At 38.1% G+C, this 112,311-nt stretch overlaps 5 protein-coding genes, 5 long non-coding RNA genes and 2 pseudogenes across 12 annotated transcripts; 7 read left to right on the top strand and 5 right to left on the bottom strand.

Annotated features, from left to right (window-relative positions):
- Positions 1 to 11,836: 11,836 nt before the first annotated feature.
- LOC147910705 (uncharacterized) lies at positions 11,837 to 13,054 on the top strand. Its single transcript, XM_087416639.1, has 3 exons — positions 11,837 to 11,989; positions 12,458 to 12,757; positions 12,812 to 13,054. Exons 1-3 carry the CDS (start codon positions 11,837 to 11,839, stop codon positions 13,052 to 13,054), a joined length of 696 nt encoding a protein of 231 aa, XP_087272765.1.
- A 3,543-nt stretch (positions 13,055 to 16,597) lies between these two features.
- On the top strand, positions 16,598 to 19,845 carry LOC147910704 (uncharacterized; annotated as a pseudogene).
- A 3,659-nt stretch (positions 19,846 to 23,504) lies between these two features.
- LOC105147117 (uncharacterized) lies at positions 23,505 to 34,636 on the bottom strand. Of its 2 annotated transcripts, XR_015544215.1 has the most exons (3): positions 34,215 to 34,587; positions 33,272 to 33,875; positions 23,505 to 23,566 (listed from the first exon to the last, which is right to left on the bottom strand). It is a non-coding gene; the product is annotated as an uncharacterized LOC105147117 (long non-coding RNA). The 2 variants fall into 2 exon arrangements; XR_846268.2 differs by lacking the exon at positions 23,505 to 23,566 and having other exon boundaries at positions 33,696 to 33,875; positions 34,215 to 34,636.
- On the top strand, positions 27,437 to 31,621 carry LOC147910703 (uncharacterized). Its single transcript, XR_015544221.1, has 2 exons — positions 27,437 to 31,455; positions 31,548 to 31,621. It is a non-coding gene; the product is annotated as an uncharacterized LOC147910703 (long non-coding RNA).
- Positions 34,637 to 35,244: 608 nt separating the features above from the next.
- Rab2 (RAS oncogene family member Rab2) lies at positions 35,245 to 40,440 on the top strand. Its single transcript, XM_087403300.1, has 4 exons — positions 35,245 to 35,446; positions 37,025 to 37,164; positions 37,507 to 37,863; positions 38,618 to 40,440. The coding sequence occupies exons 1-4, from the start codon at positions 35,401 to 35,403 to the stop codon at positions 38,717 to 38,719; spliced, it is 645 nt and encodes a 214-aa protein (XP_087259426.1). The 5' UTR covers positions 35,245 to 35,400; the 3' UTR covers positions 38,720 to 40,440.
- Positions 40,020 to 42,334, bottom strand: LOC105147120 (uncharacterized). Its single transcript, XM_011057908.2, has 2 exons — positions 41,471 to 42,334; positions 40,020 to 40,538 (listed from the first exon to the last, which is right to left on the bottom strand). Exon 1 carries the CDS (start codon positions 42,332 to 42,334, stop codon positions 41,900 to 41,902), a length of 435 nt encoding a protein of 144 aa, XP_011056210.1. The 3' UTR covers positions 40,020 to 40,538; positions 41,471 to 41,899.
- Positions 42,335 to 42,582: 248 nt separating this feature from the next.
- LOC147910702 (uncharacterized) lies at positions 42,583 to 48,317 on the top strand. 2 transcript variants are annotated; one of them, XR_015544218.1, is made up of 2 exons: positions 42,583 to 43,830; positions 45,162 to 48,317. It is a non-coding gene; the product is annotated as an uncharacterized LOC147910702 (long non-coding RNA). The 2 variants fall into 2 exon arrangements; XR_015544219.1 differs by having other exon boundaries at positions 42,583 to 44,990.
- Positions 48,318 to 53,541: 5,224 nt separating this feature from the next.
- On the top strand, positions 53,542 to 55,147 carry LOC105147121 (uncharacterized). The gene is made up of 2 exons (XR_015544220.1): positions 53,542 to 54,427; positions 54,849 to 55,147. It is a non-coding gene; the product is annotated as an uncharacterized LOC105147121 (long non-coding RNA).
- Positions 55,148 to 61,095: 5,948 nt separating this feature from the next.
- Positions 61,096 to 71,182, bottom strand: LOC105147122 (uncharacterized). Its single transcript, XR_015544217.1, has 3 exons — positions 65,850 to 71,182; positions 65,696 to 65,774; positions 61,096 to 63,996 (listed from the first exon to the last, which is right to left on the bottom strand). It is a non-coding gene; the product is annotated as an uncharacterized LOC105147122 (long non-coding RNA).
- Positions 71,183 to 72,670: 1,488 nt separating this feature from the next.
- On the top strand, positions 72,671 to 74,241 carry LOC147910701 (uncharacterized; annotated as a pseudogene).
- Positions 74,242 to 78,458: 4,217 nt separating this feature from the next.
- Positions 78,459 to 80,988, bottom strand: LOC147910700 (uncharacterized). Its single transcript, XM_087416637.1, has 4 exons — positions 80,502 to 80,988; positions 79,647 to 80,451; positions 79,364 to 79,540; positions 78,459 to 79,314 (listed from the first exon to the last, which is right to left on the bottom strand). Exons 1-4 carry the CDS (start codon positions 80,986 to 80,988, stop codon positions 78,459 to 78,461), a joined length of 2,325 nt encoding a protein of 774 aa, XP_087272763.1.
- A 43-nt stretch (positions 80,989 to 81,031) lies between these two features.
- Positions 81,032 to 83,603, bottom strand: LOC147910699 (uncharacterized). Its single transcript, XM_087416636.1, has 2 exons — positions 82,148 to 83,603; positions 81,032 to 82,074 (listed from the first exon to the last, which is right to left on the bottom strand). Exons 1-2 carry the CDS (start codon positions 83,601 to 83,603, stop codon positions 81,032 to 81,034), a joined length of 2,499 nt encoding a protein of 832 aa, XP_087272762.1.
- Between the last annotated feature and the right edge of the window lie 28,708 nt (positions 83,604 to 112,311).

Below are 112,311 nucleotides of genomic sequence, written 5' to 3'. Positions count from 1 at the left end.
TGCCAGTACATTAAAAAGTCAGTCCACGATGAACGTCTCTGACATTTATCTATAACTAGCCAAAGCACGATTTATGGCTGTGGCATTTTGTTATAGCTAGCCAGCTCACGATTAACGCCTCTGGCAGTAAATTAAAAATAGTCAGCCCACGATGAACACCTCTGAGACATTGGATCATAATTAGACAAAGCGCAATTTATTGTTATAACATTTAATTATATCACTTGTATGATAAATAAAAGTGATATTTTCATGAATGACATAAAGATGCACAACATTCCCATGTTGGCTTTATAGGATGCCTTCCAACAAGAAACACACATCATAATAATCAATTTTGACCTAGAGTGCCTTTCAACAAGAGACACAGTGTGACACGGTGCATCATTACAATCTTGTTCGCCAATACAAGGATGAGATACTGTATTGTACTGAGTCGCTTGTTAGAAAGCACTCATAACCTTCTCTCACCAAAGGCAGACAATATTCTGCTACTACATTTTTTCTATTTTGTGGACACAATATAAATACACACACACACACACACACACACGCATTCATCCACAAGATAGTATATATTTTTTCTATAGATAATATATATTTTTTATGTAAAGAGAAGTTATAATGTACAAACCCTTTGTTTATTATTTTATTAATAAATGTAACTTAAGGTATTCCTCTGTCTTTTATTAACATCATCTTTCGCATTCACTTCCCTCGAATACCTGAGATCGCACGAGATCCAGTCTCGGGTCAAAGGGATTAAGTTCCTTGACCGAAAAAATAGGACCGACGTTCGCACTGTCCAGCGGAACAGGTGTCATAGCGTCCCTTCGGACGTTGACCCACATTCCGGGACTTAAAAGGTGCGTACGACTCACAGATGTTCGTCTCCGCGCGTATACCTGTGAGATTAAGTCTGACCGTCCTTCCATACCCTCTCCATTCTCCTTCATTGTCTCCTTGACCAAATTTTCAAGGGTTTGAACGTAACAGACCAAATGAATTTTTGGGGGCTCGTCCGGGATTATAAGTGCGATCTTAGGAGTCGGGAATGAATACGAGAAATTCTGGCAATAAATCTGAAGTGGAAGGCTTTTATAAAACGGCTATAGAAAATTTGAATAAATTAAAGTCGAGTACACAAAACACATTACACACTTCCACCCCCCTCAAATCCTCTGAATTTGAATCTGAAGTAGCGGGTTTCTCTCTGAATGAATCAGAGATTTCAGATAATTCTAAGACCCTTGTGTTCGATGATTCCGCCGACTCAGAGAATATTATCGCTCAACCCGCGTGCGAATTCGGTAGTATAACGTCTAAAAATAAAAGAAATAGAACAATTGTGGCTATCCCCAAATCGAGGGGACCTGACGAAATCATAACGCACCAAAATTTATTTGCTACCTTAAAATACACTGTCGAGGCCGTACCTTTTTTCGACGGCAAAAACATCCCTTTAAACTATTTTATCGAAGGATGCGAGGAAGCAAAATCCATGTTATCGGATGAAGCTGAATCGCAATTTACAAAAAAAAAATTATAAGAACAAGAATTGTGGGTGAAGCGCGCCGCACTATACAAGATCAGGACTTTAACAGTGTGGCACAATTAACTATAATAAATATTTAAAACAAGTTTATGGCGCCTCAAAAAATATATACCAATTGCAAGGCGAATTAGGCCGTATTTATCAAAAGAATGAAGAAGACGTAATCACATACGCGAATCGGGTAAAGATTTTAGGAAAACAGATAATGGAAGCCCATAAAATTTCGGGGAATGCCCTTTCCGATCAAAGTATTAAAACATCTTTAGAAAAAGACATGTGCAAGTGTTTTATTAAAGGATTGAAACCAAAAATCGAGCAAAGAATAACAAGGAATTTAGGCGTTCAGGAAACGGTAGTCGACGCGTTACGAATAGAAAGAGAACTTCATTCGATGACAGATTTACGACAGAATCAGGAAGGTATATCGAGCAAGGCGCTGAATACGAACAAATTACGAGAAACCTGTCAGATTTGTTATAAAGAAGGACATTCAGCTGCAAACTGCAGAAAATTAAATAATTTTGGAACAGAAATTTTAATATGTCAAATCTGCAAGAAACGCGGACACAGCGCTGACAAATGTCGACTTCGCGATCCTCAATCCGTTAATATTTTACAGGGAAATAATAATATTTGCCAAATATGTTCTAGATCAGGGCATAACGCCAAAAATTTTCGAACTGATAATAACAATAGTCAGAATAAACCTTCTGTAATCTGTCAGTGGTGCAATAAGCCAGGTCATTCGACCAATAACTGCTGGAAAAAGCAGAATGAGCAACATAACGCAGTTAATAAAGTAAGGATCGTATGTCAAATCTGTAACAATCTTGGGCATAATGCTAAAAATTGTCGATCTAAGGTAGGGCAAAACACTGCACTCTCAGATTCATTATTCTGCCGGTATTGTAAAGGGCAAGGGTATCTCCTCGAAACTTGCGAATTAAGAATTGCAAGCGATAACCGAAGAAAGATAAACGAACAGGGAAACTCCGGCGACCCCTCGAAATCGGATGTGGCACAGGGGTCTGAACGAGTTTCACACCCATCGACATCAAAAAAGGTCTAGTAAGCAAAAACGCGTTAGAAATACGTCCCGTAACTGTAAATCTCGACAAGCATAGTCGCGTGCCTTCAGGCAAACCGTTCAGGTAAACTTTTGCGAGTCAACACCACCCGTAGCTTTTATGTTGGATACCGGTTCCGGGCCAAACATAATCAAAGAAAATTTTTTACCTAAGGACAGTATTGTCAACTATAGCAATATTCTAAAATTAAATGGTATAAACGAATATCCCGTTTATACGCTAGGAGAAATAGTTTTACCCCTCTTTGGAGAAAATATTACATTCCATATTGTATCAGGTAATTTTCCAATCTTACAATCCGGAATATTAGGTAACGATTTCTTCCAACAGACTTCCTCGAAAATTGACTACGCGAAGGGATATCTAGATGTATCAGTTAGAGTTAATATACCTTTCTTTTCATCAGAAACCATCATCGCACCACAATCAGAATCTTTATTTTATGTGAGAATAGGAAATCCGGAGATAAAAATAGGATATGTACCAAAATTAAAAATAGCACATGGAATTTACTTAGGAAATACAATAGTAGAAAACGTTTCTGGAAAAGCGTATTTAAGCGTCATAAGCACGTTAGACGAAGAAGTTGAGGTACAAGAACCAACCTTGCGCCTGAAACCTCTGAATGAATTATTTGACAACGATAGTTCAAGCATTGAAATGCGTGGTAATCAAAACGAAATTGTAAATGCACAAAGTTATCTTACCCATCCAAGGGATATCCAAATCCATTTCGAAGACTTTAGTAACGATGCTAGTTCAAATAATGACGGAATTGCGAATGGAGACGTTCCAACAGGAGATAAGAATAACAGAGAAATAAATGAAAGCTTTGAGGTATTTGATGAGAATAAATCAATGAGAGGAATTTAAAAAAATCAAGAAAAAATTCTATTCCAAATATTCATCGAGAGGAATATTTATATATCTCCCCCAAAATCCTAGAATCCAAAATCCTTGGAGAGGAAAGTTACCAAACCTCTCCTGAAAATTTAAATAATTCAAAAAGTTTTGGAGAGGGAAGTTACCAAACCTATCCTGAAAACTTAAATAATTCAAAAAATTTTGGAGAGGGAAGTTACCAAACCTCTCCTGCAAATTTAAATGATTCAAAAAATTTTGGAGAGGGAAGTTACCAAATCTCTCCTAAAAACTTAAATAATTCAAAAAATTTTGGAGAGGGAAGTTATCAAACTTCTCCTGCAAATTTAAATGATTTAAAAAATTTTGGAGAGGGAAGTTACCAAACCTCTCTTGAAGATTTAAATAATTTAAAAAATTATGAAGAGGGAAGTTACCAAACCTCTCCTGAAAATTTAAATAATTCAACAAATTTTGGAGAGGGAAGTTACCAAACCTCTCCTGAAGAATTAATAATTCCGGAATTGCAGAGGAAAGTTTTCATACTTCCCTATTAAATTCTACTCCTGTCGATTGCAAGCAGGTAAATAACCAAACCTCGCTATGCAATGCGACTCAATTCTATCAAAAGGAGCCAAAGGCAAAGAGCTCCACTCTAGAAAAAATTAAATTACAAGAGTTGGAATTCCCGCAAAAAATTATAATCATCAAAAAGATTCCTCTCATATTACTATCGATGAACTTCTAGAAAGAATGCAATCATGTAAGCCTCATATAAATGTTCGTAATTCAAAGGAAAATAAACCATCTTCAAAAATCCTGGCGTCAACACAAAATCAAATCAATCTCAAAAAATGATAGACAAATTTATGCGCAAACGTAAGTCAAAACATAAGGAAAGAACTGAACAAGAATGTCGAGATGAACCTACGAAAAATATTCCACGCGAATGCTTAGTTGTATCAGAAAAGATCGGAAAGAATAGACTTACAGAAATTACAGAACTATTGCGTTTGGAGTATTTGAGTGTCCACAAAAAAACAAGTAATGAAACTTATAACTGACAGCCAGGACAGATTTCACATCTCTGGAGAAAAGTCAGCAACAAATATATTACAACACCAAATATCTACAACGGATGATCGACCTATAAATACGCGACAATACAGATTCCCGCAAATTCATAAAGAAGAAATAAATAGACAGGTAGAAGAATTGTTAGAAGAAGGCATTGTAAAACCTTCTCAATCACCATATAATACGCTTATATGGATAGTTCCCAAAAAAGAGGACTCAAATGGAAACAAGCGGTGGAGAATGGTATTAGATTTCCGAGCCTTAAACGAAAAAACTGTCGGGGACGCTTACCCGTTACTTAACATTATCGATATTCTGGATCAATTAGGCGGAGCGCAATATTTCTCAGTATGCGACTTAACGTCTGGATTTCATCAAATAAAGATGGATCCTGTTGACAGCCATAAAACTGCATTTACAACTCCTTTCGGTCATTACGAATTTGACCGAATGTCTTTCGGATTAAAGAATGCGCCCGCTACTTTTCAACGGTTAATGGATTTAGTATTATCAGGATTGCAAGGCGAAGAACTGTTTGTGTATATGGATGACATTGTCATCTACGCTACTTCATTAGAAGAACACGAAAAGAAGTATAATTTGTTGATAGAGCGATTGCGCAAAGCTGATTTAAAATTACAGCTTGACAAATGCGAATTCTTGAAAATCGAAGTCACTTATTTGGGGCACATAATTAGTAAGGATGGAGTTAAACCCGATCCGAAGAAATTAGAAGCTGTAAGGCAATTTCCAAGGCCCAAAACGCCGAAAAATATCAAACAATTTCTTGGATTAGCCGGATATTATCGAAGATTTATACCAAGTTTTTCAAAATTAACCAAACTCCTCACCAATTTGTTAAAAAATGATACTAAATTTGAATGAACAATAGATCAAGAAGACTCCTTCCAAACATTAAAAAAGAAATTGTGCGAAGAACCTGTCTTGCAATATTCCGATTTTTCCAAACCTTTTATATTAACTATTGATGCTTCCGGAATAGCAATTGGAGGCATCTTATCACAAAGAGAAATAAATAAAGATCGACCGATAGCATACGCTTCGTGAACTCTGACCGAAAACGAAATAAAATATGACACATATGAGAAGGAAGCTTTAGCCATAGTGTATTGTGTCAAGCATTTTAGACCTTATCTATATGGACAGAAATTTACTTTAGTTACGGATCATAAACCTCTTCTCTGGTTTAAAAATGCACAGGACGCAAACATGCGAATACTACGATGGAGATTAAAATTACTGAATATGATTACGACGTGGTATATAAAGCAGGTAAAACTAACGTAAATGCCGATGCATTGTCACGAAATCCGGTAGACCTTGAAGAAGCGAACTGCAATATAATTAATCACCACAAGCCTTTAAATCTTAAACATCCAAAAGATAAGTAGTAAAGCAAGGCGGGTTCTAAGCCCCCAGGGGCTAGAGGGGAACGCGGGGTGCGGGGGATACCTAACGCGGGGAAAGAGGGGGAAAGGTCCTGGGGGCTCCCACGCAATAGGGCTCCTTTTTTTTTGTCGTCAAAATTTCGCCACTTTTTTTCTCCAAAAATGCATCGGTAATAAAGGCTTGCATGTTAGAGAAAGATAGAGCGCGCGTAACGTGCTATGAGTGAAGAAAGGATGGAAGAATCAATAGAGTACGAGTTTCTTTGTACGACACAGTTTTTTCAATATGGTTTTTCCTGGCGCGTCGAGGCAAAGGATGGAAAGTAAAAGACAATACACACGAAATAATGCGAACAAAAATGTTTTATTCACATCTTATTACACCGGTTTTTGTACTTATTAAAAACTAAAACTAATAGTTCGCAATCGACGAGCTGATGTCCATTGAAGATGTCGCTATCACGTATAATGTTCTCAGATGCGATGTTGGAGAATCGCGTATATTTGGTATCTATCGTATCGACGAGTCGAGCTAATCGTTCGAACGTTACATCGATACACCCGTTAAAGTCAAACATATGGCGTAGCGTCGTTTCGGTCATCGTATTAGCGTACGGATGAAGAATCGAGACGTACGAGCGTAGCATCGTTTAGCATGCAAACACTGACGGTTAGGCGGTCCAACGCTTATAAAATTATCCTTATTGTATTCGTTTCGAAACAGCTTGTAAATATTTCCTCGCTGCTCATAGAGGCTCTTCCACGTTTCGAGAGACAGCAATAGTTCGTGTCCGCGATGATCTTCAAGGGCGATCTCCACGTAACTTGGTGGGCCAACGTTGATTCCAATTTCCAAAAATTTGTAGCCCGTATTCGTCAAATCGTAATGTCTGCTCAGTAAACGCACCGCACGATGCTCCGTACTGTGTACATACATAATGTTAAAAAACGTTTCTTTTGTGTATAGAACGTTGAAACTTACATGTTATATTCCTTCTTCACATCGTACGATGCACTGCTCTCTTTAGCGAAGTACTAGTATTTTTTCAACCGTTCGTACAAGGGTATCGCAAGACTGATTGCATCCGCGTAAATTGTGACGTAACTTCTAGAATCGATGAGAGAAGACAGGTCTTCCTCCCTCTCTTTCCAAGAATTTCGAACATGTTGCGACACATTTTATAGAGTCTTTCTACATATTTTCTTTGTCACGAATTTAAACATACGTTTATACATACATACATACGTTTATACATACGTTTATACATACATACGTTTATACATACGTTTATACATACGTTTATATGTACATACGTACGTTTATACATACATTTATACATACGTTTATACATACGTTTATACGCATATACGTACGTTTATACATACGTTTATACATACGTTTATACATTACAAAGGAAGGGAAAAGAAATACATAATAAATACGTTAACGTATTTTTATTTAAAAAATTCTTTTGCAATCACCAGTTATATATTTTCAATACATTTTGTAACGCGCAATTCTTAACATGTTGTCCACATCGTATAATATTAGTAACATCTAGATTAGATAAAGATTCCATGTCTTCGTAAACTGCATCCAAGGTCTCAATGTACATGCGTTCTCGCTCATCGTCCAGAAGCAAGTTCCGCAGCCACGTTCGTTTCTCGCGTCCCTTGACATACACGACAGCATCATCTTCAAATACAGCCATCATAATTAGACGTTTTGCCTCGTTGTACGGGATCGTCCCGTTCTCCCATTGCAATCCATGGTGATAAGTAATCAACCAGGAGGCGCAACACCTGTCGGATCTTGTCAAAAATTTCCATGGCACGGGACTCGTAAAAATGTAATGCGTGAGAACGGGCCCCTGTTTCCGCCACTTCCTTCACGATAAATTTCTTGTTAACGATGAATCCTTGCAGATCCACGAACGCACGAGCATGTTGTCGAGAAGACTGCAGTCGATTGCGGTCGATTGCAATCTTGTATCGTAGATCTCTCGTGTTAGAGGTGCACTTAGGTGATTTTGCGCACAACGTTGGTCAATGGATTATACTGAACCACGTGATCGTGTATGATGAGACAATAGGCTGTTGTATTTGCAGATACATCCTCTTTACATTCAAAGTCTAATCGCACGTCCATGGTGCCACTCTTGATTGATTCGTTCTGTCGAGAGCAATCGATGATCACGAATGGACCATTACGTAAAAAAGTTGTAAAGGTGAAACTCGGCTCGAGATACTCGTATCCGTAGTAGCCCTTGCAGAAACGCGCGTACAATTCGTACAGAATCGCACATCTGTTTTTGTCAAAATCCAGATTCAAGTCATCGTACGAATAACATTCCGAATTCAGGTAAAGTTTCGCATTAGTTAATTTGCAGTCGTCGAATCGACTTACATCCTCGGATATGACGTTTTTTCGACCTGTTTGCACAGCGAAAATAACATAGCGCGACTTCTCGAGCTGAGTAGCCGTCTTGATGCCCACGAATGCTTGGTTGTGCTCTGCAAGAGCGGAAATTCATACAAATCCCACGAGCGAAAAGCCATGCTCAGATATCGTCCGCTTTCCAAAGCGCGCAGTATCGACAGCTTATTTATCTCGCTCAATAACACGTGCGGCATTCGCCACTGTACTTTGAATAATTCGAGTGTTGGCTCTATCGCCGGATCTCCCATCAGACAATTGTTGTCGTTGCGCGCTCGTATTAAAATCAACTCGTGACGAGCGTTAATCACCACGCGTTTGTAATCTTCGCAAAATCCCAGCAGTACGTAGAGTGATACACAGAAATTAAAATATCCGGCTGCAGTAGTCTGCGCATCCCAGCCGGCATTCCGTAGAATCACGCTTCTGTCGGATGATACTGTTACATAGTTTTTGAGCGTGCTAGTTATACCCACATTTTTATTACGATCAATCTCCGCACCATTGAGTTCATATCGAATCTCATCGAATATGAACGCGACGCAATTATTTCCCAATGCCACATGAGCACACTGGACTTTGTTCTTCGTCAGTTTTCCCTCGACATATAGAAAGCTTTCGTACGGCAGTGTGTACAGATCCTGTTGCTGTATAGGTATTCTTATTATCTTTCGTCGCTGTACCCGAATGTTGTATTAGCGAACGGGTTGTACGTGTGAGTCTCAATCTTGACGATGCGATCGTCAAAGATCGGCTCGTCTTTAATGTTTAAGATATCAGTCATCTTAAAAATTGCGCACCATGAATCCCAAAGATTGTAAAAATTTAACGTTCGACGCACTGAGCTTCTTCTTGCTGACGCAGTTGGATGAGCGAACGTTATCGAGCGGTGATGTTACCAGCCTTGTAAAGAATGCGTTATCTCTCTGCGTGCGCTCCGCTCCGTTCAATACGAGCATCTCACGCTCGCTGTCGCTGTCGCACGTACAATCTGACGGTGATCTCCTCTCCGCGAAAATCGAGCAATCATCCGTTCTGGTCGACGACGCGTATCGTTAGATCCGTACCATGATCGGTAGGTAAATGATCTGCGTCGGCCTCTCCGATATCTTGCCAGATGTTCTGTTTCAACTCTCAGTCTCAGTGTATTTTCAGATCTTGCCTTTTGAAGCATTTGTTCAGCAAGTTCCGCGGTAGCTCCATCCATTAGTATAACGTCTCGGTACCTATTGATTATTGCTCCAGCAATTAAATAAAATGCACGTAGATTAATTGCATGAACTACCGAAATAATATTCTTGAAAAACTTTAATATTGATTTGATATGGCCATTACGTGCTTCTATTATCCATCTGGATTTTGTGACTAATCTCGAATCATTAGCCTCTGCAGTGTCAAGTTGTCTTTGCCCTTGCTGAAGAAATGCTGGCATTTTATAATCAATTCCAAGGGCTTGCAAAAGAGGTAATACATCTCTGTAGCCGCGATCGACGATCACTATCGCATCCTCTCCTAGCCATTCTCTGAGAGTACCTATATCTGCTTGGAACTCGTTTCGTAGCATTGCAGCGTCATTATTTTTAGAATCTGCAAAATAAGGACCATGAATGTCTAAAATATAGCCATCTGGTGCAACTATCAACGCAGGTTTGACTAAATGATATGTAAAGGAAACAACAGGAGGCAAAAACGTTATTATTAGTCTATAACTATCTGTGGATTTATAAACGTGCCGCACCAAGTTCGATGTCATATAATAGCCGCGTTACTTCACTTTCGAGAAACGACGAGACAAACAATATACGGCCGCTAAAGCTTCTTGTTTACAGAATTCGATTCATGCACACGTGTTATTACTAGTATAAAATAGTGTATGGAGTTTATCGTATATATATATCCGAATGACGACGATAAACAACTCCATACACTACTTTATACTAGTAACTGCGGGCATCGACATTTTCAACTTTTGACTCATTTTATCTAAAAAACTGGCCATTTTCGGAGCTTGTGCCCATTGCAACTTTTCATCGGGATGTCTTGAACTACAACGTACTCCATCCCCAGCCCATTTGACTGTACACCGGTTTCCCTTTATTTTGTGCAGGGTCCTTTTATTTTTATCTTTGATGACGTGGCATGTGACAAGCAGGATGCGATGAGAGAATACTTTTCGATGGGTCGCCACGCGAACGTCGACTGCTTCTATCTCTGTCAGACGTACGCGAGGATACCTAAACATCTGATACGCGACAACGCGAACCTGCTGATCCTGTTCAAACAGGACGGTACCAACTTGAAACACGTTTACAACGATCATGTGAATACCGACATATCATACGATGAATTTTGCACATTGTGCCATGACTGTTGGCAGCAAAAATATGGATTTCTAGTGATAGACAAAGACAGTGGACTCACAAACGGATGATACAGAAAAGGATTTAACGAGTTCGCGATACCGTAACGTGACCAGTCGTTGCCGATACTTAGCCAGAGAACATGGCAGATGTGCGCGAGCGTGAAAAAAATTGCGAGGGAGATCGAGAAGACGAGCGAGTCGATCCGCAAGAAATATCGCGCTTTGAAGACCGGTAAAATCGAGGACGGCATCGCATTGAATAGACATTTTAAACCTCTTATCGAACCGCTACGACTTTTCATCGACAGCCCCAGCGTGCGCGCTACAAAAAGAGAGTCGCGCGACGAAGATGCAACGTCTGCCTCTAAACGTGAGAGGAAGGAAGAAGAGGAACAAGAGAAGGAGAAGGCAGACGAAGCGAACGAGACGTTCGAGCGTTTCCACGACTCTGCATAAATCCAATGATCGATCGCATGATCGTGCACAGCCGATAACCTCCACACCGCGTGCTAAAATCGTACCGACGATAGAGTCGTTGGAGAACGTTTTCGAAACGACGAAAGACTCGCTAGCGACGAAGATTCAAAATCAGCTGCAACCTCTCGGAGGGTCGAGAGGCGTTACGAGCTGGCTTGGGCAAAAGTACGTCGAGGCTGTCCTGAGGGGAGTGCAAGATAAAGAGAGCGATATAGATCACGTGTACGGCATTTACCTACACAAGGATGGACTGATGTTTGGCAATAAACGTTTCGACGTGAATGACGCGAACAACATAATTATCGATGACGTGCGATACGCCGATACACCTGGTCTTTACGAGTTGATTTTCAAGAGAATTCCCGACGATACCCTCTACACGGAAGACGATATGCACAAGTACAAGAGCATGCTGTTGGTGACGAACGCGCACAAACACAAGTACCATTCGCAGGGTCGATTATTGAGCAACAGGGAATACAAGTACAAACACGTAATCGCGCCGTTGATGTCGATCACACCCAAGAAACAGAAGAAGAAATCTGGAAAGGGATTACCTCATTGAATGCAATGACATTGAATGACAACGCGATCGATTACGAGCACTGGGATGATCCCAACGAGCTGGTGGATCGTCTACAATGCTCGACGCTTCGCACCGAGCAGGCAACAACGCTCACGACAACGAGATGCTGTCGATCATCGAGGAACTTCGCGAAGCTGGTCTTATTATAAATTAAATCGCGTAGCTATGAAACGATTGAGTAACATCAGCGAGAAAAAATACATTATTTTCTCGTACTCAGTGTATTACGCGTCGAATCATGAAAAAGAAATCTGAGAAAAAGAGAGAGAAAATTAGCTCCGAGAGACGTCGACTCGTTGAGGAATTATACGCTTCTGCGAGAAGAAATTTTCCGCGAAGGCGCGTCATAGTTCGGGAATACGACGATCTATGGCAGGCTGATATCGTTGAGATGCGCCCGTACTCGGGTTTCAACAGAGGCCACCATTACATACTCACCGTCATCGATATGTTGAGCAAATACGCGTGGGCCGTACCACTCAAGAGCAAGGGTGGAAGCGAGACGGCTAACGCTATCTCTCGCTGAGATCGTTCGAGAGAGTAGAAGATATCCGAAAAATTTACAAACGGATATGGGGAAAGAGTTTTACAACGCCGATGTGCAGAAAATCTTGAAAAAGCACGATGTTAATCACTATTTCACGTATTCGACGTTGAAAGCGTCAGTGGTTGAGCGGTTCAATCGCACGCTCAAGAACGACATGTGGAAGATGTTTACGCTCAACGGCAATTACAAGTGGGTCGACGAGCTGTCGCGTCTCCTGTCAGATTACAACGTGCGCAAGCATCGCACCATCGGCATGCGACCCGCCGAAGTAACTCCCGCGATCGCCGAAAGACTCTTGGACACGGTGTACAACGCGATAAAAATCGCGGGTCCTGCAAAATTCAAAATAGACGATTCGGTACGCTTGAGCAAGTACAAGACGATTTTTGAAAAGGGTTACACGCCAAATTAGACCACCGAAGTGTTTACGATCGTTAAGATGCAGCGTACCAATCCTGTAACCTATTTACTCGAGGATTATCGCGGAAAATCCGTCGCTGGAGCGTTCTACGAGTACGAGTTGCATCGCGCTACTCATCCGGACGTGTATCTCGTGGAGAAAATACTGTGCAGGAAGAGAGACAAGGTGTATGTCAAGTGGCTGGGATTCGATGGATCGCACAATTCATGGATGTACAAAAACAATGTTATTTGATAAAATTTTGATTCATATATTTTATTTCTACGTATAAAAAATATATCAAATATAATTATATACAATATAAGTATATAAACATATATTTTTTGTTACTTCCCATTCATCTTCGTTTTGCAGTATACAGATATAAAATACGTATATAAAGCACCACCCATCGTATAATAACAATGGATTATACAGTGTTTAGTACGGTTGTTTAGTGCACGGATTTCTGATGATGGCACAAATCTTTCTACGTAATCTGTATCACGCCCGCTCAAATCGCTAGTATAGCCAGCGTCGTCTGATAATATTTCTTCGTCGGAATCGATTTCTTGATCCATTATTTTTTCGAAGTTCACTTCTTCGAGCACTTCGAACACTTCGTCTCTGATATGTGCGAACTGTTCTGGATCTGCGTTTCGAACATACTCGACTGCGTTGGCTATGTTCGCATGATGGTTAGCCATATTATGCTTATCGTCAATAACTGAAGCGATTGATTCTTTCGTCTTCCAGGACACCACTGTGGTACATCGAGCACTTATGCCCTTTTATATATTTTATTACGTCCAATGGACTCCAAGATTTCTCCGTTTCGTGAAAATTTCAACCAAAAAAAAAACAAAAAAAAACAATCGTTAGTACAAAGCATGAACATAAAACTCGAGCTTTAACGGTCACCGATCGTAACAATATTCAAGAAACGTGCCATTAGAAAATCTTTCCAATGATATTGAAAACATAAACAAAAAACATAGATCTTCAGAATCGTCAGATCCATGGCAATAAAATTTACGACAAAGGTTACAAATCACGTAGAGAAAATCCTATTTATACACGATCGGTTCAGTAAGTATAAAATGTAAATGTGGATTTTGTGTAGATAAAGACTCATATTTCCAAACGTGTAAAAGCAAATTGAAGGGCGTCAACAATAGGAAGTTGGTAAAATAAATGAGAAATCACAAAGCGTAGCTTTTAATTTTTTAGATTGTCGATCGTAAAATTTAAGTAAATATTTTCTAGTCGAGAGAACACATGTTCAAGTAATAAAAGAGAGATCGATGACAAAAAAAGGATGCGTTCGACTTGGAGTACTCGCCTTTGTGTGAATACTTGCACATCCTGTCTTCCACATTTACTGTGGAAGAGTTTTATATATATATATATATTTTTTTTTTTTAGCAGCGGAAAAACATTGGCGCTTCTATTAACGCGTGGCGACATGTCATCGATCTGATAGTATATATATATATATATATATATATATATATATATATATATATATATAAAACATTTTTGTTCGCATTATTTCGTGTGTATTGTCTTTTACTTTCCATCCTTTGCCTCGACGCGCCAGGAAAAATCATATTGAAAAAACTGTATCGTACAAAGAAACTCGTACTCTATTGATTCTTCCATCCTTTCTTCATTCATAGCACGTTACGCGCGTTCTATCTTTCTCTAACATGCAAGCCTTTATTACCGATGCATTTTTGGAGAAAAAAGTGGCGAAATTTTGACAACAAAAAAAAAGGAGCTCTATTATATGGGAGCCTGGATCTTTCCCCCTCTTTCCCCGCGTTAGGTATCCCCCGCGCCTACGAGTATTCCCGCACCCCGCGTTTCCCTCTAGCTCCTGGATTAGAACCCGCCTTGCTTTACTACTAAGATGCAGAAATGATTTCTAAAATGCTAGAGGAATCAGATGAGGAAGACGAAGAGGACGAAAATTTTAAATTATATTTGACTGATGACGAATCACTTGAAGATTTATTTAGACGATCATCCACTTGAAGAGGATACGAATTTAGCATCTCCTACACGAAAGGAGACAGAGAAACCACAAGAGCCGCAAACTCTGGAAAAGGCTATAATGCGCAATATTCCTCAAAGTAATAAAATTCAGACTCGAAGCCAAACAACAAAAAATAGAGACGCCCAGCAGGATAAGCTATCCAGAGATTTCCCACAACAAGAAAATAAAACTGAAAGAATAGAAGGCAGAAATGACTCATTGGACAGAGAAAGCGATGCAGAACGACGATGAAGAGGAAAATCAAGAAAAGGAAGAATTTGAAGGACATAAAATTCAAAAATTAAAAAGAAAAACAGGGCCTATTATTATTAACGATCAAATAATCAAAAACAATATTCTCGATTCTCGCGATCTATTATTTTTGCGAAAGGATAACGTTGCATATTTTGTCGACACCAATGAAACCGTTAGACTCAGGTTCATAAAAACTGTTGTTTGAAAGGAACGAGATCCCTCGCTTAGAAAATCTCGCTCTAGGAAAAGCCAAAGTCGTAAAAAAATACAAAAAATACTACCATTTAGCCTTGCCTATTAGCGAAGGGCAACGTGAGGGACCGCCGATAACCTTCACCCAGATTTCCGCCATAATAAAAGATTTACGATCTATCACTGAAGAATTAAAATTAGAAACTATCAGCATTGCTAAAACCGATCATATTAACAACATGCCATGGAGCAATATCAAAACCGCAATGCAATTAGTTTTTGTGGATTCATCAACCAAATTAATTATATGCAATGGACTAGTGAAATATCCACCTAAAGATCTTCGATCTACGATAATCGGAGAAATGCATTGCTTACCTACGGGAGGACACCGAGGTGTCACGAAGACTTACAACAGAATAAAACACAAATACCATTGGGAAAATCTAAAGTTCGATGTTCAATGATATATACAACAATGTTTACAATGTCAGTTAAAAAAACTCGTTCAAGTAAAAACCAAACAACCTATGATAATCACTGAATTAACTAAATTTTGCATGGGGATACCCTTATCGGATCAAACATCAGAGACAATAGCAAAAGCCTTTGTCGACAGATTTATTTGCGTATTAGGAGCACCTAAAGCTATATTAACCGATCAAGGAAGAAATTTTATCAGTGAATTAATGAAGAAAATAGCAAAAATATTCAGAATCCGTAAATTCCGTACAACTGCATTTCACCCTCAATCAAATGGATCCTCAGAACGATCACATCATGCATTAGGAGAATACCTGAAACAATACGCAAACGAGAAACAATGGGACAGATGGATTGGCTTAGCCATGTTTACAACACTAGCATTCATGAAGCTACAAAACATACTCCATACGAATTAGTGTTCGGTAAAATAGCAAGAGTACCGTCAAATGAGCTCCTCAACCCTGAAGACAAATTAGCTAATTACGATAATTATCTGATAAATTTAGTTACGCAACTCCATGCAATCCAAACAAATGCTCGTGAAAACGTCATAGAAGCTAAAGTTAAATCAAAAAAACATTACGACAAGAAAATTAATCCACAGACATTCAAGCCTGGAGATCATGTATTTTTATTAAAGAGACCAAAACCTGGAAAATTTGGAGATCAATATACCGGACCTCATGAAGTCCTGGAAATTTTAAATAAAAATAATGAAATTAAAATTAAAATAAAGAAAAATAGTCGCATCGTTCACCCTAACCGCTTGCGAATTTCTCACATTAAACCATTTTATAATAGTTAAACAAATCAAATCGACATTTCAGATGATGGATAGTTGCATCAAAGAAATAACCATCATATTTATATTAATAATATGGACTCGAGGAACTTACGAAATAATAGGATACGACTGTGGCTCCGTAGCAGCAAATTTAACTACACTATCATTATTAAACATTGAAGAGTGTGATATTCCCCCGCAGAATGTAAACTCTCTAGCAAAATCTATATACAAGTACTTCAACGACTTTAAATCTGTGAAAGTAATACAATGTAAGGTCGAAATAGATCATACAGTAAAAAGATGTGGAATGTTTTCACATACGATGGACGTATATAATGGGCAATTCTCATACATAGCCGATGTATCTCGAGACGCATGTCGACGTATGCATACCTACGGAAGCTTCGAAATAGCCGGAACTCACATAAGGTCTGCTATCTAATCAGACCGCATCACGTCCAATAATTTTAGCCGGGCATGTTGACAATGACGGCGTATGCACCAGCAGTGCTTATTCCGATCCTTATGGAAATTGGGGAAATGTTATTGTATTAGGCAGCCTCAAAATTACTTTACAAGATTACATCACTGACGTTCGGATAAATACAAATCGTGTACACCTCAGATCAGGAGTAACCTGTGAATTGAGTTCCAGTCATTGCACTGACATAGAGGGAGGGGATACCTTTTGAGATCCCATACCTGTCGATCATTGCAGAGGTTCTGATTATGGCGTACTATATAATGGATACGCCAATAAAATACTTGGTGCTACCAATGAGCGATCTCAAACGGTCTATTTAATAACCACGATCAATATGATTCTTTCTTTGATTAGCACTGGCACATATACTACTTGTGGACATATGCTTACCAGGACCGAACATCCGAAATTAATAATTTTCGAAACGACGTTTGGTGCCGAAGTTTTTAAAAGCTCTGGCTTTATAGCAGTAAACATGGATATCTTCACATACGTAAATTCAAAATTCGTATACGTAGAAAGACACGTTCGCACTCAAATTAATCAACTATACAGGAATATATTATTGCAACAATGTCAACTCGAATATCGAATGATGCAAAATGCGTTATCCATAGTCGCCAGATCGCCTGACATTTTCGCGTATCATTTTACGAAGGGACCTGGATATATGACACTTTTGGCAGGAGAAGTAATTCACATGGTGAAATGTGTATCGGTCGAAGTAAAATTAGCTCGAACCACAGAATGTTACGAGCAGCTTCCAGTAATATGAGGAAATGAGACATATTTTCTGACCCCGCAAACGCATGTATTATACTAATACGTCACGGAACTCAAATTACCTGTAATTCTTTTGCACCTACCATGTATCTCTTGGGAGATTCATGGTATAAAATTATGCTTAAACCAATGGAGATATTGGATGGATCCATATAGTCGTTCGGTTTTTGAAGGCTAAAATGAAACAAGTTTTTTTCATACAAAGAATGAATTTTAATCAATGATATATTCTCCGTTTTTGTTGATGACCTCTTGCCATCTTTCCAACAATTTCATTATTCCGCTCTCATAGAAGGTCTGGGGCTTAGAGGCGAAAAACCGGTCGAGGTACGTTTTCACAGCTGTCTGATCAGCAAACAATTTCCCGTTGAGGGAGTTTTGCAGGGACCGGAACAAGTGGTAGTCGGATGGCGCAAGGTCTGGTGAATACGGTGGGTGGGACAAAACATCCCAGCCAAGTTGCACTAATTTTTGCTGAGTGATTATTGCGGTGTGGGGTCTGGCTTTGTCATGGTGGAATATGACACCTTTGCGATTGATCAGTTCTGGACGTTTCTGTCGCAATGCTTGATTCAATTTCGTTAACTGCGTGCAGTAGACCTTCGAATCAATCGTTTTTCCCTGAGGAAGCAGCTCATAAAACAGCACACCACGATAATCCCACCATATGGATAGCAAAATCTTCTTCGGATGCAGGTCGGCGGCTCGCCAGCGATTCCTCATGATCTCTTGCGCACTATGTTGTCGTATAATAGATAATCCACTTTTCGTCGCCAGTCACTATTCGTTTCAGAAACGGGTCGCTTTCGTGCCGCTTTAGAAGTGAATTGCAGATGGACATGCGGTTGGCCAGGTTCTCCTCGGTCAGCTTGTGCGGCACCCAAACAGGTGGCGGGACACGTAGCCAAGCTGTTGCAAATGTCTTTGAACGGTTCCATAATCTATTTTAAGTGTCTCCGCAATCTCTCGCACCTTTAGCGTCCGGTCTTGCTCAACCAGTGCCTTGATATCATTCGAATCAACCTCTGTGGGCCGACCGCTGCGGGATCCATCTTCAAGACTCGTATCTCCGGAACGAAATTTGGCAAACCATTTCTGAGCGGCACGTTCTGTTAAGGCATCGTCCCCGTATACGCCGCATATCTTTCGGTGGGCCTCCACAACTCGCTTGCCTTTCTTGAAGTAATAAAGTAAAATATGCCGAAAATGCACCTTATTCTCCGACATGTTCACAGGCTTGTAGCACAAACAAAACTAATGCCAATGAAACCAAATTTAACAGATAAAAATAGCGGACTGTCACCTTTCCAAAACATATTTGGATTGCCCGATTAGGCAACCAGAACCGGAGATATTCGGAAAAAATTTGCACTACTAACAAAAACCGAACGACTATATGGATCCACCCAATACTACCACCCATTATGAAATCTTCAACTAAACCGTCATGGAAATATACCAGTCCAGGAGCACTAGCGACCAGTGGAATATATTCACAAAGCGATCTGGAAGAACTCAAGGATCACATAATATTCCCCGCAGAGCGACCCGCAATTCTCAATACCATGACAAGAGGCATATTAGGGCGCTCAACTGTAATAAATGGAGGATCACTTTCTAATCTTATAGACGAAGCATCAATAGAAAGAATCGCTATCTCCGCTTGGGAAAAATTTTGGAATAAATTTTTAATCTTTGACAAAATCAGCGCTGGATTAATCGGAGTATATCTAATTGCTAGACTTATCAAACTGCTGTTAGACACATTCGTACATGGATGCGTTCTACACACTGTATACGGTTGGTCGGTGTACCTACTGGGAGCCGTATGGGATTCACTTACTCAACTCTTATTACATCTAGGAAGGGATAAACCTAGAGAAATCCTAGCGCTCCGGATCTCGAATTACAAGAGCATAATGAAACTGAGCCTAAACTAGAACCTATTTATCCTCTCCTTCCCTTGAGGGAAGAATCTAACTATACTCTTGAATTGAAGGGCTAAGTAATTAAAGGAAAAATTCGGCACTATTCACAATTTTCTTTTTCTCTTTCCTCTCTCAAAAAAAAATATAAATAAATAAATAAATAAATAAAAATCATATATACATGGATAAATACAAAAGCATACGGTGCCATGCAGGCATTTTAAGTATCACGATAACCTTTTTATAGACGATATGGAAATCGAATGCATTAACACCAAATTATTGGCATTGGAGTTCGATGGCAGTAAGAGTTGTAAAAGTGGACTCATCTACGATGTTCTGGGTTCAATTGAAGACCGGGAGCGAAGACTTCCAGGATTTGCTCGAGGAACTAATCCGAAGGATGACACGAAGGGGGCACATGCTGCTTCATCATCCCGATCACATCGTTGTCGGAGAACTCGTGGCCATTCACGAAAACCGAGGATGGCAACGCGGAATTATAACAGACGTCAACGGAGACGGAACGGTCGCGATCTCTCTACGAGACTGGGGCTGTAACGTGGAACGCCGATTATTCGAGGTCTACATTCTGGAAGACAGGTTCTGCCAACTAAAATGGCAAGGGATCCCCTGTAGATTGGCTCACACCGCTCCCTTCTCCGGCCCGTCTTGGCCAAGGAAGGCAAGGGACCTAACCAGATTCCTCATAAATCAACAGGAGGGACGGATGTCCATTTTGAGGACCATAAAAAATGAAGCTGCGTTAATTAAGTTAGAAATTCGTAGCGGAGGTGATGCTCGCGAGTATCATCAAATCGACATGAAGGAAACACTGATTACATTAGGTTATGCCCAACATAGTGATAAGTTGAGAGCGGGCATGTCCTCTTCCATATAATAATAAGTATAAGAATATATATATATATATATATATTAGGTGCGCAACTAAGTTCCCGCTATTGTGTTGTCAACAGATGACTCCAGCAGTAAGTGCTGGTCGATTCTGACATAACCTAAACGTCATGAACCAAGCTTAGACATATGGTAAACAAACCGCTTTTAGTGATTTTGTTTTTACGTCATATTCTTTTGGTTGTGTGAAAATGTCTGATTTTGTGCCAAATAATCGTCATATGCGGGAAGTATTGATTTTCTTCTTTCATTCGAAGAAAATGGCGGCTGAAGCGCATAGAGAGCTCCAAAAAGTTTACGGAGATGCTGCTCTAAGTGAAACAACGTGCCGAGATTGGTTCCGTCGCTTCAAAGACGGTGATTTCGATGTTGACGACCGTCCGCGTGAAGGAAGGCCAAAAACCTTCGAAGATGCTGAATTGGAGGCATTGCTCGATGAGGATCCGTGCCAAACGCAAGAAGAGCTTGCTTTAGTATTAGGAGTTACCCGCCAAGCCATTTTCAAGCGATTGCATGCGTTGGGAATGATTCAGAAGCAAGGAACTTGGGTTCCTTATGAGTTGAAGCCAAGGGACGTTGAGCGTCGTTTTTTCGTCTGTGAACAACTGCTCCAGCGACAAAAAAGGAAGGGTTTTCTTCATTGCATCGTGACGGGTGATGAAAAATGGATTCATTACAGCAACCCAAAGAGAAGAAAGTCATGGGGGCTGCCCGGTCATGCTTCTACGTCGACGCCTCGGCCAAATATTCACGCTGCGAAGATTATGCTGTGTATTTGGTGGGACCAGGTCGGTGTTATTTATTATGAGCTGTTGAAACCGAATGAAACCATCACTGGGGAACAGTATCGACTTCAATTGATTCGATTGAGTCGAGCATTGCGCGAAAAACGGCCACAATACGCGGACCACAATGCACGAAAAAGTGATTCTACAGCATGACAACGCTCGGCCTCACGTTGCCAAACCCGTTAAAATCTACCTGCAAACGCTGAAATGGGAAGTCCTACCCCACCCGCCATATTCTCCAGATATTACACCGTCCGATTATCACTTGTTCCGTTCGATGGCACATGGTCTGGCTGACCAGCAGTTCGACTCATATGAAGACATCCAAAAATGGCTTGATTCGTGGATAGCCTCAAAAGATGAACAGTTTTATCGTGATGGTATACGAGCTCTGCCAGAAAGATGGGAAAAAGTAGTAGCTAACGATAGGCAATACTTTCAATGATTCATTTGTAACCATTTTTCACAATAAAGTTACATTTTCATCAAAATAACAGCGAGAACTTAGTTGCGCACCTAATATATATATTGTATAATTACACACAAAAAAAACTGGAAAAAGTAAATAATAATATAATAGTAATAATAAAAACTAGTAATAAAAAATTATTATAAAGATTTTATATATATACAAAAATATGCACACATATATACATATATGTATATATATGTGTATATATAATATATATATATATATATAATATAATAAAAGAAACTCAGGGATAGTATAATAATAATAATAATAATAATAATAATTTTTTTTTCTTTTTTCTAGAATCACTACACTAAGAAAAACTAACAAGAGATTTATATAGCTGATTCTTACTGGAGTAAGATTAATTAAGAACAACATCTTTCTTTTATTCTTAGGTAAATTGTCCTGCTTTCCTCCTCCCTCTTAAAAGAATTTCCCTCGCAAAGCCACCTGATCGTCAATTACAGCCTATAATTCGCCAGTGCTATCATCATCTCCGGATCACTAGATCGTATAAAGATCTTTGTATTCCAATTAAATGGAAAAATTTAATTGACAGTTTCGATATTTGACCGAAACCCCAGTGCATTACGTCACTGAAGGAACACAGGGTCTGTCAAAGTATCCTGATAAAAACCTGCGACTGTTGCCACGCAGAAATCCCAAATAAAGGATACTACATGGCCCTTGCCTCGTTCATAGAAAGTCTGTGGATGACTACAAAAACTATTTGACCTGCGGTAAAACGACAATAAATGTCAAGCCGCGGAGGAATAAGTGTCGAAGCTGCATCAAAAGATTTCGATAAGACACTTTAGACTGGAGATGGGAAGTACCTTCGACCATTGCACAGGTCAATGCAATAAATCTTTTTTTTTTTGGAGGTTGGTTTTCAAGTATCCATTCTTCCAAATATTCCAACAACCATTTGCTAATACTAAGGGAAAAGGAAAAAGAAAAAATAATATATATATTTAACATTAAAAAATACACGCATATGTATAGAGTTATACAAATTCTCCAGCAAAGATTAGTAAATCTTAGCGTTAATTAAAATTATATCGCAGGAGCATCTTTCAATGAGCACTTAAGTACTTTAGTTACATTATTATAAGTATATACACATTATGGTATAACAAGAAGCACGAAAGAATTCCAAAAGAATCCTATCTTTCTTTCCTGCTTCTTGATGACATGAGCTATAAACTTACGAACGGATACCAAAATGTTGATGCATACCAAGATATCGGCATTTACCTGTAAAACGGAAGGACGAAAGAACTGAAGAGGCGAATTTTGGAAACGTCCTATTCTTTCCTGCTTTTCTAATAAACCAAGGGACACACATGTAAAGAATAACACTTAAATGTGAGTCCGACTATATGTTCAAACCCATCAAATTGTCGAAAGAAAAGAACCGATACCTTTTTTTGGTTTGCAAATGTCGCGTTTTCACACCCCAACATTTGTCTAAGGCTGGGGGTGTTACGTCCTACAGACGACACGATTTTTTTTTCTCTTCGCCGCGACTATGGTTGGCGTCTATGAGACCCGAGCGGCGCCTTCTGATAACGGACTGATAGAATTGAAAAAGGAACCGGACAGGCGCCGCGAAAACTCGTAAATGTCAATCAATCTGGAAAAAATAATAACCTTAATGTAGGCCCGAAAAGAGACAAGATTGCAAAGACATTATAAATGTACCGAAGTCACGCAATAGTAAAAATCTAGGCTTTATCATCCGAGACTGACTAACAATTTTATCTTAAAAAACAGGCGCCATGTCGCACTTAAAAAAAACATAAACGCATAGAATAACTTCCAACAGGAGCGTTATCTGAAACCAGACTCGCAACTGACAATGGTAGCATGGTAACCATCTGCTTATCTAGCCATATTTTCCGCGAGAATAACAGAATTCGTCATCCGTCTCGGAGCAATCTTGGCTCTTTAAGGAAAATCATAAATCACTTTCTCTTCTTCTCGAAACTACTCTATGTACTTTAGATCACAACGATAGAACGTTATAAAAATCCCGAGTGACATTGCAACTAACTTAGCATCCTAGACAGAGTTCAACACCCTTTTTTCGGTATAAATAGAGGTCCCGCGAAAGCACAGAGTGTCAGTACCAAATTTCGAAGCACCCGGTTCACGTCAGTACAGAATTTTAAACCATTCAGTCCACGTCAGTGGAGTTCGCGCTTAGTTACTCACTGTCTCGGACAGTGAAAATCATTATAACCCGCGCTAATCACGCCAGTTCGCGATCCCGTCCGAGTGTGAACTTGTAATCAAATCGCAACTGAAGTTAGCCATACGCCACGGCGATTGCCCTTCAGACGCTCTTCGCTGACGACGGATCTCCTTGGCCACTCGCTTAGAACCTACCCGATATCTTGAAGACAACTACTAAGTAAGTTATAATTATTTACAATCCACCCCCGCGTTTCTCATGCAAAAATACATTCATTGTACACGCACGCACGCACGCACGCACGCACGCACGCACGCACGCACGCACGCACGCACGCACGCACGCACGCACGCACGCACGCACGCACGCACGCACGCACGCACGCACGCACGCACGCACGCACGCACGCACGCACGCACGCACGCACGCACGCACGCACGCACGCACGCACGCACGCACGCACGCACGCACGCACGCACGCACGCACGCACGCACGCACGCACGCACGCACGCACGCACGCACGCACGCACGCACGCACGCACGCACGCACGCACGCACGCACGCACGCACGCACGCACGCACGCACGCACGCACGCACGCACGCACGCACGCACGCACGCACGCACGCACGCACGCACGCACGCACGCACGCACGCACGCACGCACGCACGCACGCACGCACGCACGCACGCACGCACGCACGCACGCACGCACGCACGCACGCACGCACGCACGCACTCACGCACGCACGCACGCACGCACGCACGCACGCACGCACGCACGCACGCACGCACGCACGCACGCACGCACGCACGCACGCACGCACGCACGCACGCACGCACGCACGCACGCACGCACGCACGCACGCACGCACGCACGCACGCACGCACGCACGCACGCACGCACGCACGCACGCACGCACGCACGCACGCACGCACGCACGCACGCACGCACGCACGCACGCACGCACGCACGCACGCACGCACGCACGCACGCACGCACGCACGCACGCACGCACGCACGCACGCACGCACGCACGCACGCACGCACGCACGCACGCACGCACGCACGCACGCACGCACGCACGCACGCACGCACGCACGCACGCACGCACGCACGCACGCACGCACGCACGCACGCACGCACGCACGCACGCACGCACGCACGCACGCACGCACGCACGCACGCACGCACGCACGCACGCACGCACGCACGCACGCACGCACGCACGCACGCACGCACGCACGCACGCACGCACGCACGCACGCACGCACGCACGCACGCACGCACGCACGCACGCACGCACGCACGCACGCACGCACGCACGCACGCACGCACGCACGCACGCACGCACGCACGCACGCACGCACGCACGCACGCACGCACGCACGCACGCACGCACGCACGCACGCACGCACGCACGCACGCACGCACGCACGCACGCACGCACGCACGCACGCACGCACGCACGCACGCACGCACGCACGCACGCACGCACGCACGCACGCACGCACGCAGCACGCACGCACGCACGCACGCACGCACGCACGCACGCACGCACGCACGCACGCACGCACGCACGCACGCACGCACGCACGCACGCACGCACGCACGCACGCACGCACGCACGCACGCACGCACGCACGCACGCACGCACGCACGCACGCACGCACGCACGCACGCACGCACGCACGCACGCACGCACGCACGCACGCACGCACGCACGCACGCACGCACGCACGCACGCACGCACGCACGCACGCACGCACGCACGCACGCACGCACGCACGCACGCACGCACGCACGCACGCACGCACGCACGCACGCACGCACGCACGCACGCACGCACGCACGCACAGCCTCTCTCTCTTTCACACACTCTCACTATCCAATTCCACTCGCTCTTATAAATTATACACCCAGCACAGAAGCTTGCAATAACATTGCTGCAACGTTGCAATATTACAATTGCAATGTTGCTGAAACATTGCAAAGATATTATTGTGCAATATTTTTCCAGCAATGGAGCCACTATATATATAGTGTAGTGAGCTCAGATCACAGAACTTTTGACGCATGCACAGTATTGCTTAGTCTTCACCGACAGGCCTCTGCTCATACACACGTAACGATGACTGGCTTGAGCTTAGATACATACACAGTTTAATATATCTAATATATCTAACAATATATTTATTTCATATTTTTACAAAAATTTTTTGGTATTTATGCAATTATATTACTTATAAGAAATACGTATAACGTACACAAAAGATTTATTTCCAAGCGCCATAGTAGACAGATTATTGCTAATAATACTGAAATAGATATTGCTGGCTGTTCGAAACCAATTCTAGATTCATATACTGTCAATAATTTTTTCTAAAAATACTGTTCATGTAGATGTACACAATGAAAATGCTGCAGAAGTTATTTGTAATGTACATAATGAAAGTGCTGCAGAAAATATTTGTAATAACACAATGCACACCGACACTATTTTAGGCGACCATGATAAATGTCAGTTAGATCATAACATTCAGAGGAACAGCGATAACATGATCCTTTTATAATTGATCACATTATAACTGAAAATCATAAATCTATTATGAAAGAAGTAGATAAGACTTATGACAATAATGATGATGAAAAGAAATTAAAAAATGTTATAATTACATGGATTGTAAAGCATAATATCCCCACAATGCATGTAATGCAATGTTAAAAATTTGGTCTCAATATACATCATATAACATACCCGTAGACACACGAACATCGTTGCAAACTCCAAGACAAACAAATGTATTAAAAATATGTAGAGGGGAATACTTTCATTTTTGTTTACACAGTATTATTAAACAGATGGTATTAAAAGATAACGATAAATGGTTTAAGTTAATAATAAATATTGATGGTCTGCCAATATCTGCAAAATCATTACAAACATCCTTATGGCCCATTTTATGCTCAAATACAGTAAATATGACGGTATACCTTATTGGTGCATACTTTGGACATAAAAAACCTACTAATGTTTTTCTGCAACCTTTAGTCAACGACTTAATAGATTTAATTAATAATGGTTATATTCATAATGGAAACATAATTAAAGTTTTATTATTTGCTTTAGTATGTGATACACCAGCTAAATCTTTTGCATTGTGTATAAAAGGTCATACAGGATTTAATAGTTGCAGTAAATATATAGTAAAGGGCACATATATGTATGAGAAGCAGAGTGGAAAGGAGGGCATGGAGTTTTGGAGAAAGATTGGATATGGGAAAGGGAAGCGAAATAGCGTAGGCATATAGGAAAGAAATAAGAGAGGGAAAAATGCTAGGAGGAAGAAATGGGAGAGGGAAGAGTTTTTTAAGGATAGAGGATGGGAGATACAGGAGTGGAAGAGACAGGGAATGGAGGGAAACAGAAAGTACGAGGAATTAGAAGAGAGGGAAAAGGTCAGGCACAGAGAAGAAAGATGGGAACGGATAAGGAAATCGAGATTTAGTAGATGGTATGGATGTATAAAAGAGGAGGGAATGCCGAAATATCTGGAGAAAGGATGGGGGGAAAGTAGATGGCAGAGGATAGCAAGGTTTAGGCTTGGAAATGATGGAAGGGAGGTATTGAGAGGAGGAGAATAGGATGATGTGTCGGTTATGCAGAGAACAAAGGGAGACTTGGGAGCATATCTGGGAGGAATGCAGGAGCTGGAAAGAGGAGAAAGATAGTTGGCAGGAAGCATTTAAGAGGATCCTGGGCATGGGAGGGAGGAATGAGAATAGTGGAGGAGAAGAGGAGGAGAGTGAGGGGAGGGGGGAATGAGGGAGGAAATGTGAGGGAATGAGTGAGTGGATGAGAGAGAGAAAGAGAGAGAGAAAGGAAAGGCAAAAAATGTAAACGGAAATGGAAATCCATAGGGAATAGGCAGAAAGGGTAGCGGAGCGAGCGAGTGCGAGTAGGGAGAGAGAGAGGAGGGGGGGAGAGAGGAAGAGGGAGAAAGAGAGAGAGCGGAATAGTTGTAGATTAGGTTAAGTTAAGTTAGAATAAGTTAGTGTTTAAGTTATTGCAGTATAAGAGTTATGTAAATAATGTGTAATCCTAAGGAAAAAAACAAATATATATACTATGTATATACTATACTTTTATTATGTACAAAATGTAATTGTGCATAAAAAATTTTTAATACTATAAAAAATTTTTGTGCATAATTACTACATTACGTGTAATTTTGAGATCCATTGTAATAATAAGATGCATTGTAATAATGCTTTGCATGCATTTATAAATTTGCAACGTGCAAATGAAATTAAAATTAATATTAATATTAATTATTAATATTAATATTAATATTAATATTAATATTAATTATTAATATTAATATTTTGATTACTAAAATACGTGTAGAGGAGAGAGTGGCGACCGTTACAGCCATAGTTAATCAGCAATTAGAAAATTTAAGGGCAGAGAGTGAACGTTTGATAGAGAGACTTTTTGAGGAAAATAGCACCTGCTTTAACAAAAATAATTATAATATACAGGGTATCATGAATATCCGGCCCCATTCGTTCCGAGCAGGTAGAGTGGACTAAACTGAGTAAACTCGCGGCCCGCGCGCCGTACGCTCGGTGGGCCGTACCTTTGACAATAGTAAGTCGAGCGGACGCGCGTATTTGGCTATCTTTAAACGTTAATATCTCATTAATTATTGCGAGCATTATAAAATGGTAGAGGATTTTTCTACTCAATTTAGTCCACTCTACCTGCTCGGAACGAGTGGGGCCGTATATTCATGACACCTTGTATATTAGGTTTGTTCGCGTCACATCTCTAAAATACTCCTACCATAGCATTTACTCATTCTAACGCGCTCGTTGTAGTGAGTAGGAGCTATAGCAGGAACACATGGAGCATGCTGGAGCATACGACGCGAACAAACCTAATATCTCTTTAGTTTCACCAGAAGCTAATTTTGTAAATATTCTGACATACGGAATGCTGACACTTTCATCTGAGCACAGTTTGTAATTTATGATCATATTTAGCGGATTACATATTACCTAACATATATGCTATGCAAGATAATGGAAAAAAAAAATGTTAGTGGAGAACAGAATCCAGAGAAAGAAACATTTTCAGATATGATAACAGTCATAGAAGGTATCATTGGGATTAAAAAAATTGAATGACGTGTAACTACCAAGCGTAGCTGCAGCGATAAAATACAATGTGGATTGTACGCTGCTTACTCGCAGAAAATTACATGCAACCGTCATAGCGCATAGCTGCTGTGTAATGAAATCTAATGTGTGAGTATTCTTAATTCCGATGATATCCGTGACTATATCATATCTGAAAATATTTCTCTGGACTCTATTCTCCACTAACTTTTTTTCCAATATCTTGCATAGCATATACATTAGGTAACATGTAACTTACTAAATACGAGTATAAACTGCACAGCTATGCTCAGGTAAAAGTGTCAGAACCAGTATCCTATATCTCAGAATATTTACAAAACTGGCTTCCGGAAACTAAGGAGATATTACAATTATTTTTGTTCAAACAGGTGCTACTTTCCTCGAAAAGCTTCCTTACCAAACGTTTACTCTTTGCCTTTAAATTTTCTAATTGCTGATTAACTGGCTGTAACGGTCGCCACTCTCTTCTCTAAAGCTGACTTTTCATATGCAACACGCTGCAGCAGCAATTCGTAGTTATTGGTTAAAAATTTTACATGAGATGACGCACTTCCGACGCAAAATACATTTTGCTGCATCTTATTGATTTAACCGAACGATGAGCAGCAAAGAATTTGAAGCCGAGAAAGTCTGCAATATTTGCAAAAAAATGTGAAAGTTTAGTACATTTATGAGTACATACAATACATTTTTATTAAGATTTAAAGTGATGGGGATATTCTAAATTCTAAATAATTATCTGAAATAATAGTTGTCCAAATTGTAATTGCAGTAACAGTTGCCATATAATCATAAGTTTTTTAGCTTTTTAAGTTTTCCATATTAATTTTCGAGCTAAGCAAATAAAAGATACATATTTGAGGTTAAACTTTAAAACATGCTGTTGCTGTTATTCCTTTTCATGTACAGCAAATGTAGCAGAAGCAATTATGAAAAATTAGCATTACGTGACATTTTTGTTGCCGCAGCATGCTGCGTATGAAAAGGCACCTTAACAGATACAACTATTTTTCTACATATTATATGAGAGAATTTACGTCCACAGTGATTAGCCATCCTTGTACTAGTACTCTGAACGTATTGAAAACGAGCGCTCTGATTTGCTTGATGAAGATGTCTTGCAACGGTCTATTATATATAAGCTAAGAATTTTTGACAAAGAGAATTATAATTAAGTAGCTTATTTGTACATTTAAAATATCATTACTTAACCTCTTCTTCTTTGGTGGAAAAATTTCGCTGAAGTTATTTCATGTTTTGGAACACTTTTCTGCAAAATTTTCAGCATTTTCAGTTTAATTTTTTAGTAATTTTAGCTGAAAATTTTATTTTCACCAAAATTTCAGAGAAATTTCAATGAATATGTCAGAGAAATTCCAACAAAATTTTAGAGAAATTTAAATAAAATTTCAGAGAAATTTTCATTCAAATTCAACGAATTTTCAATATGGTAATTGAAAAATTCCCTTTCAGTATAATTTCAACAATAATTTCGCTAAAATGTTCCAAAACATAGAATTTCAGCGAAATTTTTTTTACCAGGATTATTATTAGGTTGGTGCATATGAAATGTCGGATTTTCTTTACATATGAACGTTTGTCTCCCTGTTTTCGTTATGCTTTTGTTTTTGGCATAACCTCATTTATAGTCGTATTGTCCATTACCAGAGTCACATTTCAACAAAGAAGATTTTCTCAAAAGTGTTTCATTTTGTTATTTGTTTTGAATTTCGTAAGGATATGAATTCAACCGATATTCGTAATTTTTTTATATGAGTATAAACTTGGTAATAATGCTGCAAAAGCTGCACGCAATATAAACCAGACATTTGGGGAGAATACTGTTAACGATCGAAAAGTGCAGCGTTGGTTTAAAAAATTTCGGTCTGGTGATTTTTCCCTACAAAATGAACCGCATGGAAGACCCAAAACGCCTGTGAAAAATGATGCTCTGAAAGCATTGGTGGAAACGAATCCAACTGTATCTACAAGGGAACTTACTACCAGAATGAAAGTTGACCATACAACGATATTGCGATACCTTTCTGAAATTGGTAAGGTGAAAAAAATGGATAAATGGATACTGCACGAATTAACGGAGCGAAATAAGCTGGATTGATTGAACGTATGCTCATCATTATTAACCCGATTTCATCGAGAGCCATTTTTCGATCGGATTATTACTTGTGATGAAAAATGAGTTCTTTATGACAATAGGAAAAGGTGTGCTCGGTGGCTTGATAGGAATGAGGCTTGTCATACTCCAAGGCCATCACTTCATCCACGGAAAATTTTAATAACAGTTTGGTGGAATGTGACTGGAGTAATTCATTACTCATTCCTTCGAATTGGGGAGACAATTACAGCCGAAAAGTACTGCCAGTACATTGATGAAATATTAGGTGTTGGAATTAATTCGTAGCGTTTTTTAATGAAAGAATGTTATTTATTTCACATGAGCATTAAAAAATACATTAATGAAAGTACTTCCCATCACTTGTAAAACGCTACGAATTAATTCCAACACCTAATACATGAAAAATTGAAAATTATATGCCCATTAATTATTAATCGGCATGGTCCAATACTTCTCCACGACAACGCTCGGCCGCATACGTCGTACAAAACAATTGCGAAATTAAATGAATTAAAATATGAAATTTTGCAGCACACAACTTATTCACCGGATCTTTCGTCAACCGACTTTCATTTTTTTAAACATTTAGAACAGTTTTTATGGGCTAAACAGTATGAAAATGAAGACAGAAAATAAAGACTGAAAAATTCCATATCAGAGTTTATTGATTCTAAAGATCAGAATTTCTTTAAGACAGGCATCTATGCATTAAAATCTCGTTGAGAAAAGTGTATCGAAACAAATGAAGCATATTTTGATTAAATAAACAGCTTTTGAAAAAAGATGTAGTTTTATATATTCACTTAAAAATCTGACATTTCATACGCACCAACCTAATATAAATATTTTTTATATTATAAATATTATAAATATATTATAAAATTTTGATTCTTTACCTCACACTTTCTTAAAAAAATGGATTACATTTGATTACTTGTAACCTCATCACGTTTTTATGTTATTCTCATGGCTCCTGCACACTGGACGCGGAAACGCTTGCTGCGCGGCAAAACGAAACGCGATAACCAATGAACACATTGGAGTTGTAAGCTTATTGGCTACCGCATCACATTTTGCCGTGCAGCAAGCATTTCCGCGTCCAGTGTACAGAAGCCATTACACTTCCCGCTCAGTCACGAAAAACGAAGTCATTGAAAAACTGAATTTGATGATTAGCCACTAGCACTGAAATTTAGGTTTGTGGATTCAAAATTGGAATTCGAATTCAAATATTAGAAACCAGACTTGAGATCTGAAGAAGGATGAATTCGGATCTAAAATATTAGTTATTATGTATGTAAATATTATTTTAAATATCTATAGCATATATTCGATACAAAGAAATAAAAATTATAATTTTAATAGTTATCTTTAAATGTTCATCTTTTAGTATTTTTATAGATAACCAGTGTTGCCAGACATGGCCCGCACTCGCGCATGCGCGCAGTCTGAAGCGCCAGTATCTAATCCGTTCGTGGAACTAGCGTTTAGTCGCCTCAAAGAGAAATAGAATTACAGATATAAAGAAATTAAATATATCTGTTATTGTGAGGTAACAATTTCTATATTAACACTATTTACATTATCTATGAAAAGCTGATTCGGCATGCCTTGATAAAATATATCGACAACATTTAAGCGAAATATTACAATTTTACACCAAACTTTATTGTTATTCTCTGCCAAGCAATCTTTAAAGATATTTTCGTCTAACTGAGACTTTCTAAATTTTCGGATATATATCTTTTTGGGGCCTTTTCCTGACTCCAATGCGATTCATTTTCTAACCTTAAATGTACTTTACCTCATTTCTATTTTCCTCTTGGAATTCCTCGTATCTCCTGTTGTTCAGTTTAATGCACAGACTTCGCAGTCCACATCATTACTTTAACCTAACCTAATCTAATATAATGGCTACAGTACTTGCACGCTAAGCTGTAAACAACGCGCGAGTTCAGGGATGTCTGTCACTATAGATGACTCTAACTGTTTCAGGAATGAAACGTGATAAAGTACAAGCCAGTATTCTTGTTACGAATTCCATACTGAAAAGAGGTGAAAAGATTCCCCAGTAGAAGAATCTTAAAATCAAGGATAGTCTTTGAATTGCGGAATGTACTTTTGTATCTTGTCTTTGAATATGGGTATAGAGATATTTTATCCAACAGATTGTTGAATAATTGAAAATCCATTCTGAAGAATCTGCAAAAAGATTCTACATCTTCATAGAGTGCTAAATAAACAGATCTTCTTAATTCGAATTTTCTTTGTATAATCATTGTATTTTCATTGTATATTCATTCTTATATTTCTTGCTCTTCTTGTTGTTCCACATACATAACAAAAGCTGCGAGAATCAGCAACTTTTTCAATTTTGTCTTGCTGAATTATTCATGTTCCAACTAACACTGTGAATAAGTTAGGTTATGTACATTAATTCTTTTCAATTAAAAGCAATTCGTATTTTAATTTCACTTATATTAATAATTTTTAATAATTAAAAAATATTAGTAGCTTTGTCTATTATATTTCCCGAATAATAATTAAAATAAATTAAAATTTACTCTGACTTGAAGGAGCATTGATACTAGATATGATCTGTTTCATGCGTAATTCATTCTAATTATTTAACTAAATAATTTCAAACTTTTGTTATATCAAATGGAACAAACTTATTATATTTACTTTAAATATTATTTGTATTTCAATGTATTTAAAAAATTAGAATTTCATTTGTAAATTAATACCTTAATGTTGATATAAATTACAACTTTTTCTTTTGGAGAATGGCTGCGTCTCGAATCAATGCAATTATTAAGTAAATTCGTTGAAAAAAAGAAATATATATATAAAGCACGTCCATACCGAACGATCCCTCGAGATTTATAATATTGGGTCATCTAAAAACCACGGATACTTTTTAGATGACCCAATATAATATTTATATAAATTACGATTTGCGGTAGCTAACATCACATACTCGAATAACGCTATCTACAGTCATCAAAGTACAACTATTTCTATTCTAGGACTTGAATCGAAAATTAGGACGGATTTCTAAAGCCGGGTTCATATCTTGACGGAAAAACGGAAATCAATCAATAACTCGCGGAAAGCAGAAGCAGATAAGCGAAATGTACCTACTACTACTGTGAGTTCCGCGATTGGCTTCCGCTTTTCCATCAAGATATGAACTCGGCCTAAGGGTCATGGCACACGAAAACTTAAGCGGTAAAACGTAAGCAATAAGAATTAATCAATCACAGTAGAGTCCGTAAGATCATAACATAGTAGCCAATCCAACATGTTGATTTCCTTATATACTGCTTATTGGGTGCATTTAGTATTATAATCGCTCACTGAACGCTCAGTGAGCTCTTGCATCTGATTAGCATATTCCGTTAGAACTCAAAATATAGACCAAACAGATACAAACGCTCACTGAACTGTCGTAGTACCGAATGTATCCATTGTCTTAAGTTTTTTGTGTGCCATGACTCTAACATCGTGGACACAAGGTTTAAGTCCGGATCTACAATAGGTTTTAAGCTTTATGCCATAAGAAATTGACCAACTACAGTCGAATGCGAGGAAAATAATAGCCGAAAATGCTATAAGTGATAATTACATGTAGCACGATTATATGAACCAAATATCGATTTATCATCTCCAGCCTTGAAAAGTGGACGATGTACCGTAATAAAAGTGGACGTTGCTATGTAGTTTACATCCACTTGTAAGAGGGCAGTAGTGCGCGGCAGCATTTTGTGATTTTGGACCGTCATGTCCTCTCTCAGGTTTCTCTCTGGTGACGTCATGTTGGAGCAGAAGAGATAAGAGAACGGTCATAGGAAGAAAGTTCTGTTTTCTGGTGTGTCTCTCGGTGCTGTAGAAGATTGTCTGCTCGTCTCATTAATCTCGCGTATCGCCGAAATGTCGTACGCGTATCTGTTCAAGTATATTATTATCGGAGACACAGGTAAATAACGTGACGTGCACGCGGGATACCACCGCAAAAAAAAACGGGATCTTTGTTCTCTTCCCCCTTCTCATGCATCTTCTACGTCGTCCGTGACAGGCCCTTTGTTTTCATTTCCATGATGCGCGACGATATTGCTAATTCGTAAATGCAAGAATAACTTCGTTTTACAGAGGCAGCCACCGACAAAAAAATTCCCTTAACACACGTTTATTTCCTTTAAATATATTCGTCGCGTGTCAGCATATATGTGTTGCGATGGATTTTAAGTAGATCTCGTCTCGTCATATTGCTACTTGATTTATTGTATGTTGTTTCATCACTATCGAGTACCATTTTGTGCAACTTGACGAACTTTCCTGTCAATTTCCACGTTAACATCTATATATAGCGTGTTATATATTATGACCTGTATCACCGACAAAATACTATTAAAGACGATCGACGCTTATGGAAATTTGTGAGCCTGTTAAAATTTAAGTGATTAAGGGGCGGTTGTTCCACCTTTTGGTAAATTTTATCTGTTGGGTAAGTAGTAAGATTATTCAATCACGTGCGCGAATTACCAGATTTACCTCACAGGTAAAATTTACCAAAAGGTGAAATAACCGGGCCTAAATGTAAGAAACTAATAATACAATACTATCGTGATTTATTAGTTTTAGACATGTTTAAAACTTAATAATACTCGATTTTTAAAACTGTGATTTTAATATTATCCAAGTTTGATTATCAATAGAGATGTTAACTGCAGAGAAAGAATTATAATTTTTTGGCAATATATAAGATATAACATTTAAAAAATATGCATATTTATTTATACAGCATTTACATAATAAAAAATCACGAATTTAATAATGCCTTATCGAAATATTTATGTTAATAATTAAATTTTTATTAATTATCAGTAACATCTTCAGTATTGTTCTTCAATTATCCCTGGGCCTCCCAGACCCTATTGATAGTCACGAAAATTTACCAACGATCTTTAATAGTAACTTTTTGTAGTCCATATTCAGAACGCGCTTACAATTATGTTAGCGCACTAACATACCATATGTTATGCATATTATAGAATTTCAGGAATAAAAGCGCGTTCCATGTACAGGCTTACATGTTTTATAATAGAATTATTTCTGCTGCTAAATATCTTGCATATATCTTGTATAATGTCTATTATCACTTGTAAAGGTATTGATTCAATTTTATTTCCATAATTAAATTCATAAATTATTGTAAATAAATGTTACTATGTTAAATACTAGGAAATTAAAAAATTATATTATATAATGCAATATATCGCAAATATATTATATAAAAACTTATAAGTGTTGCAGTAAAATAATGGTCCATATTCAAAACGTACTTTTACCAATAAAAGCTTTTATCTCTGAAATTCTATAATATGTGTGACGTAAAGTATAGTTTGTTAGCGCACTAACATTGTAAGCGTATTCTGAATACAGGCCAATATATAGGGAAATTTTGTATTTAATTTGAATATACATATGAGATTTTATTACAACTTGCTAATTAATAATTATTATAATATATAAATACAATGATATTTTTATATAGGAGTTGGAAAGTCTTGTCTTCTTCTTCAATTCACGGATAAAAGATTTCAGCCAGTTCACGACTTGACAATAGGAGTCGAGTTTGGTGCTCGTATGATTACCATTGATAGCAAGCAAATTAAACTGCAGATATGGGACACTGTAATATTATTTAATTCATATTATATTGTTGAACTCAAACTTCATATTACCGATATTTACTATTAATAGAATCATAATTCTCTCAATCAGTATAAATACTTGTATTAATAATAATATTTAAATTAATACTGTTTATATAGAGATTTATACAGTTTTAAATTCTTATTCTATTAAACTCATTTGAAAAGATACTTTCAATCATTCTGTAAAAAATTATATATTTTTTTTATTTTATTATTTTACTGAGATACAAATTCTGATAATTATATGCTTTCTTTTTTAATTTTCTATAATTAGTAGAAATTTATTATTATTAATTATTTTCTTAATTTACATTTTTAGGCAGGTCAAGAGGCGTTTCGTTCTATAACAAGGTCATATTATCGTGGAGCAGCTGGAGCTTTGTTGGTATACGACATTACACGTAGAGAAACTTTTAATCATCTTACAACATGGCTGGAGGACGCAAGGCAACATTCAAATTCTAATATGGTTATCATGTTAATCGGCAACAAAAGTGATCTAGATAGTCGAAGAGAAGTAAGGAGAGAAGAAGGTGAGGCTTTTGCACGGGAGCATGGTCTTGTTTTTATGGAGACCAGTGCCAAAACTGCAGCCAATGTAGAAGAAGCGTTCATCAATACAGCAAAAGAAATTTATGAAAAAATACAGGAGGGTGTCTTTGACATTAATAATGAGGTATGATACTAATTCTTTTAATTAATCTACATGTACTTTAAATATGAGTAATGAACAAAATTTTTCCATGATTTCATACTTTATCATTTATATATAATATATATATATATATATATATATATATATATGTATATATATATATATATACACACACACACATACATACATACACATATATATATATATATACACACATACATACATACATACATACATACATACATACATACATACATACATACATACATACATACATACATACATACATACATACATACATACATACATACATACATACATACATACATACATACATACATACATACACGCACGCACGCACGCACGCACGCACGCACGCGCACACACACACACACACACACACACACACACACACACACACACACACACACACAGGATTGGCCATATTCGACGGAAAGATCTGGCAACACTGTAACTTTTGACAGAGATGTTAGATCGAGTAACGACGTTTCCCATGATTGAAAAAAAAAACATCTTTCCGTCGAATATGGCCAACCCTGTATGTATATATATATATATATATATATATATATATATATATATATGTATATATGTATATATATATAATTACAAATGAATTTATTATTGTTTATCTCATATCACTGTGAAAGAAGAAATAACAGATAAATAAGCAGTGACAACATATAGTTACATATTTATTTTTTTGTTTTTTTTTTTTTTTACATTATATATTTGCATTGTAAATTGCATATAGGCAAACGGCATTAAGATTGGACCACAACATTCGCCAACAAGTCCTGGAGGTTTAGCAGGAACTGGTGGACAAGGCAGTGCGCAGGGTGGTGGGTGTTGCTAGGGGCTGGGGCTTATCTGTCCACCGCTTCATCCTTCTCCGATCTGAATTGACCCTACTTCTGTTCTTCATTTTAATCCGAACATACTTTGTACAACTTAATTTTGCGCATGTCGCGTCATGAGGTAACAAGTGACAATTAATGTATTTATTAGTTAAAATAATCTTATACACATAATAAATAGGATTATTGTAAGACGAAAATGTTATACATCACGAAAATCATAAGGCATTAATAAAATCTTTGTTTACAAATTCTTCTAAAATATATAAATGAAGTTATATCATTTTTTTAAATGTATTTTTGATAGATTTAATTCAAAAATAACAGATATTTTCCAGTTTAATATATTATACATACACAATTATTATTTATATTTAATTATTATATATATAACTATTTTTGTTCTTGCACATCATGTAATAGTTTTACTTTCTATGTATAATGAGATATTATTTTAAATCGATACCTATGAGGTTTCATTAACTTTTATTGTAAAAATTTTTACATTTATTTAAGTATGCATATAGTCTAATTTAATTTTAATTATATCGTAAAATTTAGCTAAAAACTTGTCTCCCACTTTATGCAGCATGTGAAATAATTGTATTAAGTAATGTATTAATTTATTGATAAAGCGGGAGAGGACAAGTACTTTGATTTAACATTTTATATTTGTTTAATATGTATTATGTACTGTAATGTAATGTGCACTAACGATCAAAATTCCATTCTATTGATAGTGGCTCATGGACGCTGATGTATCAGTTAAACTGATTTGACGTTATTTACACCTAATTACCTAAAACAATTATATAAATATGTATGTATTGATGTATAAGATAATAATTATATAAAACATATATTAATCAATGCCATCAAAAGGCCTATATTTAACCAGATTTATATTCTATAATAATTACCAAAAGATCTCGTATTGCACATATTGGCTATTGATATCATTATTTATGGCTTTTTTGGAAGATGAAAACATTATTACTGCTATAAGCAAATTAAAAAAATACATTTTTACAATTTATATTGTAGCAAATCTATATTATATCGAAATCTACTTAGTATTTAACATGTAACACATTAAACATTTACATTGTTGATAAGGATATCAATACAAATATGTATGGCAGTAATAATTATCTGTACTTTCTCAAAATCTGAAAACAATTCCGTTTTAATGAATTCCTATCTTTATTTTTTTCATAAGATTAATTATGAATATTTCAAAATCTGAACAGAGACATGAGACACATAAGATATTTAAATACATGATGAATTAAGGATAAGTTTTAATAGTGCACGTTATTATATTTATTGAAAGATTTGTAAACTGACAAGAAAAACAAAATTATACATTAATATTTCTCGATGAAATTATAACGACATGCATTTATAATTATATTATACATCTAATTAGTACAAATTGGCTTCTCTGAGCATTATTATAATCAAATGTTATTTATATCTTAAATTATGAACTTATAGCTAATTGTTATGCCAAAGAATATGTCAGCATTATATCTCTTTTGCGCTTGTATACTGTAATGATGAAATAATTATATCAGCTTCGAGATTATATACATTCAGTATATTTAATTTATAATATAATCTAGCTATTATTCTACGCATTCAAAACTAATTTATAATGTATTTTGTATGTATGCATTGGGTATATCTTTTTAGTTGGAAAATATATATGTGCACATTACTTATTGTTTCTGCTCCTACGATACATCATGTAATTTGAGTTGCGTTTTTTTTTCAGAAATCTGTGAGATGATTGATAAAACTATCAGCATAATTACGCTATAAAAGATAAGATTAAAAGTTATAACTGAACTTAAAGTCAAATATAAATGATTTATTTTTAACCATACAATATTTAATTTAGTATTGTCCTGCTCGACAATTGTATTTATACAGACTAGCACTTTTTTAGCATGATCTTTTTACGTGACTATAAATTTGTCACTTGCAAGCAAATGTACTTATATTAAACATCTTAATTGTAGTAGAACTATATAAATTATTCACAGATTGTCTCATGTCCGGAATTTGAAAGTAATACACACATATTTAAAAAAATTTAATTAAATGATTAAAATGAAATTTTTGTAAAATAAATAGACTTTATAATGTAAATTATAAATTGGGATTCGATAATCTCATTCTGCCGCAACTCGCCGGCTCGCGAAAAGGAGTATGGCAGTGTCTCGCGCGAGTCATTTGACCACCGTCCTAATTGAACACGTTGTGATTGACCACGAGTTGCAAATAGTCACATTTTGATTGATCATGAGTTGCAAATGCCTACGTTGCAAATGACCACGTTGCAAATGGTCACGTTGCAATTGATCACGAGTTGCAAATAGCCACGTTTCGATTGACCACGTGATGCAAATGGATATATAACCTAATCCTAACCTAACTATGAAGTATATAATAACCTAACCCTCCTTTTTTTTGTTTGTGAGAAGAAAATTTTCACATAACTCGTCATCCGGGATGCTCTCAAAGGGAGAACTTAACCGGATGACGGCAGGACGCCCAGAAACCGGTCCCCTGTGTGTGCGAAATTCGATTGGTCTGCGTCCCCCTCCCTCCCCCATGGAGAAGGACAACGGACACCATCGTCTACCTCGCTAAAAATCTCTCCCTATATCAGCACCATCGCAAGACTAATTGAGAGCACTCCGGGATCGCCTACCAAGGTATCTTAACCTAAAAACTAGACATACCTAACTATGCACCCTATTCACATGTCTCCGCTGTTCAGCCATCGGAGCAAAGAGGCAAAGGTGAACATCACCCGCGTCCTCTCCCTCACGTTCCTTTTTCTTCTTCATCACGGTTTCGCAGAAATCCGCGAGGGCCATCCAGGACTGCGAAGAGTCCAGAGCAGCTCTAACAATACGCCATAGGTTCTATCAGACGCATCCAGCCCCAAAGGCATCGAACAGCACCACACGCTAGTCCTCTCAAGAAGGACAGAACAGTGTGGACCGTTTCCCCACCCCCCTCCCCTTCACCAATGGGCGCACATCTTCGAATCGGAAATCCTATTTCGTATAGGTAGACCTCAAAGCATCCATGATCCGTGATGACCTGAGTCATGCGATACGTGAGGCCTCCGTGTGCACGAGCCACCCAGTCGCCTATGCAGTCATTCAGGGCTTCCCTGGCCGCCGTACCAGGAGCCTCCGAAGAGAAGCTAACCAAATAATCTCTCCATCTTTCCATGGAGCGGCGGAACTCCACTCTCGAATAAGGTTCTGAACCCTCGGCATAATAAATCCATCTCTACAGATGATCTCTCTCCTACGCAAATACATGTTCCTCAGGCAATCCATCATGAACTTGAACGGCACCGATCTCGCCAAGATGGCCGCAGCCTCATGGGAGATGGTGCAGTAGGCTATCATCCTGAGCGACAACCGCTGGAGCTGCTCTACCAGACGATGCAGATGCCGGTCCCCAGCCACGATTTGAGCCCATATCGCTCTGTATAGGATCACCGACATGACCATCGAGGCGTACACATGATGCCTACCCTCTCCCGGTCCACCGATATTGGCAGTAATCCTGCCAATAGTGGTCGCCATCCTTCCCGCCTTGAGGAGGAGGAGGCGAAAGTGATCCTGAAAAGTCCATCTCGAATGGAGAAATAATCTCAGGTTTCAAGGTAGATCCATCGGGATCACCGCCTCCCCCCCCCCCCTCCCCACCCGAAGAGACGCCACCGAGACCTCGTTGGCCATAAAGACGATCACTTCCGTTTTGCCGACTGACATTTAGTTCCTCAATGGTCCGAACAACCACTCCCAGTTCCGCGCGAACTCGAGTTTCCTCAAACGAGGGGCCCATCATCACGATAAGAGTGTCATATGGTGGAGCAGTCCACCGGCAGTCCCAATCATAACACAGTCCGAATCGTATCCAATGTTCCACAAACCGAGTCATCGTGGTCGACAAAGCGACCTGTCGGACAGGTAATCCAGCATCCGCCTGAGATACCCTGGAATCTCCTTGGTCTCCAGGGCCGAACGGATCACAGGAGGGCCATGGGAGGGAGTTAAAGACATTGGCGACATCCAGAGACGAGTGAGGCTCGATTGCGCATATTATCGATCGGACACGGACCCGATTGGACAAGGACCCAATCGGACACTGACGCGATCGAACACAGACTCGATTGGACATGGACCCGATTGCACACAGACTCGATTGCGCACGGATCCAATTGCGCACGACTCGATTGCATACAGATTTAATTAGACGCAACAGCGATCGGAAAAACGGGAAAAATATTAGTAGATGATAAAAAAATATAAATAAGTGTTTATATTCACGCGAAGCGATTCTCACCTTCCCTCTCTCCCCCCTTGCAAAGGAATGCACAACTTCTATAATTATACTGTTGTTAAGATTAGAAAATCTATCATGTAGACTAATACTTATTGGTTCCGGATGGTTACAAAAAAATAACATATTCGACCCACTTGGAGTCTAACCCATAAAGACAGTGAGGTGTGAGAACAGTCTGTGTGCAATCGGGTCGTACGCAATCAGATCCGTACGCAATCGGATCGATGTGCAATCGGATTTGTGCGCAATCGGATCTGTGTAATCAAGTCCGAAATATGAAATCAAATCCATGTTCTAATGCAACGCTGTATGTCCGATCGAGTCTGTGTCCAATCGGGACCGTATCCAATCGAATCTGTGTCCGATCGGATTCGTGTCCAATCAGGTCTATATCCGTAAATATTGCAGTGTCTAATTGATAATGTGCATAATCGGGACATTCCCCCAAAGACACCGCCAATACCCTCCCTTCGTCACGCACGTTGTCATCCACCCACTCCCTCAAACGTCAAACTGTGTGAATCATCGAGTGACCCCTCCAAAAGCCAAACTGGTTGTCAGAAAAGCCGCCCTTGGAGTTCAAGTGGGTATGTATTGGGTTATCTAAAAAGTATCCGCGGTTTTTTGTCACTAGATGTGTGTTGATGGTCATATATCGAGTGACAAAGTACCGCGGATACTTTTTAGATGACCCAATATAATCGACGACACAGAACCATGAAAGGATTACATGGTATGTTCAGCATTTGCAAGCGTCTCTTTCTAATTCTCTGCCCCCTCGCTTACACAATAGGTTTGTTCGCGTCGCATACTCCAAATTCACCCAGAGAGCACTTGGATCACAAGTAAGGTGGCGGTTGGAGCAGTTGCATTCATATGTTCCAATGTTCAGTGAACGGATTTAGGACAAGTGAGCCTGTCATCTAATCTAATCCGTAAGACTACTTGAACGGATCGGACATGTGTCTTGTTTTGTTTCGGGTATTTTGTTACTTCAATTATTTGAAAAGTGTTTTTATACAAAATAAATGTATTTTTAATAAATATAAAAGTTATATTATATTTTTATATTATGTTATATTTTATTTTATTGTATTAATATTATTTTATTTTATTTTTTTAATTTTTCTAATTTTAATTATTTTATTTATTTATTATTCTTTTTATTTTATTTATTTTATTTTATTTATTTATTTATTTTAAGAATTAAATATTTACAGATATTTAATAATATTTTAATATGTCATTCAACATTATTAAGATCGTTTTGAAGATGCGAATAAACATCAAAAATTTGTTAAATTGCTAGTCAATTTAACTCGATATTACTACGATAGTTTAGTGGAGTTAGCGTTTCAAGACCGAAAAATCATTTCGGCCCACGTTTCTAAGAACTACATACGTAGTATATAAATTCACACAAGAATCATACAAGCATTTAAGATCCAGTTAAATCATTTAAGGCTTTGATTTTTATAGTTTGCGTTATTTTATTTTATTTTATTTTATTATTTTATTTTATTAATATTATATTATATTGTTATATTGTATTTTTATATTTATACCAAAAATTTATTAAATGCGTTTTTATACAAAATGAATCTGAAATACTTTTTTCGTTTACAACCGTTACGTTTACAACCATTACGCATGCGTACGTAACATGCCCCAATATCACCTTCTGAGGTGAGACAAATGGGGCGTGCTCTTAATTGATCCATGAAGTGCTCTAACGCGACGCGAACATCTAATCGCCATATTGGTTCCGGTGACGCGAATATATTGAAGCGTGTTGGGCATGTTGGAATGTGCGACGCAAACAAACCTAGTGATCTTTCGTGATCCAGTTTAGCCAACCTTAATTGTTATCTTCGTCGCACGCACATCATTTAGGTTAGGTCTCTTTTTATCATGTACTACTTAGTAATACCAACATTTGTTCGCGTCGCAAGCTCTTATCCTAGAGAGCCTCATAGATGATACATATTATTAATTTTGGAAATATATATCTTCCTCTATTGTGCATATATACATAATATAAAACTATGAATTTTTACATTTCAGATGTCAGGATCTATGCATATTACAAAATGCTTATCGGGTGCAGTGCTCCTAAATGCACAAATTCTAATAAAGATGGATATTGCTGCACAATATTTGCTCAAGATCCAAACTTGAGATAAAAATGGATTGATGCTGGAATTCCTGATTGGAAACCTTGAAAATCAGTTGTACTGTGTGAGGTTGGAAGCGTGCATACAAAATTTTATAAGATGTCTTATTCTAAGAGATAAAATTTTTAATTTACTTGTGATTATGATATGCTATTTATATAGAATTTATTGACGATTATAGTTGTTCAAGATTTCAAAAGTAAAAGTTTGAAATCTTAAGTATGCATATGTTTTTAATATTAAAGCGATTTGGTAATAAAAATAAAAATAATTGTGTTTGATTGTGGCAAAATAATCGTGTTTGATTTTTTAATCGTAAGAAACATAAAAGATTAATTACAAACGTTATATAAAAAATCTATATGTCATTAATCAAGAAAAATATAAAATATTTATTCAACATAAATTTTTAAGATATATAATATTATACAACATTTATTAAAAATTGTCACATCTATAACAAGAAAAAAAAATACTGATAATTCAATCACATAAAATTGACAGTTTTTTTACGCAACAACTATCATTATGTACTACATGGACTGAAAAGTCCCGGGATTTTTCAATAGGTGGCGCCACTAGAAAATGAACATGATTCATTTCGAGAGGTTCATCTGTCATTAGTTTATGTATGAAGTTTCATGACATTTCGTTCATTCGTTTACAAGCTACAATCGTTTAAGTGGCGTTACTTTCGCCTTCGTAAAAAAATGGAAAAACAGGAATATCGCATCTTGATCAAACATTGTTTTTTGATGGGAAAAACTTCTGAACAATCATTGAAATGGTTGCAGAAATGTTAACCCACATCTGCTCCTTCGAGAACAACAGTTTATCGGTGGTTTAGTGAATTTAAAATGGGTCGTACAAGCACCGAAGACGCACCTCGCTCTGGAAGGCCAAAAGAGGCTACGAAAATCGCAAAGCAAGTGCATCGAATCGTTTTGAGTGATCGTAAAGTGAAGTTGCGCGAGTTAACTGAGGCCGTGGGCATCTCAAAAGAACGGACGGGATACATTTTGCACGATGTTTTGGAGATGAAAAAGCTATCGGTACGATGGGTGCCGCGTTTGCTGACCATCGACCAAAAACAGCAGCGCGTTGATGATTCAACGGCCGGTTTGGCGTTGTTGCAGTGTAATCGAGCGGACTTTTTTCGACGTTTTGTGACGTGGGTCCATTACCATACGCCTGAGTCCAATAGGCAGTCTGCAGAGTGGCTGAAAAGCCACGAAAGCCGACCAAAGCGGCCAAAAGACCAACGCTCGGCCGGGAAGGTTATGGCCTCCGTTTTTTTGGGATGCGCATGGCATAATCTTCATCGATTACCTGCAGAAGGGAAGAACAAGTTACGGGAGAGTATTATGCAGCGTTATTGGACAAACTGAACGACGAAATAAAGAAAAAACTGCCCCATATGACGAAGAAAAAAGTTCTGTACCATCACGATAACGCACCGTCACACACGTTCTTGAAAGCGATGGTCAAATTGGACCAATTACGATTCGAATTGGTTGCTCACCCACTGTATTCTCCAAACTTGGCCCCCAGCGACTATTATCTGTTCTCAAACCTCAAGCGGTGGCTCCAGGGAAAGAGATTCACATCGAATGAGGAAGTCATCGTGGAAACCGAGGCCTGGACGTTTCGTACTACAGAAAGGACATCGAAATGTTAGAAAATCGCTATACCAAGTGTATCGCCCTCGAAGGCAACTATGTTAAGGAATAAGTATAACTTTACCCAAAAAACACTTGTTTTCATTAAAAATCCCACTTTTCAGCCCATGTAGTATAACATGTTTCAATTTTTTTCTTCTTTCTAATTTTACAGATTCATCATATTTGCAAAGCAAACTTGATATGGCACCTTTTCTCATAATTTTTTTTGCTGTCAACACGGAATAATTCTGATGAATGGAAATGAAAAATAAGAGATACACGTTAGAGAAAAATATCCGTCCCATTAACTATCATTAATGTATCAATATGTTCGAATTTTTCATGCAACTACGTAATCGTTACATACACTCGCATTATATTAAATTTAATATATTGACTGAGAAATTGAATGAGAAATTATGATATTGATGTTATTTTTGTTGATATTTACGAAGGTTACGTTATAAAATATTTATATGCATGCTTCGGTGCCAACCTCACACAGTACAGCTGATTTTGAAGGTTTCCAATCAGGAATTCCGGCAGCATCAATCCATTTTTATCTCAAGTTTAGATCTTGAGCAAATGTTGTGCAGCAATATCCGTCTTTATTAGAGTTTGTGCATTTGAGAGCAGTGCACACTATTAGAAATCACGAGCTTCTTTTACATGTAAATGAAACTTGTGGTTATGAAATTAAAAGTAATGAATGATTTAATTGAAAATTAAGTTATAGTAGTAACTTAAATGAAATGAACGTGTACTTTATGAAAAATACATTAAATTTTATGTACACAAATATACTTTTTAGTTATAATATACTTTTTAGTTATAAATACATTAAATTTATAATGTAATGTCATGAAATTAAATTCAAATTGTGTAACTTAAAAGTTAATAAAATTAATAAAATTTAAAAACATTTCTAACACTGCATCTGATAGGCATTTTGTAATATGCACAAATCCTGATATTTGAAATTTAAAAATTTGTAGTTTTATTTCATGTATATATGTATAATAGAGGAAGGTATATACTAGGTGGGGTGAAAAGTAACCTCCTTGGGAATGAAAAAAATTTTTTTCTTATGCAGAATCTCGCCCAAAATATGGCGTGTTCGCTCAGTACTAATCTTTGTAGCATCTGCTAGCTCGCGCACCTTCACTTTCCGGTCAGCCAACACCATTTCATGTATTTTTTTGACATTTTCCTCGGTAACCGCATCGGAGGGCCTGCCACTGCGGACTTCATCGGTAGTGGAGTTGCGGCCACCACGAAACTCTCGAAACCAATATTTGACGGTGTAATCTGACGGAGTATTAGCCACATAATATTTATCCAACTTTTCTTTTGTTTCCTTCGCCGTTTTGCCTCTCAAAAAATAATGTTTTATGAGAGAACGAAAATCGTTTTCGCAAACACGTCAACAACAATCAGCTCTCAAAACAAAACTAAGGGCAGTATCGCACTGCCACTTGGCATGTCTGCCTAAATATGAACGGACTACAAGGCACCATAAACTTTTTTGCAGTAGTGGCGCATTCTGGCGGTCAAGGAGGTTACTTTTCACCCCATCTAGTATTTCCAAAATTAATAATATGTATCACTTATAAAGATCTTATCAATTGTAAAATTGAGGAGAAAATTGCAGCACAAGGTGACAAATATTACTGCTTTTGCAGTCATCTAACCTAAATGGCATATCCCACCATGGCTTTACAGAGCTTGATTATTAAGTCCAATCAGAGGAGACATAATGCAATTTGCCACTTTCTTCCTGTGAGACTCTGTTTTATTCTAACTCTTACTCATTTTAACACGTTCGTTGGAGTGAGTAGGAGCTATAATAAGAATTGAAAAACATTTCAAAAATATATATTCAAAATATCCTTTTTTATAGAATTTTTCGTATATATTATATATGAATTCTGAAATATTGTACGTAAGATTCGTATAAAAACATTTGAGATATTTTCTGAACAGTTATAAAATGATATAGAAATTTTAAAAATTTAGAATCTTTTTATATGTAAATTATAAAATATTGTAAGATTGGTATAATTTTCTATAATTTCCTATAATTATATATACGAGGTCTGTCCCAAAAGTATCCGACCTACCTCCATTTTTCGGCGCTTGGCTTATTCTTCGTCATCCGGTTGGTGGCATCCTTCGAAGTAGTCCCCATTTGATTGAACAACACGCTCATATCGATGCTTCCACTTCCCAAAGCAGTCTTGAAAGTCAGTTACTGGAATCGCCTTTAGTGCATTCGTCGCATTGGTTTCAACAGTCGTGGTTTTCTTGTCGTCGAATCGGTGTCCTTTAAGCGGCATTTTCAATCGAGGAAATAGCCAAAAGTCGCAGGGAGCTACGTCGGGACTGTACGGAGGCTGGCGAAGCTGTACAACACTGTGTTTTGATAAATACTGCTGCACAAGGTTTGATGCATGCGCTGGAGCATTGTCGTGGTGAAGAAGCTAGTCACCGGTTTGCCAAAAGTGCGGTCGTTTTCTTCTAATTGCATCACGCAATCTTTTCAAAATTTCAACGTAGTACTCTTTGTTGATCGTCTGATCTGCAGGAGCATATTCGTGATGCACGACGCCTTCATAATCGAAAAAAACAATCAACATTGACTTGATTTTGCTCCGACTTTGACGTGCTTTTTTATTTGTGTTTTGCCCATACACTCGTCTCCAAAGGCCTTTTGCAACATTTCAATAATTTCTGCACAAATTTTTTCAAGTTTAAAGCAAAACTTGATGCAAATTCGTTGCTCAACTTTTTCGGTCATTTTTAGCTACTTAAAAATCCGACGAACGTGAAAAAGACACTGTAAACAAATACACACTGCGTATGAACTATACGTCCTACTAGTGTCGGCGACCAACCGATAAGTTCGTAAGGTCCTACTGTTGACGTGCCTGCCCGGTAGAGGTCGCTAGAACACTTTGGCGCGAAGATATAAATGCAGGTCGGATACTTTTGGGACAGACCTCGTACAATTATATATAAAACATTTTTTCCTGGATAAATGAGCAAATCGATATATAAGTATAAACAAATAAATAAGTATAATTTGTACCAATCATACTTACTACGTATAGCTTGGTGGAATTCTTAGGGTACTTACGGAATTATTCCGTTTTTCCTAGAAAACACAATAGAAATCTAAGGAATAAATGAATAATTTCAATAGAAATCCATTTAATAATGTCGTAATACATATTCTAATAAACTCTTAAACGTTTGACATTTGCTTGACAGTTGATGTTGCTCCACGCTTCGAAACGAAGAGAGAAAAGGACACATAGCGGGATCTGACGAAAATGCATAGAGATCAGTTGTAGCAACATCATTTATTTCTTCGCAGTTGGCAAGTCTGGATCTATAAACGATACTTCGATTCGTAAAAGGGACGTGGTTTGCCCAAACTGAGCACACCATGTCAATCCCTTCCATCATGATCTTCCACCCTCTCAAAAAGTTTGAGACGCTGCCTCACTCAATAGGCAAATAGGTCTGTACGAGAAGGGGGCAAGATCAAGTTTATTTGGCTTCTTGAGGACCAACCTCGCGATCTTTTATTCGGAAGCGGCTCTCCTCAAGAAGAGCAGTAAAAGTGCACGCCCACCTGTCGGTGAGTAAATGCGCCGTTCCCCTAACAACCCGTCCTACTACTTTGTCCGGACCAGGTGTCCTTCCAGACGGGATTCCGACACAGGCCTTTCGGACCTCCGCAGAGACCGCTAGATCCCTTCCACTAGTCTCTTCCACTCTTTCCACTCAGGTGGCAAGAATGGATTCACATCCATCAGCCGGCAACCGGGAAAAGAGGGCTCGCATAATCTCCCTCACCGTCCCCATGGGGAGAACTTCCAGTAAGGAGCCTCCCAAGAGTCTATTCATCACCATCCTACAGGGCCTGCTCCACGGGTCAGACTCCAGAATCCTGAGAAGCTCCTTCCACAAACGCAATATGGCCCTTCTCATGCTCCTCCTCGTCTCGCGAAGCTCCGTCCACAACTCGTTCGAATTCCGGATGGGATCGTCGCGCGTATAAGGCGCCTATGACAATTATTGCACTGGGTACGCAGATCTCATTCCACCAGTACACGGAGAGTCTGCCAGAGGCAGATCTCCTCGGCATGGCGAGGAGATCTCTCTGAGCGTCCATCATTCTAACACGATTGTCTGCAGAGTCAAAAGGAGTCAAAGGAGGAGCCTAAGCCTTCAACGAGGCATCAGCCTTCAAGAGGTCCTCATTTAATTTCCCCTCATCTAATTTGGGAAAGCACTTCCCAGATGTCGTCCCGGTAAGGAGACTAGTCACCGACGTTACAATCTCCATAAACAAATACCTGTGGTCGGAGATCTCTCTGAGCCTCCCGCCAGGGACTCCACTTCGGTCGCCAGCCACGGACATGCCTAACGACACTGGGAATGACTCAAGATGTGTCCACAGAACGCACTCCTCCTGCGCTAGCAGAACGGGACGAAGCTCCTGTTTAGCAGACAGAATCCCAACCTATCTGACCATTCCAGTAAGACCCCTCTGGAGTTTTCATCGCCCCTATTCCACAAATTGGAGCGGGCGTTGAAGTCTCCCAATACTAGTGTGGTCTGCCGGTGTACTTGAAGATACTTGTCTTCAAGTCAGCTAGAACCCTGCTCGAACTCGTAGGTCATTTTATTTGGAGAAAAATATCAGCTAAAGACCACTACTGCTCCCCACTCCATTAGTTCGCCAGATAGTTCGCGCCACGGAGCACGGCAGGTCACACCGCGACCATTGCCACGTAATGACGGAAGTCGCATGTCTAGGGACAAGCATTCTCCTGAAGGGAATAGAATCAGGCTCAGACAGATGCTGGATTCACACTGGACTTCGACGTGTGCCGTACGACACTCTGCAATTAGAAAAGAGGATTTTGATTCGTTCATTGATACGAAATAAAATTCTGCTTTCTGATTGGTTGCAGAATGTTGCACATCGGATTTAGTGTGAATCCAGCAAGAGCCACGATTCCCAAACACTCCTCCTCACAAATCCGCGCAATTAAGTCTTACGCGGGCTTGAAGTGGTTCAAATTGATCTGGCTATCTTAGCCATTGGGAGGAATGTTCACCTCCGGTTGAACGGTAGCCCCCCCATCAATCATCAACGCCGTATTTGTATTTCTCTCACGCGAAGTCACCCCCTCGTTGAAAGGAGAGCATTCAACCGAGCCTGCCCTATGGTCAACCTTCAAACCGCGCGATGCACAAATCAAGCAACGCGACTTGGCACCCGAAGGCCTTGTGTCCTCCTTAACCACAGTTGAAGCATAGGAGAGACTTGTCCTCCGACAGTTGGCCAAATATGATCAACCGCCAGGCACCGGAAGCACTAGAAGCAGCGCCCGGCCAGGGAAAGAACCCTGACAGATAACTACTTCAGTCGCAAACGCCCCTCCCCCGCGAGTTTCTCAAGAACGGAGAGACACTGCATCAATACGAAATTTAATTCGCCTCGCCCAGGGCGCAACGTTCCCACCCTCACGTCTTCATGCCTGACCCTGTTGAGAAACTCAATCTCTAGAAGTCTGTCTGTCACATAGATTTCTATACTACACTAAATTACTAACTTAAATAGTAGGGATAAAACAAAACTGAAGTATGGATAGGATACGCTGCCATTTATGACATATACAATCACAGCAATTTTTAAATAAATTAAATTTTTATTTTCATATTATAATTAAAAATCAAAGATATAAACATAAATATTTATTTAAAAATTATTTACTAAGAAATGTTTGTTAAAAAAAAAAGATTAGTTAAAGAAAAAGTAGCCAAATTCAAATAAAAATAAAAAAACATGATGTATTTGAAATATATTTTAAATATATATTTGTTATATATTTGTATGAAATTAAGTTGAAAATATAATTAAAATATTAAATTAAATCACATTATGTGCATCGCATATCATGTGCATATAATATGTTAATAATAATAATAATTATTATAGTAATACAATAAGTGATGTTTGTTAATCATGTTGCAATTGACCATCGGTTACTCACAGCACTTGAAAACTTTACAGTATTTCCAAGATGTGTGTATGCAAAAAATTGCTTCTTTCCGGGATTGTATTTTGTGATATTATTAATGCAAACAGTATAAGAAAATAATGAATGTTGTTCCTTGATTTATTTACTAATATAACTATTAATAATATTAATAATATAAATTAATAATATTAATACATATCAGTGCTCGCAACGATTTGTACATTTCGGGCTGATTCCGGCGAGCGACCCTCACCGCTCGAGCGCTCACGTGACACTCTGGTTCAGGAGCGTCCTTATACCAGAAATATACTGGAAGCGCACCTTCCGCCAAATTATTATTGAAACATTTTTTTATTAAATAATTTATTTTTATTAACATAAAAATTTCTGTTATTAATTTATTCATTGTTCCTTGATGATATACTTATATTTTAACGTAGTTCTCTAATACATTACATAATTATGATAATATACATACATTTCAACAATATTTTTCCACATCATCCGTGAGATTATAAGATATGTTTTTTTTTAAATGTGGTTTCCCTAATAGGCCTATTCGAAAAGAAGAATTAAAATTATATATCGTATAATATGATATATAATTCCTGCCAAGCCACATTCAAGTATTTAATTCTTCTTTTTGTGGAATAAATTGTGACATGACGTTTACCGTCCGTTAAGGGCCGCATAGCCTGACCGAACAGTGCAGTCTAGCATCCTGAGTCCTTTCACATTTTGGGGGGCGGACGCATCTGCGCTTTTTTTCCCGCGACGTTGGTTGCTCACGTCGCCGTTGGTTGTTCCGCGTCGCCGTTGTCGTTTTCCCGTTTTTATGTATTCCCGTACCAAGGGTTACAGAGGCGACTCCCGCGATCTTGACAGAATGACGCCACCTCACCGGAGAAAAGAGGAGGAAGAAGACCAGGATTGGGAGTCAAGAGACGACCGCTGCTGATGGACCCGCCGGGGGTGCACGACACCTGACCCCGGGTTGCACGCAGGTGATCCTTCATTATTACGCCCTTTTTGTTGACGCAAGGCATTTTCTATCGCACCCTCTTCCAGGCGCAAAGCGGATCGAGAGTTGGAACGGCATGACGGGGAAGGCCACTCTACACCCCAAGGACGGCGAGAGTCCCGAATAGGCACCTCGAGGCCACGAGACGGCCCGAAAAAAACTCCTGCAATCTCTCGAATTTCGCGCGCCAGAACACGGGCATGACGCGGTTCCCGCGATTAGCGGAGCCACGGAGCCACGCGCTAATCAGGCGAGATAAGGCCCCCTCGCGGGGATAACGAGCCCTGCGTGCGCCCGGGAGGATTAGCGCCCGGCATTTGAGCTGTGGCCCGCTTGGCGAAAGCACGTGAGAGGACGCGAAGGAGACGAGAGCTTTCCAAGGTCGACCCGGACGAGCACCTGCGAGGGAGTCACGGTGAGACGAGCGTCACAATTGTAAAGTCGCCGGTTTCCGTGTCCGGGAGGCGTAGTCTTATCGGAATTCTGTGTATGATAGTGAGTGCACGTGGCATTGCCATGCGGTAGATTTTCGGGGATTTCAAGTACGCGTGTCGTCTCCCGGAACGGGATAATCCTATTGCGTCTGCCAAGGCCACAGTCTCGTCACTCGTTGTCGGTTTTTTATCGCGGATCACATGTCGAAGTTCCATACCGTGATATTGTCGCGTATCGTGTTATCTATAGCGTAAGATTTGCATGTCTATTAGGGCGTCGACTCTCTGTATCATAGCCATTAACGACAATTTATAATAGCAATTGGTCATTGTGCGTATTTTGTCGTATTGAGACTGCGTAATGTCGAATTTGCACACATTCGAGCTTTCTCTGTATTTCAGCTGAGCGGCGCGAGGCCCCGCGAGCGCGCACGAGGTCACGCCGTGTCCACGCTATCATCGTTGCCGAATTGCCTAGTACTTTCGAGGCGAAGAAATCTTGTTCGTATTATTCGCGAGAGTATTCCTGTGTGGTGTAAGCTCGTGCCGCGAGGAACGAAGTTGATACGCCTAGCGTAAAACCTCGGGGCCTACGTAAATCCGTTATCGCGCTCAAGTAGAGCTTATCGTCTCGATTGTATCGCCAGATGTAAATGCAAGTCGAAGACATTTAATATATTTGTTACTTTTACTATTATTGATTCGTGTGTACTTTATTCTCGCCCCTATTCACTCCTCCAAACGACCCGTTATCCTCTACCACGAATCGCCCCCTCTACCATTTCTTAGGCTGAGCTACTGGTTGAGAGCCCGTCGACATTCACAGCTCATTAGAATATGGCATAAAGAAAATATCGCGTAATCTCGAGAAAGAGTGGCACGCTCACTCGTGCCTGGCGCCCAACTATTGGTTGTAATTGTGTGCCGCTCTTAAGAGCGGTTGCGTGAAGACGTATTTCTGTCGCGTTCCATTTAATGCCACCCGTCATCCGATCTACGAAAGTCTTAGCTGTGAGTGTGCGACGAAGTTGCGCCACGCTCGTGAGTGCGGTTGCAAGGTCTACTGGGGAAACCATATTAAAAAAAAAATCTTACCATAGTTACGGGTGATGTGAAATGTACGTTATCATAACCATTGTCAAAATGTACGTTACTATAATTATGTAATGTATTAGAAAACTACGTTAAGTATATCATAAGTATATCATTAAAGAACAATTAACAATTAACAATAGAAAACATTAATAAATAACAGTAAAATTCAGGTCAATATAAATTAAACGAGCTACAGCTAGGTGTACTAAATAATATTTATTAATCACAAATTATAATTTTCCGACGATAAATTTCAACGGTACGTTTCAACTATATCTTTAGTCCTTATCGACTGCAGAAATACATAAATATCTAATTATAAATATCAAATATCTAATTATATTAACATATTATGAGAAACATCTCACATTCGAGTTACAATAGACAATATAACAGATTTCTAAAAATCATCTCACCTCCGTGTTACAAAGGATCATATGAGGGCAAGTCAATAAGTTCTTAGAAAATCTGTCAGAGGGCACTCGCCTATATTCTCTATATTACAATTACAATTTTAATATAATCTATATTACAATTTTAATAGACTACTGCTAATTTGCCATTATATATTAGGTGTTGGAATTAATTCGTAGCGTTTTTTAATGAAAGAATGTTATTTATTTCACATGAGCATTAAAAAATACATTAATGAAAGTACTTCCCATCACTTGTAAAACGCTACGAATTAATTCCAACACCTAATATAATTTGTATTTACCTTCATATTAATTTTTTCTATCAATATTATTAAGGACGTATACAATCTTTTATATAATTTGACATCAAGCTACATCATGATTGGAATTTATTCATTTATTCATATTGACTGCTCTTTTTCGCTATTAACCGATGAATTGATTCGGAATCATGACTCTTCACTACATCGTTTATTTTTATCAAATTCGACTACATATGATATACCGTCGAACGTCGTTGCGATATACCGTCTTTTATAACACAGAGGTGAGATGATTCTTAGAAATCTGTTATATTATCTATTGTAACTCGAATGTGAGATGTTCCTCATAATATGTTAATATAATTAGATATATGTATTTCTGCGGCTGATGAAGACTAAGTATAATCGAAACGTATCGTCGTTGAAACTTGTCGTCGGAAAATTATAATTTGTGATTAATAAATATTATTTAGTACCTAGCTGTAGCTCGTTTAATGTATTGACCTGAGTTTTACTACTATTTATTAATTTGTTGTACGTTATACGAGCGAAAAGAGTTGATATTATTTATATTGTAAACAATAGAAAATTTTATGTTAATAAAAATTAATTATTTAATAAAAAACATGCATTAATAATAATTTGGCGGAAGATGCGCTCCCAGTATATTTCTGATATAGGGACGCTCCCGAGTCAGAGCGTCACATGAGCGCTCGGCGGCTCGTCCGTTGAACCTCGAGTGGTGATGAGGATCGCTCATCGGAATCAGCCCGAAATGTGCAAATCTTTGCGAGTACTAATATATATAATAAAATAATAATTAATCAAATTACAAAGTGCACAAAAGTTTTCGATTCTTAATTTTAAATAAATTATGGGGCTAATACTTTTGAAAAAATGATATACTTTTCACAATCTAGAGAGCTAGCTAAGTAATAAAAAATATTTAAGTACATTTTTGAAATCTATTTTTTATTTGATATTTTAACCCTTAAATATTAAGGTAAAATAACGACACTTGAGGTTGGTCCTTGAGACATTGATTAAAAAAATCAGAATAAAAACAGCAATTAAAATAATCAGTTAAAGGGCAGAGTACAAGCAAGATATTCTTCGCTATCATTATTAAATATTAAAAATATTTAACTAAAAATACAAATACAGACATTTCGACCTATCCGATCATTTTCAATGTAACATATGCAGTTTACATTAAAATAATTACAATATCAAAAATTCTAGAAAAGTCAAGCGCTTATAAATCTTCAATTCTGAAGCAACTGTGTAATCCGAAGACCTTGATGTGATCGCAAGAAGTTATAGGATCTTTTTTTAAACTTGTCATTCCACTTCTTACTACAGCATATAAATTAAAGATTAGATATTATAATGATATTAGCCAGCACACTCAGAAAAAACGTCTTACTAATATTGTTAATAATCATATAAGGGCAGTGTTACGTCTTGAACTTAAGGATGCTTATTACCAGCTTAACCAGAACAGATTTAATATATTCAAGAGTTATATCATTTCCAAATTTTTATCTTTTTATTTTATTAATATCTTCTTTGCTCATCAAAAAAAGAATAGTCTCCAACTGTGGAATAAAGAAAGAATTAGGATTGATAATAAAATTGGATGGCTGAGTAAAGATTAGTTATAACAAGAAACGTGAAATTCGATCTATAGAATATATAGTCTATAGAATATCGGGTGGCATTAAGGAGAATTATCCCGGACGAGAGCCAATTCGAACCTGTTATAAATAACACTGTTTCTTCCTGTCCAATCGATTTACATAATATAAATTCTTCCTGATAAATTTGAATCCGAATCCAAACTTGATATGATAAGTGGCTTATTGATCTTAATAATTCTGAAGTACCACATAATGTGAAATATTGCAACTAGGTGAATTACACGGTTCGGATTACCACTAACAGAATACAATAAAGAAAATACTTGTCTGGAATTTATTAAACAAGTTGAATGCAGTATTTCAGGGAAACAGTCTTTTGTTAGTAAAATCATTCGGTTTCGGCTATTAATGGGTTTATGCAAAATATCCCAGCTCACACTCCTGAAGAAAAATATATCAATAATTATTTAAAATCTATTGACGAATTTATTAAAAAGAATCAAAATATTCTTATTGCCAGAGCGGATAAAGGTAATGCTACAGTTTTACTAAATAGAAACGAATATTTGAATAAAATAGAACAAATGTTAGCTGACAAAGATACGTACGAAGTGATTTCTAAAGATCCTTCCAAAAAACTAACTAATGACATATATAACCTTATTAGTAGATGGAAGAAGAAGAATTACATCGATAAACTTATTTATAAAAGGTTACGCATCACTGACGAAATAGTATCGAAGGCATATGGACTTCCTAAAATTCACAAGCTCCTTTTATTGTCTCTTCGATTAACAACCCACTATTTTCACTTTCTCTTTTCTTACATTTCATTATAAAAAACAGCAATGAAGCACGCAATCAAGTGGAAAATAGCTTCCAAGTAACTTCTTAGTTGATAAGCTAAATGAAATTTATTTTGAGACTGACTATCAATTGGCCTTTTTAGATGTTGTTTCGTTTTTTACCAACATACCAGCAGAATTGAAAATATTGAGAGGAGATGAGAGAATATTTCAAGGAACATAAAAATTCCTAAAAAAGAATTTTTTATAGCTATTAAATTAATATTGGAATCCATCTATTTTTCCTTTAATAAGAGATTTTATAGACAGGTTTTTGGTTCTCCTATGGGCTCTCCATTGTCACCGATCATAACAAAGTTATGGAAGATTTGAAAGAAAAAGCATTCCAATTATTGCCGTGTCGTTTACTCTTTTACTTTAGATATGTAGACGATATTATTACTCGCTGCTCTTCCAGGCAGTTTAAATAAAATATTAGAAGTTTTTAACTCGTTCCATGAATGCCTTCAATTCACGCTTGAAGTCGGCATTGACAATAGTCTGAATTTTTTAGATGTGAGCCTTATTGTTGACGAGCATAGAATTATATTTAACATCTGTAGAAAACCTACATTTTCTGAAAAATATCTTAATTCACAACATCCTGTCTATCATAAAAGAGATGTAATTTTTAATTTATTTGACAAAATTTTCTTTTTATCCACCCGAAATTCCATTTTAAGAATATTACTGATATGATACAGGTTTTGTTAAAGAACGGATATCCTCTTCCTTTTATATTCTCTTCAATTCAAATGAGAATTAAATTCCATTCTAGCAATAGTAAGACCATCAAAAATTAAGTGAGAGAGTATAATAAGTACTTAACTGTATCTTTGGTAAAGACCATCTCGGAATCTTTTTCCAACATAACCAAAAGTATTAATTTAAAACCTGCATTTACGATTCCGAACACTTTGAAAAAATACATCACAACTGAAAAAGATACTCTTGAGACAATAGCACATCAGGATATTGTCTATAGGATCTCATGCCATGATTGTGATGCATCATACATTGGTAGGCTAGACAAAAAGATAATTAAAAACAAGAATTGCAGAGCACTCGTCGGATATTAATAAAAAATCAGGCTCACCAAGTGTCATATCTAAACACCGGACCTCACTTAATCATAATTTTGATTGGAACAATGTCAGAATTTTAAATAACGAACCATCTTATAGCAAAAGACTGACTTCCGAGATGATTTTTATAAGGAGACAAAAGAATGGACTTAATTTATAAAGTGACACAGAATCGTTGCCAGAAATATACTCTCTCGTTATACAAGCACTTTCTCGTTCCTGAATGTTCCTTGTCACCTTTTCCCTCTCCTTCGAATTTCCTCACCACTCACATTTGTCGATTTTTACTTGTATCTTTATCAGTTAAAATAAGTTGTCAAAAAGCGGAAGGACATGACACAATTTATACCTTTTGAGTTCTGGTCTTAATATTGCTTGCTGTATATACTGTTTTGCGCTATAATTCATCTTCGTTAGTAGAAACACAGGTATTAATTTAAATCTTGCAGTATTTTAATTTGCTTAAATTCTCACTAATTTAAATTATAGCAATATAATATCGTCACATTATCATGGACAATCTGTATATGTAAGCTTTTGGAAGAGGCCTAATAGCCTTATACGATTATGTTAATTGTTAATTTATACGTTGTAATAAGAGGAGATTCATTCCTGGAATGATACCATAGACAGGTTTAAGAAAAGATCCTATAACTTCTTGTGATCATATCAAGGTCTTTGGATTGCATGTTGTTGCTTCAGAATTGAAAGTTTTTAATATTATAAACGACTTTTCTAGAATTTTTGATATGTCAATGTAATTATTTTAATATAGACTGTATATGTAACATTGAAAATGATCGAAAGGTCGAAACGTTTGTATTTTTAGTTAAATATAATTTTTAATATTTAATAACGATAGCGAAAAATATCTTACTTGTGTTCTGAGTCCTTTAATTGATTATTTTATAATTTATTTAATCGAGTGAATTATTTTTTATTTAAAAACAGCAATTTTATGACGTTGCAGAGGAAGAGGATGTCGCGGATGCAGAGAAATTACGTAACAGAGGATGGAGTATACAGAAACTTGCGTCGTTGGGTCCGCTTCTGGGCAATAAACGTCACGCGAGGTCAATGACCACCGGGTGCGGTCCGTCGCCGGCCTCCTCCGCCGCCGTTGGTCCTCGCCGCCGCCTCTGGGCGTAGTCTCCACCGTGCGCTATACTTACCATTTTATACTTACCATTTCTTATGCGTCGCCATCTTCTTCTTATGTAATCTTCCCTTCAGTGTTTATTCCATGCAGAAATATTTTTTATTCCATTGAATTATATTATTATTATTGTTAGAATAAAAAAACTTGCAATCGATTCCAACCAATTAATGACTTTAATGAAGTTCTACGGAAACAAAATAGATGCGTGCACGAGTGAAGTTTACAGTAGCGTACTTAGGCTTAATTTAGTTCGGGGCGCGCTCGCCGCACGAGTCGGTAATGTTGGTAATGTTGGTAATTGAACCCGCAACATGTGCGCTATCGGAGTCGCCTACGCTATTCTCCTTGGACTCCAACATTCCGCCTATCAAATTAGACAATCTAATTTCCTCCTAGAAGGAGTAGGCAGTTTACATAACTTGGCGATCGCTCGCTTGAAAATACCGTTTGTAGTGCGCACTGAGATCCATCTTGACTGGTATGAATCTCGACTACCTTACCTAATTTCCACTTCAGGGGTGGAAAATTTTCGCGAAGTATCACTAGATCTTCGATTTGAGATCAGTTTGCGCTCTCCTCCATTTTCGACCCTGAAGACATATTCGGCCATGCACCATCTCCAGAAGTTCTGAAGTAGTTTTTGTGTGAGCTGTCAGCGATCAAGGCAGTGCAGTCGCAAGTCAGTCAACTCATACTCTGGAATGCTCACCATCGAGTCTCCGATTAAAAAATAAGCTGGGGGTAAGTGGCTCTAGATCCGTTGAATCAGAAGACAATGATGACAACGGTCTTGAGTTGAGACAAACCTCTATTTATGCGAGAACAGTTGAGAACTTCTCAAAGGTTAAGAGTGCATTTCCCATAACGTTTCAGATGATGTTTGCAAGTCTTCACGCTAGCCTCCCATAGTCCTTCTATATGCGAAGAATGCGGAGATATGAATCGCCACTCAATTCCTTCGTTGACGAGTGCATCTCCGGCACTCCGTTCGGTTTGGTTCCTCGCGAACTAGTACATCTCCCTCAATTCTCGATCCGTTCCGACGAAATTTGTCGCGTTGTCGCTAAAAATAGTATGTGGACGTCTTCTTCTGCTGATGAAGCATCTGAGAATTGATAGGAATGCTGCGGCTGTAAGCTCACTCAAGGCCTTTAAGTGAATGGCCTTGATGGCGAAGTAAACGAAGAGCGTCACATAGGACTTGTTGATCCGGCGACCTCAACTCTTGTTTACTAGAGTTGTAATCGGGCCGGCAAAGTCGATGCCGGTCCGAAAGCTCGGCTAGAACGTAACTTGTCGCGCGGGAGAGATCCCATTACTTGCGACAGCTCTCGCGGCCTGGCTCTGGCGCAGCGGACGCATTTGCGACAGACGCGTCTCGCCAAGTCTCGATCTTTAACAGACTAATATCGTTCCCTGATAGAGATCAATAATTGTAGTTGGCCTCCATGTAGCAATCGTTGATGTTTTCTTTCAATCAATAGTCTTGAAAATCTTGAGTTGTTCGGCAAGATGACAGAGTGCTTTCTCTCGAATGCCTATGATGAACAATCGTCTACCCAACCTGAGCACGTGTTGATCGTCCAGGAATGGACGCAGCTGCGATATATCGCTGGACCTGATTCGCTGTTCTTCTTGATAGCGGCAATTTCTTTAGCGAACATTGCATGTAACAAACTAGCTGGATGTGTGCGATCCTTATTTCGGTCGCAAACACGATGAAATTCTCTTACTCGGAATTCTTCCGTAGATTATTAATGTAGTGCAGGCAATACGCCATTACGGGTTCCAAGCGTGTTAATGTCGAAAATTTGTTTATTAATCCTTGGATTATGTGGTGCCTGTTGCTGACGAGAGTACAGATTTGTGTACTTCTCTTCTCTTCTATCCGGACTTGTTCAACAACTTTGTCCGATAATTTGTTGTCTTGTTCTTCTGAACTGGACTTCGACCGTAACCACTGTGAACCCTTCCACCAGCTCTCAGAATCCTTAAGCTGTTGCAAAGTTGCTCGTAATATTATGTCAGCAGGATTATCTACTCCCTTTACGTACCGCCAATGATTAGCCGGTAATACTCGTTTATTTCCATCACGCGATTGGCTACAAAGAGTTTTCATCGCGAAATGTGTGTGCCTGAATCCAATGTAATGCTACCCTCGAGCGTTGACCATGCCAGTACGTTGTTGATGGATATTCTCAGGGTGTGTTGAACGTTGATGATCAAGTGCGCAAGCAGGACCGCACAATACAACTTCAATCGTGGTATAGAAATAGGCTTGATCGGTGCCACTCGTGATTTGAAGCACAACAGATTTGCTGACAAGCGGCTTTGGCTACCAATAGTCTGGACGTATAGATACGCCCCGTACGCGCTTTCGGAAGCAAAATCCGTGTAGATATATCCTTGATAGCGTCTCGTTGGGAGCTACTTCTCGGAATTGTTTTTGCCTCGTTTAAATCCTTGCGAAAATTCGCTCATTTTGTTGCGAGCGAGGAAAGTAATGGCTCGTCTCAATTACTCTCTGTGAGCCAGGTCTGTCGCATGATCAACTTGGCTGTAATCAGTATCAGGCCTATCAGGCCAAGAAGATAAAAAATCTTACTTATTACTGAAAGAATGCCACGCTTGGTGGTAGCCATCTCCACTTCTAGTACTGAAAATTGGAATTGGGTTCGAGGCCCAGCGTTTTGATGGTGTCCTTAATATCGATACGAAGACTAACATCATTTATGCGCCATAAATCCTTCGCGTTGTAATATTTCGAGCTGCTCTTTCAATATCACACCGCATATGTTTGTTCAAGCAATACCTACGACGCTATGGGGAAATTCGGATGAGCTTCCTCAGCCAATTTCATTATACATTTAATCGCCAAATAAGCTGAACTCGTTTGGCCGTATATGACCATATTTAGACGGAATTCCTTAACTGGCTCATCTAGTGAGAATCTCCAGAGTATCCGTTGGTAGTCTCTGTCAGCTGGATGCACGAGCACCTGTCTATACATTTGCCTAATATCTCCCGTCAATGCAACGCTATAAAATCTAAAATGAATTACAATTTCAAATAAGTTATTCTGCTTTATATTGGTGTATAACTTTGCTTATACCTTTTTCGTATAGATGGCTTTAGCGGTAAGTGGTGATCGAAATAAATAGATCACAGATGTCACACAATAAACTTGGGCATCTGTCAACATAACCCCATAGAAACATTAGTCGATTTGTGTCTGCATCATAAAGTTATTCTCGATTGAAAATGTCAGTTTACGAGCCAAATTCTTGTCATTTGCGGGAGGTTTTAATTTTTTGCTTCAATATGAAGCTCATCGCTGAGGATCATCGAATGCTCTCAAATATTTATGGTGAAGCCACTATTAGTGAAAGAACGTGTCGTAAGTGGTTTCAACATTTCAAGAACGGTGATTTTCACGTCGAAGATCAGCATAGCGATAGAAGAGAGAAGGTTTTCAAAGATGCAGAATTGAAGGCATTACTTGATCAAGATTAAAAAGAATTGGCACAATTATTAGAAGTGACTCAACCAGCCATTTCAAAGCCATGGGAATGATTCAGAAGCAAGGAAATTGGGTGCGAATTGAAGCCGAGAGATGTTGAACGGCGTTTGTTTGCTTGTGAACAGCTGCTTGAAAGGCAAATACGGAAGGGCTTTCTGCATCGCATTGTGACTGGGGACGAAAAATGGGTTCATTACGATAATCCTAAGCGCAGAAAATCATGGGGAGTTCTCGGCCATGCTTCCACGTCGACGGCCAAACCGAATATTCACGGCTCCAAGATCATGCTCTGTATGTGGGACTAGCTCGGCGTAGTATATTATGAGCTGTTAAAACCGACTGAAACAGGCGATCAGTATCGAACGCAATTGATGCGTTTGAGCCGAGCATTAAAAGACAAACGGCCGCAATACAACGAGAGACACGATAAAGTGATTTTGCAGCATGACAATGCTCGACCCCATGTTGCGAAAGTGGTCAAGACATACTTGGAAACGTTGAAATGGGAAGTCCTACCCCACCCGCCGTATTCTCCAGACATTGCTCCCTCTGACTATCACTTGTTTCGATCAATGGCACACGACCTGGCTGACCAGCACTTCTTATGAAGAAGTAAAAAATTGGATCGATTCGTGGATCGCCTCAAAAGATGACCAGTTTTTTCGACGCGGGATTCGTATGCTGCCCGAAAGATGGAAAAAAGTAGTGGCCAGCGATGGACAATACTTTGAATCATAAATGTATAACCAGTTTTTTACAATAAAGCCTCGAATTTCGGAAAAAAACCGTATGAGCAAAGTCATACTCCTTATATTACTCAAACAGCACAGAATATTTATGATAAATATTTATTCATATTCATTTTTGAAATGTTATATAATATTTCATACATATTTTATATAAAGCTTTATTCGAAATATTATTATAATAAAATATAGACTAAATATTTTATGTGATATTTATGATAAATATAAATAAATATTTCTAATAAGTATTTTTTACTTAAATTATAATGTCTCATTAAGTATCTTCACAGCATTTATTATAACATTTACAATAAATATTTCATAATATTTAAAATAAATGTTTATGATCTGTGCAACCTAAGACCACAAAAATATTCACAAAATATTTAAAATAAATCTTATAAATATTTATAAATATTTTGTAAATATTTTATAAATATTGTGTGCTGTCTGGGTAAGTTTCTTAATTTTTTACCTTACAAGCATTAGCAGCAACTGACTCATTCTCTTTATCCTTTTCTTCAACTGCATTTCATCAGCGTCTTTCCTCGTTTTTTTCCTGTATTAATAATTCATAATCAATATTTTATATAAATAATATTATTGGTATATACAATTGATTTTCAAATATTACTTTTGTAAGTCTTTTTTTATTTGGTTTTTTGACTTAATAAGGTCAGTATTTTCTTTCAAAATAGGCTGCTCTTTTTCATTGGCTTCATCGCTTATTTACGAGTTGGTCGTGAGACAAATATCAACACGACAAATTTGCTTCTCACTTGGTTTTGTCCCTATTCGTGATGTCTTCGTTGCATTTATTGTATCAGCAGCATCTTTTTTTTTCTTTTTTCTTGTATTCATAGTTTATATTAATTTTTTTATGTAATTAATAAAATAGATATACATAACTTTTAATTTAAAAGAAATATTATCTTTGTAAGCCTTTCTTACTGTTTCAACTTTAGTGATTCGATTTTCCTGTTAACTAGATCATGTGAAACGGATTTTCTTTCAATGGTTTCATCCTTTGAAACAGGTTTTTTTCCATTGATTTTATCCTCACTTATTTCCGAGGCCGTAAGGCAATTGTCAATAGGAGGAACATTCGTTCTCTTCGCAATTATTTCGTCCTTTGTTTCTTGTTTAGTTTCTAAAAAACAGACAAATGATACAATTGTAAGATATCTTAATGTTAAATTAATTATATACTTTTAAAAATGTTATAAAGTGCTTGTAAGTTTCACAATAAAACTATTTTTCCAAAATAAACAAATAAAAAATAATTTAATTACCATAATGTAAAAATTATAATATTAAAAACGTTTTTATAATAACATTTGCATAGCTTTTTTATGGATTTATGAAGTAGAAGAAAAAATTGTATAAAATATTTTTTTTTGTATTGTATGTGATTATTAAGAATAAAACTATATATAAAACTATAATTAATTTATTATTATTAGTTTAGATATATAATATCTAAGCCCTTTTCATGACATAAGCATGACATTCATATGTTAGGAGTGATCAATAGTTAATTTTTTCATTATGTTGTATTCATCTTCATTTTGAGAATGATATATGATTGTAATGTGACGTCAATATGATGACAGATCCATATAATAAGTAAAAATATTTTATTATTAGGTATACAACTTTACTTCTGCCGTTCTTTTTCCGAAATTCGAGGTTTTATTGTAAAAAACTTATACATTTATGATTCAAGTATTGTCCATCGCTGGCCACTACTTTCTTCCATCTTTCGGGCAGCGTACGAATCCCGCGTCGAAAAAATTGGTCATCTTTTGAGGCGATCCACGAATCGATTCAATTTTTTATCTCTTCATAAGACCGGAAATGCTGGTCAGCCAGGCCGTGTGCCATTGATCGAAATAAGTGATAGTCAGAGGGAGCAACGTCTGGAGAATACGGCGGGTGGGGTAGGACTTCCCATTTCAACGTTTCCAAGTATGTCTTGACCACTTTCGCAACATGGGTCGAGCATCGTCATGCTGCAAAATTACTTTATCGTGTCTCTCATTGTATTGCGGCCGTTTATCTTTCAATGCTCGGCTCAAACGCATCAATTGCGTTGGTCCCACCAAATACAGAGATGACCTTGGAGCCGTGAATATTCGGTTTGGCCGTCGATGTGGAAGCATGGCCGGGAACTCCCCATGATTTTCTGCGCTTGGAATTATCGTAATGAACCCATTTTTCGTCCTCAATCATAATGCGATGCAGAAAGCCCTTCCGTCTTTGCCTTTCAAGCAGCTGTTCACAAACAAACAAACGCCGTTCAACATCTCTCGGCTTCAACTCGTATGGCATCCAATTTCCTTGCTTCTAAATCATTCCCATGGCTTTGAGACGTTTTGAAATGGCTAATTGAGTCACTCCTAATGATCGTGCCAATTCTTCTTGATTTTGACACGAGTCTTGATCAAGTAATGCCTCCAATTCTGCATCTTCGGAAACCTTCTCTCTTCCACCGCTATGCCGGTCTTCGACGTCAAAATCACCATTCTTGAAGCGTTGAAACCACTCACGACACGTTCTTTCACTAATAGCGGCCTCACCATAAATATTTGAGAGCAGTCGATGAGCCTCAGCCGCAGATTTCTTCATATTGAAGCAGAAAATTAAAACCTTCCGCAAATGACGAGAATTTAGCTCGTAAACTGACATTTTCAATCGAGAATAACTTTATGATACAGACACAAATCGACTAATGTTTCTATGGGGTTATATTGACAGATGCCCAAGTTTATTGTATGACGTCTATGATCTATTTATTTCGATCACCACTTACCGCCATCTATAGGAAAACGGCGGAAGCAAAGTTGTATACCTAATAGTTCATTAATTAGTCATGAAAAGCGTTACGTATTATTATGATCGATGTACTTTTGGACTAATAATAATGAATTAATTATGGCTTTAAGTGGACCGAATTTTTTTCTCACATAAACCATCATATGAGAAAAATATTCGATCCACATGATTAATGATATATATATTTATTAATTATATATATAATTAATTCATTTTACATAATAACTATTAGGTGTTGGAATTAATTCGTAGCGTTTTTTAATGAAAGAATGTTATTTATTTCACATGAGCATTAAAAAATACATTAATGAAAGTACTTCCCATCACTTGTAAAACGCTACGAATTAATTCCAACACCTAATATATTTTTATGTTCCTGATATCAATTGTATATTATACAAAAAATATTGTTTAATGGAAATCGAGAAAGGGCAAAAAACGGTCTTATTCCTTTATTTGATAATGGCCTTCTTCCTTTATTGATAAAAACACATTTTTTTAATTTTTATTATGTATATTTTTATGAATTGTTTTTTACTTTTTTGTATTGAATGTATATATTATATAATTATCATGAATCTTATATACCTTCATATATCAGAGCTAAATTTAGTTTTATTATACATATTGATTTTAGGAATCGATTTCTTAGTAATAAGGATCTCAGTTTTCAGATGAACTATTATACATAGAACGATCGAGTGAGAGTTTGGAAGCGATCTGGTCTAGAAGGATTGTGATGCGCGGTGATAAAAGAAATCCATAGAAATTTTTTTGCTGTCGTAGACCACTTCTCTTAAGCCATTCCCACCACTAGTACTATAATATCTTTTAAGAAGATCGCCAATGGATAAAAAGCATTGTTTATGCAGCTAACTATCAATCTTAGCGAATGACCCCTTCCTTATGAATTTTTGACAGTCCATAAGAACTCGGAAGTTCGCCGTCGATACATATAATTTTTTGTATATGTTTAGGTCAATGTACCCCTTATTTTTCCAATTTTTTAGTAAGTTACTAATTTCCGTTGTTATTTTGTTAGTGGGATCTTTATTTATTAAAATGTATGTGTTATTTATTGATTTAAGTATTTGAATTATTTCATTCCTAACCGTTTCGATAAATGATCGATAAAAACTTCAGTTATATCATTCGACGTGATCTCGATGTACAAGAACATTCCGACTGATTTAGTATTAAAGAGTATTGAACGTAGGTGGAACTTGATTGAAAACAAGACTTCGATTTCTTTCCATGAGTTTATTAAAGCAATTATGATTATAATTAACTCTATATTTTTTAAATTCGACAAAAAAATATTTAGACAGATTTTTGGTATGCCAATGGGTTCTCCATTGTCCCTTATATTAACAAATATTGTTCTACAAGACTTAAAACAAGAAATTATTACTACTAATAATATTATCTCGTCTTTTTATTTCTGTTATGTTGATGACATTGTATTAGCGGTGCATAAAGACAAAGTGGAGAAGTTCTGGAATTGTTTAATTCATATCATGAGAGGCTAAGATTCACAGTTGACTTTGGCGATGAAAACGGAATTAATTTTTTAGACGTTAAACTAATGAGACAAGAAGGAAGAATCATCTTCGATATTTATAAAAAAACCTACTAATTCAGGGAGACATTTAAATTATTTTTCGAATCATCCGTTAGTACATAAAAGGGGTGTAATCATCGGGCAATTAGATAGAATTTTGCTTTTATCCCATCCAAAATTTCAGAAAAAAAATATCTGTGACTTAATTCACACTCTGTTAATGAATGGTTATCCTCTTAAATTCATCTTTTCAACAAAAAAAATAGAATTAAAACTTTAGAAAATAGAACGAATTTAGATAAAAATAGTGAGTACAACAATAACGAAAGCGACTCTAATTCTAATTTAAAGAAAAAGTTTTTTATAATACCATATTTAAGTAAAGTATCGGAAAAATTTAAAAAACTATTACATATTCAGGGTTTTAATATCGCTTACAAACTTATAAATAAAATGAATAGATTTATTAAGACTGGAAAAGATCCTTTGCGTAAAGAGGACCATTGTCAAATCTTAATTAGAATACTCTCTTCAGAATAATTCACATATGAAAAATTCTAAGAAAAAATATAAATATTCTGCGTATTTCTGAAATGTATTTCTAATTTGTATAAAAATTCTGAGAAACATTTTTTCCAAGGGATACAATGAATGTCAAATGATGTTCAAAGTTACTTAAATTATTATGATTTGAATGGAATTGAAAGATATATATGGTTATGATTACAAAATGGCTGTTTTACCTCGTACAAAGACAATGGCACTCATAGTAATGGTCATCCTGCCAATGTATAATATATTGTATAATTTAATTTTGTCGAAATTTGCTGTATCGAAGTAGCGAATATTTTCAGTTTTTATAATCTCCCTCTTTCCATTTTTAAAACTAACATATGCATACATTGCAATGTTCAATGTTATTTAATTCTGCCAGTTATTATTATATCGACAGCAAGTTTTACAACGATCGCTACATAACAAATAATTGTTAAGTGAATACAAGCGTTCGAACGAAAATGAACGAAAATATAGAATGAAATTATCTTACATTTTAAATTATTGTACTCTTTTGTAATTTTCACATTTCTTTTATTTCTCGCGTGTACATTTGGTTCCTGGCTTCTGCACGACACTGTTGGCGGCGGGATTTTCTAACTCCGTTTTATCATAATGATTGTCGTTATCGTTAGATATAGCGACAACCAATCAGAGCCGCGCTTTTTTCCAGAATCGTTCTGTCATTGATTGTCACTGTATATAGTTAACTATGCTTTTCTTTTAGAAGACACACTTATTGACATATATAAACATCATTCTATCTTTTTTGGTATTCGTAATGAATAAAAAAAATAGAATGATACTTGTATCAACTGTGTCGTCTAAACTCTCTACAATGAGCCATTATCTAAGTCTTATGCATGGTCTATAATGGACAGTAGCGAATTAAGGAGTAGAAATCAACCAATCATAGTCGAATTAAGGCACTATTACACCCAGTGAGAAATAATCGTCAATTCGATGTCGAATTGACGTCAAATCAACGTCGAATTGTTGATCATTTCTCACTGAGTACAAACGTAGGTATTCGCATCATTTTCAATCCTTTCCCGGTTTCCCCATTCGTTGCTCTGTCCCCACTCTGCCGCAGTAAGGACAGAGCAACGAATGGGAAAACCGAGAAAGAATTGAAAATGGTGGAATGCGAATATCTACATTTATAGTGCCTTAGGCTGCGGTCCACTTGACGCTACAAACATTACACGCATGCAATTCTAACCAATAAAATCCGATTGCATGAATGTAATGATGTAAACATAATAAATGTTTAACACACTTGGTGATATAAATCTATTGAATCGTTTGTTTTGGTTATGGTTATGTCATAAAAGTTTGTTATTATACTGTATTGTGTTGTCTCGTGGAAAGAAGAACTTTGCACAAGCGCCATTAAAAAAAGTGGGGATAGAGAGGAAGTTTTACTTTTACGGAGGTCGGCCGGTCCTGACAGATTATTTTTTTGGAAGTTCGACTGTATTTTTGAATAAGCTTTTATAGAACTGTAGAAAACTTTACATAATTGTGTAAAATATTATATTCTGTAATTCTATAAAGCCAATTCATAAATATATGTAAGTGACAAAATATTGATAATTTGTTGTAAGATCCCCTTAAATAACAAAATTAATTTATTGTTATAAGATTCTTATTAAGTAATAAAATAAATTCATCTAATTATAGAGTAGACATGGAAGATAATACCGAAACAGTGTAGAAAAAACAAAAATATTATTTAATGCAAAACAATTTACACAATACTAATGTTCATTCTTCTACGCAAAGAAGGTGACAAATGAAAATACAATCTGGTAAGTATTTTGTATTTAAAAAATAATTATAGTTATGTATATTTTAATATAATATTCTATAAATATAAATAACTGAGTTATTTTTCAACATTCTATTATTAATACATGTTTTTGTCACGAAAAATACTTGAAAGAAATACTTTGAAACTGTACATTAATGGGATTAGGATAGATAGAATTTGTATTTATATTGTATGTCTATTGTAAGACACTTCATTGTCTTCACTTTCAAGAACCCACAACTTATTATATAATATTTATATTGCTTTTTATAGGTCGCGAATCGCGCTTATAATTAATCAGACATGATTTTGAGACAGATATAACAGATAATGTATGCCCCGGATATTCGTCAGATGTCAGTAGAACTTCTGACTGCAATATTGAAACAGCATCATCGAAGAATAAATCATTACCAAACGTACCAACATTTGACAACGAAGAAATTGTAATATCAGCGATGGCAGTAGCGAGAATTTTCGACTAATATCGAAACAAATAATAACATACATGATAGCGAGAACGAAAATATGTCTGATTGTGAGTCAGAAAACACTGAGGGTGGCTTTTACGATGATGCACACGATTTCACGGATAACACGTATTTGAAGAACACGATAATGTTTGAAGAATCTAACACGAGTGCATGAGAGATTCTTAATATGATTCAAGCTACTATGATTTAATTTTTCATAAGAAGCAAAGCATGCAATTATCGAATTTGCACGAACCTTGGCTGGGTCAAAGTTCACAAATTTTCAAATGACGAAATATTCAATTGTTAAATTATTCAATTCTCCATAAAAATGCGTAACCTATGTATTTTATTGTCTCGAATGCTGTATTTTACTCTGTAGTGATCCCATGTTAAAGAGTGATGTTGAACAGAAAAAATCCATAAGATGCACAAAATGTGTAAAAGATTATACGTTATCAATTTCATCAAATTATTTTTTAAGGATTGATATGGAATATCAACTCCGATCTTTATTAGAAAATAAGAATATTGAACATTTATTACGCGAAAATGCATGACATTCCATGCGAAAGTTAGAAAATAGTGGTTTGATTAACAATATCTGATATACAAGATGGATTGATGTATTTGAATAACGAATATGTACAAAAAAAATATTCTGAACATAAAATTTTAACATTAAATATGAATACCGATGGTACTCTTTGAGAGCAAAAAAGTATATGGCCTCTTCAATGCATAATTAATGAATTGCTCCCAAAAATGAGATTTAGAATGTTAATTTTGGCATCATTATGGATCACTATTGAAGAGCTAAAATAAAAAATCATGAATATTTTCTTATCCATTTTTCTCCAACAACTTGAATAGTTAATGAATCAAGGATACAGATAAAGAATAGTTTAGGCGAAACAATTATATATTATTTCATATTACTATGTATACCAATTGACTCTATTGTCCTATTTTGCAAAATCGAATTCAATTTAATGGGTACTACAGGTATAGTTGGTGCTATTCTGTTGATAAATATATAAGATGTATCAGATACATAATGATTGAGGAGGATCCAATTGAACGTTTTCACAGGCAATATCTAAAAGATATTGGCGACAGTGAAGTTTTAGATAAATCAATGAAAGGGCAATCGGAAATGACGTGTTTATCTCACTTTGATTGCATATGAGGATTTCCAGTGGAATATATGCAGTGGAATATATACATTGCTAGGTATCGTTAAACAATTGTGAGATAAGTGGAGTAATACATATTTGAAGTCATCTGATAAATCTGTAATTGATGCTCGATTAATATCTATTAAACCATCATCGGAAATTTATCGCCTTCTGAGACTATTACAAGACAGGGCGAAGTGGAAAGCGACAGAGTGGCGATCATGGCTATTGTATTATAGTGTTCCATGTTTAAATGGTATCCTGCCTAATGTAGTACTGAATTCATTATATGCTTCTTCTAAAAAGCATACATGCTTTATTGTCTACTAACATCACAGAAGATGTCCTAATGCAATGAGAGATTGATCTATTACAATTTGTCGGTCAATGTATATATGATGTATATATGGTGAAGAGTTTATGACTTTTAACGTGCACATTATTACATTACGTGGAGAGTGTCAGAAAAAATGGTCCGTTATGGGCAACATCAGCCTTTCCATTTGAAAGCGATATGAATTATTTAAAAGGTCGTGTTACTGGTCCTAGTGGCGTTCTTGAGCAAATAGCAATTGTACATTACAATTAAATAAACTAAAAAATTATGTTATGGGTATTCAAGACATTAAGAATAGTTGGCTATATTGTACAAATTTATTTCTATACAGACGAATAAATATATCAAATGTAATAAGATGGGATAAAGGAGCAATAATTATAAATAGTGCAGACAAAACTAAAAAATATTGCCGAATTATCTATAGAGATACCGTTTTCTATTCAACATCATACACGCGATCAAAACACACCGATAATACTGTAAAACAGCTTGAGGACTTCACAGTCGTTCAGATATCTCATTTGTGATAATTAATAGCGCTTGTTATATGATTGTAAAAAAATTCGAAACCCATCCGTTCACATCGAATACCGTCACCATTAATCATATTTTAAAGATAGAATCAATACGTCCACAACAACTGTATCAATCAAAGAAATTAAAAAAAAGTTAACAAACATAAATATTACAAATGGAAATGATAATATATCATATGTATGCATTCCACCTAACGTAATCGAAGCACAATAAAATATAATATATTTAATTATCTCATTAGCGTTACATTTTTAATTAACTATTTGCTGTTCTTGATATTGAAGAATTTTATTTTATTTATAAATGTCCGCACTTAATAGAGAATAATGAATGTCAGATAAAAGAAAATATTTAGTATTATTTTGCATATTATTGTAGGATGACCGAAGGTCTGAGTTGTTTGCGTTAACTAGTTATAAAAAAGTATAAGAATGCTGGCATGGAAGGTGAATAATTTAGATTCGTTGTAACCAAGTTCCTCTTGGCAATAGCTGAAATAAACTTTATACTACTACTACTAATTAATCATCAACTATATAATAAGCAGTAATAAACTTCAATTCTACTTCGATATAATTAATTATTTATACCCACCTTATTAAATCCCACATCTGATATAAATTTAAATTAATATTTATTAAATTAATAAAAAAAATATTTATTCAGTAAAAATGTTTAATAATTTAACGTTTAATGTTTAATAATAAACATAACCGCATATCAAATATTATTTGTTTCATGTCGAGACTTCAGGATTTTGAGTCAATGACTGATGATCGGTTAAAAGAATTCGCAGGTAAATTCCCATTGAATTCGGCTTCAACAATTTATCTGATTAAAACATATTGATAATCGCGCGAAAATCTATTATTGAATCTTATTCATTTAGAAAATATCATTTTCTCATTCTGATTCGCCATATGCAAACTATGTAAATTTACCAGTTGATTCCTATTAAATCAAGAATCAGTGAGTTTTAATAATAACCTATTGTCATAATATAAAAACCTATTGTCATTCAATGGTACGATATCCGATTGGATCTAATTCGGTACGTTAAAATGAATGTTTCACTCAATCCGATTCGACAATCGGAGGCATTTGCCGATTGTTTCTTATTGATCTAAGAATCGGTGAGTTTTCGGATAAAAACCTATTGTCATTCAATGGTACGATACCCGATTGGATCTGATTCGGTTCGTTAAAATGAATGTCCCACTCAATCCGATTTGACGATCGGAGTTATTTCTCATTGTTCAATAAAATCCGATTGGTTTCTCATTTCTTGAATCGGTAATATGCCAATACATTTTTATTGAAAATAGTATTAAATTCTATTAAAATCTTATTGATTCCGATTCATTCTCAATTGGCAGTAATTTCGATTCCAATAGATCCCATTCATTCTTATTCAAATTCTATCGGTTTTAATAAGTTTAAATAGTTTTCAATCGGAAATTTTAAGCAGGGCAATACATGAATAGTGTAAGCGAAAAGTTTAAATATTTTATGACTCATTTATGTCAAAACTGTATGTTATTTCAAATAACAAATGTGATGCTATAGATATTTAGCGTAAGATTTACGATAAAAGTTTATATATATAGAATGCGGATTGATAGTGTACACTGTAGATAATATTGTATATAATACATTACATGAAAAAAAATGTCTAAAATAAAAATATCTCTGTGTCTACAATTAATCGTTTAACGCGCATCGTGTCGTGTAACGCGCACCGTACGCGATGACAGATCGCGCCCCGGCGGCCCATTGACCCCGCGTGACGTCATCACCGCGACGCGGACCCCGCAACGCGCATCGCATCCCCCGCTACGTAATTTTCCCGCATCCATGACATCTTCCTGCTCTGCCCCGCAACTTCATCCCTCGCACACTTTTGTGACGTTATCCCCCTCCCCCATGATGTCACCCCTTCCCCTCCCGTGGACCCCTTCGCCCCTCATCCCCCCTCGGAGCTCCAGAATTAGAATTGACCTTATAACCCTACTATTAAATACAATCATGTCTCCTTTTTATTTCTATTTTAACTTCTCCTGTCAGTGACAGGAGGGAGGAGTACGTCGAACAAGCGCCTGCTTGGGTACCGTACAATGATGCATCAAGGTTTACGACGTTTAAACGGAATTACAGTTCTGCGAGGTAGACACTATTACCGACATGTATTAATATGTGTTATATATCATTAATAAATGTGTTAATGTATTAGGTGTTGGAATTAATTCGTAGCGTTTTACAAGTGATGGGAAGTACTTTCATTAATGTATTTTTTAATGCTCATGTGAAATAAATAACATTCTTTCATTAAAAACGCTACGAATTAATTCCAACACCTAATATTATATGTATAATGTCCCATTTTACTGTCCTACCTATCCCTAAATAACTTTTTTATTTTTGATCTTAGAAAAAAATATTTCAAACAAAAGTTATATAGCTTTGAGGAGGACACAAGATGATGTATTCATCATGATCATTATTAGTTAGACCTTGAATACTTGCTTGAAGATAACGTGAAGATTAACCTTTAATATCTTAAATGGAACCCCATACTTTTTATTACACATTTTTATAGATCATCTCGAGAGCTTTCTAAAACGCTATAATTAAGTTCATTTTCATTAAGTACTTTTCGAGTTATAAGGCTTGTAAATTACAGCCCCGTCGGCATTAGCATTATCCAAGGTGTCCGACCAACAGCTAAAACATCTTAAATGTTGTTCAGGATCACGATTTGGAAATTACATTTCTGCGTAATCTTCACGTGACTTTCAAGCAACTATTTAACGTCAAACTAATGACGCTATCTTATGTCCCCCCTCAAAGCCATACAACTTTTGTCTGAAACATTTTTTTTCTAAAATCAAAAATAAAAAAGTTATTTAGGGTAAGACATTAAAATGAGACACCCTTATTGTGCGAGAGCGCACCGCGCGGAAAAATTCGAGTGAGAGTTCGGCGCACGGCTGGTATGATGCACGACAGTAAAGAGAACTCAGTTTCTTTGTAATTTAACAAAAGAATTTCTTTAATATATTCAGTTACAAAGTCAAAAAATATAATTAATTAAATTTAAATTAACAGAATATTAAATGCGGTCACCTTTTCCAAATTGAGTTTGGAATCGCGGTGATGGAAAATCTCGGCGATTTCTCTCGACACTTCTCGAAAGATTCGGTTTATAGCGATTTCACTAAACGGTTAGCACGGCGATTTTACGGAGTGAGATTATGACTCTAAGAACTCTAAGAACTTTTTGGAAGTAAGAAGGAGGACGGCGAGATCGAAGCATTTATTGCTTTCGGCCTGAGCTTTCCCTTTTGGGAAAAATCCAATAAAAATTTGCCACAATCGTAATTATTACGTGGCATTAGGTGTACAGAATTGATTGGCGCTTTGAATTCTTTTCTAACGACGTTCAACGTAACAGTCATGCGCGGCAGAAAATCCGTGCGTGGGATTGGTGACAGCGCGTGACGTATTCGTCGGAGCGCGGCGCTCGCGTGCGCGAATTGAATCGTTCTAGAACTTTCGATTGTCCGTTGCCGGTAACGACAGCTTGTTTGCGTGTAACGAATTGTTTTTAAAAAGAACAAAGAACGACGAATTCGATGATTTTAACGAGGATTAAGATCATGCTCGAGATGAAATCACGAGCTCAGTTTATGCATGCGTTCAATGACAATTAATGTCGGTCGACTGAAAGAATTCTTGCTTTTCTTTCGAATTACCGATCTCGAACATCCCGCCCGCCTCGTCATCTCCGTGACGATATGTGTATAAGGTTACGTATAGAGATTACAAAAAAAACAGTAAACGCGAAAACAAAACAAGCGATGCAATACAATGAATTCGTGGAAGAACTTGAACCGTAAACGAGAGTTATGTGACAAATAACATTGAAAGAATGATTCACGAAAATACGCGCGCTCAATTCAAGCTCTTCTTTACATTTGACGCATTAGCGTGCGAGATAAACGCGTTAGCCTCTTCTGGCAATAAAACTAATTTGACCAAAGGACGAGTTAATTCGGATGAGGCGGTTTTGACTGTGACCACCCGCACTACGCCGTCGTCTCCAGGATGTAGCTGCGTGATTCGCGCCAGAGGCCACTTATTTGGCGGCGAGAGCTCGGAGCGAATGATGCATAGCGATCCAGGGCGTGGTGGCAAAGCGTTCTTGGTCCATTTCGGTCTGGTAGCCAGAGTGTGTAAGTACTTGCGTGACCATCTCTGCCAGAAGTGGTCTCGCATTCGCTGAATAAGTTGCCACCTGGAAAGCAAATTCTCCTGTTCGTCCGACAAGGACGGCTCAGGAATGGCCAGCAGTGGTGCCCCGATGAGCAGGTGACCTGGTGTCAGAGCCGTGAGGTCGTCGGAGTCGTCTGAGAGGGCATACATAGGCCGGGAATTCAGGCATGCCTCCACTTGTGCGAGCAGGGTGCTCATTTCCTCGAAGGTGAGCCTGGTTTCGCCGATGGTTCGGCGCAGGTGATACTTAGCCGATTTCACGGCCGCCTCCCAGAGTCCACCAAAATGAGGTGCCGAAGGAGGATTGAAATGCCAATGGATCCCCTCCGATGTAGCTACGTGTGCGATCTTTCGTCCTTCTGCCGAGGAGGCTCGAAGCATCTCTCGAAGTTGCCGGTCGGCGCCCAAAAAATTGGTGCCGCAATCAGAGTATATGTCCGAGCACAGTCCTCGGCGAGATGTGAATCGACGGAGAGCAGCCAGGAAGGCGTCGGTGGTGTAAGCTGAAACAGCCTCGAGATGAACGGCCTTGGAGCTAAAACAAATAAATACGGCGATGAACGCTTTGTGAGCGCTGTGCCCACGCCCTTTGCTCGTCCTGATGAAGATAGGCCCGGCGTAGTCGATGCCCACGTGAAGAAATGGTCGTGCCGGCGTCACTCTCCCTGGAGGAAGGTTCCCCATTTTTGGTTGCGGAGTGACAGCCCTCCACCGAGTGCAGGTTACGCACTGGTGCAGCCATCGCTTGACCACTGCTCGACCTGTGGAATCCAGAAGCGGAGGCGAAGCAATCCCAGGGTCATCTGAACTCTTCCGTGGAGAGTACGACGATGGTAGGCTTCCACTAGCAGGCGAGTGAGCCATGACCTTGGAGGCACGATGATCGGATGTCGCTCGTCGAACGACAGCGCTGCGTGCTTGAGGCGCCCTCCAACTCGCAGAACTCCGTTTTCGTCCATGTACGGGCTGAGGGTTTGCAGATGGCTGGATCTGGCAAGATCGCGTTTGTTTTTGAGCGCAATCATCTCCTCCGGATAATGACGTGACTGCACTAAGCGAATCCATTGAAGGAGAGCTGCGTCGAGTTCGGCTGGGAGAAGCGCTGACCCTTGGAGCTCATTCTCCACGGATCCGACTGAGAGACTGCGGTGACGCAAGCACCAGGAAGTCACTCTGAGCAACTGGTGAAGCGACGAGAATCTGAGCAGTTCTTCCGGCTCGTGGTTGCTCCTGACGACTGCTGCGAGTGTTGTGGCCCGTTGCTCCGGTACGTCCTGGATGGGCTCCAGATTGATGCTTGGCCATTGCGTCGGATTTCCGCACAACCATGCGGGACCCCTCCACCACAAGGGATGACTGAGGAGCTCGCGTGGTGTTAGTCCCCGGGAGGCACAGTCGGCGGGATTGTCCTTGCCCGGGACGTGACGCCATTGAGCCTCTGGAAGTTGCTGCTGGATTTGTGACACTCTGTTGGCCACATATGTTTTCCAGCGGGAGGCGTGACCTCGAATCCAGTGTAGTGTGACCTTGGAGTCTGACCACAAGATCACTGGCGTTGTTGCTAGGTTTAGCACGGAGCGCGCGTGCACGAGTACACTTGAAAGCAAGGCGGCGGCGCAGAGTTCGAGTCGCGGGAGCGAGACCAGTTTGATCGGCGCGACCTTGCTTTTGGCTGTCAATAATAGAATCTTTGTTTGCTTGTTTGTGGTGATGCGGAGGTACACCACGGCGGCGTAACCTCTTTCGGACGCGTCTGCGAAGCCGTGCAATTCGAGTTGAGAGCTCGTGTCGCCGGTGCCGAGCCAGCGGCCGACTCTGAGCTTCTCAAGCAGTGGTCAAGTTCTTCCCAGAGTCGCTTCCACTTTTCAGAGATGGTTGACGGCAATGGTGTGTCCCACTCTAGCTGTTGCAGCCAGGCCGACTGAATCAGAATTTTAGCTCGAATGGTTACTGGGGCCAGCCATCCGAGCGGGTCGAAGAGTCGAGCGGTCTCTGACAGCAGACTTCTCTTGGTGAACGCGACGACGGTGCGAGGAGGAACAGAGAAGGCGAATTCGTCCCTGGTTGGATACCAGCGCAATCCCAGTGTTGAGTGGTTCTCTTGTTCCCACGACCGCGAGTCTTTGGTGAGGCAGAACTCAGGCGGAATGTTGCGAAGAAGCTCCTGACAGTTGGCGGCCCACTTTCGGAGAGAGAACCCGCCCGCCATGCAGAGGTTGCGGAGCTCGACTTGGAGCGCGATAGCGTCGTCTTTATCGTGCGGTTACGACATCGTCGACGTAGCAGTTGTGTTGTAAAGCACTCGCGCCTCGAGGAAAACGCGGTCTGTCGTCATCGGCGAGTTGACGCAGCGTGCGAATGGCGAGAAATGGCGCGCAAGCGAGACCGTAAGTGACCGTTTTCAGGGTGAATTCGCGTATCGGTTCGTCGATGCTGTGGCGCCAAAGTATGCACTGATACCTCTGATCGTCGAGGTGCACAAGAATCTGCCGATACATCTTCTCGATGTCGGCCACCAGCGCGTATCGGTGCCACTGCCACCGCAGAAGTACGTTCGCGAGGGGTGGCAGCAGGTTAGCCCCCACCAGCAGATGATTGTTAAGTGACTCACCTGACCTTGTACGCTGCGATCCGTTAAAGACGACCCTCAGTTTGGTCGTGATGCTGGATTCACGAAGGACGCCGTGATGCGGAAGGTAGCACCGATCTTCGCTGGAATTTGGAGGTTCTGGCGCCAATTCCATGTGACCTTGGTCCTCGTAGTCCTTCAGGAAGGCTCGGTAGAGATCGCCGAATCGTGCGTCTCTTTCACATCGTCGCTCCATGGCGACTAAGAGCCGTTCAGCAGATCTTCTCGTATCAATCAGCGTCGTCGGCGGAGATGCGAAAGGTAGTCGCACGATGTATCGTCCTTCGGCAGTGCGTTGGTGCTGCAGCGCGAAGATGTCCTCGCATAGCTGCTCTTTTGGCGTGAGTGCGACGGGAGCAGGCACCTCTCGTTCCTGCTCCCAGAAGCGGTGTACAAGGTCGGCCAGCTCATAATCAGCGGTGCACTGAAGTGAGAGGCGTTGTGCTGAGTTGGTTACTTGGTCGCAACCTCCCGATAAGATCCAGCCGAGCAGTGTCTTTTGAGCGATAGGCGCTTGGGGGCCTCCTTTGCGGACATCCTGGAGAATGATTGAGCATACTTCCGCTCCAAAAAGTAGCTCAATAGGATCGTTGGCTGCGTAGTGTGGATCAGCCAATTGGAGCCCCTTTAGATGTGGCCACTCCATTCGGGTTCTTGCTTGAGGGCCTTGGTAAAGCGAAAGACGTGGCAGAATAAAGGCTCCGACGGTGAAGTCGGTCCCTGTTGTTAACGAGGTCACCTTGAGTGTCACCTTTCCTGCTGGGCCTGGAGCATTTGCCGCTGATGCCGATGATTTCGATTGCGGATCGAGAGCGTGGCAAGCGTAGGCGCTGGACCAGAGCCTCGGAAATTAAAGAAATTTCCGAACCTTGGTCGATGAGCACGCGTGTGGTATGCTGATTGCCGTGACGATCAGCGACGGAAACTCGCGCAGTTGTGAGCAAAATAGCCTTGTGGTCGTTGTCGCGGCGCACTGCCGACAGTGAGCTGACCTCTTGAGGTTTCGATGAAGCGTACGCGTCGTGTAACATTGAGTGGTGACGAGACTTGCACGTAGCACACGTCCTCGTCGAATGGCACTTCGCGAAAGCATGAGAACCGAGACAGTTGAAGCACAGCTTGTGAGTTTCGGCGACGGCCTTGCGGTCGACCGCGGATTTTTTCTTGAATTCTTCACACACCATCACGTTGTGTTTACCCTTGCATAGGACGAATTGTGAAGATTCGGTGTATTTCTTGACGTGATGCGACTTGGCAGATCGCGACGGGTTGTCGGAGACCTTGAGCAATTTTGGTTTGGCGGCTGTGAGAGTACGTGCTCTTTGGTTTATGAAGTTCATTAGCTCTTTAAGAGTGGGCATGTCGCTCGAGGCGCTTGAGAGTGACTCCCACTTCAGGCGAGTTCTTGGATCGAAGAGCTCGATGGCAAGATGAGTAAGTAGATCGAAGCTATGAGAGTCGATAGGCCTATCAATGCTCTCCTGGCCGTTGACTACCCTAGTCAAGGCGTTGAAGACGCGGTTGAGCTCCTCCGCACTTTCGTTCTTCATCTTAGCCACGGCGATAAACTTGGAGAAATTGAAGCGAGATAACTCTCTCTTATTTTCGTACTGCTCGCTCAGCAGCTCCCATGCGCGTGGATAGTTGTCTTCGGTCATTGCTAATGGTTGAATCAGTTCCTTAGCAGGACCCTCTAGACAAGTTTTCAGGTAATGAAATTTCTCGATTGCTGAGAGTGATGAATTGCTGCCGACAATGGATTGGAAGAGGTCTCGGAAGGTAGGCCAGTCTTTGAATGCGCCCGAGAAAGAACCAATCTTGAGGCGAGGCAGCGATGATTTTCCGGAGGACACATTACCTTCTGTTTTGGAAGCGGAACTCGATTCCTTCGTCATGAGTTTCGTCCGGTACTCGTTCAGCAGACTGTGCTGCTGCACGTACGTGTTTTCGGCGGAATCGGCAAATTGAGACGTATTGTACTCACTCAGATCGAAGGCCTCCTTATAAAGCGCTCGAATAAGCTTGTGTTGCTTTTCGAATTCCGCCCACATTTTGTCCAGAAGCGTCAAGCGGACTTCGACAGCGTCGAGGGTGATGTTGGCTGTCCCCATCTTTCTCAAATTGGTCACTGACCTGGCCATGCGACCGTGGAGGTCACTCTGGGCGGTCAGCATGGCGGCTATTTCGTCACTCATGATTTCACTTGCGACTTCTTCTTTCTCTGATTTTCTTGATAATGCGCGCACTGGACGCGATGCACTCGACACTGCGGATGCCGGCGAGAATCCGGCTCGAAGGACCAAAAAATGTGCGAGAGCGCACCGCGCGGAAAAATTCGAGTGAGAGTTCGGCGCACGGCTGGTATGATGCACGACAGTAAAGAGAACTCAGTTTCTTTGTAATTTAACAAAAGAATTTCTTTAATATATTCAGTTACAAAGTCAAAAAATATAATTAATTAAATTTAAATTAACAGAATATTAAATGCGGTCACCTTTTCCAAATTGAGTTTGGAATCGCGGTGATGGAAAATCTCGGCGATTTCTCTCGGCACTTCTCGAAAGATTCGGTTTATAGCGATTTCACTAAACGGTTAGCACGGCGATTTTACGGAGCGAGATTATGACTTTAAGAACTCTAAGAACTTTTTGGAAGTAAGAAGGAGGACGGCGAGATCGAAGCATTTATTGCTTTCGGCCTGAGCTTTCCCTTTTGGGAAAAATCCAATAAAAATTTGCCACAATCGTAATTATTACGTGGCATTAGGTGTACAGAATTGATTGACGCTTTGAATTCTTTTCTAGCGACGTTCAACGTAACAGTCATGCGCGGCAGAAAATCCGTGCGTGGGATTGGTAACAGCGCGTGACGTATTCGTCGGAGCGCGGCGCTCGCGTGCGCGAATTGAATCGTTCTAGAACTTTCGATTGTCCGTTGCCGGTAACGACAGCTTGTTTGCGTGTAACGAATTGTTTTTAAAAAGAACAAAGAACGACGAATTCGATGATTTTAACGAGGATTAAGATCATGCTCGAGATGAAATCACGAGCTCAGTTTATGCATGCGTTCAATGACAATTAATGTCGGTCAAAGAATTCTTGCTTTTCTTTCGAATTACCGATCTCGAATACTTATGAATATGTTAATATGAATAGTATATAAAAATTTAAATAAACAATGTCTGTGTTCTGATATGCACTGCCAATATTGAAAATATATAATTATTAACTATAAATTTTGGAAAATCTGTATTTACGTATAATTATAAATTTTCAGTACTGACAGTGTAGATATTAACACAGTCAATATAACCTAAACCCTGCTTACGTGATAAATACGTCCTTTTGACGTGCTAACTGGTTACATGTTATGACTTCTCGAAACGTAATAGACACGTCACTGTCACGCTAACAGTTAAATTTCTGGTGATAGCAACATCGCAGTGATAAATATTTGTGACTCCATACAACATGTAGAGTACCTATTTGCGACCTAAGGGGCCTATTCAAGTCTTATCGGTGAATTGATGAAGTTTACCAACAGCCAATTTGATTAAGACTACCGATTTTCTTAAAACTGGCTAAATTCAAGTTTATTCATTCTCATTAATCGAGCTAAACAACTTGCTATATAATTAACAACTTGTAAATGCGAAAAATTGTAGTCACCTATTTAGGTTAAGACTAATCAAACATTCAGATTTCCGATTACCGACTCATTGTAGAATCAGTTTTAAAATTTAGAAATATCGAAAAACCAACGAAATATTGAATACATTAATGTAGTAAAATACATTCTGTCAAAAAAGTACCGGGAATTGATCATTTAAAAAGCCCGCTTAAAGGAATTGTCAAAATTCTTTTTGTCGCTAAGTTGGCATAACTGTCTTCTATACTGACGCGGAGTTGGAGTGCCATCTGTCATTTAATGTGATTATAGTGCTCGATTTTATCAGTTCATCTCAAGTGTGTTTTGCGATTTTTACAATGAATGAAAAGATCGAACAAAGAATTTGTCTCAAATTTTGTATTGCAAATGGAATTTTGTGTGCCGAATCGCTGAAGATGTTACAGAAGGCTTACGGTGAATCGACTTTATCAAAAACACGTGCATATGAATAGTACAGTGCATTGAAAAGCGGTCGAGATGTGGTGAAAAACCACGTCAAAGTCGATCAAAAGTCAAAGTGATGTTAACTGTTTTCTTTGATTGTCGTGGTGTTGTGCACTCGGAATTTTTGCCAGACGGTAAATAAAGAATATTATCTGGGCGTTATGCGGCGTTTGAGAGAGCAAATTCGTCGAAAAAGGCCAGATTTGTGGAAAACAAACTCATGGATTTTGTACCATGATAACGCACCATCTCACAAGGCTATCATTGTGAACGAATTTCTGACCAAAAACTCAACAAATATCATTGAACAACCACCGTATTCACCAGATATGGCTCCGGCTGACTTTTTTCTCTTTCCAAAACTCAAATTACCACTTCGAGGCACTCGTTTTCAGTCGATAGAAGACATAAAAGAGAATTCGCGGGGAGAACTGAAGTCGATTCCGGAAAATGCGTTTAAAAAATGTTTTGATGATTGGATTATTCGTTGGCATAAATGTATTATTTCGAAAGGAGCCTACTTTGAAGGCGATACAATAAATTTGAATGAATAATAACTATTTTGTGTTTTATTGACCAATTCCCGGTACTTTTTTGACAGAATGTAGATTAGGATACTCAACAAATTTTCTATCAATTAAGGGGATGCTGGAGCGAAGGCCGAAGTTGATCAAGGTCGATATTACAGGTTTTCATTTCCAATGTATAAGCTGCTTACGCCCTCTGAAGTTAATATGATCATGCAGGAAATTCGATCGATTAATTATCGATATTTTTATTCCGTTTCCTACATTACCATCTTAACAGGGACATGTATTAGGGTCGGTCCTACAATGTAAGATTTATTTTGGAAAATTTTCCAATTTTAGAATTGAAAAAAAAATAAACATAATTGAAGTTAATCTTATATTTGTAGAATCGGACCTTAGAAATTTAGTTGCATTATATACATATTTAGTTGTATTATATACACATGCAATGTAGGCCGTGTTCTAATATATATCACCAGTACTAAAAGTCTGTAATATACATAAAATACAGATTAGTGAAGACACACGGAGACGCTAGAGAGGTCGTTTAAAAACTACAGGGAGAGAAATACGATCATACTCGCGCTTCGGCAAGATATGCAGATACTGCATCGCATTGTAGGTGATCTGCGTCGATATATCAAAGAAAGTGCGTAATGAGAACGAGATTCGGCATCTGAATCGAGGGTACTTGCTTTAAAAAAGATACGCGCGAGGCTCGTTTCCTGTCACAACAAAGAGAGAGAGATAGATGAGTGTCGAGAAACAAAAACTCGTGAAAGAACTCCACGCGCGAAGAAATTTTCCACGTCGTCGCGTCGTGGTGCACGACCGCGATGATTTGTGGCAAGCTGACGTAGTCGAGATGCGTCCCTACGCGCGATTCAACAAAGGTTACAATTACATTTTAACCGTTATCGATGTTTTGAGTAAATACGCATGGGCTCTACCGCTCAAGAGCAAGAACGGAAACGACGTAGCCGCAGCGTTATCCAAAATATCACGAAACCTGCAGACAGATCAAGGAAAGGAATTTTACAACACTACCGTGCAGAAAAAAATTGTGAAAAGATACAACATAAATCATTATTCGGCGTATTCGGTGATGAAAGCGTCGGTAGTGGAACGATTCAACCGTACACTCAAGAATAACATGTGGAAAACATTCACGTTAAACGGCTCGTACAAATGGATCGACGAGCTACCGCGTCTATTGTCAGATTATAATCATCGTAAACATCGAATTATTGGGATACGACCGATAGACGTAACTCCCGTCGTTGCGAAACGACTCTTGTCGACGGTATATAGTCATGTAAAAATTGCCGCTCCAACGAGATTCAAGGTAGGCGATCCAGTACGTATTAGTAAATTCAAGACAATTTTTGAAAAGGGTTATACACCCAATTGGTCCACCGAGATTTTTTACATCGTTAAAATACAATGTACTAATCCTGCAACGTATCTATTGAAAGATTATCAAGGAAAGCCGATAGCTGGTGGAGTCTCTAATCCGGACGTTTATCTCGTGGAAAAAATACTACTCAAACGAGGAAACGAGGTGTACGTGAAATGGTTAGGAATGGACAATTCACATAATTCTTGGATAGATAAAACGAATGTATTGTAATTTTCTTTTTATTTATTACAACAAAAAAACTAAAAAAAAAACTACAGAGGTATTTTATAATGTCCCCAAGGTAGAGTAGCGACCGATTCGGGTACGACGTACCGCTTGTCATCGTACGGACTAAGAGCGAGCTTCAATTCAGACACTGTGTAAACTTCGTGCAACGTCGATCGTATGCATGACTGACGTCTCGACTGTACCGTCGCATCGTTCAAACATCGCGCATAATCGTCGAAAGTGATCGTTTTCGCGACTACCTTTTTCTTGATACCCTTTATTCTCTTCGTATCGCTCTTTCCGATCACTCTCAACGCGTACATCTTCGCTCTGAGTCCTCTGAATTCCGTCATAATCGCACCATTATTTTCATCTTTTATTGTTAGCGCGTGGAACATCATACGCATTTCTCTCAGGATAATCACTCGTGTCGAATCTCGCGATATCACGCTTAATGTTCTCGTACACATTCTTACATTCTAAAAGATAAATTAAGTTGTCCGTGTCCGTGTACATAATCTTACATCTATCGCGATACAATGGTATCATGTATTCATAGTGAAATTCATACAGATGCAACTTAGATATCTCGAGAATGCACATACCTACGTATATCGGTTTATTTAATTTCACCTCGAGTTTGCGCAATTCAACAGCGATCAGATTTTCAGAAAAAACACTTCTACTGTGAAAATTCGGTTTCGCTATCATCGCTTCTCCATCGTTTTTCCAAATACCGCATTATTCATCAATTTGTAAAGATTTTTCTCAAAATCGTTATTCGCGAGTATTCGAAATCTCGTATTAAGTTCAATATATCCGCGAAGCCATAGGGATTGTGCGAATTGTAATATTCGATGAATTTTTTTTACGTGTGTAAATTGCGATAGTGCACGATATAGCGCTCCTTATCGTAAAGAGTGGCCAATAGTTTGTCATTCCGTTTTTCGGAAGGCCGTTCGCGATTGGGGCAAAATAGAAGGTCTGCATGAGCATCGTGTACGTTTTGCGGATACGCAAGATCGACCTCTAGAATATAACCGACAACGGAGTCTGACGACACTGACATTACGTCAAAGCGCTCGATGTCGTCGACCCATTGAAATTCTCCGTACGATAAGAATTCGGACATCGCCCAACCGTACAGATTGTTCACATCGAAGTACATGAGATACGTCGAAGGTTTCGAAGAATCGTACGAAGATGCATTGTATTATACTTGTTATTAGCTTGCGCGTATCTATGCGAACATTGACTTAAATCACCGCGTATACCACGTTCCACAAACATCACCATGTCAATGTCGGTGAGTAATTCGAATCGAATACCAGTATTTCAACATAGCGTCCCACGTATATCCGTAAAGTGTAATAATAGTAACTATCGATACACGTATCACGAAAATTTTCAAAAACATCTGCTAATAAAAGCACATCTGTCTTAAGATACAAATCACTGTAATCGCCGAGAGTCTCTATGCGGAAACGTTGCCAAACGTTTGTCGCGTGTTGATAATCGTCATCGGAAGCGGTCTCGTCGGTCAACGAACTGTAAAACAATTCACGCGATGGTAAACTAGTCTCGTCTAGCTTATCGACGCTGTCGATGTACTCGTACGGAAACTCCTTTCCGCGTAAGCAAATCGAAATCCTCAGCGTCAAGATTGGAAAATTCCGATCGCGTGATTTTCAATTTACTCTTATCGAGATATGATACCAATTTTTCGAGACTAGTATTGAGAAATTTAAACGAATCCACAAAGCGCACTTTCACACCGTCCTTTCCCCATTTAGAGTTTACTGTATCCCCGACATGTTTCGTAAACGATATATAATTTTCTTTCGTTATAGGTAACACGTCAACTCTACCCGCAAAATTTATGATAAAATGAGCGTCGTAACCTGCCAAATTGTGAAAGAATACAGGAATAACGTATGTATCCTGATAATGTAAATTGCAACGTGAATGTGCGGGACTTCTGTAACGTCCGGTCAAATGACAGTGATCGCGTACGCGCACATCTCCTTCCTCAAATGGTCGTTCGCAGATATGACAATGAGTTGCGTTTCGAAATTTTTCCCACTCGACGTTCGATGTAAATTCCGCCATAGTCACATTATTGTCGAATATCGTTTTCGCACGATGCGTCAAATCGTATAATTCCTTGACAAACCACGATACGCAATCCTCGCCGCAATAAGATTTGTCATCGACGCAGTCTCATCGTATACACAACGTATGTAGTACCCTACGCTGAAAACCTTGTGATGCTGATAGGTGAATCTCGAAATGTTTTCATCGTTGATCCTCTTCTTCTTCTCCAGTATACACTCCAAATCTGTATAAACCACAAAGAGAAGCCGCTTCTTCTTATTATAATCGCGAAACGATAACCACTTATCGTTCTCATTCGGAAGAATAACAGCACAATCATTCGTCGTAGTACAGTCAACAATGTGAAGCGACAACTTCTCGCTCGTATAAAAGTAATGCAGACATCTGTAAGGTAACATATCGTACGCGTTACACAACTCTATATATATATATATATATATATATATATATATATATATATATATATACAAAAACAATTAGTATACCCATCTATCGCACAAATACTTCTTTCCTGTATTTTTGCTCAATTGCGAACCTATCAATCGTGACAGATCTTTAATCCATGTGAAATGAGCGATAACGTTTTCGTCGTCGTCGCGTCTCGACTCTTGCAGGTACAACAGATTTACGTGTTTCTCTTTCTTCTCTTTGGTTAGATGAAGAGGAACGATTACATTGCCATCATCTTTTTTTCCACCCCTCTTTCGCTCGGTAAATACATACGTTGATAGATATCTCGTTCAAAAGTTCAAATTTCGTAATTTGTTTTAAGGTAACTGGGAACTCGATACCCTCAAGATTCAACACAGCAGTATAATCCATACGATGATTTCCTATTCACATGACTTTGCACTGGATACAGAGCGGCGACCACTGATCAAGCGAAACACGCATTGTCTATCGAACGCACATTGATTACCGCCTTCCTCAGCATAATTTCTCGCGGCAGCTCCACCCAACATCCCGCATGCATAGGATTATATTTGTTAACATTTACAATCAGATTCAATATACGTGATAGTGTCCATCCACTGTCACGTTCCTGAAATTCCTCCAATGCCGCTAAAGTATCATCTGTCACGTGTTTATCGTACCATTCTCGCAGATCGGATGTGTCGAAAAGCTCGTGATTTTTCGTAGTAATACTCTTAGCAGATCTCTTAGCATCCGCAACGAACTCACCGTTGAATATTGTATTCACTTTCAAACAAATATGTCTCTGAAGATTATCGCGTACCCGATCGAGAACGATATCTCATCGAGAAACTGTCGAGGTTCGATGTAATTCGAATTCAACACCACACCAGTCAATACGCGATTGTTAAAAGCTGTTTCGATCTCCAACCACGAGAATCCCCCTCTTTTTTGCGATTCGACATAGCCAGTGCCCACATTTTTAGAACATTTCTCAAACCTTCCAATCGTGCTAGTCGCCGCATTTACAACTCCGGCAGATGTTCGTCGACGTTTATCGCTTCGACACGTCTCCCGCAAGAAATCGAGACACTCGTCACATTTTTCCTCCCATACTCGATACGCGTTCGCCGTATCGATACTCGTTGCACGATGAAAAAGATCCTCCACCTCCTCCTCATCCATTTCTCTCTCTATATTAAAACAAAATCACTACCCTCGCTTACACGTGAACCAGAGCGTTTCACCGCAATTATCTCTAGGTATGTCGAATTTAATCTTTTTATACATCCTTCCAATGTCATCGATTCGCACATCTTTCATAGCTGCGTTTTCGTACCTTCTTGAGCGATCGTCGACAACAACTACCGCACTTTGAATCCATAAAATTTCTCGCGAACAATGATTCCCAATCTCTCTCCGTAAATGGTGTGTGGCTAAGTTCCAACACTTCTTCTCCTTTATGCAAGATGTAACCAACGTAGGACTCGATACCATACGCTTGTAACAGTACACATCGCTATCTACATCCGAAACCGCACTTGACGGATCGCTATCCGTACTCTCGTTCGGACTATTATCGCTATCGCTATCGCTTAACATATTAAAATCACTGTGAGAAGAACCTTACCCCGTGCATTTATATATCGTTCCTTCGTCGGAAACAACAAACCGCAAGCCCATCTTATCTTTCACAAATAATAATACGCGTATAAAAACACGACGCATCCTATCACATTCAAAGGATGTTGTATTCTCTCTCACACACATAAGGATATGTACAGGGTGGGCCATCTATTGGTACGTTTTTGAATTTCGTCGTATGGCAACACCGAACGAGCTACAGACCCGAAATTTTGACAGTTTATTAGTCATACCGTCCGCGGCACGAAATAACATGTTTTCTCTTGAAGAGCGTTTTGAAATTTTAAAAACTTATTTTCAAAGTCAGTGCTGTGTCGCCGAAACTGTACGAATTTTGAAAAGAAATATGGGTCGTGATAGAGCACCCACCGAAGGAGCTATACGCAAATTGGTGAGGAAAGTTCGTGAGAAAGGGATGTTAGTGGATGACAGAAGTGGTCCCAGAGCTCGGACAGTGCGCACACCCGAGAATATTGAGGCTGTGGCCCAAAGTGTGAGACAATTCCAGCTTTGAAAAACAATATTACGACTGTTTTGAGTGAAATTGGCGCCGAGGTAGTCCAAAATGTCATTAATAATTGGGGTGACCGAATGGCATACTGTAAGGCCAGTAGAGGGAGCCACATGAACGAAATCGTTTTTCATTCTTGACGCGGATACTTTTAGCTTCACAACAAAAAAAAATTAATAAAAAATATCAATGTATGCTCATTTGATCGCATTTTTAAAAACGTACCAATAGATGGCCCACCCTGTATTAATGACATTTTGGACTACCTCGGCGCCAATTTCACTCAAAACAGTCGTAATATTGTTTTTCAAAGCTGGAATTGTCTCACACTTTGGGCCACAGCCTCAATATTCTCGGGTGTGCGCACTGTCCGAGCTCTGGGACCACTTCTGTCATCCACTAACATCCCTTTCTCACGAACTTTCCTCACCAATTTGCGTATAGCTCCTTCGGTGGGTGCTCTATCACGACCCATATTTCTTTTCAAAATTCGTACAGTTTCGGCGACACAGCACTGACTTTGAAAATAAGTTTTTAAAATTTCAAAACGCTCTTCAAGAGAAAACATGTTATTTCGTGCCGCGGACGGTATGACTAATAAACTGTCAAAATTTCGGGTCTGTAGCTCGTTCGGTGTTGCCATACGACGAAATTCAAAAACGTACCAATAGATGGCCCACCCTGTAATTGGGGTGACCGAATGGCATACTGTAAGGCCAGTAGAGGGAGCCACATGAACGAAATCGTTTTTCATTCTTGACGCGGATACTTTTAGCTTCACAACAAAAAAAAATTAATAAAAAATATCAATGTATGCTCATTTGATCGCATTTTTAAAAACGTACCAATAGATGGCCCACCCTGTATAAGGAAAAAAATCCATTATTCACATTTTTTTCTTTTTTTTTACTTTTAATAAAATGCAAACTAAAACTAGTACATACATCATAATATATATATAAAAGAATCATAATAAATCGTCATTATTCACATTTTTTTTTTTTTTTACTTTTAATAAAATGCAAACTAAAACTAGTACATACATCATAATATATATATAAAAGAATCATAATAAATCGTCATAAGGTATAAAAAAACACGTACTACTATTCGCTTTGAAATTTCTTATACTGGTTGTACAATTTCATCACATTTTGTAACGCACAACGGTTACTGTGCCTTCCACACCGAAACGTATTAGTAGAGTCTAGATTTTCCAACGATTTAATGTCATTGAAATGATTTTCGATCGTTTCGACTATGACATTGTTGTTTAGAATGTCTATTAACCACCCCCGTTTCTCGAGACCTTTCACATAAATAAGTGCATCATCGTCGCTCTCTCCATTGACAGCTTCAGCGATCAAACGCTGCGCCATACGATACGGCACCACCCCGTTCCATCGCAATCCGTGATGATGCGCCATCAGCCACGAGGCGTGCGACTGATCGCTCTTCGTCAAGAAACGCCATGGCATCGGGCACGTAAAAATGTAATGCGTTATGTCGCCGCCATTTTTCAGCACTGCCACCTCCTTCACGACGAATCGTTCACCCACGACGAATCCTTTAACAAAAAAACCACGTATAATACACATAATACACGTTTTGCAAAAAAATAAACCAGAAACACGAACTGTACCTTGTAAATCGACGAATGTCGGCACCATGACTTCGATATATGGTATATGTCACCACATATGATTAAACTACGCCAATGTGGCAATCGCGCGGTGCGTCTCTCTTTTATCATGTCTTGCGTTTTCTCGGTATGAAAGAAACAATCGTACGTAAAAGTGAGATAGCTATGTAGGATATGTGTAAGTAGTAGATATAATAATAATATGTGATTATCGTATGCGTCTTTTTCCTCTCTCCTATATATTTTTTTACAATACGTTTTTCTTTTCCTTCATTAACGATGGTACTTTCCTCAAATCGTCAGCTACCCAATCCAAAAGCCACTTGCTGCTTACGATCTCTAGGGGAAGACGTTACAAATTGTGTTCTCATTTTTGCATATTTCCACCATTGACGTTTTTCCTTATTCTTAATATCATGAATGTCATACAAATCTACGCGAATCAACTGATGTCCAGTCTGTCCTTCCGGAGTGCTCACGGTGTACAGCTGACCATGTTCCAATTTTGTCATGTATTGGGATATTTCATCGTTTTGCTGTTTCGAGGTTGAAGCAAAAAGCGCGTCCATACCTCCAGATGTCGATTCTTCTGACGATGTAAAAATCTCACGATCGATGTTCGGCGCATCGATAAGTGTCGCCATGTGACATCTAACGTATTCCTTCAGATCATGCATTCGAAGTATGTATTTCTCGTCATGAAATCTTCCATAAACAAATGATGCAACACTTTGCTCTCGGAGGTAGAGAGGAAACGATCCAGCTCTTCCACCGAATACGTAGAATTCAGCAAACCTCTCGTTTTCAATACGTTCAAAAATGACATTAATGCATCTTTCATCGTCTTTGCCTCCCTCATACGTATTCGGATCTATCTTTCGCTGATGTACCATATAGGTCTGTATACATCCAATCATCATTCGCAGATTTTTTACAAACGTATTCGTAATCCACGTCTGATGTATTAAATCGATTATAGAACCCATAAACGTTTCATCGAACACATCTTCCTCTTCCTCTTCCTCTAATAGTTGTTCAAACGATTTCTCAGTGGATCTCGTCGGTAGCTCCTCGACCTCTTTACTTCGAGACTCCATCGTAATAGTACACAAATAATATTAATACGTTCGAAACCAAATATATATGTGTGACGAAAAAAAGCCTCGCCCATACGCATTTATATACTATTGTCCATCGGACATGTTGACGGATGTGGTTTCTATCGAGGACGCAAAAAAAACTACATAAAAATAGACACCCTTATGAAGAGTGAAACAACGTCATACGAGAGAGAACGCATCCTGAAAGAGGATGCAATAGTGTCTTATCACATCTTTGTGGTATCTATCAAGGTGACAGAACTGCGCAAAACTACATAACGGAAAATCTTTAAGGGCTCGAAAGAGGATGCATGTGGTATTAGACAAAAAAACTATTTATAAAACTGCATAAAATAGATTCTTATCATATCCTTAAGGACGCGGTATAACTGCGGAAGAGAAAATATTATTTATTGTTCCATTTATCTTTTTTTTTATTATTAAACTAACAGCGACCGAATGCGACAAACGAAACGTTGGTGCGAGCGAGAGCGACAGCGCGCACGCGGGAAGAAACATACATAAAACTGCGTGACGGATTTCGCTATCCTTTTTTTATTACTATTAAACTAACAACGATCGAACGCAACGAAAACGTTGGTGCGAGCGAGAGCGACGAACGAAACGTAACGTTGGTGCGAGCGAGAGCGACGAACGAAACGTTGGTGCGAGCGAGAGCAATTTGATGCGAGCGAGAGCGACGGCAAATATCGGGATTCTTACCGTATCTTTAGGGAGGTAAGATTACATTATTATATATTATATTTACAGCGAATGAGAAACCCGTTGATACGAGCGACAGCGACAGCGCGCACGCGAGAAGAAAAAACGCGCGAACTCCCTCAGTCGCTCGCCCACTCTCAAGCTCGCCGGATCGTCGTCTTCGCGACGCGTCACGCCGTGACGTCACCAGCTCACACACACATGCGCCCGTGGGGCCGGGGGCCGGGGAGGAAAACTGCGAGAGGTGGTGGGAGGCCAAAGCAGCTCGCTCATTGGCTGCCCCCCCGCACCACAATACCCCTCTCGCCCAGTTTTCCCCCCGGCCCCTCACCCCGCGGCTTGCCCCATGGCTTAGAATATACATAGATATGCTACTCACATTCAGATATAAATTCAATAATTTTTTCACTTCTCAATTCACTCACTCTATTTCTACCCACATACTTGCTGAACAATGCATTCGACACAGCGTTTCCATCCATACACATCGGAAGGGGCTTCTCCCTCACTACATTCACAACTTTCCTCATATACTCAATCATAGATTTCATAGGCATACTAAACTGATAATACACAGAGTACACATACATCTCATAACTTTCCACTTTCATCCATACACACACTCTATGCTCCTCCATACAACCTGTCACACTCATCACATTAACCATATGTATTATCATTCACTATAATTGTCGCTTTGCTACCTCCATCCTTCATATATACGCGCATCTCATTTGACAATTCACACACACGTTCATTCGACACATATGGCTCTTACAATGCCAATACATTCACACCTTTCTCTTTCACTATATCACTCTCTTTCCCAAAATTACACATCAAATCATAAGCATTCTAACAGTTCAACTGCAATACCTGTACATTAATCCTCTTATTAGCCTGCAATATATTAATCCTCTTATTAGTAGAGAACGATATGTTTTCTCATACGTTTCAACACTCACATACTTCGGGCACTTTCTCGCTAGTACAAAGTAATTCGAAGGCTGTCCTGTCCGTAAGCAATGTCTACAACATTCCTTCTTCCTATCATCTTTCGCCATATGACTCTTCTCACATGTTCTACATATCTTTTCCATTTTGCACTCTTTACTCATATCCGTACGAGCATCGGAACACACTTTCATACACTTTTACTTTGAAAACACTTCATTCTATATACATCCTCACATATTAATTTATCACATACACTCTTACTTCCATCACAATATTTCCAAAAGCCGCATCCTTCTTTCCACTATTTCACTATTCTCACACGTTCTCCAAACTCATTCTTCGACATACACTCTTTCAAATTCCTAGCATATATTTCACTCAGAAATTCTTTCTCGCCCATTTCATTCGGAACATCAAACAACATCACCTTCGAGCCTATCTTCCGGGGCAACTGAATCGAACCCACATTTTCATACCGCTTACTTTCACACAGTCTTTCTCGTCTTTTCACTTGCAGTTTCAATCACCACACTATTCCTAGTCTTCTGTACCGCTTTCACCCGTATATTCAAATCCAGTTTCACATGTTTCATCAAATTCTTTTTTACCTGTTTGCTATTCATTTTCTCATCCATACTTTTTACCAGTACTTTTTTTTTCTCAGACGCTTTCGCATCAAGCTTAAATTTCATACTCTCACTTGATTGATTTACATTTGATTACCACCACTTGCAAAACTAGACACAATTATCCTTTTATACACAGCCAAGACACTTTTCGATCTCTCATTTTCACATGACAATTTACTCAGGACACATTCATATTCACCAATCATATTCACCAATCCTACTCATTATAACTTCACACGTAGATTTGCTCATTTTCATATTCTCACCCAGTATAAATGTCCTCAATTGCTCACCAATCTTTTTCACCTCATCACACATTCATTCGTCTTATTCTCACGACTGTCATCACTAATCTTCCAATCTTCCTCTTCTTAATCATTCTCACGCTTTCGCACGCTTCACTCTCAATCTCCATCGCACTGGGCGATACCGCCCTTAGTGCGCCGTTTCTCTTCTTTTCTTTTTTTTTTCCTTTTTTTTTTTATTTTTTTCATTATTGTTTATATTGATTTTATTTTTATTTTCCCTCATTGGGAATCCCTCATTGTTGTTCCCAACAGGTTGTTCCGAGCAGGGATGAAATTTATGTCATCCCCCCCCCCCCCCCGGGTGAGATGCTAAGCCCTATCCGGGGGGAGAAGGCTCTATACAGGGGGTTCCAGGTGCCCTGAGATCGGCCGAATTCGATTAAACTTCCATCCTCAGTCACGCAACATAATTTGAGTTAGGGAGCATTTTCTATAAAAGTTGCCTTCCTTGTGACCCAGGCGATTAAGACAAAGCCTAGCGAAACATGACCACTAGGTTAAGGGGATGCTGGAGTGTCCTGTTTTATCATTAAATTTTAAAAACGCCGTTCTCGTAACTGAGTTTATGGATTGAAAAATCCTTCTCCACAATTAAAGTATCGACAACAACGCAAGTCGCCAGCTACATTTGAATACGAAAAACGAAAGAAAATTAAAGACTTACAGTTTTGTTATCGGCTTCTGTAGTCAACACATCACAATATGTATTGCATATAAGAGTTTCAGATCTTGCACGTTTATGGAAAGTAGCTGGCGAATTGCGGAAAACCGAAACGAACAATCCTATGCTTTTAAAAACGCGATAGGAGTTTTAGTATAAGAGAAAGGCGTGTACAAAAATTTCGTTTGTATATTACGAGTGAAATTGACGTGTAGCCATGAAACTGAGCAGTATTTTAGTTCCGCGATATTCCGACAGCGGCGCTGTCATGAAAAGTGCGTCGCTGAACCATAGAAATGATCTGAATTATCGACCTACTCAGGCCCATATCAATCAAAACGTGCCCTGGTCAAAGTTTTTTCTTTTGAGAGGAAAAATAATAAAATAAATATGATATTAGTTATTTCAATTTTGTTGAAATAATTTCTTCCTAAATAAGAAACATACCATATTATTTACATATGAATACAAATGAAGATAATTATTTTAATTACACTGTTCCGTCTTTTACATACATTTTATTTAGTAAATTATTGATGCATATATATAAAATAACATATACATATATATATATATGTATGTATATGTATGTATGTGTATATATATGTGTATATATATATATATATATATATATATATATATATATATGCATATATAATAGCATACATACATACGCGTGTGCGTATGTATGCGTGTACGCGCGCGCGCGTGTGTGTGCGTGTACATATATACAACACATGTTTAAACTTTATTTACTGAATTATTTACACATGCATATATCAAAGTTCGGAACGTGATGTGTTTCGGTTGAGCTTTCTTTCTGCTCGGATGTCGGAACGACAAGCGGCAATCTCGTAACAGACGTAGCATATAAATGAAATTTTCGAATACACTTTGTTCTTATACTAAAGCTCGTAACTCGTTTCTGCAAGCATAGTATTGTTCTTTGAGGTTTTCTGTAAATCGCCAGCTTATGCAAGGTCTGAAATTATTGTATACAGCACATTTTTGACTCGGATGTCGAGTCTTAGTAAGAAGCGCCATTCCTCCTATCGGTCGCGCGCAAACGAAGTAGTATTGCTATTCAACTATAGAAATGGATTGAACCATTGTAAATAAATCAGCAATATATTATCAGCCGGAAACGCCATAATAATATATTTTTGTATATATAGAAATATATATCAAGATCGTTGTTTAGAGAAGGAATCATGCGTTCTTGATGTGTCGATGATGATGTCAGAATCGATAGAAATCACATTCTTGAATTGCAGAACAAATTATTGAAACAGAAGTACGACAGAGTGAGACAGAGAAAAAACAAAAAAGGATAGAAACTCCGATTGTAATCGGTGAGACTTCGCATGCCGAGTTGGACTCGTCGAACGAAACAGCGAGTCTATCCTTCAGAGTCTCTCTCTCTCTCTCTCTCTCTCTCTCCTCTCCTCTCCTCTCCTCTCCTCTCCTCTCCTCTCCTCTTCTCTCCTCTCCTCCCCCCCCATCTCTCTACGGTCGCTTGTTTCTAGCGATCGAAAATGCTTTCTGGAAAATTTCGGCCGCTCAATGTGTATAATTAAGAGGAGAAGGAACATTATAGATAAAATATAAGTTTTAATAAATTATGCTAATCCTATATCCCTCCAATTTATGTATAATAGCAAAAATAATTTCAAAACACGAATTTACAGGATATTTCTATGATTTTCCATGAGCCTTATATACCACGTTCATAGAAAAGATTTGCAAGACCTCGGCGTGGTCTCACGCGTAAGATGCGAGAGCTGAATGTTAGAGATCTCATGATCAATTCCTTTTTTCTTTTTCATAATTTTTTTTTTTTAAATAAATGATTGAAGACATTGTTAACAAACATATATTACAGGCTAAATATATTTTTATTTAATTATTGAAATTATATGTGTATTTCTAAACGTTTTAATTTACCTTTAGAAAAAATCCAAAAAAAAATTATGTTTCTGTAATAATGTAACGTCGATCAGTACTTTCTGTGAAATGTTTTTTTTATAATTATCATCCGAAAGAAAATTCTGATAATCAATCAAATCGCAAAAGTGCGATTAATATAATTATAAGGATGATTAATATAATTATAAGGATGATGTCAATATAATTTTATAATTAACAAATCAAAAAGCCTTTATATGTGCCTTTATATGCAACATACAAATAATTTTTTATTTATCTATTAAAGTGATTCGGTATTCTTCCTATAGTTATTGGAATACATATTAAATTTTGGGTCGACTTTTGAGGCATCGCCTTCTTTCCCCCCGCCGCCGCCGCTCAATGCTCGACGGCTGAGCTGCACCGGATCGCGCGCGGATGTGTATTTCAGGAGCGTTGCACTAAGAAATATGCTCCGTATCTTCTAGCAAATTATCAATCCTTTACTTTCCTTAGTCTTCTGTGATGTCTTCTTTATTCAACATGCCTTCTTTATTCACATGTTGAATAAAGAAGACATCACGGAGTTATTGAAGTTGAATCATTCCAGTTTAAAATTACGCATCTCGTTCTGTATCGACTCTTATTAGTTTTAAATTGATATTATCAGTATTCTATATTAAAAGATATTACATTTTGTGGCACATAAGCGTGGTCAGTAGCTCTTTGAAAGAAAACCGAATGTATCAATGTAATGTATAAAAATAATAAAGTAAATATTTTAAAAGTACATAATATTTAGTAAAATGTATATACTTATTAATATGACGTTCAATCACTATTATTAAGAAAATAACAATTATGTAAGAAGGAAAATATTTTTATAATAATTTTCATGCTAAAATGTTGTCATGATAATTTTCATGTTGGAAGGTATGATAGCAGCATGTTTCTTATACTGTGACGCTCCTGAGATGCATGTCCGCACGCGATCCAGCGGTTCAGCCGTCGACTGTTGAGCGGTTGTAAAGGAAAAATAGGCAGCACCTCAGAAATTGGCTCGAAATGTGTAACTAGTTCTGAGCACACTAAAGTACACATATAATATCTATAATTTTATAAAAATATATTTGGAGTAATATGTTGTCATTAATAACGTTATTTGTTTAAAAAAAAATTAAGAAAAAAAGGAAAAAGCAGAATTGAACATAGGATCCTCAACATTCTGATCTCGCACCTATCGCCCGAGACCACGCTGAGTTTTTACAAACCGCCTCTATGAACGTGGTACATAAAACGGAAAATCGTAAACTATATCTCGTTAACTATCACGTTTTGAAATCATTTTTGCTATTATATATTAATGAGAAAGGTATATGATTAACTATTTCACTAATATCATGTGAGACTCGTGGTAAAGAAATCGAGCCAAACATAAACAATATGTTCCAGGCTGTTAATTATGGCACGCGCCATCGTAACTTAAATCGTAGGGCAAAGGATTAATATAATTTAATAAAAATTAAGTATTGTCTAGAATGTCTCTTTCCTCCTTATGATACACGCCAAGCGGTCGAGATCGTCGAGAAAATATTTTCGGTCGCTAGAAACAAGCGACCACAGAGAGAAGGACAGAGACAGATGACTCATTGTTTTGCTAGCGTGTCCGCGCGGAGACTCACCGATTACAATCGGAACTTCTATCCGTTTGTTTTTTCTCTGTCTCGCTCTATCGAAATAACAAAAATTGAAAGAATTTTAAATCACGAACACGGTTGCCAGTTCTCCGTTTTTTTTTTTTTGACAGACTTCGGTTTCTTGGACTAATATTCAATACTCCAGCAGATGTGAAAATCTCCAATTTTTGTCGAATTAAAATTCTTTCATTTTCTTTTTATTAAATTATATTAATCATATATCTTTCTCATTAACGTAGCAAAAATGCAAATGCAAAAATGATTTCAAAACGTAAACATTGATGAGATATACAATAGTTTACGACTTTCCATACACTATATGTATCGCGTTCGTCGAGGTGATCTGCAAGAACGCGTGGTCTCGGGCATTGGGTGCAAGATCAGAATATTGGAGATCTTATGTTCGATTCTGCTTTTTCCTTTTTTAATTTTTATTTAATAAATAACATTTTATTTATTAAATTTTATTAATAAACATATTACTCCAAATATAATTTTTATAAAATTTCAAAATTATATACGTATACTTCAATGTGCTCGAAATTAGTTGCGCATTTCGAGCCGATTTCTGAAATGCTGCCTACTTTTCCTTCACAATCGCTCGACGCTTGACGGCCGAACCGCTCACGCGTGGACGTGTATCTCAAAAGTGTCATAGTATAAGAAACATGCTGCGACCATACCTTCCAGCAAATTGTCATGAAAATATTTTCCTTCCTACATAATATTGTATTTTCTTAATAATGGTGATTGAACATTATATTAATAACTTAATGCATTTTACTAAATGTAATGTACTTTTAAAATATTACTTTATTATTTTTATGATACATTCAGTTTCAAAGAGTTACTGATCACGTTTTTATGCCACAGAATGTAATATAAAATTTTACTTTACCGCATCATACATCTGGTCATCTATTTGTACTTTTTTTTAGTGGAATAAACCTGGAGAATACATTTAAATGACGTATCAATAATAGAACTTCAAAGATAATAGAGAGTTTTTTTACAATAACGTGAATTTAGATACGGTGAACGCCTTTTCTTAATTAGTCGCTAAGGAAAAGATAATGTGATCATGATATCGATTATGTATCTTTTTTCTTAGAGTGATAAATAACAATTTTTTGTATGTATGTGTATTATATATATATATATATATATATATATATATATATGCATACATATATCATTTTGCGTGACGCTGTATGTGTAGAAAACAACGGCGTTCCACGAGTCAATCAGCTGTAACCATGACCCGCGTTCACAGTATCATTGCCGCACAACAGTATTGTCAATGTAGTGTAGTGTAGTAGTGTTCTATACACAACCATATATGTGTGTGTGTGTGTGTGTGTATGTGTGTGTATATATGTGTGTATATGTATATATATATATTTATATAGTGTTTTTTGTTCACAAAATAGAAAAAATAGTAGCAGAATATTGTCTGCCTTTGATAAGAGAAGGTTATGGGTGCTTTATAACAAGCGACTCAGTACAATTGGTTTTTTTGAGGTGTTTTGTTGGCCCCCAAAACCCAAAAAAAGGGAAAGGTTGATTTTTAAAGTTATTCTTTTAAAAAAATCACCCATTTACAAAAAAAGTTGGGTATGATTAAATTTATTTTAAACAAAAAAAATTTCGTTTTTCCAAATTTAGATCCAATTTAGAGGGGGTTACTGGACCCCGATTTTTTTAATTTTTGAAAAAGGGGGGTTTTAACGTGAGTGGCTGCATAATAAAATGGCAAAAACCATAAATCAATTTTGGGTAGTTATAGCAAATGTCAGAGGGGGGATCGGGGGGGTGATATTTTTAATTTATGCGAGGGTTAATCGGGGGGGGTAGCTAAACAAAAAGCACAGCTAAATTTTATTTTGGTTGTTTGGGGCAATGTCAGGGGGCGTTATCGGGGGTGATATTTTTAATTTCCCCCGAGGGGTTAATTTGGGGGGGCCCCTTTTTAAAAATTTTTTGGAAGAAGAATTTCGATTATAAATTTGGGGAAAAAAATTTTGGGAAAAAATTTTTGAATTTTGCTTTGAAATTAAAAAATGAAAAAGATGCTTTTTAAAAGATGGAATCCCAAAAAAAAATTTTTGACATAACCGAAAAAAAAGAAAAAATGAAGGAAAAAAAAACCCCGAAAATCGTAATAGTTTTTTTGAAACCTTACAACTTTTTCTAAAAACCCCCTTTTTTTTTTTAAAAACTTAGGGGAATTTTTCTTAGCTAAGGGGGGGTTTGAAAATTTTAATCCCCTAGAAAGGAACAAGGGCAACGATTTTTTTGGGGTTTTTTTGCTTTTCCCGGGGTAACTTTCCCCAAAATTTTTTAGGGGGTTTTGTTTTGTCCCCTTTTTTTAATTTAAAAACTCCTAACCCCCGGGGTTTTTTGGACCCCCCTTTTTTTAATATATTTTTTATACATATATGTATGGATATATATATTATATTTTTTTTGCATTATAAATATTACAAACAAAGAAATAGTCAATAGCCCCCAAAAAGCAAAAAATTTTTTTTCGATTTGGAAAGGTTTTTGAAAAAGTATGTTGGATATCATATTAAAATTTTGCAAAAATTACACTTACAGGGCCAAAACTTTTAAAAAAAGCAAGTTACAATAAATATTTTTAAAAGAAAACTTGAGGGAAGTTATTTTCGGAGCAACCATGTATTTAAATACCTGTATACACGTGTAAGAAATTTTGCATTTTTTCCCTTTTTTTCCCCAAAGTTTTTTAATTAGGGGGGAACCTGTCGCCGTAAAAAATTGCACAACCTATATAATTTTTTCCCTTTTTTTTTTGTGAAAGGGCCTTTTTTCCCAATTTTAAGCCATAAATCAGCCCAAAAATTAAAAAAGCTAAAAATTTGGGCAAACGAAAAATTGGCTGTGAGGGGTAAATTTTTTGTTTTGGGGGTTTGGGTTTGAAAAAAATTTTTTTTTAAAAGTGAAGGGCCCCCAAAAAAAAAGAGATAGAATTTTCATATTAGTTTTTTATGCGAATATATAGACACAGTCTTTTTGAAAAAATTTTAAAATTTAAATTTTTTTGGGCATTTTTGTTTTTTGGGCCCATTTTTAAAAATTTTTTTTAATTTCTTTTTTCCCCCTATGGGGGGAGCTATTCTCTCTTTTGTTTTTTTAAAAAAAAGATGTACTGATGTTCTTTTTTACGTTTAAAAAAAGAGAAATTTTTTTTGATCAAATATTGGGGGTATATTTTATTTCAAAATGGGGAAAATACAAACGAACAAAAATTTAAAAATAACGATAAAAAAAAACGCCGAGTTTTGAGTAACTTTTTAAAAAAAAAAAATAAAAATTTCGCCTCCGTAAATCCCCCCTTTTATGTTGTTGATTTTTTTTTTAAAATTTAAAAAAATATATTATTTATTAAAAACATGCATTTATATTTTAAAAGGGGGACCCCAATTTTTTAAAAATTTTTTCACATTTAAACACCGGAAGGATAAAACCCCGCAAAAAAATTTTTTTATTTTTAAAGTATTTTTTAAAAAAATTTGGGGTTTTACCATATTTTGCAAAATTGTACAATTTTGCCTAGGTGGTTTTTTTTTTTAAAAAAACACTAATATTTTAAAAATGATTAACTTCACAAAATTTTTTTTAAAATTAAAAAAAAGGGGATGCATGTTAAATTTTTTTGGTAATAAAAACTTAATAAAAGGGGTAATAATTACATGGGGGCCAAAAATGAAGCCCCCCAGGAAAAAAAAAAATTATAAGGCCCGGGGAAAATTTTTAAAATGTAAAAGAAAATCTTATTTTCGTTGAAAATACTCGCAGTGAATACGAATACCGTTGGGGGTTTACTTTTTCCGGGGGTTTTTCCCTTTTCTTTTTGGTTAGCAAGAGGTTAAAAAATATTTGCCCAAAAATATGGATACGGGTTTCATATATACGGGGGGGTTTAAGCCCGCCCCCCTTTTAAAAAAGGAGGGGGGGGTTTGTAAAAAAAAAGGGTTTTTACCCCAAAATTTTTCAGGTTTTTGGGGGATCTAGGGGGTGGTGACCTTGAATTTAAAACCGAGGGGCGACCGGGGGGATAACTCAAGGTCAAAAATCCCCTTTTACAAATGTAAAACCCCTTTTTAGGATTTACAAATCATCACAAATGAAAAAAAACGGAAAAAATTTACGTCCCCAATACGGTTTTTAAAAATAGGTCAAAATTACCCTTGGGCAGTGGAGGTCAAGATTTAGACCACCGTTTTCCCAAACCCTTTTTAAAAAAAAAAGGGTGTGTTTTTCAAAAAAAGTTTTTAAAATACTACGTGGGGAAAAAAGTATCGATAAAAATTTAAATTTTTAAATTTCCCCGGGGTTTTTTAAGGGGGGGAAACCGAATTATTTGAAAAAGGGAAAAAGTCAGTGGGGCCCCCCCCCCCAAGGTACACCCTCAAAATAGTCATTTTGGTTTTAAAAAAGCCTGTTTTTAAGAAAGAAAAATGAAAATTTTTTGTTTTTTTTAAATTGAAATTAGGGAAAAAAAAAAAGGGGGTAAAATTTGTGTCCCCGGGAAAAAAAATTCCCCCGCCCCCAACCCTTTTTAATTTTTTCGAAGGCGACGGGGTGGCGTTTTTTCCCAAAACAAGATTTTTTGCAAGCACAGAATGTTTAAAGAGGGCCCCCCGGGAGAGCTTCAGGTGAGTGGAAATTTTTTGACTACGTGGTGGGTTCCCCTTTTTTTATATCTTCCACCGGGGAAAAAAGGCAACAGCCCAAAACTTTTTGGGGGTTTGGTCGTTTCGTGATGGGGGCCGTGCGCCGAAAAAGACCAGAAGGGGGGGCCCCAAAACTTGGCTCCTTTCCCCCGATTGCGCCGCGCCAAACCCAAAAATTTTTTGTAGTTTTGTGACCCCTTTGCCAAAAATCAAAAATCATTTTTTTTTTTTTTCCCCCCAAAACCACCGTTTTTCGCCCCCCCCTTAGCAAACCCTCTGATCTGGCTGTTTCAAAAAATCAAAAAGGCCCCTCCCCTTGGGGACCCGTTTCCCAGACGTTGAAGAGCTTTTAAGGGAAAACAAACCTACGAGGGGGATTTAAACCTACAGCGGAAATATGGCGGGATGTTTTGAAAAAATTGGGGAAAAAAAAACGTGGGGACAGTTTCATTTCACCCCGGGGGGGGTAAATTTGAGGGGGATGAAAGAATGTGGTGAATAAATAAAGATTTTGAAAAAAAAAAAAATTACGAAAACTTTTGCCCAGTGTAGGTATTTACATAGTATGATGCCTTTCCCTCTGTGGTGAATTTTAATTTTACCTTTAGATTTATTTTTTATAAGTTTCACGATTTTTAAAAATCCAAATTTTCAAAACTTTAACGTCGAAAGCCCCCTGTATCAGCGTTACCCAAAAGGGAAAGGGGGAGGTCACAAGGGCCGGAAAATTTCACCTCGGGCGGGGGCTTTTTTAAGGGGTTCCCCCTTTCCCCCCTTTTGTTCGGAAAGCATGTGTTCCCGGGCTGATTTTCGAAGTGTCCCCACGGGGCAAATGCAGGGGGGTTGTTTTCTTCGTTGAAAAAAATTTTCGTCACCCCGGGGCGAAATTTGAAAGGATCTAGGAATGGCTTCTCGAATTTGTTTTTGGTCTTATTTTAAGTCGTAGGTCGTTGCGGGGGTAGAGGTTTTTATTTACAAATAAAAAAACCAAAATTGTAAGATCCCGGGTTTTTTTTAGTGGGGGCCGTTATGGGAAACCCTATTACCTATTCATTGGCCGCGAAATTTGCCCGGGTTTAGGGTTTTTGACGAGCAATGACAGAAGTGTTTTGGGGGGACAACCCCCTGTTTAAACCCCAAAATTAGAAGGGAGGGAAGGGTATTCAAGTAAAACGTGGGAGGGTTTGTTTTTGAGTAAATGACTAAAGAAAACGGTTTAGTTTTTTCAAAGAAAAAAAAAGGTCACCCGGGTATGCGTATCAAAAAATTCCCCCACCAAAAATTTATTTTCCCGGGTAAGTTTAAAAAAATCGATTTCTCCCATACCAATGGGATTCTCTTTCGCCCAAACGGGGGATTATGTGTGTCACTTTTGCCCTCACTTTTTTAAGGGGGAACCCTCGAAAAACAATAATTATGGAAAGTAGGTAATTTTTTTGAGTAATCCAATTAAAGAAAGCATCTTTGTTAGATCGTCCAATGTCATGGCCGGTGAAGGCATTCGTTTTGGGAGAAATGAATTTTTTCGCAAAATTTATGATAGTGCTTTATTTTCCCCCTATCCTTTTTTGTCTTCTTAAAGAACGGGGGATTCAAGAGCAGAAGAAAAATAAAGGTGCCCCCGGTACGAAAGAAAACGGCCCATGGGATTTGCATTCCTTTTTATAAACCGGGGTTTGGGCGATACCTTTTTTGAATTACCCCCCGTTGCAAACGACTGAAAAATTTCCCCAATACGGGGTAAAGATCGGGGAAACATTTGCAAAATTTTTCCGCTTGGGGAAAAAAAACAGCCCTACCCAAAAACCAAACATTAACGAGCCCTTTTCGGGTGAAAGAAATATTATTTAAAATGAATAAAATCCCCCAATTTGAAGTACCTAAAACCCCACCCACCTAGGTATAAAAAGAACCAAAAAAAAAAACCGAAGTTTTTTAAAACTCTTAAAAGGGGCAAAGGGGAAAAAAAAAAAACCAAAAAAAAACAAGGGAAGTTTAGTTCAGTTCAGATTATTGGTTCAGTTCAGTTGGTTTAGTTTTGTTTAGTGTAGTTAATTCAAATTTAGGGCGATTTTTCCCAAAAAAAAAACTCCCAGTTACTTTAAGAATTTTCCCCTTTAACACGTTTTAAAAAGTGGTTTCAAACAGGATGCATTCAGCCAAAGTCTTTTCAATTTTCCGGGCAACCAAATTTGGGAAACCAATTTTCGCGGCCAATTTGGGTTAGATTAGGGGGAGGTTAGGTATAGGGGTTTGTACAATTGCGAATTTGGGGTTTGTTTTTTTAAAATAGTACTCATTTTGGGGGACCCTTCCCCCGGTTTGGTCCCCCCCTCCAAACCCCCCCCCGGGGTGGGGACTTTTTTTTGGGGGGGATTGGTCAAAAAGGGGGAATTTGAAAAATTTCAAGGATGCATCTCATGATCTCCCATGGGCCAAACACAAAAGGGGTTTTTACAATTTTTTTCCCTAGGATTAAAGGTTTTGTGTGAGGGCCCGAAGTCACAAAAAAAATAAAAATGTCGGAATTTTAAAAAATTTTTCATTTTCCATTTTAAAAAAGGGGCCCTTTAGGAAGAAAGAAAAGTTCTATAAATTTTCGTCTGTCACCCTTTGGGTGTGGACTTTTTGTAAAATTGACCAAAAAAATTAAAAAGGGGCGTTGAGGGAGGGGGGGGCCCCTGGAGGGGGGGGGGATGAGGAAAAAAGTTTTTCCTCTGTTCGAGGGTACCCCGATACCCCACCCACCCCAAAATTAAATTTTTGTTTTCAAAAAATTTTTTAAAAATTTTATTCCCCCTCAAAAAAAGAAAAAGGGGCTCGACAAAGGGACAGCGGGGACGAAAGGCATGTAGGACCCCAAATTTTAAAAATTTTAATTTTTTTTTTTTAAAATTTTTTTTTCAAATTTTTTTTCTTTAAAATCCTACATCTCCAAAAAAGATGGAAAAAAAGGGAGAAGGGGGGTTTTTCAAATAAATTGTTTTTATAGGGAATTTTATAAAATTGGGTTAAGTCTGGAAAAAAGGGGATTTTTTTTAAATTTTCCCCCATTTTCGTTTCTTTGGTTTAGTTCGGGGACCCAAAACGGGTGCGGTTTTTGACCGGGGGGCTGTACGGGGATTTAGTTAGGTTCCCCTTTGGTTTCCCAAGGGAAATTTAAATTTTTTTTTTTTTTTTTTTTTTTAATTTGGGTTTCCCGAAATACTAGTCTGACCGTGTTCCCTCAGTTGGAAAAATTTTTGAATTTCCCACTTCCGTTTTCCCGGGAATTTTTTTTAAAGGATGGGTTTTGAGCCCGGTGATGAGACCGGGTTGGTTTTTTAAAAAACCCTTTGAAAATTTCCGTTTGGGGCCATTCGCTCTTTTTTTTGTTTAGGCTGTGTACTCTTTGGAAACAGTGTTTTTCGGCGTATTTTTTAAGTCCCGTTTTTTAAAAATAGGAAAAAAACCCATCAAAATTTACCTGCCCGGCGACTAGAAGTCGAGGGGAAAAAAAGGGGAAAAAATGGGTTTTTTGGGAAAAACCCAAAATTTTGGAAAATTTTTTTTTTTTTTTTTTTTTTTTTTTTTGTTTAAGTTCCCCCCAATTAAGAAAAGAATGACAGTGACGAAAAAAAAACCAAACTTTTTAGACGTCAAAAAAGGGGAGTTTTGGGGTTTAAAACGGAAAAAAATTTGGGATTTGGTTAAAAAACCCCCGAAATTTTGGGGCCCTTTGGTTTTCAAACCCTTAGAAAAATTTGGTGAAAATTTGGTTACATCCACTAGAAATTGGGGGGCTTTGGGGGACTCCATGAAATTAGGGGGTTTTTGGTTAAACCCCAAAATTAGGGGGCGTTTTGGGTTGTTCCAAAAAGGGGAAAAAAGGGGATTTTTGGGTTTTCCCTCCCTTTGGAAAAATTGGGGGACTTTTGGGGGGGTTCCACATTTTCCAAGTTTTTGGGTTTGGGTTTTGAATACGGATTTGGTTAGGTCGGGGTTTAAGGAAAGGGAGGGGGGGGTTTCGCCCACAACCCCAAATGGGTTGGGGGGTTAAGGGGGTTTGGTTTGGTTTTGGTTTGGGTAGGTTAGGTTTTGGTTTAAAAGGGAGGGTTTGGTTAGAGTTAGGTATAGGGGTTAGTACAAATTGCGAATTTGAGATTTTGATTTTTTTCCAAAATTAGTACCACTTTTTGGGGTTTACCCCTTCCCCGGTATTGGTCCCCCCTCCCAAAAACCCAAACCCTTGGCCTGGGGAATTTTGTTTTTTTGGTGGGAGGGTTGGTCAAAAATGTCGGAATTTGAAAATTTCAAGGAAGCCCTTTTTCCTAGATCTCGCTGGGGCCCAAAAAACAAAAAAGGGGTATACATTTTTTCCCCAGGTTAAAGGTTTCGTAGATAGAGGGTCCCAAACACAAAAAAATTAAAAAGGGCGGAATTTCAAAAGTTTTGGAGCAAGAACCACCAAAGAACGAAAGTCTAGAGCCATGGTGAAACCTCGTGCCCCCTCCAGTAGCACCGGCGGCGACACGCGAGCGTGCTGGGCCCAGTCATGAGGCGCCATCGGCGAAGCTTAACCGCAATATGGGCTGTAAACGTTCCTTTTTTAATTCGAAAACTACAGCGATAATCCAAAATGGCTAAATGTGTATTCCTTCCGATCCACGCGCCAGCCTCCATGTGGTCCCAACCTACTCGAAAAGAGACACCCCCTTATAATCATAAAGCGAGAATGCGTTGGTATCAGAAGATAATGCTGAATAAGAACTGAAGGGGATAGGTCATATGTATATAATTAGACAAATATAATACATGTATACTGAACCATCCTAGGCCGCAGGCAGATTAAATTAATAAATAAAAAAATAAATAACTAATTTAAAAAATATCATGAAAATTATATTACATTATTTAATAAATTAATAGTTTTAATAATTAATAATTTATTTTTTACTATTAATGTCTTTATATACGCCATATATAACTTATAATACAGCAGAAACGAACGTGGATTTATATATATTTAAAACGTATTAAGTGTAGTAAAAAGAAATCCATTATTTTTCCAATAGATGGCTTTAATAACCTGTATTTCGCACGCGAGATACAGATTACTAAAGCGATCTATTGGAAAAATAATGGATTTCTTTTTACTACACCTAATATAAAAAGAAGAGCATAAGAAACCACAGCACAAGTTATAGTTTGTGATATTTAATTATCAATTTAATAAGGCAATTTGATAGAATTTTGCTTTTATCCCATCCTAAATTTCATGAAAAAACATCTCTGATTTAATTCACACTCTTTTAAGTAATAGTTATCCTCTTAAATTCATATTTTCAACAATAAAGAATAAAAACCTTAGAAAATAGAATTAATTAAGATCAAAATCGTGAAGAAAATAATAATGAACGTGATTCTAATGCTAATTTAAAGAAAACATTTTTCACGATACCATACTTAAGCAAATCTATCTGAAAAATTCGAAAAACTTTCACATATTCCTGACAACATTTTAATATAGCTTATAAACTTATGAATAAAATGAATACATTTATAAAGATTGGAAAGAATCTTTTGCTTAAAGATGACCATTGTGGAGTAGTCTACAAAATTAATTGTTTAAATTGTGAATCTTCTTA

Source organism: Acromyrmex echinatior, chromosome 2 (genome assembly GCF_024713525.1).
Source record: "Acromyrmex echinatior isolate Ae372 chromosome 2, ASM2471352v2, whole genome shotgun sequence".
Classification (NCBI taxonomy): Eukaryota; Metazoa; Arthropoda; class Insecta; order Hymenoptera; family Formicidae; genus Acromyrmex; species Acromyrmex echinatior.
The sequence above is the reverse complement of the archived record's forward strand: the minus strand, read 5'-3'. Positions and strand labels throughout refer to the sequence as shown.

Coding starts and splice junctions, on each gene's coding strand:
- LOC147910705 (XM_087416639.1), top strand. CDS start 11,837: ATGACATTGAATGACAACGCGATCGATTACGAGCACTGGGATGATCCC. Junction 11,990..12,457: donor CGAGGAACTTCGCGAAGCTG/GTCTTATTATAA, acceptor GCCGATGTGCAG/AAAATCTTGAAAAAGCACGA. Junction 12,758..12,811: donor AATTCAAAATAGACGATTCG/GTACGCTTGAGC, acceptor ACGCCAAATTAG/ACCACCGAAGTGTTTACGAT.
- Rab2 (XM_087403300.1), top strand. CDS start 35,401: ATGTCGTACGCGTATCTGTTCAAGTATATTATTATCGGAGACACAG. Junction 37,165..37,506: donor AACTGCAGATATGGGACACT/GTAATATTATTT, acceptor TTACATTTTTAG/GCAGGTCAAGAGGCGTTTCG. Junction 37,864..38,617: donor TCTTTGACATTAATAATGAG/GTATGATACTAA, acceptor AATTGCATATAG/GCAAACGGCATTAAGATTGG.
- LOC105147120 (XM_011057908.2), bottom strand. CDS start 42,334: ATGGCGACCACTATTGGCAGGATTACTGCCAATATCGGTGGACCGGGA.
- LOC147910700 (XM_087416637.1), bottom strand. CDS start 80,988: ATGGCGGGCGGGTTCTCTCTCCGAAAGTGGGCCGCCAACTGTCAGGAG. Junction 80,452..80,501: donor AGAGGTTACGCCGCCGTGGT/GTACCTCCGCAT, acceptor TATTATTGACAG/CCAAAAGCAAGGTCGCGCCG. Junction 79,315..79,363: donor CATCAGGACGAGCAAAGGGC/GTGGGCACAGCG, acceptor TATTTGTTTTAG/CTCCAAGGCCGTTCATCTCG.
- LOC147910699 (XM_087416636.1), bottom strand. CDS start 83,603: ATGAGTGACGAAATAGCCGCCATGCTGACCGCCCAGAGTGACCTCCAC. Junction 82,075..82,147: donor CAGGAAAGGTGACACTCAAG/GTGACCTCGTTA, acceptor CGCTTTACCAAG/GCCCTCAAGCAAGAACCCGA.